The 114,135-nt window shown below is 38.1% G+C and overlaps 2 protein-coding genes across 3 annotated transcripts; one reads left to right on the top strand and one right to left on the bottom strand.

Annotated features, from left to right (window-relative positions):
* Positions 1-4,370: 4,370 nt before the first annotated feature.
* On the top strand, positions 4,371-11,030 carry LOC127452121 (serotonin N-acetyltransferase-like). Its single transcript, XM_051717345.1, has 3 exons — positions 4,371-4,833; positions 5,743-5,897; positions 8,621-11,030. Exons 1-3 carry the CDS (start codon positions 4,668-4,670, stop codon positions 8,924-8,926), a joined length of 627 nt encoding a protein of 208 aa, XP_051573305.1. The 5' UTR covers positions 4,371-4,667; the 3' UTR covers positions 8,927-11,030.
* A 122-nt stretch (positions 11,031-11,152) lies between these two features.
* On the bottom strand, positions 11,153-101,979 carry LOC127452093 (inactive rhomboid protein 1). 2 transcript variants are annotated; one of them, XM_051717278.1, is made up of 19 exons: positions 101,654-101,979; positions 46,400-46,544; positions 45,996-46,135; positions 34,173-34,280; positions 31,106-31,319; positions 29,711-29,917; positions 28,822-28,944; positions 28,458-28,618; positions 27,816-28,067; positions 27,608-27,719; positions 27,437-27,511; positions 26,491-26,652; positions 26,287-26,387; positions 26,139-26,202; positions 25,323-25,417; positions 25,127-25,202; positions 22,531-22,631; positions 14,745-14,898; positions 11,153-12,182 (listed from the first exon to the last, which is right to left on the bottom strand). In XM_051717278.1, exons 2-19 carry the CDS (start codon positions 46,514-46,516, stop codon positions 11,763-11,765), a joined length of 2,682 nt encoding a protein of 893 aa, XP_051573238.1. In that variant the 5' UTR covers positions 46,517-46,544; positions 101,654-101,979; the 3' UTR covers positions 11,153-11,762. The 2 variants fall into 2 exon arrangements, with proteins under 2 accessions (XP_051573238.1, XP_051573241.1); XM_051717281.1 differs by lacking the exon at positions 34,173-34,280.
* Between the last annotated feature and the right edge of the window lie 12,156 nt (positions 101,980-114,135).

Genomic DNA, 114,135 nt, shown 5'->3' with positions numbered 1-114,135 from the left:
AACAAAACAATTCACGAAGCAGCAAAAATGATGCCAAACCACTGTTTTGGCCAACAAATATTGTAATTGATAAATTGTGTAAATGTATAACATTTAAAACACGTGACAACTTGAGATTTATAAAAATTCCAGTATCACGATAAGACAGTTTTACCTTTCAGTAAAAATCTTCCTTTATTATATAATTGACCCAGCATGGTTTTATTGTGTTCAATTGTCTATCCACCAGCAATTACACAGATATGATGATATTGGAATTTTAGTTTGGAAAATAAAATTCACAAAAGTATTCTAATTTAAGAGGGTATTTGAAACCATCATACACAACCACTGCTAGAGAAATGAACATTTGTGTAGTTGTACTTTTGACTAAAAATCTGCTGAGATATAGCCCTTGAGACAACATCCCCATGTGACAACAAGCCCTGATCTCCCCTTAAAGTAGTTCAGATGTAACTTGACTCAGTGCACCTGAGGTAATTAACTGTCTGACAGTAGCTGAGGAGATTATTCAAACTACTTAGAGGGACTGTTGAAGGTTAAGTCATCTTAAATTAACTAAACTCCTCCTATGTTGTCAGCTGAGACCCAACATTACGACAAGGCTTTCTCATTAGGGTTCAGACAATGATGGAAGAATAAGCCTGTAGCCTAGATATATATTACGTTTGTTTGATGTCATTTATAAAACCCTAATGCTCAATACTGTGATGTCTAAGACTGAAAATAACCATTTAAGTTCTCAATCAGAGAATATGTCACAGGACAATCATGAACATGGAGAACAGCAAGGGGTAAAAAATTAGCAAACGTTCAAATTAGCCTTCAGCCACGTGCTGTGGCATTAAATAGATCTCTTGTTGGAAGAAGTTCTTAATCAAATTAACACTTTGTTGCCAAAATGAAGGCTTTGTTGTCAACAGTAATTTAATAACACAAGACAACAGGAAGTTTACACATGGTTTAGTAAGTTTGCACCGATTTGTTCTCAGCATATAAATGTAAACAGGTTAACTAAGGACAAAAGCCAGGTGTCAAAGCATCACTTTCCCATTTACTTAGATGTCTGGCTAACCCTCTTTGTGGTGTGAAGATCTGCCTAAGAGCTGTCTGCACAAATCTCTAGCAAGCCTCTCTCCCTCTCTCTCTCTCTCTCTTTCTCTCTTTCTCTCTCAATTCTCTTTCTGTTTGACCTCACATGCCCATACCCTCCATATGGACATAAATCATTCACCTGACACACACAGACTTACACAGCATTTAAGGCTTTTAAGTACATGTGCACCCTACATGACCTCAGAATGTATGATATGTAGATATCTTCTTGATAAGAAAATGATTCTTAGGACTCTTAGGAATGTATTTGTTAAAATTCTTTAATCCATAAAAAACATTTATAATAAATCATCAGATTTGAATTTTAGCAATCTCAGTTTGAACATCAGAAACAATATTTTAGTACAGTTTAATCACTGGAAATGAGATGTGCAGTATATATATATATATATATATATACACACTGGTGGCCAAAAGTTTGGAATAATGTACAGATTTTGCTCTTATGGAAACAAATTGGTACTTTTATTCACCAAAGTGGCATTCAGCTGATCACAATGTAAAGTCAGGACATTAATAACATGAAAAATTACTATTACAATTTGAAAAAAAAAAATTTAACTACTTCAAAGAGTTCTCATAAAAAAATCCTCCACGTGCAGCAATGACAGCTTTGCAGATCCTTGGCATTCTAGCTGTCAGTTTGTCCAGATACTCAGGTGACATTTCACCCCACACTTCCTGTAGAACTTGTCATAAATGTGGCTGTCTTGTCGGGCACTTCTAACACACCTTACAGTGTAGCTGATCCCACAAAAGCTCAATGGGGTTAAGATCCATAACACTCTTTTCCAATTATCTGTTGTCCAATGTCTGTGTTTTTTTGCCCAGTCTAACATTTTCTTTTTGTTTTTCTGTTTCAAAAGTGGCTTTTTCTTTGCAATTCTTCCTATAAGGCCTGCACCCCTGAGTCTTCTCTTTACTGTTGTACATGAAACTGGTGTTGAGCAGGTAGAATTCAATGAAGCTGTCAGCTGAGGACATGTGAGGCATCTATTTCTCAAACTAGAAACTCTGCTGTACTTATCCTCTTGTTTAGTTGTACATCTGGGCCTTCCACATCTCTTTCTGTCCTTGTTAGAGCCAGTTGTCCTTTGTCTTTGAAGACTGTAGTGTACACCTTTGTATGAAATCTTCAGGTTTTTTTGGCAGTTTCAAGCATTGTATAGCCTTCATTCCTCAAAACAATGATTGACTGACGAGTTTCTAGAGAAAGCTGTTTCTTTTTTTTTTGTTGTTGCCATTTTTTATCTAATATTGACTGTAAGACATGCCAGTCTATTGCATACTGTGGCAACTCAAAAACAAACACAAAGACAATGTTAAGCTTTATTTAATGAACCAAAAGCAGTGTTTGATATAATGGCAAGTGATTTTCTAGTATCAAATTATCAATTTATCATGATTACTCAAGGATAAGGTGCTGGAGTGATGGCTGCTGGAAATGGGGCCTGTCTAGATTTGATCAGAAATGACTTTTTTCAAATAGTGATGGTGCTGTTTTTTTACATCAGTAATGTCCTGACTATACTTTGTGATCAGTTGAATGTCACTTTGGTGAATTAAAGTAACAATTTTCTTCCGAAACAGCAAAATCTGTACATTATTCCAAACTTTTGGCCACCAGTGTATATGGAATAATGTACAGTTTGGAATGATGTACAGATTTTGCTATTATTTTTATAATATAATTAATAAAATAATGTAAACACTTGTTTTAAATAATTTGAGCAATTTTTTTTATATACATCTCATTATATATATATATATATATATATATATATATATATATATATATATATATATATATATTAAAGCAATATCACACGAGCAAGACTGCTGATAGGTGGATAATACAGCATGAATGTGTTGTTTTATTCAACAGTTCAACGAACAAGTAAATAAATAATTATGGAAAAGCTAAGGAATGTCGCAAAAAATGCTCTTGTGTGAAACTACTTTCTGCTATTTTTAAGATGCGCCTAAGCCACCATTACTAATTAGAAAACCACACTTTAGGGGTAACAACAGTTTCTAACATGTTACTGGAGAAACAAGGATGTGTGTGTGTATGAGAGAGAGAGAGAGAGAGAGAGAGAGAGAGAGAGAGATAGTGAGTGACTGAGCATGTGATAAAATACATCATTTAGTTTAACTCTATTCCTCAGCTGTAGTGTGATGATAATCCTCTCCGATCGTGTAGTGATGCGGCCATACGTGCAATCGGAGTGTTTCGCTAACATTCAAGTGTTTTGTTGTCGAGGAAAAAACATGGAGGACACCAAATTATGTTTGTTGGGGAACTTTTATTATGACACTGACACAGAAAGCATTCGCTCTTTCACCATGTTTAAAGTTTACGTCTTCTCCTAACTCATCAGGTATGAAGTAGGCACCCTGAGTGTGTTTGATTACTCCGTATTTCGCAACTCTCAGCTGTGATTGGCAGTAATGCTGGAGCTGCTATTTCTCAGCTATAGTGTAGTAGTAATCCGAGCAATCATGGAGTGAGAGACATTTCCCAATGGCTTCACAGAAATTTGTACACTAACTGACACCACAGTTTGCCAACGTCAGCAGAACTTGCTCATAGTACACACATAGTCTTTTCTCAACAAATGCTGGCTCAAATCATTAATGTCACGGGGATGAATGAAAATTCACACTTTTAGCGTCTCTTACACATCTGCACTGCTCTTACACATTTAATGAAGCATCCCAGTGCTGATGGTCTGAGCTATCAGCACTCTTGGAACAACTCTTGTCCAATCAGATTTGAGGACCAAAAATAACTGTTTTATATATATATATATATATATATATATATATATATATATATATATATATATATATATATATACACAGTCTAACATAAAATGTGCATTATAAATTGATAAATTCAGTGGCCAAAAGACTTTTAAACTGTTACGTGAGATAAATATCACTTATGTTGTGGGTATAGTTATTGGCCGATGACAATCTCAAACTGACCAAATGTTGTCCATTTAATGGCTTGCCTGATATATCAGTCTATCACTAGTCCTCAATGTCCTTATTCTCTTGTTATGCACTGGCTTGCTTAATTTGAAAACACCAAATGCGTAATAGAGCTACTGGGGCTGGCGTCAACATCACAAAGCTTGCTTTGGCTGTACAAACAGTTTCTAGGTAAGCATTTTGAGTGGGCTGTTTAGCTGCAGTCTGAGTAGGCTATTAGCACACAGAGTTTCAGGGACAGAAGTAAGTAGGTGAGTAAGAAAGGACACCTTAGGAGATCAGGGGGAGGGCCAGGAAAGGGCCTGACAAAAAGAGGGGAAGAGAGGGGAGGGTAAAAGAAGAGGAGAGGTGACAGTGTCAAGGTAGAACGATACGATTTTAGAAGAGAGCAGGTGGAAAATCTACTAACGGAATAACAGCATTGTCCTTAAACTTGAAAAAGAGGGAAAACGGCAAGGGCAAGCATCAGTAAAGAGGCAAAGAGGCTGCGTTAAATGCAAAAAGTATTGTGAGAAGTATTGTCATCCAGAGCCAGTTGTTAAGTGTGAAGGGTGATGGCACCTCAGGTCGTCAGCTCACTCTTCCTGAAGCCTTTCTTTCTGAAGACACCACTAAGCGTTGCCAGCCCTCGACGCCAGCGACGACACACATTACCTGCTAGTGAGTTCCGTAATCTCACGCCGCAGGACGCCATCAGTGTATTTGAGATAGAAAGAGAAGGTAAGTGATTTCTTGGACATGGAGGGTTTAAAAATTGATTTAGCTCATTGGTTTAACATTGTGAGCAACAGATCGATGCTGTCCAGATGTGTCACATATTTTCATAATTTTTAATTTAGCTGTTATTACCTAGATTTAAAATTCAAGTTTACATTTACCTTTTGTAGATTGTAGATTGTAGATGTAGATTGACATTTAATTTGTGTCTTTTTTGTATATTTTACACAGATCACTTTGATTTTGCAAATTTACACTTATGAACCAATAAAGAAGAACAGGTAACACTTTACAATGAGGTTGTATTCGTTAACATTAGCACAATAAACAATACTTTTACAGCACTTTTGAATCTTGGTTAATGTTAATTTCAACATACCAATAGATTTTTTACATTTAAAGCTGTTATAATTTGTTAGTGCAGTTGGAACTAACAATAATGACAACCTTGTTTTAAAGTGTTACCTAAGAACATTTTGGATATCTCGGCTTATAATCCCTATTTTTTTTGGGATAAATGGAAGTGGGTTAAATTTTATCTATTTTTTTATTAAACTTATTTAAGTCATTTGAAACCACGTTTCACATTATTGACTGACGCGCAATTAAATCTGTATTAATATGATACTATAATAATAGTATCATTATCAAGCAACAGTTTTTGATTACGTTTATCATTTTAATATAATTTTGATTACTGGATGTAATTGAAACCAGTTTAAAAAACACTCTTTAAGCTCTCTAATCACTTCCTAAGTTCTTCATATAGAACACTAAGAGAGTTAAGTCAACGTGCTAATTTGATTGCGGTGAAACAGATAAACCCTCGCTGATCTGCCGATAATTCTTTGTTTTTGTTGTTTAAAGGAGGGTTGACTCACCCCTGTATTTCTCCCATCTCTCTCTCTGCAGCTTTTGTCTCTGTTTCTGGAGAATGTCCACTCACCCTTGATGAGGTCCTCATTTTCCTGGGCCAGTGTCCTGAACTCTCTCTGGGTTGGTTTGAAGAGGGTCAGCTGGTGGCCTTCATCATTGGATCTGGCTGGGACAAAGAGAAACTTGAACAGGTGAAAAATTAAATGGCAACATTTAATATACAGTATGTAAACACACATCTTATATCAATTAACTACCCACTAAGCAGTGGTAAATGCATGCAATAGATATTATGTTTCCCATAATCTTAAAAGGCTTATGCTTAAAGGCTTGTAATTAATTTTGTAGACAAATATACATTGTCAACACATTTCCTCGCACGTATATCTATCACAAATGGATGTACAAAGTGTCCAGATAGTGTCACATTTTCAAAACCTTTTCAAGACAATTAGAAAATAACAGAATAGAATATATTCTGATATATTTTGATGTTTTATTTTTCATATATGAAAGAGATGATGCAACAAATATAGAACAGGATTCATTAGTTCCAGACTGACATTTCTTAAGATGCAACTAGCTGTCAAACACATATTGAGCTACACATAACACATAATCTACACATTCGTATTTTCTCAGGCACTTTTTGAGTCTAAATAGATACACAACTTATATAATTTCAGTAGTACACTCAAATGACAATAGTTGTATCATACTGTTCATGTGTTACACTTGCTAAAGTTTACTTCCACGTTGCTTCATCAAATTACAATGTCAACTGTAAATCAAGTCAATCACTGACACATCAGCACCACCTTGAGTAGTAATAGCATGTATAATACTTTATGTATGTGAACACACGTATGAAATACTGATAATTCACCATTGTCTCACAGAAAATCAACGTGATGTAGTAATTTGTATGAATATAGGACTAATTTGTCTTGTAATAAACAAAGAAATGTATATCCTGTGATAGTAAACTTAAATAGATATGAAATTATGCAAAAATGATATATATAAAAACACGACACCACACCTAGTGTCTTTAATGACCCATTTCACTTTAAGTAATCAAACAGTTATTTTTTCAATTTTTTGTTTTGTTACACTATTCAGAAGAGATTGTTTGAGGAATACTAAAGGAATACATCCAAAAAATGGATGAGGTACAGGGGCTGGTATGAGGTCCCGGGTCACTAAAGACCCGAGGAACAGTGCATCCGGAAAGTATTCACAGCGCTTCACTTTTTCCACATTTTGTTATGTTACAGCCTTATTCCAAAATGGATTAAATTCATTATTTTCCTCAAAATTCTACAAACAATACCCCATAATGACAACGTGAAAGAAGTTTGTTTGAAATCTTTGCAAATTTATTAAAAAATAAAAAAACAAAAGAATCACATGTACATAAGTATTCACAGCCTTTGCCATGACACTCAAAATTGAGCTCAGGTGCATCCTGTTTCCCCTGATCATCCTTGAGATGTTTCTACAACTTGATTGGAGTCCACCTGTGGTAAATTCAGTTGATTGGACATGATTTGGAAAGGCACACACCTGTCTATATAAGGTCCCACAGTTAACAGTGCATGTCAGAGCACAAACCAAGCCATAAAGTCCAAGGAATTGTCTGTAGACCTCCGAGACAGGATTGTATCAAGGCACAGATCTGGGGAAGGGTACAGAAACATTTCTGCAGCATTGAAGGTCCCAATGAGCACAGTGGCCTCCATCATCTGTAAATGGAAGAAGTTTGGAACCACCAGGACTCTTCCTAGAGCTGGCCGCCTGGCCAAACTGAGCGATCGGGGAGAAGGGCCTTAGTCAGGGAGGTGACCAAGAACCCGATGGTCACTCTGACAGAGCTCCAGCGTTTCTCTGTGGAGAGAGGAAAACCTTCCAGAAGAACAACCATCTCTGCAGCACTCCACCAATCAGGCCTGTATGGTAGAGTGGCCAGACGGAAGCCACTCCTCAGTAAAAGGCACATGCCAGCCCGCCTGGAGTTTGCCAAAAGGCACCTGAAGGACTCTCAGACCATGAGAAACAAAATTCTCTGGTCTGATGAAACAAAGATTGAACTCTTTGGCCTGAATGGCAAGCGTCATGTCTGGAGAAAACCAGGCACCGCTCATCACCTGGCCAATACCATCCCTACAGTGAAGCATGGTGGTGGCAGCATCATGCTGTGGGGATGTTTTTCAGCGGCAGGAACTGGGAGACTAGTCAGGATCGAGGGAAAGATGAATGCAGCAATGTACAGAGACATCCTTGATGAAAACCTGCTCCAGAGCGCTCTGGACCTCAGACTGGGGCGAAGGTTCACCTTCCAACAGGACAACGACCCTAAACACACAGCCAAGATAACAAAGGAGTTGCTATGGGACAACTCTGTGAATGTCCTTGAGTGACCCAGCCAGAGCCCAGACTTGAACCCGATTGAACATCTCTGGAGAGATCTGAAAATGGCTGTGCACCGACGCTCCCATCCAACCTGATGGAGCTTGAGAGGTCCTACAAAGAAGAATGGGAGAAACTGCCCAAAAATAGGTGTGCCAAGCTTGTAGCATCATACTCAAAAAGACTTGAGGCTGTAATTGGTACCAAAGGTGCTTCAGCAAAGTATTGAGCAAAGGCTGATTTCAAAACAAACTTCTTTCACGTTGTCATTATGGGGTATTGTTTGTAGAATTTTGAGGAAAATAATGAATTTAATCAATTTTGGAATAAGGCTGTAACATAACAAAATGTGGAAAAAGTGAAGCGCTGTGAATACTTTCCAGATGCACTGTATGCATTAAACCCCCCATCCAAGCAGACCACAGACAAACATCTTAGAGTTCATTAGTGTTTTTTTTTTTAGGTTGTACTAATATTCTAACCTACTTTTGACCATCTCATCCAGGAGGCCCTGACTACACATGTCCCTGACTCTCCAGCAGTACACATCCATGTGTTGTCTGTACACCGCCACTGTCGGCAGCAGGGCAAGGGCTCCATCCTGCTTTGGCGTTATCTGCAGTACCTGCGCTGTCTGCCGGGCCTGCGCAGGGCCCTGCTGGTCTGCGAGGAGTTCCTGGTGCCCTTCTACCAGAAAGCTGGCTTCAAGGAGAAGGGTTCCTCTGCCATCAATGTGGGGGCCTTAACCTTCACAGAGATGGAGCATCAACTGGGAGGTCAAGCCTATGCACGACGGAACAGTGAATGTTAGATGCTTTATGTTAAGGCACATCAGATTCTGATAAAGGACGTTGTGCTTAGATTCTGGACTCAGAGTCAAGGACTCAAAGCCCTACATCCATCTAAGCAAGGAACCAGAGACTTAGCTATGCACTCATTTTAAGAGATGGAAGCACTAACACTCTGGCTATACAAAGGCTGGAAAGGATACCAGTGTTGGTTATTTACAGAATTTAGGACTGCATAATGACTTGTGTACTGCCCAAGATGTATTTCATGCTTTACTGGTTGAAAAACAGCAGTTGTTTATAATAGGAAGACATTTATTATTTCCTTTTTACTTGCGGAAGAAACCATACCATAATCACCAAAAAAGTGAAACATAAAAAAATTAATTCTTCTGGCAAAAGTTATCCATGCAAATATTCAACCATTCAAAAAGTGACCAGGATCTTATATAATTCCTATACAAGTTTTGAGATATTGTCAAATAATTTTATTTTTTATAACTTTAACCCTTAGATACCCCTGGATAGTAGTGAAATGTTGAATAATGTTAAAATAAAATCATGTGACCATGTGTTTTGAAATGCAAACTCTGTGTACATCGTATGAACTTGATGTTTCATGCAATGTAAACTTAAATTAGAATATCCGTCAACTTTATATGTGGCATTAATCATATAATATGTATCTAATCAATAAAAGCCAATTTAATTACAAATCTTTATTCTTTCAATGTGCATTTTATATGCACAGCAGTGAGAAGGCTTCATTTCTGTGAGTTTTTGGATATAAGCACAGCTTTTAAGCTTATTTTCTCCATTAGGTACCATCCTAATAATTCTGTTAATTTCAGGGCTCCCACACCATTTTAACAAATTAATTTGTATTATTTTTAACCTCCTGAGACCAGAGCGTGACTGCTGTGTGCATTTTCTATTTACCTTTTTGATTTAGTACTGAACTAGTAGCACCTAATAAACAAAAAAAAAAAAAAAAGCTTTTTCTTGAGCAAATAGTTTTCCTAAAAATTGATGTCCTCATATGTGTACAGCAGGACTAAGTTGTGAGATTTTGAATAATACCAAGCTATAGAAAGTCAGATTTCATCAAATTGCTCATGTTTCCAGGAGTGTTGGTTATTTGTGTTTTTGAGACGTTACAGACATTACGTCAGAAATTTGCATAATTAATTCTGATTCAAAGTAATTGCCAACATCATCCAGTCACTTTATAATACATTGTAAAGTCTCGGTCTATGTACTGATTAGCATTGTCCCATGTCTGCTATGTTGAGTGGTCCAATCATCATCTGCAGCCTGAAATTGAACTTTTGACCGGATTTTAGGAGGGAATGCACTTAGCTGCATAGGAAAACGGTAGGATGCTCCCTTGCGCCCTATTTAGTGAATGACTTAACCTCCAGTATGCTGATGTCTGCACTGGTCTCAGAACAGTTCGAAATGTACTTTATTTTCATCCTACCTCCATATAAAGCCACTGAAAGAAAACATTTTCAGCTTTTGGATGAACCTAGTTATTCTCAATGCACAGTAAATATAGGATTTCTAAGGAAAAAGCACTAAAGTACACATTAGTGTACATTGTGTTTAACAGCGTCGCATTTCACGATAAATTGCTTAAATTTTAAGAATGGCATGTTGGATGAAACTAGATACTCTAATCTTTCAACTCAAACAGGTTTCAATGTAAAAACATAATTAGGTTTCTTACAGATGTAATTTTGTGGTTGTTTATCCCAAAGACAAACTCTGCTGTGGTCAGCACCATGTTGTTTTGTCACATGAATGTTTAACCTTTTATTGACTGCACAGAGTCTTCTGTACTGGTGATCAGTTGGTTTAAATGAATTTAAATGATGCGTTGTGTATAGTGAAGCCAAAATACAACATCCACACATTTACGCAGGGTAGCACGGGGTTAAATTATTATTATTATTATTATTTTATATTCCCTTATATTTCCAGGTTTTCTATGACTGTAGGAACCCTGTACTTTGTTCCAAACTGCACTGTAAAAACTGGTAACCTGTGATTGTTACTTCAAGGATCAATTTCTACTTCAGTTAAACCATAAACGTCACTTTCGTTGGTGTAACCTAATTTGTCAGGTAAATCTAGTCAGATTAAATAACATTTTGTTACCACATGAAGGATTTTATAGGTTACCTCACAAAACAGAGCGGAAAGGGCATGGTAGACATGAAAAAAAAAAAGAAGACAAAAGTCAGAGGTGCATGTTGTTTTTAGTTGTATTTTGTAACAAGTGAGTAATTTGGGTAGCTAAAACACTACCCTTTCATAATCAACCATTACTTCATTTGAAGTAACACAATGAAAGAATATCATTTGAATGCTCAACGTGTAATGAAAATATGGCAGTAGTAGGTACATTTATCAAGGCACCAAAGGTACAGATTTTTGTTCGTCCCTGGATTCTGAGGTCGATTAAACAAAGACAAACCTACCCCTGACATGCTAAAACATAAAAAGTACAACAACCAAACTGGAGAACACGTGTTTTCCATTTGCTGTACCAGTGCTTTCATTATGACATTGTCTTCTGAGACTGTAGTGTAAAGAAATTTTTGGCGTGAGGGTGACCCTGTTTTTGCATGATTATCAGACACCCTTATCAACAGACTACATAAAACTTTTTCTGCACATTAAAAAGCATTGTTTCAACTTGCACTGAGTAAAAAAATAACACAAGCATACTGTCCAAATTCACAGAAAGGGCTTCATTTGGGAGAGACAAAGTGCAACTAGATACACAGGGGATTGGTAGATGCAGATCAACAACCAATCAAATCACTCTATTCCTGAAGCCCTGCCTCCCCTCCTTCAATGGAGATGTGCATTAAGGTCGTACTTCTCACAGAACTTGTCGGTGAAAGGAATGCAGGTGAGCAGCTCGCACCACTCACACTTGATGGGATACACGTAGAAGAGCACCACGAGTCCGGCGAACAGACCCACGAACACCACCATGAAGATAATGATCTGGCAGCGTTTGCGGTACATGTCCATGCGGCCGAAGCTGATGTAGGGCAGGAAGGTGAAGGAGAGGAAGAATCCCGAGATGAAGCCGCTGATATGGGCGAAATTATCAATCCAGGGCAACAAGCCGAAGGCAAACAGAAAGAGCACCACACACAGTAGCTTAGTGAAGGCCCGCCAAGGCTGAGCCAGAATTTGCCAACTCTGAATTAGCTCTACAAACAGACAGGCCAGGATGCCAAACTGAGAGCCAGCTGGACCCACCTAGAGAGACAGTAAAAGGGGGTATAAGGCAAAGTTAGAGCGAACATGGAATGTATACCATATCAGTGCATACAGTAGGTAGTTACAGTACTGTATGTAACAGGGTTGAGCAAAATTCAGAATTTAAGAATCGCTGTGATTTCAATTCATGAGTTGGAATTTGAATTGGCTACGAATTGCAATTCACCAGTCACACAACAGAGGAATTTCAATGGTCCAACACAAGTTTAAATTTGGACTAATTATACCTATTTATTCCTTATACTGTATGTAGAATAATTTTTTTTTTCAACTGATTAGATATATTTCTCTAAACTAAATTCAATACTATAAAAATAATGATTTTAATTCCATACACAAAATGCCCACCACATGTTTTTAGATAACTTAATGAAAATGCATTAAAATACATAAAGATGCATTAAATAAAGTTTTGACATTGAAATTTAAATCTATTGATTACATACGAGTAAATGACAGAATTCTGGGAAATTAACGGGATAGTTCAACCAAAATTGAAAATTCTCTCATCATTTACTCACCTCATGCCATCCCAGATATGTATGACTTTCTTTCTTCTGCTGAACACAAATGAAGATTTTTAGAAGAATATTTCAGCTCTGTAAGTCCATACAATGCAAGTGAATGGTGGCCAAAACTTTGAAGCTCCAAAAAGCATATAAAGGCAGCATAAAAGTAATCCATAAGACTCCAGTAGTTTAATCCAAATCTTCAGAAAAGATATGTAGGCGTGGATGAGAAACAATCAATATTTAAGTCCTTTTTTACTATCAATGTCCACTTTCACATTTTTCCTATTTTGCACCTACTAGACAGAGGAGAATTTAGAGTAAAAACTGACTATAATATTGATCTGTTTCTCACCCACACCTATCATATCTCTTCTGAAGACATGGACTAAACCATCAGAGTCATATGGATTATTTTTATGCTGCCTTTATATGATTTTAGAACTTCAAATGCTCTGATTACCATTCACTTGCATTGTATGGACCAACAGAGCTGAGATATTCTTCTAAAAATCTTCATTTGTGTTCAGCAGAAGAAAGAAAGTCATACATATCTGGGATGGCATGATGAGGGAATTTTTGGGTGAACTATCCATTTAAGTGCTCCTCCACCACAGAAGTTAATTAATCAGTATATGGGTGTTTCTTCAACTTCGGGCACTTCCCAGGGGTAGATTTGTATTAAAATAAACAGATTTCAACTTAAGTTTTAAGTACTTTTAGTTAAAATAAGGTCTCATTTAAACTGACTTGGAAACTTTTTACCAGGCCTTCATATTTTATTTTTGGTACTTTTCAAATGCCTTTTATCTATAGATGTTACTGTTTTAACATCTGTCCCAAACCCAAACTTTCTATATTAAACTATGAAAATCCATTATAAATAAAACAAATTGTTTAAAAGTTTAAAACTATGACAATCTAAACAAAGAGTGAAATAAACATAAACCATTTCAATATTTATAGTGTCAAAATTATTTCTATAAATTTTAAAAGAAATTACAACTGTCCCATAGTTGTGGCATCATTTCCACCACACCAAACATTTTTTTCAGTAAAGAGCATGCTTGAGATGAAACTGTGAAAATATTATTTAATGGTGTGTATTTAGGATACATAAAATGTTAGCTATGAATTAGCCCTAGGAAGAAAAAGGAGGTGGCCATTTTATTTCAAAGATGTTAAAAATGTCTGTAACACTTTACAATAAGGTTACGTGTGTTAACATTAGTTAATGTATTAGGTCTAATGAACTAACAATGAACAATGCTTTTACAGCATTTATTATTCTTTGTTAATGCTAGTTAATAAAAATGCAATTGTTTATTGTTAGTTCAAAATGCATTTACTAATGTTAGCATATACAACTTTTAATTTTAAAAATGTATAACTATATGTTGAAATTAACATTAACCAAGATAAATGCTGTAAAAGCATTGTTAGTTGTTAGTTCATGTTAACTAATGTTGTTAACTAATGCTAACAAATATAACCTTATTGTAAAGTGTTACCAAAATGTCCTTTCAATCTCTGTCATATCCACCATGCGATTCTATTAAAAACAATACATAATTTAAAATGTGCTTGAAACTACGCTGTGGTGGTAATTTTCATAACTTTTATAAAAAAATTCAAAAATAACAAATCTCCTGTGATGCAAGTAACAGGACTGTATACTACTGGAGAGAGTGAAACGTGAAACATTTTTAAGACTTTACTTTCAAGAAATCCACAGTGCTAAAAGTGTCCAAAGTTGAAGAACCATATATACGTAGATAGGCTACTAAAGAATGAAATGCATTAAAACTAAAATTTAAAGTTACAGTAGTTATGTGAATTTTGAATTTCATTCCATTTTAAGTATATTTCCTTAAAATTGATTTAAATTCAAATTACAATTCTGCATAGTTTGCTATCTCAGATTGATTTCAAATTCAGGAATTCAGCTGTAATTTAACACATATTCTCAATGTAATTCTGAATGGTGTACAACCCTGAATACAGTATATAAAAGTGTGGAAGCATTGTGCACCTCAGCTCTGTAGGGGAGGAAGATAGCACTAGCCAGATTTCCTGTGATACCACTCAGGATATAGATGATTGATATCCGTAGCCACCCAGCCAACTTCTCCAGGTCTCGAAGAATCGTCATCTGAAAACATACCGACACCAGGCAATGCAGAATCCTGTTTTTAACACAGATGGGGACAGAAAGAACATTTCAAGCATGTTGCTTATAAATTGCGCTGAAACCTTTATAGATTTGAATGCATATTTTTTAATTCCAAACACACCACAACTTTCTGACATTGTCAAAGAGGCCATAAACATTCCCCTTACAGAAGACATAATGTTAACTTTCCACAGTCTATGACATATTTACAATACTGTCAGTTGCTTCATAAAATGTGGCTCGTCTCAACAAATATTGTTACAATGAAAGATATTTCAGTTTAACGGCCACAAAACATGAATAAACAATGTAATAGATTTTTACATTTTCTTAAGAAAATGTGAGTGGTGCTGGATCCACTATGTTAGGGTGTTGTGGGTTGTTGCCAGCGAGTTGCAAGGAAACTCTGGGTGGTTTCTTGGGCGTTCTGTGAGGTTGCTTGCTGGCCCAGGTCAAAGAGCTCACCTACATGTCTCTATGATATGATATTCTAGTCCCTAGATATGCCCTTTGTCGCTTCTTCAATATAATATCTTCCACCAGGTGAAAATCATAAATCTGATTCCATCAAAATGTCTTAGCACACCTCTCCTCAAAAAGCCATACAATTTAAGGTATCATTCATGTCTGTAGCATGAAAGGATGGGTTATGCAATGATGTTTCAAATGGTATGAGCAATAGTAATAATGATGCTTGCGTCAGCAGGCACCATATACAATCCAACCTCAGAAAGTTCAAGGACATTTTGAAAGAGTGATGACAGGCCGCAAATAGCTTGTCAAGGTGTGTGACAGCGGCACGTGCAGAAGCATTAATTTACTGAGCCTTCTTAAGAAAGGCAAAGTGCCAAAGTGCATCTCTCTCTGAGCAGCTCAGGGGAGCAGCACTCTCTTTAATTGATACTACAGATCACACTGTGCAAAATAGTCAGCTTTTTCTTAAACCAGATTATCTGATAATATGTGTCAGCTTTTACAGCACCTGAAACATACTGAAGTGCAGCATGGAATAGTAAATAATAAATTGTATTGATCACAGACAAGAAAATGTCGATAAGCAAATTAACGTGTTAATTTGTGTGCAATAGTGCAATTAATAATATAAAACATTACGAGTTAAAAAATTTACGCAATTAATAATGCCCCCTGACCCATAAGGTACATTTTGTAATAAAAGTAAATATTTTATTACTACAGAAGCAACTCCAGCTTGATATACATACATTTGTTTTTCCAAGCCACCTAAGCAGGGGGCAGTCAGCACACCTCAACGAACCTGTCATAAGTGTTTAAGACGCTAAAAACAAATGACACACATCCATCTGATGCACATGTGCATAGACCTATAATTTAAAAAAAAAATCTGATGGAACGCAAGAATGCATCCTGTGAGAACATGAAAACTTGACAAACTCGACTGTAGGCTTGTTCAGTGATATGGGAATAAAACTAACAGTATATTGACTTCTAAAGCTACTTTTTGTATTGTCTAATGATTGCTTTACTCATCTTCCACAATACTACAATATATTTAATATCTGAATACCTAAATAAGTATATTTATTATTGGACCTACATATTATTTTACTTTGAATTATTATATTGACATACTGAATGTATTATAATTCAGTATGTTTATTAGGGGGACTTTCTCAGCAAACAATTACATATGCGATTAATTGTTATTAATTTGATTAGTTAATCAGCATGCAATTAATTACATTAAAAATTGTAACCATTCTATTTTGCATATACAAAATGAAGCCTATTTTTAGGGCAATTAAGAGTTTTAACATTCTGACATTATTTTCATGACAGTTACACACATGGTCATTAGGATATTCTCATAACCAAAATTTTAAAACAATGATATATTATTTAAATAAGTATTTATAAATCATAGTAGTACTCCCTGGCAACTGCCTTTCATTTTTTCATTGGAAATCAAATTAAAATGGTTTTTTTTTATTAATTTGGGGTTAAATATAAACAAGACATTTTCTTTACAGTTTTCGTGAGAATTACTCTAATACAGACAAGAGGGATGGCTCTTTTGATATAAAAGTATAAGCCTAATAGTTTTTTATTATTATACTATGGCCACGTTCACACAGTCAATGTTTTGGATTGACAACCGTATTTGCTCACAGGTGTGAAATGTCTTGTTCATACAACAGCTTACAGTAGCGGTCTGTATGAAGCAACAACCAAAGTCAAACCCGTATTCTAACACGTGTAACCATAGTGACAGTGACTAAAGTAAATATCAAAGATGTGTAGGGCGCAGCGTTTGAGTTGCACGGCTTGCGCTCATACCATAAAACTGATGAGTTCTGGTGGAAGACAGCATCTGGATTAAGCACTCCAATACAGGACTGATAACCGTATTCTGCTGCTGTGTGAACGTGGCCCATGAGATATATATATATATATATATATTAAAAAATGTATTCCCTTTTCTCCCCTATTTGGAATGCCCAATTCCCACTACTTAGTAGGTCCTCGTGGTGGTGCGGTTACTCACCTCAATCCGGGTGGCGGAGGACAAGTCCCAGTTGCCTCCGCTTCTGAGACAGTCAATCCGTGCATCTTATCATGTGGCTCGTTGTGCATGACACCGCGGAGACTCCCAGCATGTGGAGGATCATGCTACTCTCCGCAATCCACACACAACTTACCACGCACCCCATTGAGAGCGAGAACCACTAATCGTGACCACGAGGTTACCCCATGTGACTCTACCCTCCCTAGCCACTGGGCCAATTTGGTTGCTTAGGACAGTGTTTCCCAACCTTTTTTCTGCCAGGGCACACTTTTTACAACTAAAAAATTCTATGGCACACCACTATCCCACGTAGGCTAACCACCATCAATAATTTTACTTTTCAAGAACTTGTCCATGTTTTCTGTCTGTCTTAGTAGCGTTTACTTGTAATGTTTGAAATTCGGCTATGCAAAAAAAAAAAAAAAACAAGTCACATAGTTAGGCTACGCTGTGTGAGGTCACAGGTGGCAAGAGCGCTAAATGGGTAATGAAAACACAACAAATTTGCTTCTTTTCTAATTTGTAGATTTGTTCTTGCAATGCCACAAAAAAATTACAGGGATGCAAACTCATGAGGGGTGAAAAATGTAAGACAATCAATGGTCCATGAAAATTTTTCTGGGGATATTTTTTTTTGAAAGAATAAGCTAAAAGCACTAATTCCAGCTATTTTAGTGATTCAAGTTTATTCAAGTTTACAACTGTGCAGAATTAGCTGCAAAATAAAGAGTATTTTGGTGAGGCTTGCTTCTGTTTCACAAATTTGTTCAATTTTATTAACTGATTAGTTCAGTGACCCCTTCTTGAAATGTCACTAGGTGGCGACAAATGAGCGTCTTATGTGCTATGAGTGAGTCAGTGAATCATTTTGAGTCCTTCATGACCGAAATCTACCAAGAGACTTTATAGTGTTTAAGCATTAAAAGAACAAACCAGATCTATAGTTTTCCTTCAGTCTGAGTATTATTTTTCATCCAAAAAGTCAACAATAATAGTGAGTTTCAATAACGTCCTTACCTTCTCCTTTATTAAAACTTGCATGGCTACAAATCTACTGACTTCATTATAAGAATTACAGTGCATCCGGAAAGTATTCACAGCGCTTCACTTTTTCCGCATTTTGTTATGTTACAGCCTTATTCCAAAATTGATTAAATTCATTATTTTCACAAACAATACCCCATAATGACAATGTGAATGAAGTTTGTTTGAAATCTTTGCAAATGTATATAAAAAAAAAAAAAAGAAAAAAAAAATTAAAAGAAAAAAAAAATCACATGTACATAAGTATTCACAGCCTTTGCTCAATACTTTGTTGAAGCACCTTTGGCTCCAATTACAACCTCAAGTCTTTTTGAGTATGATGCTACAAGCTTGGCACACCTATTTTTGGGCAGTTTCTCCCATTCTTCTTTGCAGGACCTCTCAAGCTCCATCAGGTTGGATGGGGAGCGTCGGTGCACAGCCATTTTCAGATCTTTCCAGAGATGTTCAATCAGGTTCAAGTCTGGACTCTGGCTGGGCCACTCAAGGACATTCACAGAGTTGTCCCGTAGCCACTCCTTTGTTATCTTGGCTGTGTGCTTAGGGTCGTTGTCCTGTTGGAAGATGAACCTTCGCCCAGTCTGAGGTCCAGAGCGCTCTGGAGCAGGTTTTCATCAAGGATGTCTCTGTACATTGCTGCATTCATCTTTCCCTCGATCCTGACTAGTCTCCCAGTTCCTGCCGCTGAGAAACATCCCCACAGCATGATGCTGCCACCACCATGCTTCACTGTAGGGATGGTATTGGCCAGGTGATGAGCGGTGCCTGGTTTCCTCCAGACATGACACTTGCCATTCAGGCCAAAGAGTTCAATCTTTGTTTCATCAGACCAGAGAATTTTGTTTCTCATGATCTGAGAGTCCTTCAGGTGCCTTTTGGCAAACTCCAGGCGGGCTGTCATATGCCTTTTACTGAAGAGTGGCTTCCGTCTGGCCACTCTACCATACAGGCCTGATTGGTGGAGTGCTGCAGAGATGATTGTTCTTCTGGAAGGTTCTCCTCTTTCCACAGAGAAATGCTGGAGCTCTGTCAGAGTGACCATTGGGTTCTTGGTCACCTCCCAGACTAAGGCCTTTCTCTCCCGATCGCTCAGTTTGGCTCTAGGAAGAGTCCTGGTGGTTCCAAACTTCTTCCATTTATGGATGATGGAGACCACTGTGCTCATTGGGACCTTCAATGCTGCAGACGTTTTTCTGTACCCTTCCCCAGATCTGTGCCTTGATACAATCCTGTCTCGGAGGTCTACAGACAATTCCTTGGACTTCATGGCTTGGTTTGTGCTCTGACATGCACTGTTAACTGTGGGACCTTATATAGACAGGTGTGTGCCTTTCCAAATCATGTCCAATCAACTGAATTTATCACAGGTGGACTCCAATCAAGTTGTAGAAACATCTCAAGGATGAGCAGTGGAAACAGGATGCACCTGAGCTCAATTTTGAGTGTCATGGCAAAGGCTGTGAATACTTATGTACATGTGTTTTTTATTGTTAATAAATTTGCAAAGATTTCAAACAAACTTCATTCACGTTGTCATTATGGGGTATTGTTTGTAGAATTTTGAGGAAAATAATGAATTTAATCCATTTTGGAATAAGGCTGTAACATAACAAAATGTGGAAAAAGTGAAGCGCTGTGAATACTTTCCGGATGCACTGTATAAACACAAAGCAGATCTACGGTATCATTTTCCTACAACAGCCTATTTAAACTGCTGAGCATGGCTTTTATCAGAAAAGACCACAATAATAGACAAATAATAATAATTTTGAGTTTCAATAATGTTCTTTTGTCATTGTAAAGCGCATTTCACATGAGTTGAGTCGAGGCGTCAACACTCCGTTCAACACCAACGTCAAGCGCCGCATTGCCCTCCACATGACAAGAGTTGCAGAAAGAGTCACAGAGGGGCGATTTTATGAGTTTGCCACGTAAAAAAGCAGGAGGTGTGCACAATAAACATTGAAAACGTAGTTGGCAGAGAGAAAAAAAGCAGTTGCTTTGTTAGCAGAAAGTAATAAAAGGATCGTTTATGTTTAGGTTGAAGCGTTTTCTTGGTGAATTTAAATTATTTCAATAACTGGGGTCTCTGATATTCGTAAACAATAAGCTAAAGTTAAATTAAAAGAAATTATGAGACATTCAATATCTCTTCACAAATTTGGACAGTTTTTAAACATTTCTTGTTGCTTAGTACTCTCAAAGACATTATTGGTGAAGCAAAAATGTGTGTGAAAAATACTTTGGTGTAAAGTGACGTCACTTCATAGACTTCAATGTATTCTGCAGTGCTGATGCGAGTCATGTGAAAGACCCTTAATGGCGTATAAATATCAGTCACTTTTGCACATTAATCATTGTTCTTCACAATCACAAAAGTGACCGATTATGGTTTCAAAATGGCAAATTTCTCAGAAAGGTGAGGAGTTTGGATCCCTGAAATTATATATATTTTTTCATGCATTTATATATTTTGTGGAATTTGATCATTTTCCACGGCACACCTGACAATCTTTCACAGCACACTAGTGTGCTGTGGCACAGTGGTTGGGAAACACTGTCTTAGGAGACCTGGCTGGAGTCACTCAGCACACCCTGGATTCGAACTTGCGACTCCAGGGGTGGTAGTCAGTGTCAATACTCGCTGAGCTACCCAGGCCCCCGGCTCATGAGATATTAAATTATACAACAGTTAGTTGGGTGGGAAATGTGGAGATAATTTTGAAACCTCCATTTGCAAGTTGAGAAGAGACAAACTTTCAAGATGGCAGAGGAGATTACGTTTTCCGTGTCGATGTCTAAATAAGAGTTCCCCAAGAAATATACAAGAATGAAACTGGTGTTCTCCTATGTTTTTTCTCCCCACAAGTGTCAGCAAAACACTTGAACATACTCCTTATTGCGACTTCAGAAGTAGGAAGTAGGATAATTCCGATGGCAGCATCACTTCACGATTGATTGATTACTACACAGCTGAGGGATAGAGTTAAACTCACAGCGTCAGCATTACTGTTCACCACTGCTTGCAGGTAATCACACATGCTCAGTCGCTCTCTCTCTCTCTCAGACACACATCCTTATTTCTCCAATAACTTGTTAGAAACAGCCAAGCTGTCGTGACTAATTCTAAAGTGACACTTTCGAATTAGTAACGAAGGCTTGGGCGCATTTTTCGAACTATGGCAGATCCTGATCCATAGTGTAAGAAAGTAGTACCACACACACAAGAGTGTTTTTTTTCCCCTAATTATTTATTTACTTGTCTGTTGAACTGTTGTAAAAAAGCAATATGACACTCTCAATCATGCTGTTTTGTCCGTATATCAGCATATACCAGCTGTGTTTACCTTTAGCAATTGGTCAGCCCAGCCGTGCTGATAAACGGCCATAACAGCACAATTGCGAGTGTCATACTACTTTGTTTACACAGCTCTCTGGAATACTCGATTCTGATTGGTCAATGGCACCATCTAGCGGTCTGAGTAACAATCGCACCTCTGGGGATTAAGTCATATCAGATCGGTTATCTTGGTATTGCGAGTCATCTTTCCTAGTTCTCGGATTGCTCTTTGAACTCAAGCAAGATAATAAAATAATTTCAACTCATCTCAATATTTCATGTCCATTTACTTATTTATTTAGCAAGTAGTCTTGTAATAACCTGGATAATGAGCAGTCAGGCAGTCATTATTTACAAATAAACACCAACAGAACTTCAAACCGGAGGTGGGATTTAAGCTGTTCAGCGATTTCTTTCTTCTCACATAATAAAGAAATGTCAATACATATCAATATTTCATGTCGATTTCTTTATTTGGTTACTAGCTGTGTAATAAGCTGGATAATGTATAGTCAGTTGGTTATTGCAAAATATCCTGATCACCCTGTTAGGGTTTATTTTGTGATAACTGGCTGACTGTGCATTTTTCCTTACTTAAAGCATGTGAATGATCAGTGTGCTTTTTTTTTAAGTTGGTGTGAATAGACCTTTTGACTGTTTTGTTTCGATCTTAGTGTGAACAAGCCATAAGGTCTCCATCCACTTCAGTCACTCACCCAGCATGTAGGAAGAGAGAGAGCCAGAGGCGGTAGAACTGATCTGGGACCTCTGGGTTCAGGAATGGAAGGAGGCCACACACATCATCCATACAGTGCACCTGGCAGACATATCTTTAGATTAGAAAACCTCCAATAATCTCAAATATAGAAACATCTTAAGTAAACATCTTGAAATAATAAATTAAGTCTTGTTTTCAACCTTGAGACTTTGGTATTTAACACACTTTAGCACTAAGTTTTAAGGTAAATCCCTGGACGCTGGCACACAGTTCAGACCCAGGCAATCAAAGTGTGCCCTCTCAGACGAAAACGGATTTTGCCAACGCCGAAAAGATTAGCATGGCAACCTTCATGGTGATTATGGAGCACTTAGTGGAAAGTAGAATTATCTTTCTTCTATTCATGCAGCTTCATTAGCCTAGTGGGGAGTGCGTCATAAAAAGAGGTGAAACGTTCAGGCCAGAGAGTTTACACTCGGTTGTGACCTGAAGTGATCTTGGAAGGTTACCTCTATAAAGAACTGTCAAAGAATAAATCCACGTGCTTTGACAATTGTGTGAGACTGATTCATTATAGTTCCCTATATAACCCAAAAAATTACGATTAACTGTTTATTTTGATGAAACTAATCATAAATCTATCTGTCTGTATGTACAGGTGCTGGTCATATAATTAGAATATCATCAAAAAGTTATTATTATAAGTTTATTTCACTAATTCCATTCAAAAAGTGAAACTTGTATATTATATTCATTCATTACACACAGACTGATATATTTCAAATGTTTATTTCTTTTAATTTTGATGATTATAACTGACAACTAAGGAAAATCCCAAATTCAGTATCTCAGAAAATTAGAATATTACTTAAAACCAATACAAAGAAAGGATTTTTAGAAATCTTGGCCAACTGAAAAGTATGAACATGAAAAGTATGAGCATGTACAGCACTCAATACTTAGTTGGGGCTCCTTTTGCCTGAATTACTGCAGCAATGCGGCGTGGCATGGAGTCGATCAGTCTGTGGCACTGCTCAGGTGTTATGAGAGCCCAGGTTGCTCTGATAGTGGCCTTCAGCTCTTCTGCATTGTTGGGTCTGGCATGTCGCATCTTCCTCTTCACAATACCCCATAGATTTACTATGGGGTTAAGGTCAGGCAAGTTTGCTGGCCAATTAAGAACAGGGATACCATGGTCCTTAAACCAGATACTGTGTGCAGGTGCCAAGTCCTGTTGGAAAATGTAATCTGCATCTCCATAAAGTTGGTCAGCAGCAGGAAGCATGAAGTGCTCTAAAACTTCCTGGTATACGGCTGCGTTGACCTTGGACCTCAGAAAACACAGTGGACCAACACCAGCAGATGACATGGCACCCCAAACCATCACTGACTGTGGAAACTTTACACTGGACCTCAAGCAATGTGGATTGTGTGCCTCTCCTCTCTTCCTCCAGACACTGGGACCCTGATTTGCAAAGGAAATGCAAAATTTACTTTTATCAGAGAACATAACTTTGGACCACTCAGCAGCAGTCCAGTCCTTTTTGTCTTTAGCCCAGGCGAGACGCTGAAACCCATGTCTTGCATACGTCTGTGCGTAGTGGTTCTTGAGGCACTGACTCCAGCTGCAGTCCACTCTTTGTGAATCTCCCCCACATTTTTGAATGGGTTTTGTTTCACAATCCTCTCCAGGGTGCGGTTATCCCTATTGCTTGTACACTTTTTTTCTACCACATCTTTTCCTTCCCTTCGCCTCTCTATTAATGTGCTTGGACACAGAGCTCTGTGAACAGCCAGCCTCTTTTGCAATGACCTTTTGTGTCTTGCCCTCCTTGTGCAACGTGTCAGTGGTCGTCTTTTGGACAACTGTCAAGTCAGCAGTCTTCCCCATGATTGTGTAGCATACAGAACTAGACTGAGAGACCATTTAAAGGCCTTTGCAGGTGTTTTGAGTTAATTAGCTGATTAGAGTGTGGCACCAGGTGTCTTCAATATTGAACCTTTTCACAATATTCTAATTTTCTGAGATACTGAATTTGGGATTTTCCTTAGTTGTCAGTTATAATCATCAAAATTAAAAGAAATAAACATTTGAAATATATCAGTCTGTGTGTAATGAATGAATATAATATACAAGTTTCACTTTCTGAATGGAATTAGTGAAATAAATCAACTTATTGATGATATTCTAATTATATGACCAGCACCTGTATATCAGTTTATTAGCTGAGCAATTTATTTAGTGATTAGAGTCGAGTATGATCAAGTCGATTATTTGGCCATTTTGAGATTACCATCACATAACATTACCATGTCCGCTTTGTCGATTAGTATAGAAGTGGTAGTTGTCCTTGTGTCAGTTTCAAAATCTAAAAACAACTTTGTCAATGGATAATAAACTATTTGTTATTAAATTTTATAATATAATTACAATTTAAAATAAACGACCACACAAGGGGTGGGGTACGTATCAAACAGATTCTGCATTAATCTATGAAACTTTCTGAGGAATTCTGCAGGCACAGATTCCACGCAGACCTACTCATAATACCTCTTCTATTCATTACTAGACTTCTCTGGTAACTACTGCTTACTTGGGAACAAAGTGTTGCCTCTTCATGGAAGTATCCTTTCATGAAGTCACAGTACTCTCTTGAGGTGATTTCACACCTGCAAAGATAACCAAAAAACCCACATACCCTCTGAAAATATGCACAACTGTATATTCACGTCCACTAAACAAGTGCAGGTAAAATGGCTGTTTGATGGAGTATTAACAGTTGTCCTCACCTCCCCTTAGTGCTGATGCAACAAGGCCGGCCGGTGATAGTACAGTCAATATGAGGCAGATTGGTGTGGTTCCCCGAATTATATTTAGTGCAGATCTGTAATATTTGTTCAATGTTACGGCAACGTATATCAAACAGACCCTTACAAAAAAGGGATGCACTTTATTTTACAGTACGTGTAATTTCAGTATACTTAGTGTATTTATCTAAGAAAGTCCTGAGTAATATTAAGTAACTACATGTACTTCATATGGGTTAAGGTTAGGACCTTGTAATAATTACTATAGTTGTTGTAATTATATAGTACGTAAATGTAGAACAGTACTGTAAAATAAAGTGCTACCCAAAAATACAGCGATGGTAATACCATGGTTCTTTGATATATAAACTGCATGTCACTGCATAAAGTGCCCACAAACATATAGCTGCATCATGGTCTTTGTTTATGTGTCTTGAGAACATATTTTAACATCTAATTTAACATCTTTATGCCATCATGACCTTCGAAGTAACAATAAGTCATTTAAATACATACCAGTAATTCATACATATGATATTAGTAAATTAAATCATATTAATTCAGTGTCTGAAGTAAATGAGTTTATTGTAAGTATACAGTAGAAACGGGATGTCTGTCAATTGAATGCATGTTGCATTGCACCACGGCAGTGGAGGAGGGGTACAAAGTAACTCTAAGATACTATGAAACTATCCCGGTCCATTTTCAAAAAATATGTTAATACAATGGTACTCCTTTGGTAGTGGATAAGCTACGACTCGCAAATCTATGAACGCTTTGATGCAATATAGTACTTACCGGCCATTTGGTGATGTCATCAGGCCACTCATGAGGTGCAACTGAGGCTGGCTCTATACATGTCCTGACAAAAAGCACTTATGTTAGACCTGATTGCTGTATAAAAAGATGATGGTGAGTATTGAGTGATTTTGTAGTGTTTCCTCACCTGGGGTCCTGATGACACACAGAGCCATATTGCCGGGGCTTCCCTTCCAGCTGGGGGACGCTGGGATGCTGAGGCCATTTTATCCACACAGCCAAAGTGCTCTGAAAAACAGAGAGAAATATGTAGAATGGTTAGTGGCCTGACAGCTTCATGGTTGTGTGAACAAATGTAAAACTATGATAGTTTACGGATATTTGTACGTACAGAGCACTCTTCTTCTGAGGTCTGCAGACAGCCAGAGCGGTCATTGCGCACACAGCAAGCTGAATTTCGCTCCAGATCCTGTTTTTGTTTTATAAGTTCATGTACCTGATGGTCCCTTCGCATACAAGGTGAGAATTTGGCTCCAAGGTGAATCAGAGCCTCCTGATAAGAAGAGGACAATGATAATGCTATATTATGCACTTGTTCCTTTACTAATCAAAACAGGAAATTTGTACTGTAATTAAATTGTAGAATTGCTTATCGGCATAGGCAGAGTTTCATTATTATGCTTGGGGTTTGGTGTTACACAATTAATGAAATTTTTAATATCTATATTTTTAATATATATCTCAAAAAAAGGGCATTTAAATATACTTTTTTATGTACAGAGATGGCAAAAATGTGCTTACACAAGAAAACAAGATGCAAGCTGATTGTCATGACAACCGCAAGGTGGTTCTGATACAGAATGTAAAAATGCAGCGAGAAGCAGGGCAGATCATGGTGGCACAAGACTAAAGTCACAGCGCAAAAGCAAAAATATAACGCAAGCAAAAGATTTTTTAAATGGTAATCAGATATTACTTAAATCATAACCAGTGTTGACTTTAGTCTAGCTTGCATCTTGTTTTCTTGTGTAAGCACATTTTTGCCATCTCTGTACATAAAAAAAGTATATTTAAATGCACTTTTTTTGAGATATATATTAAAAATATAGATATTAAGTTACAGTGTAAGTTAATCAAAATAAGTAATCCACTACAAATTACTAATTACTTCTCTAAAAATGTACCCAGATTACTTTACTGATTACTTAATAAAAAGTAATCACACTACTAATTATTTTACTTTAACATTACTTTCCAAATTACTTTTCGTAGAAAAGTTTTTGGTGTCGTGCTCAAACTCCTCCTATGCCCACTGACTTCAGTAAGAAACAACTCACCGAACTTGGTCCAATCCAAAAGTTCTCTTGTTGCACAAACTTGACATTTTCATAAACACCTTTATTTCTTAAAACCTTAGAGGAAAATAAATAAATAAATCTTGTCAAACACCAGATGGTTATAAACGGGTATAGAACATGGGACATGATGAATCTTAAGAAAGCACTCACAGAATCAACAGTTTCATGCTGAGAGAAGCCCACTGGTGCAATGCCATAAATACACACCGCCAAAATAGTGATCAGTATGTGAACGAATGTTATCCAATATGTAAAGAAAGGCCTGAAAAACAACACAGAAAGCAACATATCACCATTATCAGCGTCTCTGAAAATATTTGAGAGGTTTTTAAGGAATCTGTATAGGTGATTTTCATACCTGTGGTCATCCATGTCCTCTATCTGTTGTTTTACATAGCTGTCGATACGCTTGCGATATGTACGATTCGTCAGCTTTCCCACCATGCCCAATCCATATGGTCTTTTTTCTCTTGCAAAGAGCTTCTTGACTGGAACGGCGATGCGTTTGCCTCTTTTCTGGCCATTCACACTCACCACCTCCTGCTTCAGTCTGACTTTAGGGGGCGCTGGTGTTCCCTCTTTAACCTTTCGCCAGCCACGCTCTAGAGGCCTGTTTGAAAAATATGGACAGAACTATATGTATAGCATATACTGTATATATATCATATATAACTCTAGACTAATAGCTCAGCCAGGCCAATTATTTGGCTGATATTTTGGCATTTTACAATTTGCCATTTGAGATTTGTCACACCACCAGGCCGATTTACAGAACTGTTCGCTTCCCTTTGTGTCAGCTCTAAAATCTACCAACACACAACATCTACAATCAATGAAGCTGTCTATACCAAAAGCATCCCTCTGTAAAACCATTTGTGGAGCAGGCCACAGTTTTCTGCTTTTTTAAAATCCCACCATGGATATATTGTGGTATAAACAATAAAGCTCAAACTCTACTGGTCATCCAATGCCAAAAATGTCCTTGTGGTGTGAAACTCACAGCATTAAGTGACTCCTCTCTAGTTCACTTTTGTCCAGCGCGCTGCCTGTGAGCTCAGACTCGTCCAGCTGTTTGCTATCTATGTCCTTCATGGTTGAGTCTGATGGGGACTCAAAAACCTCATCATGAAATGTGGACATCTCATCCTGCATCAGGACGTCCTGATGCCCCAAAGAATAAACACAATTTAGACACATTAGTATTTACAAAAAATAAACATGTGCTACATGGCCAAAAATGTGAACACCTCCTTCTAGTGGAAAGCCTTCCCAGAAGAGTGAAAGCTGTTTTTAGTGGACCAACTCCCTATTAATGCCAATGGTTATGAAATGAAATGTTGATGTGTTTAGTAGGTTTTGCTAACCCTAGCAAAGAAAGATGTATCCAGTTCATCTGGGAAGTCCACAACATCCTCCTCAATGAAGCTAGCAGGTGTGAAGCTACGTCTGTGAGCTCGTCTTGATGTACCGTCTCGCAGTGAGCGACCCTAGAGAATACACATAAACAACCACATTATCAATCAGCACAGACTTCTGAGTAACACTGCATGAAACTGACAACAACACACAAAATATGACTATATACTTGGAATAAATCACTAAAATGATAATGAAAGCAAAGAAAGTGTTGTGCGAACTTTGTTTTGTGCTAACCTGAATACCAGTTCTGTCTCCGACCTCTATTACTTTCTCTTGAACTTAAATGGCCTCAGTTGACCCTTCGCTCTGCATTAAAACATAACTCATCAAGCTTAGCTCTTTTCTAATGTACAGTAAGTCTATGGACACCCTGGGCCCTATTTTAAGAGCACTAGTGCTAAGTGCAGTTAATACTAGTGGGTTTGTTGAAATCGTGCACGCAAAGCGCTAATGGGCTGGGTCAAGCCCAATTTAATTCTGAGGTTCATTACAAATCACATAAATATTTTGCTAAAACAGTGATCATCAGGGACATAATCTGATGTTCCACTGTATTTTTAGAGTTTGGACATTAACTTTATTTCCAAACTGCAAATGCAGGAATTCAGTTTAGACTTTGTGCTGTCTTAACTCAGTTACCTATTTCTCAGGAAAATAGCAAATCGTGAATGAGTTAGAATGAGTGCTCCCACGAAAATTGGATAAGACGTAGTGCACGTCTCTTCAAATCCTACATTAAATCTTGTAAGGTGCTTGCTGTGGATCAAACTATAACATATAACTATTATAATAATAACTTCAGTTGGGACATTACCTACCCAGGGCCGTGCTCACCTTAACCAGTGCTGCAGCTGCTCTGAAGCTCATCTTGGCCACAGACTCACGTTTGCGTCTGCGAGGGATGCGGTTCAGGCCTGAGCGCGAGCTGGTGAAGGAGCAAAGGGATGCAGCGCCGGGCGTGATGGGAGTTTGAGGAACACTGTAGCCATCCACTTCTTCAACCATGCGAAACGCACGCCCTCGTGCCAATGGGTCCACAATCTGAACAAAACCATATCAATGCATTGTTACGGTAGAAAGAGGAATTTTGATAGAAATAATCCTTTTTCACAAAAGAATTTGCAGTTTATGGTGAATTATCAAAATCAGATACAAGCATTAAGAAAACAGGTGCACACAAAGACAATCGCCTAGTACACATTACCAGTTGAGTGTGGAGACACTTGACTGAATTTATGTTTCTCAGAATCTTTAAAACCTTTTGATCTAAAGGCTCATGGTTAAATGCATGAAATCAGCAAAAAATAAATTGTGCCTACAAATGAATTTCTATTAAAAAACATTTTTTAACAGAACTTACAACTACACCATCTGTCTGCAAAAAGCATCTTTCTTCACTGATGGCCATTCAAAAGTATCAGAGTATTCTGATGAAATATTGTTTTTTGCATGCAATATACAAATTTTAAGTATTTCATTATGTTATTAATATGGAAGCCCATTTCTGCCACATAGAAACAAAATTTGCTTTGGAAAAATCAAAATTCTAATTTTATGATATAAAGTCATAATTATGAGATAAAAAAAGTAATATTTATGAGATACTAATAATTAATTATAAGATACTAAATCATAATAATGAGATGTCAAGTCAAGATTTTGAGATACTAAATCATAAATATGAGATTATTTTTTTCTCATAATTATGACATTTTATCTCATAATTTTGAATTTTATCTAAAAAATTTGACTTTTTAATCTCATAATTATAGTTTAGCACCTCATAATTATGACTTTGCATCTCATTATTTTGACTTGGCATCATACACATTACTTTTTCATCTCATAATTTTGACTTTTTAACATAAAATGATGCTTTTGTATCTCATCATTGTTACCAACGCAAAAAACATTTTATGTGGCTTCCATGTATTGTAGATGTCTTGCTAGTGACACATTTTTGGAAAGCTCTTAAAAGCATGAAATTGACTTCCCCCCCACATTTTCCAATTTCTGCTGCCTTTCACGTCACAGCACAGGATAGTCAGCATTGTCAGGATGTCAGGAAAGTGATCACAACACAGTTTCCATTTGTGTTATTTCATAGTTTCAATGACATCTAAAATGTGGGCAATAACAGTATAACCACATAAGAATGAATAGGTGTGTCCAAATTTTTGACTGGCAGTGCACACAAATCACACTGAAAATGTGTGTAGTAATCTGTACCTTCTGCATGCCATGCTGTGATGAGGGTACGTATAGAGGTGGAGGTGTTTCTGTGCTGGTCAGAGAGATGTTGTCCTGGCTGGGCAGCTCCATCTCACGGATCACCTGAGGTTTTAGCTTGCCGTATCGCAAGCTGCAGTGCCGCAGGCTCTTCCTCTGCCATTTCTGTGTGGCGTCTCCGTCCTTACTGACCCCGAACCAGTCTGCCGTGCCCCTGAGAATGGTCAACAAAGTCTGTTTAGCTTCAGTACACTGATTCAGAGCCAGAGACTACATGCACATGTGATTCCTGACTCACTTTCATCCATGCTGCTGTGCTTCATCTGAAAGACAATCTAACAAGTCCTTGCACAATAACCGAATGCACTGTAATGGTAGTTTCCAGAGATGTGCATGAATAACACTGTCTCCTCCCAACTGTGTATATGTGACATTTAGGAAAGCTCGGTGATGTAATTGTGACAAATTTCTAAGGAAATAGGGTAGGGGCATGCCCAGACATGCTTCAGAACTAATGTACTGACATTGACTAAAGTCCAGTCACATACACACACAGAGAAAAATGAAACCAAATGCACACACACATAATTATTAGCCAAATTTCCAACATTTCTGCACAGCTATTTGGCTGTGCCATTAAATACACTAGGTTAATATATGATTTGCAGCCTCATGATATGATGGCAGACACAATTTGCAAGTTGAAATATGATTCATGTTCCAGTCAAAAAAGCTAATTTGATACAATGTAAATACACTGAAATTTCAGCTAGATGTTCAGTAAACAACAGAAAACCACTTGTTATTATCAAATATCTTATGACATATTACAAAATAATGTGATACCAGATTAAAACAATAAGTACTGAATGGCTGTCAAAATTTTACCATGATCATGATCCAAGTCCAATTGTAATTTGAGGCATCATTCATGTAGCACAAATGGTGAGAAGGGTATAGCTCCAAAAAGGGGCGTGAGCTCCAAATTGCCATTGAAGATATAGGGAGCCACTAACCTTACCCTAACCTTAACCATGAGTGGAAGTGACGCCCCCTTTTGGAGTTGCCGCAACACCCTTTTGGAGTAACTCCGCCCCCTTTTAGAGTAACCATGCCCTCTTTTGGAGATTCCGCCCCTATTTGGAGGTCTCCGGCCTGCAGCTATACCTACTTGCAAATGGTGCAGGCCAAGTTGTGCACCGAAGTTTAATATTTACAGTTAGGGTTTCAGAACAAAGTAACTATGGTACTTTCGTGGAAACAGTGTTTATCGGGGTAGATTTTGGGGGTGGGATTGGGGAGTGTGTTTGAAATTTCCTGACAGTAACAGTGCATATATAAAAATCATATTTTAGACCCACAAGTGCATTGAAAGTCACAACAAGCTCCTGTGGGGCTGAGTAGGTAGGCTGTCCGATGCAAATTATACATGGAATAATGTATGCATTTCCCATTGTATTGATTGTGGCCATAATGTTTGTATCATTAAGATTCCTAATGCTTACCATCGTCCTGACACATCATCAGTGTGCTTTCACGATACACATGGTTGGCCATTAATAGAACTCCTTGAACACCTAGAATATAATCTAATCTCTTTTCTCTTTCTGACTGTGACTGTTACGTCCTACCAACAAACACAACTCAAATTGCAGCTTACTCTATTTCAACTGAAGGGAAACAAATAAAGCCTTCCAATCTGGGCACAGTGTCAAACTGTGTAAAAAAATATAGATGAATGTGCCGTGGGCTCATAAAGCAATTTTATGTATGAAGGTTTTATTGACAGGCTTGGAATGTTTCTGTGATAACAAGCTCAGTTCAGTTGAGAAGAATGGCTACAATGAGCTGAGCTGAATATTTTTAGTTTTAATGGTCAGAGACAGTGAAAGCCTGTCATTTTGCAACAGTCTTGATAAGAATCCTTATTTGTCTCTTTCAAAAGACTGAAGATTGGAGTTATGTAAAGTATGACAACTGAATTCAAACCACGGGAAAAGTAAACATTTGAAAAATATTCAATGATTTTGGACAATGCCGCAAAATCATCCCATACCAGGGCTGTAATCACCATGTAGATATTAAACATTGCCTTTAATGTTCAGTATAGTGCAGTCGATCAACATGGGTTTTGCAATGGCCAGTTCTTAAACTTCAACTTTGGTAACCCCAATCTTGAATATTTGGTTACATCCTTGTCCCTATCTATCATGCACTGAGGTAGAACGCTACAAAAAGTTTCATTTGGCCGGTCTTTAACTGTGGTATGGTGAAATTAGGGTTGCCAGCTGTCCCATATTAGAGGAGACGTCCCCTATTTTAAATTGGGTATAGCTGCAGGCTGGAGATCTCCAAATGGGTGCAGGATTACTACAGAAGGGATGTAGCTACCCCAAAAGGGGGTTGTGCCAACTCCAAAAGGGGGCGTCACTTCCACTCACGACTCCCTATGTCTTAACTAGCGGTTTGGAGCTCCCGCCCCATTTTGGAGATCTGCCTGCAGCTATAGCCTTCTTTATATTTTTGCTGAAATGAAGATGTCTCATACTGAATGCCTATTGTCCCATATTTAACACTTGGATGTGAAATTTTTTCTTTTTGTATAAATTACAAACCCGAACCCAATGCAAACTCAAAAGTTATACAAAAACTGATTTTTCCATTATTCGTTCCATTCTGGATAAGCAGATTTTAAAGATTTGATACATTTCCATGACTTTTCTACACCTGGAAATCAACAATTTTAAAATTCCCTGATATTTCCAGGTGACCGTGTCCATATTAACCCTGCTGTAATAAGTGAAATGTAAGTGGCTATTGACCAAAAGACCATGTTCTAAATCAGTTGTTCTCAAACTTTTTAAATCCAAGGTTCATTTTAAATTATTTCGAGGCCTCTTTGGAAGAGTGCTGAGGTCCCCTTTGGGTCCTAAATGACAACTTCTTCTACTACAACTCTTAACAGCTAACCTGACTGAGTATCATTCTGTGATGTTACAATTATATTCCCTCGCCTTATGTGTCCTGTGTGTGCGAGCTCCCTCGCCAGGCCTCCTGCAGTCTGTACCTGAGCAGGGTTCTGGACAGGGACTGATGCCTTCTGAACCCGTTGCGCCCTGCGCGGTGACCCTTAATGGGCACAGTGTTAATCCTCTCAAAGTGCACCCTCCTGCTGCTGTGGACAGGCAAGAGGACAGAGGGTGGGAGAAGAGGAAGAACAAGACAAAGAAAGTAAAGGAAAAGAGAAAAAGAAAAGATTAAAGGAGGGTGAGAACAGCTGAAAGACAGATCAACAGAGCTAGAAAACAAGATTAGAACAAGCAGAGTATTCCAGCCAGAGGGTTATCAGTCTACAATGGGCATCTTAATTAGAGTATGTAACTCTAAGGGCCGAAAGAGATAGATCGTAAAAAAAAAAAAAAAATTGTCATAATTTACTCACCTTCATGTATTCCAAACCTGTATGAATTTCCAAAGTATAATTTATATAGATTGTACTGACCACTCTTTTCAACATAATGAAACTTAAAAGGGACCGAAGCTGTCAAGCAGGGCTGCAACTAATGATTATTTTGATAATCGACTAATCTAACGATTATTAGAATGATTATTCAACTATTCGTGCGATTACTGCAACAATTAATCATTAGCTCTAAACCGACTATTCAGCTTGTGCCCTGACTTAAAAGGTTGTATTAAACATGCTTGCTAACAATAAAGAGGACAAAATAATCTTTTAAAAATACCTCTAAATGACATTCACTGAATTAAAGGGAAAAAATACTTTAATTCAGTAAACATTTCACTACAAAAAATAATCCTATTGTTATCAAGTGTTTTTGTCTTTTTTTCCCATTTAAAATTGTCTAAAAATCCTTAAAACAAGATACATTTACTTGAAGCAACATATAAGATATTTAGACTTGCTTTAAGAGAATGTATCTTATATATAAGTGTATTTTGTATATACGTGTATTTTTTCACTTGGTTATACTTCTGCGAGTGCAGTAAAGACAAATATACTTATATTCAAGATCTATTCTCTAAAAGCAAGTCTAAATATCTTATTTGCTGCTTCTCAGGTGAATGCATCTTTTTTTTTTTTTAAAGGATTTTTAGATATTTTAAAATATTTGTATTTTTAATATTATATTCAACATTCTCAGATAAAAAAATTACAAATTCTTCTGCAGTATAGCTGCTAAAGTAAATGTACGTTGTTTTAAAGGAGTTTTAGATATTTATATTGCGAAACAAGCCAAAACAAAAACAAATAAAAAATGTATTTTGTTGCAGTGTATAATGGGGCGAAGACTACACTCTCTCACCTTTCTGTTCACTTCAATCCATCTTTAACTCACAAAAAAACAAACTCTCTCTTATTAATAAAGCTGCGTTTTGCCAATTTTCTTCACGATAAGAAATGCACAGTGACATATATTATGATTCAATAAGTCACGAGCCATCACGTTATAATCTAGCTGCATTAAGTGCGCGCACTTGAGGGATGAGCGTCCCCGTGACATAGTGTACATCAACCGGGTGCAGTTTCAATCTCTCCCCCTTAGATTGGGACACTTCACGCAACTCACCGTGAAATTTGAGTGCCCAATACGTCACACATAAACTTTGAACCTTCAACCAAAATTCTTGGATCTTAACACACCACCAAAAAACATGGGTTGTGTCTCCATCTTCTGACTGGCATCACCAGCAGGTGGTGTCTTTAAGACCAAGCCTATACAATCTAGGAGGGGGTCCAATAGAATCTTGAATTGCATAAGGCACACCCTTGCATCTCTAGATACAGACTTGATGTTTTTTAGAGTCCTAGCCCACACTCCCTCCTCCAATACCAAGTTTAAACCTTTCTCCCATAATCTGTCCATCCCCCAGGCTCTGAATTAGCAGGGAGTAATACACTGATGCCTCATGACCTTTTCCAAAAGCAGTAATCACCACTCCCAGAGTATCTGCCACTTTAGGGGGGTGTATGCTACTCCCAAAAATAGTACAGAGCAGGTGGCACAGCTGTAAATACCTAAAGAACTGAGATCTGGGAATCCCAAAATGATCTCAACACTCCACTCTCATATAGGTCACCGAGCGTATTAACCTCCCTCACAATCCACTCTGTCCAACAGAAAGAGGATTTATTAATACATAATTTTGGATTTAGCCATATGCTCGATGGCGAAATAGGGGCAAGAACCTCTTGTTCAATACAAAACCAGAGAGGGGCTTTCTCAGCTGAGACTGAATGCATAATAATAAAACAAAATCTTGGGTAGGCCTAGCCCATCTTTGTCAATCGGCCTATGCATCTTACTGAAATGTAATCTGGGATGTTTACCATTCCAAATGATGTTCTTTTCCTATCAAATTGCTTGAAATAAGAGAGGAGGACATCTATAGGGAGAGACTGTAGCAGGTAGATGAATTTTGGAATAAAATTCATTTTAATAACACTAACCTTCCCAATCATAGATAAATGTAATGAAGCCCACCTGCCCATATCGCTTGAAAAGCTTTTTATTAAAGGGTCAAAATTGACTAAATAAATCATACAAATTTGCTGGGAATAAAATACCCAAATACTTAATGCCCTGTTTGGGCCACTGGAAGGCGCCCGGCTGAAAAGCCGTTACTGGGCAGTATGCTGTCAGAGCCAAAGCTTCAGATTTAGACCAATTAAATCTGTATCCCGAGAGCTTAGAAAAGGAATGAATAATTCTGTGGAGGCAAGGATCTAGTATGGTCGGAGACGAATAATAAAATATCATACACGTAAAGCAAAAGTTTATGCACCACACCTCCCGCCAACACCCTTGGAAAATAATCCTCCTTTCTTATCATGGCTGCTAATGGTTCCAGGGCAAGACAGAACAATAATGGGGAAAGAGGGCAACCCTGCCGGGTGCCCCTATCCAGAGTAAAATAATCTGAAATTAATCCATTCGTTTGTACAGCTGCTACCGGGTGTCTATAAAGTAACTTAATCCAACCAATAAAAGTATTCCCGAACCTGCACATTTCCAAAATCTTAAAAAGATAATCCCATTCTACCATATCAAATGCCTTTTCGGTGTCAATTGAGATGGCAGCGACCGGAGTCTGATCATTCGCCATTGACCACATAATATTGATGAAACGCCTAATGTTATCAGAAGAGCTACGGCCCCGAATAAACCCCACCTGATCTATATGTATAAGAGATGTCATAACTTAATTGGTTAGCCAAAATTTTGGACAATATTTTAGCTGGATCAAAGAAATTGGACGGTAACTCTTACATTCACTTGGATCTTTGTCCTTTTTAAGAATCAGACTGATCAGGGCTTGCGTCATGGTTGGTGGAAGTTTTCCATTCTTTAATGATTCCATATAAACTTCTAGCAAAAGTGGAGCCAAATCTATATCATAAGATCTAAAAAACTCAGCGGCAAAGCCATCTGGCCCCGGAGTCTTGCCTGTAGGCAAGGCCTTAATTACCTCGCCAAGCACCTCCAAGGTTATCTTAGAAGAGAATTTTTTTGCTCAGCCATCAGTTTAGGAAGTTCTAATGGTTCCACAAAGTTTCTAATATCCTCATCAGTAGACGAAGACGTGGAACTATAGAGATCAAGATAGAATTCTTTAAAAGCATTATTAATATCAATGGCTGAGGTAAATATTTCACCACCAGCAGATTTCACTGTGGGAATGGTAGAAAAAGAATCTCTCTGTTTTATATACCTAGCCAGAAATTTTCCTGCCTTATCCCCCAACTCAAAGTATGACTGTCTTGCCCTGAATAGCCAAAAGTCCACCTTCCACGACAAAATAGTATTATATCTGTATTTAACCGGGTCAATTCTCTGAGGCCATCAGATGACATTCGGCGCTTCAGCTCTGAATCGGCACTTTTAATATTCCCTTGCAACTCCCGAGTTCTCATGCTTTGGATTTCTTGGTGAATAAGGCATACTGTATGATCCGGCTCCTAAGAACCACCTTAAGTGCCTCCCAAGCCACACCCACAGAGGATACTGAGGACCAGTTGGTCTCCATATAAACATTGATTTCAGCCTTTAACATTTGTTGGAATTCAGGATTTTGCTAAAGGGATATATTAAAGTGCCAACTATATGATTTATTTTTCTCCATATGTGGCAATACCTCTAAACTGTGATCTGAGACTAAAATGTTTCCAACTGAGCAATCAACAACAGATGAAATGACGGACTTAGATATATAAAAAAATCTATTCTAGAATAAATCTTATGGACTGAATAAATCTTATGGACTGATGAAAAAAATGTATAGTCCCTACCAGATGGGTTCAAAAGTCTCCAAATATCTGTAAGTCCAAGATTTTTACACATCCTGTGAAGCATCAATGTTGTTCTAGGGGGCTTGCACACTTTTGCTTCACTATGATCAAAGACTGAGTCCATCAAAAGATTAAAGTCTCCTCCCAATATTATATCATGAGGGGTGCCAGCGGCTTGCAACATCCCTTCAAGATCTATAAAAAAGCCCTGATCATCAACGTTAGGTGTGTAGATATTAGCCAAAATAAGACTTTAATTTCTGCTAAAACAATAATGACTCTTCATAATTTATCTTTAATCTGTTTGAGACATTTGAATTGTAGATGCTTACTTATCAGTGTAATGACTCCCCTGCTCTTACTTGAGCCAGCACTAAAGAAAACATGTCCACCCCAAATCTTCCAGCATTTTTCAGCTTCCTGCGGGGAAAGATGCGTTTCTTGAAGAAACACTATATCATATTTCTTATGCTTAAGAAGAGAAATAACCTTCCTTCTTTTTACGGGGTGACCCAACCCATTCACATTCCATGTGGAGTGAGACAATCCACTCAGAAAAAACAGATTGTGTGTCAAAAACCACATTCCAACATTAGTGCAACAATCAAACCCCGAACCAAACAAACAGAAAAAAGAAAAACATGCACATTAACCCTGTGCACAACAGCGCCAACTGGCATCCATCCCTATAAACTCAAACAGTCCAAGCATGCCTACGAGAGCCCCTGTGACAACTTTGCCGTCGGATTGCTCAAGTCCGGTGTTTCTATACAAATTTTGTGAGACAGAGTTACACAACAAAGATAATCTATAAGACAAACTCGAGCCAATAGGTGGAATAAATACATGAACGTGTAGATTCATCCACATAACTGTCCCAAAGGTGTGTTATTCCACAAAACAAACTCCAGCCGCTAAGCAGAACCAGCAAAAAAAAAAAAAAGGGTGCTCAGTTTCCTCGGACAGTCAAACAAATGTTCAATGAGCTGGCCTATTCGGCTGCTACCTGAGTGCAACAAATGACCTAATCACTCCAATGTCTTGCAAGAAATACTCCAAAAAACAAACTCCAGCCAATAGGAGGCATCAGCACAAAGAACATGCAGATTTATCCACAAATAGTCCTGAAGGAGTGTTAGGAAGAACCAGCTCAAAAAAAAACAAAAAAGGTGCTCAGTTTCCTCGAACAGTCAACTGAATGTTCAGTGAGTTGGTCCTTTCGGCTACAACACGAGTTGGTACTCAAAATAGCTTTCTCCACTGACTTTATGAAGGACATTGCTTGCTGGGGACATGTGAATGTTTTACAGCCATCCTTAGCATCTATTCTCAATTTGACTGGGAACATCAGTGCAAAAGCGGCTTTCCTTTGATGTAAGAGTTTCCTGCGTTCCTTGAATCGATCACGTTTCTCTCTCATCCAATTCACGAAGTCTGGGAACAAAGAAATGCTGTGGTTTTTACAAAAAAGCCTTCCTTTACTCCTTGCCTCGCACAACACAAGATCTTTATCGGATGATCTCAGAAATTTGGCCTGAATTCATAAGGGCCTTTCTCCCTCAGCGGATCGCCGAGCCGGAACTCTTTGAGCTTGCTTGATTTCCAGCTTATGGCCTGTTATGTCAAGCAGATTCGGAAAGAGCCCGTACAGGAATTTTACCATATCCTGACCCTCTTCGGCTTCAGGTATTCCGATGATTTGGACGTTATTCCCGCCGGCTACGGTTCTCCATGTCCTCCAATTTCTCCCAGACACGCTCCAAATCCACATTGGTCGCTAGCGGATTAACAGTTAAGTCCCTCTCCGATGACCCAGATAATCGATCCCTTTATCGACATCCCCCACTCTTGTAACCACCTTAGTGAATTTCGTCTCCATGGCAGTGATCGATCGATGTATTACAGCAAGATCTTCCAAGTCAGCAATGACCTTCGTCAGCATTGCCGACATGTTCAACATTTCCCGCCGAACCTCCCTCATTTCTCCGACCAAATCGGCTCTCGGGTTCGGGGCCTTCTCAGGGGTATCAGCTTGAGCAAGTAAGTGTCTTTTAATGTCTCCAGAGCCTAAGGTTTTTGAATTCTTTGATATATTGTCCTCCTAGAACAGTTATGGAACAGAATGTATCGAATCTCACCAGTTTATGTCATTAATAGTGTTAAAATTAGCAAAGTGCGCAGAGCTCGCCGTTCACATGCCCGAACCTCGCATGGCATCACGTGACCCCCTCTGGACCGTTGAATTATTTAAAAATAATGCACACCTGAGGTGGTAATGCAGTCACGATGCGCAGTGGAGTCTTCAATTGTCAAGTCTGTTTGGAGTCTCACTTTTGCTCACCAAGCCACAGTATTGTCCCAATGTATGTGTGCAATCATTATTTGAAGTCTGTTGTTGATTAAAGCACTGAATCCAGCAGAAACTTCAGCATTATCCTCATATGTTGAAGTGCTTACGAGAGACGTCACTACTTTCAGCTCACAGTCATTGCCTGGTGCCTGGCTTTTTTGTCCCTCATTTGCATAAAGCAGAGGAATTTCAACTATTTTGATGCTCTCGACCGACCCTTAATGCTTGCTCCGCACCACTGTCAATCCTACAATCCACCTCGAGAGCATGGCGCTCGACTTCCATAGGAATGAACTGAAAACACTCGCTCAGCTTCACTCAAAACGCACCAGTGGAAACGAACCGTAACAGAGGGGGAGGGGAAGTGGTTTCGCACAGACATTTCAGATGAAATAGAAACTGTTGTATTGATCAAGTGTATCTAACTTTGATACAGCTCAAGCCTTTGTTGCTAGTTTGAAAACATCACTTTAAAACTAGTAACAAAGGATTTTGTTGTGGTAGCCTGTAGGGCTCATTGAAATACACTATATTGCCAAAAGTATTCGCTCATCTGCCTTTAGACGCATATGAACTTAAGTGACATCCCATTCTTAATCCATAGGGTTTAATATGACATCGGCCCACCCTTTGCAGCTATAACAGCTTCAACTCTTCTGGGAAGGCTTTCCACAAGGTTTAGGAGTGTGTTTATGGGAATTTTTGACCATTCTTCCAGAAGCGCATTTATGAGGTCAGACACTGATGTTGGACGAGAAGGCCTGGCTCGCAGTCTTCGCTCTAATTCATCCCAAAGGTGCTCTATCGGGTTGAGGTCAGGACTCTGTGCAGGCCAGTCAAGTTCTTCCACACCAAACTCGCTCATCCATGTCTTTATGGACCTTGCTTTGTGCACTGGTGCACAGTCATGTTGGAACAGGAAGGGGCCATCCCCAAACTGTTCCCACAATGTTGGGAGCATGGAATTGTCCAAAATCTCTTGGTATGCTGAAGCATTCAGAGTTCCTTTCACTGGAACTAAGGGGCCAAGCCCAGCTCCTGAAAAACAACCCCACACCATAATCCCCCCTCCACCAAACTTCACAGTTGGCACAATGCAGTCAGACAAGTACCGTTCTCCTGGCAACCGCCAAACCCAGACTCGTCCATCAGATTGCCAGATGGAGAAGCGTGATTCGTCACTCCAGAGAACGCGTCTCCACTGCTCTAGAGTCCAGTGGTGGCATGCTTTACACCACTGCATCCGACGCTTTGCATTGCACTTGGTGATGTATGGCTTGGATGCAGCTGCTTGGCCATGGAAACCCATTCCATGAAGCTCTCTACACACTGTTCTTGAGCTAATCTGAAGGCCACATGAACTTTGGAGGTCTGTAGCGACTGACTGCAGAAAGCTGGCGACCCCGCTCTGTCATTTTACGTGGCCTACCACTTCGTGGCTGAGTTGCTGTCATTCCCAATCGCTTCCACTTTGTTATAATACCACTGACAGTTGACTGTGGAATATTTAGTAGCGAGGAAATTTCACGAATGGACTTGTTGCACAGGTGGCATCCTATTACAGTACCACGCTGGAATTCACTGAGCTCCTGAGAGTGGCTCATTCTTTCACAAATGTTTGTAGAAGCAGTCTGCATGCCTAGGTGCTTCATTTTATACACCTGTGGCCATGGAAGTGATTGGAACACCTGAATTCAATTATTTGGATGGGTGAGCGAATACTTTTGGCAATATAGTGTAACTTAAATAATTTGGCGAAGTGACATAGAACAGTTATCCGGTCAAGACCTGGAACTACTTCATAGTCGTGCTTTTATTTTAAAAATAATTGCTCACCTTAGGGGGCCTGGGTAGCTCAGTGAGTATTGACGCCGACTACCACCAGTGGAGTCGCGAGTTCGAATCCAGGGCATGCAGAGTGACTTCAGCCAGGTCTCCTAAGCAACCAAACTGGTCTGGTTGCTAGGGAGGGTAGAGTCACATGGGGTAACCTCCTCGTGGTCGCGATTAGGGGTTCTTGCTCTCAATGGGGCAGCATGAGCCACCACATGCTGTGAGTCACCATGGTGTCATGCACAGTGAGCCACGTTATAAGATGCACGGATTGACTGTCTCAGAAGCGGAGGCAACTGAGACTTGTCCTCCGCCACCCAGATTGAGGTGAGTCACTGCGCCACCACGAGGACCTACCAAGTAGTGGGAATTGGGCATTCAAAACTGGGAGAAAAGGGGATAAAAAATAAATAAAAATGCTCATCTTAGAACACCCATCAACCAATCAGAATCAAGCATTTAACAGACCTGTGATATACTACAGCCCTACAGGCTACCACAACAAAATATCCAGTTAAAACAAAGCCATTGGTTAAGTACATCGGATAAGAATGACAATGTCTATAATATCCTACATTTATTTCAATTTCAGTTGAAAAGCACCATCGCCTCCCCCGCACTTACACACGCTCACACACATACAGAAGCACGCGCATGCACGCACACGCACACACACATACTACCTTGTAACTGCAATGCCGAAAAGCAGTACATCCTCCTTTGCTAGTTCTAAAGTGACCTTTTTGAACAAGCAACGGAGGCTTAAGCTGTATGTAGATACACTTGATCATTTACAACAGTTTCTATAATATCTGAAATGTCTGTGGGAAACACCCTCATGCCCCTCTCCCCCTCACACACACACTCCCACACACACATATATGTGAGCGAAAAACAGTGCCGTCATGTCAGCGCACACCTGCATCTCACTCAGTAAGGTTGAAAACAGTTGTTAAGGTTTGCATCGGAAATATGGCGACACTCACTGCTGCTGAGAAGTGCTTAAACTTACATCTTGGCGATTTTTAAGCAATGTTACTTCTGACGAGAGCTGCAACAAAAGAGTTAATCCCAGAAGCGATCTCTCAGTTTCTGAGTTTCCCTCTTACAATCCCTCAAACACAAACTCACACACACATGCACAAACGCACTACCTTATTACTCCAGTAAGTCCTCGAGTAAAGCAGCGCAAGCCTCACAATCCTCCATTGCCAGTTCTAAAATGTGACGTTTTAGCTATGAAGGCTTAAGCTGTATTGAAGCAAGATGCTAAATCCATGGCAGAAGAAAGTAGTTCCACTCACAAGAGTGTTTTAGGGACGAAAACCAGAACATTTCTTGAGATAAAACCCTGAATGATATATTAAGGTGTGGTAACCATGGTATAAGCAGAATAATTGACGCCGGCCCGTTGAATTATTGAAAAATAATGCACACCCGAGGCTGCGTGTCATGACCGCATTACCACCTCGGGTGTGCATTATTTTTCAATATGTAAGGAATAATTGACGACGGACCGTTGAATTAATCATCAACCTAAAACCAATAGTTTACATATTTCCATCGTTTTTTATTAAAGTTTTTCTTTTTGTTTGATTTTCAAATACTTTATTGTCTCAAAACAAAGTTTGTAATGTTATGATTCACCTCAGAGCTGGTTGCTTTAGTTCATGGATAACAAACCTTTTATGGAGGATTTTATGAAAAGACTATGCAAAAAATGTATGGGAAAAATACTTCTGGAACCCAAAAGGCTGAAATAGTGTGCAGAGATAATGAGCAGCACATGAGTGAGAAAATGCTTGTGACATGTGCTAGTCTCTCTCTCTCTCTCTCTCTCTCTCTCTCTCTCTCACACACACACACACACACACACACACAGCAGAAATAAACATAAAAAGATGATGAAAAAAATAAATAAATCACCGTCCCCACAGAAACCATGTAAACAGCAGGCACACAGATACTGGTTCATTTCACATTTGGTTTATCATGAAGAATAGAGCCATGGAATGAGGAGTTTCAAACCATCTAGCACAGGGAATCACATGCACATTCCTATTACATCTCAAGCCAAAACAATCTCAACAAACAAATCATAAGAGAGACTGGTAGTAATATCAGCTTGCAGCAAAAAAATGTGCTACAGTGTTCTCTAATACTACAGAATCAAAATACACACAAATCACTGATAGAAGCAAAGCATGTAAGATCATTGGCTAAATCTATGCACATTTCAACAAGTAAACCTCTTGTAAGGTATTTCACCAAGGTATAAACTCTTATAAATTTGGATTTTGTTGTAGATATATGGCTCCGAGTTAAAACCTAGCAAGCTGCCTTTCTGATTCCTACCAACATATACAGTTGCGTTATCTAAATTGAACCTTGTAAATTATAGAATTGGAATGCTCTACATAGGCAGCAATTCTGTGCATCATACAAGCAACGCTCCTCCACATGCATGGGAGACTCGACAAGTTTTTTTCAATAAAGTTTGGCAAACAATGCAAAGCTAACAATGCAATACTCCGATAAAAATAAAAATACACTGCACACACAAACATTAGGTAAAACAGTTAATTTGTAATTAAATTAGTAATTAGATTTGAATTTTTTTGGTCAATATTTTTAGTATTGAACTAATTGTATTTATAAAATGTACATTTCTCTTCGTACTTCGTATCTTAGATGGAACAGATTTAAAATTTGGCAAAAAACAGATATCTTAGAATGCAGCTACCTTTTGGAACAGCGTTCACATTTGGAACAGCATTCACTATGATGCCTTAAACTGCCGGTAAGTAGGCAGTTCTTTTTTTTATTTTTGTGATTTTCTCCCCTTTTTCTCCCCAATTTGGAATGCCCAATTCCCAATGCGCTCTAAGTCCTCGTGGTGGCATAATGACTCGCCTCAATCCGGGTGGCGGAGGACGAATCTCAGTTGCCTCCGCATCTGAGACCATCAGTCCGTCAATCTTATGACGTGGCTTGTTGAGCGCATTACCGCGGAGACATAGCGCGTGTGGAGGCTTCACGCTATTCTCCGCGGCATCCACACACAACTCACCACGCGCCCCACCGAGAACGAACCACATTATAGTGACCACGAGGAGGTTACCCCATGTGACTCTACCCTCCCTAGCAACTGGGCCAAATTGGTTGTTTAGGAGACCTGGCTGGAATCACTCAGCACGCCCTGGATTCAAACTCGTAACTCCAGGGGTGGTAGTCAGCGTCTCTACTCGCTGAGCTACCCAGGCCCCCGGCAGTAGGCAGTTCTATAGATTTTCGAACAGTGGCAGAGTTTGACCTCAGACATAAAAATGTGACCTTTAAAACTTTTGGAAGAGTATATACAGGTCACTAAAAACCAGATGTAATGCCTCCCTTACCTCTTGATGGTTTGAGTGATTGAAGACTGACGCTGGAAAGCAGCTCGCCGAGGGTCAAAGAGGTCACGGGGAGGTGAGGGGAGATGGGACGTCTCCACAGGCATACTAACACTGCGATGGAATCCATGCCTCTTCACTGGCTGCAACAGAGGGACATGGACAGGATTGGAAACCAGAACTACAATCAGTATAAAAAAAAAGAAAAACTGTGGTTTGTCAGTCTTTAAGATGGTTTCCAAGCCTGACCAGCTCACAAATGCCCAAAACCCCTTCAAAAACAGCAAACCAGATAAGTCTGACCAGATACCAGCCAACAGCAAAGACCAGCAAACCAGATTAGGCTGGAAAAGGACAGTATGGAGTCACAGATAAAAAGAAGAGGAGGGAGACAACACCTCTCGTACCTGGACAAAAGTGGGTGGTTCATCCAGGGACACCTGAGCAGCGGGAATGTCAAGTTTAAGCCATGGTGGCTTCTTGCGTTGCAGGCTGCTGGTGCTGTCTCGTCTGGGTTCAGCCATGCTGCCTGCCTCTTCCTACACCTGCCAGCTACATGACAGACACAGAGAAAGAGATAAATAAAGAGATGTGAATTCTCAAAAGTTCAAGCAGTTAATCTGTCAAAGTTGAGCCTTCTTTGTACTAATAAGACTTTCAAGACGATGGTTACATATGTACATAATGGAAAACTACCATACTGCTTACTGCATAGTATATGCTGTATACCACCTACTACTAATAAATAGTATGTTACACAATATTTACATTCACATTTAGTCACTTTGCAGATGCTTTCTCCCAAAGAGACTTACAAATGAGCAAGCAATTTGTCATATAATGTCTCAAGTTTTCAGAGTAGCTGGACAAGTCTAGAAGCTAGTACAGAAGAAAAAGACAGACAAGGAAAGTTTTTTAATTATTTAATTATTATTAGTAGTAAGTGCAATTAGTGTGGATTGGTTAAGTGCTCGCAGAACAGACAGTATGCAGTATGTATACCGTATGATATGTATGATAAACATTTAAGCTACTGAACATTGTTGCCATATGATCTCATAACTGTGCATGTTTAATACAATGAGTGGTGTCCAGTTAAAAGGTAATTTTGCTATTTTAATCCAATTTAGTGTAAAGAAAAAAAGTAAAAAAACTTTTAAAAGTCAGAACAGAAATGTTATATCACTTCTGGATCATTGGTAACTCTTGAAATGGAATGTCAAGTCAACAAAGTCTTCCACACAGTGTGCTCTAGTTGTGTACTACACACTTTGGCAAATGTAGTAGGTCATCTGGGTATTCCATGCATAGGAGTACTATAGTGTGAGTACGAGAGAATGAGTACTACAGTAGTAGACCATTCTGAACTTACTTAACCTTGTGCAATCCCGTGTACACATGCATGTATTTTGGCTTCGCTATACTTAAGGCATAATTTTAATTAATTTAAACCAACTGAATACTGTTCACAACACTCTAGACTGTCATTTAAGGGTTAAACTTCTGCCGCACTGAATCACGTGACATAACAGCATGCCATCAATTTCCTTGAATAGCTTCTACAGGTGCAGAGCCAACAAACGTGCCTCTGGTAAAAACCTCTACGTTTTCATAGAAACCTGTATGGGTGTAAAAAGGTAGCGTTTGTAGTTTTGTTTGATTTGCCACTTTAAAAAATTCATACATTTTTTGAGCATCAGAGCGATGATAAACATGATGTACACATACATGGATTGTGGGACATTACTCCCAAAAAAGTTGAAAAAACATGTTAGTTATTTTAAATTAACAAATCTGTGGATTATTTCGCTTCATTTTAAATATACATTTTGTAATATTTTCTTTTGTTTTCACTGTACAATACTGTTCTATTCATTAACATTAGTAAATGCATTCCTATATTCGCTGTGCATTATCACATTGAGAATCAATGTGTTCATCCAAAAGCAGAAACATGTTGCTTTCAGAGGCTTTATATGGAGTTAGGATGAAAATAAGGTGCATTTTGAACTTTTCTGAGACCAGTGCAGACAGACAGCACACTGGAGGTTAAGTCATTTACTGAATAGAGAGCAAGGGAGCATCCTACAGCTTTCTATGCAGCTAAGTGCATTCACTCCTAAAATCCAACCAAAACTTCAATTTCAGGCTGCTGATGATGTTTGGACCCCTCAACATGTTTGGCAGACATGGGACAATGGTAATCAGTAGTGCCCGACCGATATATCGGTCGGCTGATATTATCAGCCGATATTAGCCTCACCGATATATTGGAATCGCCGTATATTTTACCGATATGCGCTGAAATGAAAACTTTTTTTCAGAACATATAATGCAGAAAACAATGCTTTAGAATTGGTGTCATAGGGTAGTTTGTCCATCAGAGCGCGCTCTGACTCAATTGTTTACAGAGCTGACTCTGAACTGACGGTGGCTCTGCAGACAGGGCGGAGTTGAGCGGTGTCTCGGTAAGTTAACTAGTTTGTGAAATACATACTGGAAACTTAATAAAAAATGACCCCATCATTTTCCCTTTTCAATGTAACTGATATAACATTAACCTTGTCCCTGACAACCATGTCACTCATGTCTGTTTGCTGTTAGCCAGCTATAGCTTGTCAGTGCAGTCAGTAATGTAGCAGATTGAAATGTAAACATCAGAGCATCTTTTTGCAGCTCAGCAGACAACGGTGCGGTGGTGGATTGTGTCTGTTGAGTGTTGATTTCACGCTTCGCTGTTACCTAGTTGGTGAGACACAATGCTGGAAAGTAAATAAAGTCCATCTTTTACTCTCCGTGACAACGAGCTTATAGCTAACTAGCTAATCACGTAGCTACTTTCATTGTTGTCAGCTGAGTGGAAGCTAATGAGTAAACATGTATTCACCAAACTGTTTTGTTCAGGATTCACAGTTTGGTACCCCCTTCAAGCGAACAATTCCAGTCGTGTCATTTATAAAATGTAATGTTTAAAAGTCTGGTTTTCCACCGTTGAAAGTTTCCCCTGAACTTGTATAGCAGAATATGGTGCACCACTGCTGCTTATCTGTTTATCTTGACTTGGAAGTATTAATATACTCAGTATTTGACTGATCCTAAACAGTACTGATGTTTATTTTGCTATTTATTTTATTTTTATTTATTCTTTATTTTAATGGTCAGCATTTGACTGATACTAAACATACGGTACTGATGTTTTTAAGCTCTTTATTGTATTTTTATTTATTCTTTATTTTCTCAGTGTTTATTTCTAAAATTTGTTGACTGTATAATGATAAAGTCAAATATTCTTTGATACAAATATTTAAGAAAGCAGCCTTCTGAGGATCTTTGCATAGTCATATCGGTGCAAAATCGGTCAAAAATCCACTCAGAAAAGCTCTGTTTTCATTCCAGCTCATAAATTAAATATACCAGCCAACATCGATAATCGGTGAATTTTCCCTCTCTAAAATTGGTATCGGTCTCAAAAATCCCATATCGGTCGGGCTCTAGTAATCAGTACATAGATTCAGAATTTATAATGTATAATTTTATTTTAACATGGTTGACAGTGACTGGATGATGTTAGCCAGTACTTTAAATCAGAATTATTTATTCAGCTTTACAGAAAATCAGCTGTAATATCTGTAACATCTCAAAAACATGAATAACCAACACTCCTGGAAACATAATAAGCAATTTGATGAAATCTGACTTTCTATAGCTTGGTATTATTTAAAATTTCACAACTTAGACCAGCTGTACATATATGTGGACATAAATTTTCTATTTGCTCTACAATTATTATTTTTTTCTTGTTTATTAGGTGCTACTAGTTACAAACAAAAAGGGAAACGAAAATGCACACAGCAGTCACGCTGTGAAATGGTATGCATTGTATAAAGTTTCAAACTGTAATATGCTATATTGTTGTCAAATATCCTCATCCTGTGGTGTCCAGTTAGCATTTTGAAAACATATATGTTTAAGTCGTAACTTTTTACAGTCATAATCAAATAATAAGTAAAAAAAAAAAAAAAGAAAAGAAAGAAAAAACATTTTCACTTTAATTAGCTGCAGTTCATTCATCACACTGAACATGGAAGGTCAAGTAAAGCACATTGCATTGGGATACAGTCCATAGTATGCACATTTTCTTAATGCTTGCATGCTCTGGTTGTACACTTGGCCAATGTAGAAAGTGTGCAACAGTACAACCAGAGCATGAATGCATTCAGAATATGTGCATACTATGCAAAATACACACACTGCACAAGTAAAATAGTAGTATGCCATTCCTGAACAAACCTTGTATGTCTAATCCTATTATAGTCTAATGTGTAATTACAGTAAAGGCACTTGCTATGCCACAAGATGGCAGTCTGAAATCACCACAAGGCAACAGAGTTTGAGAGACAAAACACACACACATTCATATGTCTTCTGATATGTTTGCCTTCACTCAACGCTCTCAGATCCATTTATCTAACTAGTAAATATTTCTACTTTGGAGGTAGAACAGTTTATTGTCAGAAGATTACACTTAAACGCTACTGAATTTATACAACCCTTTCATTAAAAGCACTGCTTTGTGGCTGAGCAGGAATTTTGTGAGAGCCCAACATTAGTGTGTGTTTCCACTGCATATTCCCATGCTCTACACAGCTTGTGAAGACTGTTCAAGAACACTGCAGTGTGCAATCAGTGGAGACACTGTCAACAAAAGCTTGTGAAAACCACCACTGTTTCTGGTTTTCTCCATTCACTCATTACTACATGTCAAGAGCTCAGTTTAATGCAGTTGTATGGCTAGTGAGCTGCCTTGCTATTTACGGCCTACATCAACAGCTGCCTTCTAACGCCATGTAAAAATAATATATTTTAATTTAAAAACGTAATGATTTTGCTGTTTACGCTCTTCATCCACACTGGAAAAGCATTTTCCTCCACCGAAAATGGAGACTTTCAAAAACACTCTCCATAGCTGCATACCTGCAAACAATGACTTAGTAAACTGAAAACAGAGCTTTCAAAAGAAAACGGACTAGTGTGGACAAGGCTGCATCGCAACTGAAATACAATCTAAAAAATGGATTTGGATTGTTACTAAGCTAATGACGCATATAAAAAATTATATACATATAACTATGCTGCTCACCATTTGAAATAGCAATTGCATTGGGACAACATTTATAGCATTGACCTAAATAGGCAGCTAAGCCATATGTAAAGGTACAGAGGTCTGCTAGTTTTGGGTTCCACTTGTAATCGTCTGGAACACACAGCAATTATTTTTCAGAAGTCATTTTGTCTAGAGGGAATCATTTGCAGTGCAGCATGACTTTGGATTGCAAAATAATTATTAAAAATAAAAAAATGAAGAGATTGATTATTGATTGCTATTATAACCATTATAATTAATTGTACAAATACCCAAAACACAATTTAGTCTTCTGTAACCCATTCTATAACCCATTAAAAAAAAAAAAAAAAAAAAAAAAAAAAAAGCCATTTGTCCTGTCAAGGGAGTCATCTGGAAGCAAAGGCAGTCATTCTGATCTACTGTATATATTCACCCTTCATGAAGGCCTCGACATCTGTTCTTGGTTACACTTCACAAAACACAGATTTTAAACAACACAGCTCTTTTTAGCCCTCATGATAATTCACAGAAACTGACAGTTACACAGAAGTTCATAAATCCTGAATCAATTAGGACCAGTGTGAAACTCTAAATTTACTGTATAATTTATTAGTTGCTCATCAGCGGGCCTCCAGGCAAGAAAGAACCCCTGCATCTGTTCCATGACAGTCTGCAGCTCATGGTTAAATGCTCTCCTTGAAATAAAACTGAAGTGGATCTGCACACTGTTTATTTATTCCCTTTTATTAATTAAAAATCACAGCAACGCTTTGATCAGAATGATCTTCGTCAGGCATGAAACACTCTCCTTGTCCATGAGACAGTTCCTTCCAACTGAAGAGGAATGTGATCTGATATCATCACTGGCCTTTTAGTCTGTGTGCACTGTGATGACTGTGGGATTACAGAGCAGACAGGAACAAAGCCCTAGCTTTGAGGACACCCCCATGCCGATGGTTTTCCACCACAGACCAGTGAGGAGAACTTAAAGGAACCACATGCCAGGTTCAATATCCCATCAGAACCAATAAAGAGATCTTATCCTGACATTCAAGTATGTCAGAACCCAAGTTGCTTAAAGCTGTATGTACGATTGTTGAAAGCAGTCTTTTATTATTGTTGCTTGTCAGGTTGTACGAAACACAAAAAAAAAAAAAAAGAAAAAAAAAAAAAAGGATTTTTGCTGCTTGTTCAATTTACTTAATTAAAACGAACTAAAGCAACACAATTCTAGAACATTTTGTATCAGCTTGATTCCACTGCCTTCTATCTATTTAAATTTGTAAATAGAAGTTTACGTAATCCTTTTGAGTTGCGACTACATGAATACTTTTTTGTGGCGTTAGTGCAGGGGCGTAGATTCCAGGAGGGATGGGGGGAGGTAACCCCCCCAATAATCAAAACAAGCAAGTACACCCCCCCCCCCCGGGCAGGGGATTTCCATTTCACAGCATGCTTTGCATGGGACTCAAAAGGGAGAGTTAATTAAGCATTCTTTTATGTGTTTTTGTGCTAGATGAATATAAAGGAGGATTCTTGGTAGTGTTTAATGTTTTATGTTGAGATTTAAAAGAGTTTCTGTTATGTTGGAGTTTTGGGGTTTACCATTATGGTGAAGAGTAGAGCTTAAGCTAACAATGAGGAGAGGGATATTTCGCACATGATATTGATTGTTACTTCGTTGAGTAAATACTGTGCTAACCATGGCAGTTACTAAACTACACTCTGTAGTGCTTCCAACCAGTATGTATTAAGCATGTGAACATTCACTTTCACTAGTTAATACATAAAATACATTAAAGAGATTTGAGTTACATTGATACATCTAATTTTGTTGGGTTTACCCTATTCAACTAGGTTCTGTCTACACATAGTGTTTGTATTGAGATTAAAAAGTCATTTTAAGTTAAGAAAACTTATTTCAAACAGGTGGAACCACTGTCCACGACTGAATCAAGTTCAGCCAAAGAGCAATTTTTGTTTAGTGTATGACCCTTGTGATATTTTGCAAAAAAGCCAAGGCAAACTGTGCCACATCAACGGTCTTTGATAAATCATGTCATGTTCTGACATCCTCATTTATACACAATAAAGCTAAAAAAAAAATAAAAATAAAAAATAATAAAAAATGCAGCAACTTTTATAACATCACAGAGACACAGTGTTTACAGTTTTCGAAGATTTGAATGGCTTACTTATAGTTGTCTTTGCATATTAAGTTGGTATAGAAGAAATTATTTTAACACTAAAAAAGTTACATACTTCAGCTTTAAGATTTGAGAATATGAACTGGCTAAATATATTGATTTTACAATTTTATGCAATGTAGGTTAAAATGGAATGCACTACCTAGTCATGTTCTTCGCAATAAACAATACAACACTGAGCTGTTTGGTTTATGTACAGTTGAAGTCAGAAGTTTACATACACCTTAGCCAAATACATTTAGGGTGTGTTCACACTTGTAGTTCGGTTCTCTTGGTCCGGACCTAAAAAAGAAAATGCTACATTCAGTCCTGGTTCGCTTAGCGTTCACACTGGAATTTTTAACACTGAACCTAAAGATATAAAACAAAAGGCATCAGGAAAAAGTCACAACCTGATTGGACAGCTTTTATGACTTGTATTTTGCGACGGAACTTGCCGAACATCCAAAACAATGCTGGCTGCTGGGCGAAATGCGCTCGTTATATTTATATATGTATATATGGTGGTATTTTTACAAACTGAGAACAAATGAAGAACTAATAAAATGTGTAAAGGAGTCAAAACAGTGCCAGGAATTCCTCCGTTGCACACATAAACGAAGATATGCTGCAAGGACGGCTGACGGTGGTTCCGACGCCTGTACCGAACTGTAATGGGCAACATAGCTCCTATGATGAGAAGAACCAGGTATGCTTGAGGTCAGTATTAAGCAGATTACTTCCTGTTTTTGGTCCTTTTAGACATCTTTGGTCCATGTTGCGTTCATATATCAATCGAACCGCACCAGAGTTCGTTTGGAAGCGGACCGAGACCCACTATTCAGGCGGTCTCGGTCCGCTTGTTTGGTGCGCACCAAGGTTCGGATGGCAGCGTTCACACTTGTTCAAATGAACCGCCCTAACAGAACGATCGCACCAGAGTTTGTTTTAATCGAACCAAACCTGCCAAGTGTGAACACACCCTTAAACACAGTTTTTTCAATTCCTGACATTTAATCATTGAAAACATTCCCTGTCTTACGTCAGTTAGGATCACTACTTTATTTTAAGAATGTGAAATGTCAGAATAATAGTAGAGAGAATGATTTATTTCAGCTTTTATTTCTTTCATCACATTCCCAGTGGGTCAGAAGTTTACATACACTTTGTTAGTATTTGGTAGCATAGCCTTTATATTGTTTACCTTGGGACACATATTTTGGGTAGCCTTCCACAAGCTTCTCACAATAAGTTGCTGGAATTTTGGCCCATTCCTCCAGACAGAACTGGTGTAACTGAGTCAGGTTTGTAGGCCTCCTTGCTCACACGCTTTTTCAGTTCTGCCTACAATTTTTCTATCAGATTGAGGTCAGGGCTTTGTGATGGCCACTCCAGTACCTTGACTTTGTTATCCTTAAGCCATTTTGCAACAACTTTGGAGGTATGCTTGGGGTCATTGTCCATTTGGAAGACCTATCTGCGACCAAGCTTTAAATTCTTGGCTGATGTCTTGAGATGTTGCTTCAATGTATCCACATAATTTTCCTTCCTCGTGATGCCATCTATTTTGTGAAGTGCACCAGTCCCTCCTGCAGCAAAGCACCCCCATGACATGATGCTGCCACCCCCATGCTTCACGGTTGGGATGGTGTTCTTCGGCTTGCAAGCCTCACCCTTTTTCTTTCAAACATAACAATGATCATTATGGCCAAACAGTTCAATTTTTGTTTCATCAGACCAGAGGACATTTCTCCAAAAAGTAAGATCTTTGTACACTTGCAAACTGTAGTCTGGCTTTTTTTATGGTGTTTTTGGAGCAGTGGCTTCTTCCTTGCTAAGCAGCCTTTTAGGTTATGTCGATATAGGACTCGTTTTACTGTGGATATAGATACTTGTCTACCTGTTTCCTCCAGCATCTTCAAAAGGTCCTTTGCTGTTGTTCTGGGATTGATTTTAATACTTGTGTACTATTTGTACAGATGAACGTGGTACCTGCATTTGGAAATTACTCCCTAGGATGAACCAGACTTGGAGGTCCACAATTTCTTTTCTGAGGTCTTGGCTGATTTCGTTTGATTTTCCCATGATGTCAAGCAAAGAGGCACTGAGTTTGAAGGTAGGCCTTAAAATACATCCACAGGTTCACCTACAATTGACTCCAATTAGCCTATCAGAAGCTAAAATGTGCTTGACATCATTTTCTGGAATTTTCCAAGCTGCTTGAAGGCACAGTTAACTTAGTATATGTAAACTTCTGACCCACTGGATTTGTGATATAGTCAATTAAAAGTGAAGCAATCTGTCTGTAAACAATTTTTGGAAAAATTACTTGTGTCATAGTAGACGACTAAACGACTTGCCAAAACTATAGTTTGCTAATATGAAATCTGTGGAGTGGTTAAAAAAGGAGTTTTAATGACTTTAACCTAAGTGTATGTAAACTTCTAACTTCAACTGTATATTTGTTGTGCTCTCTTGTAGGCTTAAGATACAACATCGATTCAATAATCTTGTGATCACTTCTGTCTTGTGGCTTTTTTCCCTAACTGAAATAATGTCTTTAAAATTTAAACAATCTGAATTTTGCTAAAATTGAAATATAAAAATGTGTGTTTAATTCCTCAGCCCTGTTGACAGCCCCAGTTGGAGTGCCTGGAGTCTGTCCTGGCTTGGCCAAATAGGAAATTTGTGGAATTCTGTTAATTCTTCAGAGTGAACTTGAGGTTATTCCTTGTGTGTGGAGTGTGGACTTAAATCTGAAAGGTAATAATGATGTTTGACGCAGAAGTCAGTTATGAGAATACGCAGATGTGCTGTGAGTTAGACCACTGAAAAGGCCTCGGGGATGTAACATGAAAGCTTCCTGTCAGTCCTTGAAACAGGCCACCATGACCGTTTAATGTCTGTATCAATATCCACCTTAATTAATATACCCACTAAATCAAATGACAGGGATCCTGCAGGCTGAATGAAGCCCACCAGCCCCAGGTCTGCACACTGCATTGTAGAATTGTGATAATTATCTTCTACACCCCTGTCATCTGACTCAAGCCCCTGCAGCAGTGCTTCTTGAGAAGCTAATATGCAGCATGAGCCTCTTCCACTGGCTGGATTTATGTTGCAGATGCCTAAGGTTAGTGTGAAAGAGAGCTGATGTTACATTGCCAGCAATTAATTCCCTTGGTTACTCTGTCACATCTTAAACAATATAGCAGCCATACGCCTATCATAGAAGCATGCTTTTAGGCTAGACTTAATGTCAGTTTCTCTAGCTTGTGTGTGCACTGACAATGTAGCATCAGTCACAAGGCTGCACATGTCTGATATCCCCAGGAGTACAGTGGGAAGAACATCAACAAGGCCAGCTGTGGGTTATGGAACACTCCCCAGTGTTCACCTCCTCTCCCATAATTACAGTCACACACTTTTTAGCTGTGTAAACAGCTGGGCAAATGTAAACATCAGCCAAATGTGACGACATGTTTACTTTATGAATTTAACTGATGCTTTTACCCACAGCAACAGTAAACTTATTACAGGGACAGTGTCTGCGAATCAACCAAGAGTTAAAGGGATAGTTTAACTGTCACTTCCACATTTAAATGTCTTAAGTAAAATTAAAATCTGAAGTATATGACTCTACACCAATAATTATTAATTTAATAGCTTTGCAATGTTAGCATCTTTAAGTACAGAATGTAAATACATTAACATGTAGGGCTGCCCCCTAATAGTCGACCAAATGTTAGTCGATGAGAAGAGTCTTGGTCGACCAAGTTTTGATTGGTCGTAGAAAAAAAATACTCCACAGGAAGTGGCGAAGTCACGCAGTAAGTGACGGACAGACATGATCGTTTACACGACTGGTCCATGCAGTAATTAATTATTCACGTTCAAACTGACGAACACCGATATTACTGCTGGTTGGATGTTAGGTGCTACTATGGGGTAATTTTCGTTAAGCAGGGTTAGGGTTAAGCCTACACAAAGCAAGACACCTTGATTTCAAACTTTTAACTTTATTTTGTATTTATTTTAACTAAAAATTCAAATAAAACTGGAAAAAAATTAAGTGCAATTAAAATGAGTGTTGTTCGACTTTTTGAAAGATGGTTTTACAACATCTCTCTAGCAAAGAACCTACTTCATCTGTGCATTCTCTACCGGACGGGTATTTCATTGTCCGGGAAAATACATCATTGTGTGTGAATAAATTAGTTTTGTTCCCTCCATCACGATATATTGCAATATCCAATTACATCGGCAACCCCTGGGCTGAGGGAAGTGATCAAAAAAATTATATATATATTATATATATATATATATATATATATATATATATATATACACACACACACACACACACACACACACACACACACACACATTAGTAACCACCTTTCCATTTACCGTCAGGCAAGTTACCTAAACATGCAGGTGGAAAATTACTTAAATGAAGACTTAAAAACAATTTTAAATGTAAAAATAATAATTATAATGATGATAATAATCACTGAAATATAAATCATGGTTCGAGGTGTTTTTGTATTATTTCATGTTTTAATCACAGATGTATAGGCTGCAGAGTTATGGTCACAATGAACTGCTCTGTGGAAATAAAGTGAACTGAACTCAAAGCACTTCCAGAGCTGAGATGTTGGAGGTCATTTGCAGCACTCATAGATGATACTGTTCTTGCAAAAAAAAAAAAAAACATTCAGAACACAAAAACAAAGAAAGAGTGAGAACCTTTTACATGCACGTGTTCCACGAGACTGCACGCCTCCGTACAAACAGCGTGTCATACGTGAGCATAGACAGCTTTTCTGTCATCTGTTCTTAATAATATAATAGTGTTTCTTCAAGCGCGTGTCTCTGTGTCTACAGGCAAATTATTTGTAATATTAATTTGATAATAATAAAATAATTTAATACATTAATGGGAAAACGAGCCAAATATCGTCTTGACATCAAAGGCATCAGCTATTGGCGATCACTGTGACCATCGTCGATCCCCGAGATCATCATCTGTCGGCACAACCCTAATGTGCATTTCTCTCTATAAATTAACAAAATGTTCAAACAGACTCCTTGCTGGTTTTTCCAACACATTCAGAATCATTACCGCTTTTGTCGGTGTCGCTGTGGCTCGCTTCGTGCGTGCGCTTGTAAAAGTTATATTTTAAAGGCTCATTATTATGGTTTGGTATTTCTCTGTAATGTAGAACAGTGTTAGCAATGTTACTTATAACATTCTTTCTCAGCCCTGGAACTCAAACCATTTTCTGATGCCCCCCAAAAAATATGTTCAAGTAATTAAATTAATATCATAAACGTGCGACAACTAGTCAACTAATGGCTGAAACTAACGATAACTAGTCGACTAGGAAAATCTTTGTTTGGGGGCAGCCCTATTAATATGTTACTATACTAGAGGTAGACCAATATATCGGTTTATCCGATTAATCGTGCCGATAGTTGGTTTTTGGAACTATCGCTATCGGCAAAAATCTATGCCGATAGTTGCTGATAGTTTTTTCATCATTTCGTATTTTCAAAATAAGAGTCCCCGGTGTGTTTCAGGCTTGTTTATACTTAAAAGTCCCACGTTATGCACCAAAGTTTTTCTGGTTATTATTGGGTTTTTGGTTGAACAATAAATCGCATCTGGGATTTTATTCATTTTAGACTCTTTTTTTTGTGCCTGCTATAGTAAAAAGAATAAGATTTTTTTTTGACATTCTATAAATTGATTTTAAAACAATTGGCCAATTAATCAATTATCGACCTTCCTACCACCTTAGTTATCGGTATCGGCAAAATCCACTATCGGTTGACCTCTATACAGTACACTAGTTATTAAAGGTCAGGCTTAAAATGCAACACTTACACAATAGGGTCACTTATACAGAGGGTCCCAGCTCAGTCTCTCTAACCACCAAGGGGTCCTTAGCCTGAAAAAGGTTGAAGACCCTTGATCTACACCGTGGGTGATACAGTATATTGCTCCTTCATACCTGGGTTAATTAGGAAATTTTATGAAGGATTTTTCAATATCCTCTACAGTTTGAAGAGATAGTTTGGCAGGTCATGGGGAGGATTTCCTTGAATGAGACTGATATAATTGTGGAGAAAGTCTGCGGATTGAATTCTACACATGGCTGCCGTCCAAAGGATATGAGACTTCTTTGAAGGTTCAGATTCAGATTTGTGCTTCCAAAAAAAAAAAAAAAGAAAAAAAAAAAAAAAAAAAAGGAAAAAGGGCCAACTCAAAAAGGTCACTTGCATCAAAGTTACGAAGAAAGTGGAGAATGTTACACTGTAAAGATGTCAAGCATACTTTAATAAAGTTGAAGGAAACACTCATCTGGAGAAAACTATTTCACTTGCGCTGGTAAGAAAGCTTGTGATAACATCCCTGCCAAAAAAAAAAAAAAAAAAAAAAGCTAAACCAGCAAGGATATTTTGCTGGTTTTAGCTGGTCTGGATGGTCAGGCCTGTTGTCTGGTTTTAGAGGGTTTTTGGGCACTTTTAAGCCCAATAGCATGGCCAGACTGGGAGAGCAGCTTAAGCCTTATAAGGTCAGCAAACCAGCTTAGTCTGGTTTAAGTTTTTTTTTTCCAAAGCAGGGATCATCAGAGTTTTCCAATTGTATCTTTTTGGATGCACCACGTGGCGTCACAAACCTGTTTTTCTTTAAAACCCAAACTTTTTATGTATAAGTGATTTGTTTTGTCTGTCCAATCAGATCAAGAGAAAGAAAATATCAGCTTTCAGCTCTGAGAATTACACTGTTTGCGACTAGCTTCCTGCCCTTGCTTTACCCCAGGCAAAAGTCTGCCACAAGCTAAAACTTCCTGTCGCGAGACATGATCCATTGAAAAACAGAAGTATATTCATTTTAAATTTTGACTGATGTTTACAGAAGACCAAAGTACTTTATACAACACTTGGCCAGACCAGGGTTCACACAGCTTTTTAAGAATGAAATTCAAGCACTTTTCAAGCATTTTCAAGGTACCTTAATCGTCTTTTTCAAGCAGCTTGAAGCTTTAAATATTATCCAATTCTAAATGTTACTTGACAAAAATGCAGTGATAAAAAAGCATCCACTGTGATTTCAATCATTGCCCAATCCATAAAAAATGAAAGTTTTAAGAATTCCTTTTAACCCACAGAAAGCTAAGATTCCAATCCTTAATATGATTACAACCAAATTCTTGCATGAAAGGGGTCATAAAATGCTCTCTTTTTTTTAAAAAAATTTTTTTTATAGTTTTATTATTTTCCCTGATGTCCACTGATAATGTTAGTAAAGCTTCAATGTAAATGCCCACTGTTCTGATTGGCTAACATCGTGCAGCCCCTAGAATAGAGACATTTTTGAAACTCAATCGGAAGAAAATGAATAAGTACCAATACATTATAAAACTAAATTGCAGTTTTTACACATAACGCACATCCAACACATTACATCTGAATATATTAAACTGTTCATCTCAAGCACAACTGTTAACACTCATACCTTGTCTACACCGGATGCGAAAGTCGTGTCAAAAGCAATAGAACCCATTATAATCAATGATGCTGTCTACCAAGCCTCCATTTCGGCACATCCCTCCAACAGTAAACAGATGTCCCATTCCATTTTGCGCTGCACGCAGTGGCGCTACTACTGCCAACAAAACAAATAAATGGTTTCTATAAATAAAATATGCCTTGTATATGCCTATTCATAATCATAGCCTAATAAAAATAATACTAATTATTATTACTATGAGTATTATTATTATTATTGTGCTATTTCATTATATTATTATTTTATATATTTTTTTCTTACCAGATGAAGCTGAATATGTAGGCTCATGAACTGTAGAATATGTTGTTATTCTGATCAGGAGGTGTCAATCAATTGTGAAATGTCAAGCACACATTTTGTAGTGAACATTAAATACAAACATTAAAAGAACTTAGAATAAATCAATAAAGCCTACAAATAGGTGAGAGTCCCATAAATATATCAGGAATTTTACACTCGAGGCTGATTTGTGCACACATATTTTAACATAATGTGGAGGACATAATTATTTAGTTAAATTACAGGTGCATCTCAATAAATTAGAATGTCGTGGAAAAGTTCATTTATTTCAGTAATTCAACTCAAATTGTGAAACTCGTGTATTAAATAAATTCAGTGCACACAGACTGAAGTAGTTTAAGTCTTTGGTTCTTTTAATTGTGATGATTTTGGCTCACATTTAACAAAAACCCACCAATTCACTATCTCAAAAAATTAGAATACATCATAAGACCAATAAAAAAAACATTTTTAGTGAATTGTTGGCCTTCTGGAAAGTATGTTCATTTACTGTATATGTACTCAATACTTGGTAGGGGCTCCTTTTGCTTTAATTACTGCCTCAATTCGGCGTGGCATGGAGGTGATCAGTTTGTGGCACTGCTGAGGTGGTATGGAAGCCCAGGTTTCTTTGGCAGTGGCCTTCAGCTCATCTGCATTTTTTGGTCTCTCGTTTCTCATTTTCCTCTTGACAATACCCCATAGATTCTCTATGGGGTTCAGGTCTGGTGAGTTTGCTGGCCAGTCAAGCACACCAACACCATGGTCATTTAACCAACTTTTGGCGCTTTTGGCAGTGTGGGCAGGTGCCAAATCCTGCTGGAAAATGAAATCAGCATCTTTAAAAAACTGGTCAGCAGAAGGAAGCATAAAGTGCTCCAAAATTTCTTGGTAAACAGGTGCAGTGACTTTGGTTTTCAAAAAACACAATGGACCAACACCAGCAGATGACATTGCACCCCAAATCATCACAGACTGTGGAAACTTAACACTGGACTTCAAGCAACTTGGGCTATGAGCTTCTCCACCCTTCCTCCAGACTCTAGGACCTTGGTTTCCAAATGAAATACAAAACTTGCTCTCATCTGAAAAGAGGACTTTGGACCACTGGGCAACAGTCCAGTTCTTCTTCTCCTTAGCCCAGGTAAGACGCCTCTGACGTTGTCTGTGGTTCAGGAGTGGCTTAACAAGAGGAATATGACAACTGTAGCCAAATTCCTTGACACGTCTGTGTGTGGTGGCTCTTGATGCCTTGACCCCAGCCTCAGTCCATTCCTTGTGAAGTTCACCCAAATTCTTGAATCGATTTTGCTTGACAATCCTCATAAGGCTGCGGTTCTCTCGGTTGGTTGTGCATCTTTTTCTTCAACACTTTTTCCTTCCACTCAACTTTCTGTTAACATGCTTGGATACAGCACTCTGTGAACAGCCAGCTTCTTTGGCAATGAATGTTTGTGGCTTACCCTCCTTGTGAAGGGTGTCAATGATTGTCTTCTGGACAACTGTCAGATCAGCAGTCTTCCCCATGATTGTGTAGCCTAGTGAACTAAACTGAGAGACCATTTTGAAGGCTCAGGAAATCTTTGCAGGTGTTTTGAGTTGATTAGCTGATTGGCATGTCACCATATTCTAATTTTTTGAGATAGTGAATTGGTGGGTTTTTGTTAAATGTGAGCCAAAATCATCACAATTAAAAGAACCAAAGACTTAAACTACTTCAGTCTGTGTGCATTGAATTTATTTAATACACGAGTTTCACAATTTGAGTTGAATTACTGAAATAAATGAACTTTTCCACGACATTCTAATTTATTGAGATGCACCTGTATATGTACAGAATTAGTGAAACAGTGGGAAAAGTATAATAATAGTCTAATAATAATAATAATAATAATAATAATGTTACGTTAACATTTTCAAATTTAGTAGTTTAAAGGGAGGGAAAAAAGATTTGGCATGTCTCAGTTTCTTTGTATCATGTGAGCAGGAATATTCTGAATAGATGTACACTTATGGAGCATCTAAACCTTTATGGAGCATTTAAACTTTCGTGAATTAAAGTCTTAACCAGATACTTACCTTAATCGGTGATGTGAAAATAAATGTGTTCAACTTTTAGAGGTGAATAGATGAGCTCCGCTGTAAATTATCGCTTCAGGTCAGGAATTTAACATTGCGCTCAGGTTGGTTTATAAATGAATACATGGAAATCATTACGTGTGAATCGTGATACATTAATATAGACATTTTAAGGAGTGGAAAATTGAGCCTTTACGATGTAGTGTCTAAGTTAATGTTACACTTGACAAGCTCCATACGCGCACAATTAAAGGAGACCGCAAACTGAGTCGAGACCACGGCCATCCGATCTGAAATCACACCATGTTCATTTTCATTCATAAGGTTTACACTTTAGTAGGCTGCTAATACTGACTTCACAGACTCATAATTTCTTTGTAATTTTGGATATGTTTATTTAAAATGTTGCTTTATCCTTGTGCTTCTTGGATGATCAGTCAAACGAATATTTTTATATTATTTGGATGAATCCGTTATTCATTTTGAGGTCATTATTCGTGCCGTTCCGAATAAGCTATTCGGCTTCGGGCACATCCCTAAAGTAGGAGATTGCCAGTACAATTTATCTGCCGCCAATCTACCACAGTGGAGACATGCAGTACTTGTGCTTATGAGACACCACAAACAATGTTTGAAATAGATATTACACAGTCTTTATATGTTTGTCAAACATAAAGACTGTGTAATATCTATTTCAAATTCGAAATAATTTTAGATCTTTTGTAACTTTCAACAACCTAAGGAAAAATCAAGCATTTTCAAGGAATATATTCAAAATTCAAGCATATTTCAAACTTTGAAAACCTATGAAAATCAAGCATTTTCACAACTTTCAAGACACTGTATGAACCCTGCCAGACTAATGCCTTTGCAGGTTCCGTGTCTGCTTTATTAAAAAAGGATTTCAAGATATAGCTTAACATGCATAGACTGTCTGGCCATTGAGTTTTCTGTCACTACGACACAGCTGCCTTTTGTATACCTGGCTTTGTGCTCTTTTGTGAGGTCTATAATCTTTTCATGCCGTAATAGAATACAATAACTTCATGAATGAGTGGCAGTCATGCATGACAGGTTTTGTAGTAAGAAATAGGGCCATGTTTCAAGCTGGTAACAGTAGCATGCAGAGTAGTGCTTAAAACTGTGTTTGTGTGTGGTGTGTTCCTTGAGGAGGGAAGGTGGATAACTGCACATTGTGCACTTTTCAGCAGGCCTTCTGCTTTCACTTATCAGGACAGAGCCTCAACACCAGCAGGCCTAACTAATGGAAACTTCCTCTAGGAGACTTTCCACCATTTGGGCCTAATATAGAACAACCTGGCAAACCAGATACAATTGTTCTTGGAAAAATCTACAGAAAATAGAAAAGTTAGTTTACCCAAAAATAGCTGACATCCAACTTGATGTGATGTGTCTTGATGCACCAGGTTTGAATGTACGCAAGTGTGAATGAGGTTTGAGAGCTATGCAGAGAGTTATTAAAGGGATAGTTCAACCAAAAATGAAAATTATCTCATCATTTACTCACCCTCATGCCATCTTACATGTGCATGACTTTCTTTCTTCTGCTGAACACACACAAAGATTTTTAGAAGAATATCTCCGCTCTGTAGGTGCATACAATGCAAGTGAATGGTGACCAGAAATTTGAAGCTCCAAAAATCACATTTAAGGCAGCGTAAAAGTAATTCATACAACTCCAGTGGTTAAATCCATGTCTTCAGAAGCAATATGATACGTTTGGGTGAGAAATGGATCAAAAGTCCTCTCTGCCCAGTAGGTGGCAATATGCATGAAAAATGTGAAAGAACGTGAAAGAAGAATGTGAAAGTGGAGATTTATGGTAAAAAAGGACTTAAATATTGATCTGTTTCTCACACACACTTATAATATCGCTTCAGAAGACATGGATTACTTTTATGCTGCCTTAATGTGATTTTTGGAGCTCCAAAGGTCTGGTCACCATTCACTTTAATTGTAAGGACCAAAAGAGCTGAGATATTCTTCTAAAAATCTACATTTGTGTTCAGCAGAAGAAAGTCAGATATATTTGGGATGGCATAAGGGTGAGTAAATGATTAGAGAATTGTTATTTTTGGGTGAACTATCCCTTTAAATTTCAGTCTGCTTTTCATACAAAGCTATCGTCATATAGACTAACTTCAATAGTACTTTTATGCTGGATTTTTTTGCAATTTTTGGAACTTGACACTCCCTGTCCCCATTTATTTTCTATTTATGAAAAGAACAACTTGGACATTCAGCTAAGAAAAACACAAGGGTTTTACTACATGAGGGTGAGTAAATGATTACAAAATTTTCATTTTTGGGTAAACTAACCCTTTAACATGAATTGTTTTAGGTTTCAAAATGTTTGACCACATAGTTTGCTCATTATGTTGGCTTGACATTTTATTCACTGCTACAGACTTTGTTTAGGGTTTTTCCAAAATCCCTAAAGAGACCAACATTTTTAATTAAAACTAGAGGTAGACCGATATATCGGTTTTACCAATTAATCACTGCCGATAGTTCCTTTTTGAAACTATCGGTTATCTGCAAAAATGTCGGATCTGATTTGAGCTTCGGATATGTTGAAATATTTGTGAATGTAACCACCCGACTAAATGTGATGTATTCATTCAACACTATGAGCCTAAAGTGAGAAACACTGATGGTTTTTGTCCTAAACTTTATTCTAAAAGCCTGTTACTTCTACAGATTGGACAGTTATGAAGAAAATTATCATTCACATTGCAAATACAGTATATATATATATATATATATATATATATAAACAAAAGGCTTTTGTAATTAAATGTGTCCATGTCATTTATTTCTACACTTGCATATTTAAACCATATCTAGGAATTTCTACTCCCTATTTGCTGAATTACTATTGTTGTTGTAAGGCAACTATTAATTACAATAATAACAACAACTATAAAACCAGCAATGATAAAGATAATAATAATGATAATAAAAATAATAGAATCTGAGTAAATATTCATTACGAATTTTATTGAATTCATCCATCTGCTCAACAGCAAGGTTTGATAGCAAACCTCAGAATACAATTCACAAAACCAATTACATTACTAATTTTCTTTAAAGCTACATTTGATTTTTTTTATTTTTTTTTTCCTTTCTCTATGTCTCAAGGGGCTGGGTGCTCTGACATCATAATTTGTGAGTGCCTTCTCCCATGCAACAAACACTGCGTGACTGTAGCAACATTTTTGCAAAATAAAATTATGTGGTTTATTTCACGTCTCAGGGCAGTTCCGAAGTGAAATGTACACTGTGTGGCGCTAAAAGCAAGTGAAATGTTCTCCTGAACAGATGAGGTTAAGGTTAATGTTCTATCCAGATTTAAATCAACAAAACCGACCTCCCTTCCCTAAACCTTAAACCTAAACATAACCGATAGTGTCATGAAAAGCAAATCTGAGATGAAAAACACAATGTCTGAAGCAATCACGTCATTTTGTGGTGCTTCTACAATTTGGGTTCACGTGTCGACTTGAGTGCTCTTCAGGACTCGTACACCAGTCTTTTGTATTGCAAATGCAACACTATCAGTTGAGCTACTGCACAATTTGATCACACTTAAACAAGCTTGTAAATGTAGTTGGTTATGTAATGCACAAGTTAAAATGAGTCATGCGCTATAGTAAAATGGTTTAGATGTCATAAGATAGCATTGTGTGAGGAACAGAGTGAAAAGTAAGTGTTTATGAACTGATAATCTGCCGTTTTACTTGTGATTTGTGTGAAAGGGGATAAAAGTAATTGTTGTTTTAGCACCTCTAGTGTTCATTCCACCAGGAATCTGTGGTGTTATGTACAACAGGCCACATAAAAATCATTTTGTAGTTATTGTAACATGATTCTTTGACCAGGTTGCAAACTCCACTGGGGGATAAATATCAGTCATCAGAGACAGCAAAAAGGCGACCTACAAACCTATCAAATTTAACAACATCCTCTCTCACACAATCTCCTCTCTTGATTTCATTCTAGCTAGGAAAATAGTGACTTTTTACTTTTTTAATACTTAAGTACAATTTAATGTGAATACTTTTAACTTTCAATTATGTTTTTGGTTAGATACTTGGACTTTTATTTGAGTAATTATTATTAATTATTATTACACCCGTTTATTTATTCCTATAGTATAACAGCAGCCTCTAGAAGTGAAATAAAAACAATTACTGACACCAAGTGGGGATTTGTTATATCTAAATCTTTCATCATTGATAATATTTATCCATATTTTTATCCTTACTTCAAAAGCATATTTTGTTATTTTGATTAGATAAATCAAGTGTTCTAAATTGAAGCGAAAGCATGCTAGAATTTTGTTCATTTTTAAAAATTTTGTATCCTCTGTCTGTGCTTGTCATAGTATGAAAAGACTAAGAATTTTTTTAACATTCTATAAATCGTTTTTAAAAACCATTGGCCGATTAATCGTTATCAGCCTATTCAACCACCTTAGTTGTCGGTATTGGCAAAATCCATTATCGTTCGATCTCTAATTAAAACTCCTCCTAGAGTTTTCAAGCTACATCAACCAAACTTGGCACAGACCTTCAGACTGTTTTGACTGTCTGTTGACTTGTGCTATATCTTTTCTAACTGATCAGACTTAGTTTTCCCGTAGCAGACAATTGAAAATACATTACATTGACGGAATGTTCAAATGGGCCAAGACTCAAGACATGACACATGCCACCATGTTCATGATTTTAAACTCCAACTGTCAAAACTCAAAAGTTTAAACAAGGCTTTGTCAAGCCAACATCAAAAGTTTGTTTTTACCAACTTTACCTATCTAGATTATAATGCTGTCCTCTTTTTCAAGTTAACCCTTTCCTATTCCTTGTTACTCCTTGTGGAGCCTGATCTAAATTTATAATGGCAACTGTCATGTGACCCAGTAGAACATTTCAAAACATCTCTAGAAAGCAAACTGACACCACTGCTGAAAAGACCAGCATATGTTACTGTATGTTCTGGATGCTGGTGTGCTGGTGTCCCCCATTGATTTCAAGCAGTATGGACACAGGTCTGCATGCAGATACTCATGTCTTGCAAGTGTGTTTGTTTACGTGGAGTAACCGAGTTTGGTGTAAGAGCCCCGGGAGGCAGAAGGAAGAGGTTTAATGAGTGAGGGCAAGAGAACACAGTGATGGATGATCTCATTTATTTGTGTGTTTGAAACACTGGACACTTCCTTCCTAAAGGCAGCACATCCTGGCCCAAGGCTCCTCTCTCTCCCCATTCCCGCTGAATTTCTCAGACCAATAGTTCCTCCACACACAAATGTGGCCGTTCTGCATGCAGCATTTATAATGTAACCTCTTTCTTTACTCCTGTCACAGAGAATTAAAACTCCCACAGTTGCACTCATACCACAGAGCAGCCAGCGCTGTTATTTCTGCCCATGCCAGTCTGACTCCTCCTTTCCTCTCACACAGTACTAGCAGTGTGTCAAGAGGATCTGCCTAGTCTCAACAAATCAGCCCAACAACAAATCAAGGAATTCCCCCTTTACACCCAAACAAGACTGACATTTGGATTTTAAACTTTAGTGCTTTGTAAATATTCTACACAGAGACCTTAAAAAATGTCCTAAGGAAAGAGCACGTGGAAATGTGCACAATCAGAGAGAACATAATTCATGAAAAGTTCATATGAATCTAACTCTGTATGAAAGAACATACAGTGACAAATGAGATCTCTTTGATGTGCCAAATGTTTCTACTAGACAGCAATGGGATTAAATGGAGAACAAAAGAGATATTGTTCAAGTCTGTTGCTCAGAGTTTTCTCCTTTGGAATTTCAGATCTTACAGTAGGAATCTCATCTACAGTTTCAACAATAACCGTGTTGACATGAACATAATTCCGATTAACATCAGAAATTAGTCATTAGAGGTAGACCGATATGTCACTTTTACAATTAATCGGTGCAGATAGTTTTGGATCGTTATCGGCACGAATCTATTCCGATAGTTGCTAATAGTTTTTTTCATAATTTCGTATTTTCAAAATAAGAGTCCCCGGTGTGTTTTGGGCTTGTTTATACTTAAAAGTCCCGTGTTATGCACCAGTTTTTTTCTGGTTATTATTGGGATTTTGGTTGAACAATAAACCACATCTTGGGTTTTATTAATTTGGACTCTTTTTCTGTGCCTGCTATAGCAAAAAAAAGAATAAGAATTTTTTTTGGACATTCTATAAATTAATTAAAAAAAATTATTGGCCAATTAATCGGTTATTAGCATTTCCCACTAACTTAGTAATCATATCGGCAAAATCCACTATTGGTCGACCGCTATTACTATACTGTATATTTGTCAACTTAAAGAATTATTGCCCTAACTGGATTAAGGCAATATTCCGGTTTCAAGAAATTTGAATAAGACATTTGGTATAAGCCTGCATTATTGATCGGAATTCTGTGTCAGTTTAACATTGTTCTTAATCTACTGTTCAAATATCTCTGCACATACAATTACAAGTAATCATGAGTCTTATGAGACACAGACAGTTGTGAAAGGCCAAACTATAAAAGCAGCACATTTTTGGAGATGACAGGTTGTATTAGGGCTGTCCCGATAAATTTTTTTTGAAAACAAGTATCGATACTTCCTTTATGGTACTCGCAGATACAGAGACCGATAGCGTTTTTTTTTGTTATTTTTTTGAACTCCATATCAAAAGTTTATTTAAATGTTATCATCAAAATGGTATTTGTGAAGGTGGTGGTGTAGTGGGCTAAAGCACATAACTGGTAATCAGAAGGTTGCTGGTTCAATCCCCACAGCCACCACCATTGTGTCCTTGTGCAAGGCACTTAACTCCAGGTTGCTCTGGGTGGATTGTCCCTGTAATAAGTGCACTGTAAGTCGCTTTAGATAAAAGCATCTGCCAAATGCATAAATGTAAAATGGTATTTAAATAAATGAATTCATTAAAACTTTAAATCAAAGTATAACAATTAATTTTCAACATGATATTGTATTATTTTTATAAAATGAAGTGCTTTTATTCAGAACCTCACAGCACAATCCAAAATACAACATTGGAGTTATATTTTTGTCAAATAAAGTGCTGCATAACAGAGCATCACAGATGTGAGATATTGCTTAAATATAATAAAATATATTTAAATATAGGCGGGAACTGGCTGAACAGTAAACGTAAGGTTTAATGTAAAACTCAACTTAAAACAACATAAAACATGAGACAAACAGACACATATGCAACACAACCACGTGCGTCTCTCTCTCTCTCTCTCTCTCGAACCGGCATCTCCGGCTGCCCCTTATCTCGCTCTCCCGCTGATCAGCTGATTCAGCGCCGGCCCTCCTCCTCGTCACAAATAACTATTGATTTATTATTATTAATATTAGTAGTAGTAGTAGTAGTAATATTACAGTGATTACTTCATAACTTACAGTAACAACCTATTTCTGTCATACTTTTTTCACTTAATTAAACTGAGCTTTTATTTTGGCAGATCTTTTATTTTTAAATGTTTCTGTATGATGTTATGACTAATGAGCTCTGACATTATGATGGTAGCTTCTCAATCCAGAAAAGGCGGTCGCTATGTGACAAAGTGATTATTAAACCACAAAAGGCTGATATTTAATTAAATAAATATGTAGTCTGTATGTGCCTTGTGCTATAAAGTGAATTAGCGCTCTGCCTGCTGTCATCTACTACAAACAGAGCGTACAATGCTCATGATGGTGTTTTACATGTATGAGTACTTTGTGTCTTTATGTCTGCACAACACCAGCTCCACACATTCACATTTCACAAGCATTGACATTTGAAGCACGCAGCACATGCAAACTATATATTTATATATAAAGCACGCAGCTTTTGCTGTTAAATAATCTCAGTAGGACATAATATAATTTTAATTAGTGCGCTGAATGTTTACGTAATGACAATTGTACGTCAGATAGTATCGTTTTTTGGTATCAGAGCATTTTTATGAGCACAAGTACAAGTACATGTGCACAGTATTGGGACATCCCTAGATTCTATATTCACCTCCATTGTAAGTGCCTTACAATGTAACACAATTTTTGCCCTTTTTTTTTTTTTTAAAGAAAAAGAGGGACGAGTCGAAAATATTTTTTGTGATAATTGACATTATGCCACAAATTCTGATTGAGCTTAACTTGTATTGAACCCAGAATATTCCTTCAAGTCTCCTGCACTATGAAAGAGCAACCTCTGAGCAATAAACATTTGTCCTGTTGTGTAACTGTAGCCCGTTTTGAGGCAGTATTTCTGTGCATAAAGTGCAGATTCAGGCTTTTTCATCTTTTTATAGCTCACCAATTACAAGGCTGATAACAGCAGGAGAGCTTGCTGGAGGATTCTGGACAACTTTTGAAACAGAGTCTAAAAATAAAGACCATCTTCTACAAGGAGAGAAAGCAGAGCAGAGCCAGGTGACTATGCCGCTACTGCACACTGCTGCCAGAATTACGCAATAAAGGGTACAGGGCCATGCTGAGCTCAATCAAGCTTCTGCACATGCTGTCTCTTCTAATGAAGAATGAACCAGTGCGACTCATTTCACATTCTACCTAGACACACACAACATAAATGTCTTGGTCCTGGTCTTATTGTGCATGATAAAGAATGTTATTCTAAAAAAAAGCTTGTTTTCATAATCTTTCATCAAAATGTTCTAAATTTCTCTGCCTCTGAAGCAACTTGTCTTTCCCACAAATATAACCAAGGCCTCTTTAAAAAAAAAATAACCAGCAAGGATATTTCCATTTTCTGGAGAAAACGTGACTGGGGCTTGCCTGTGCAAAAGCTAGGACTAGGTTATTGAGAATGGTTGCCAGGGCATTGCTATAAGGTTGTTAAGGTGTTCCGAGTGTTTGTTAGCACAAACTGTGCTACAGTATGTGGTTGATAGGGTGTTTTTTGGTGGTTGCTATTAGGGATGTGCAAAACTACATATTTTCATAATCGACTAGTCGGCCGGTTGTTTGAATGACTAGTTAACTATTCGGTGTTAAGAATAATAATGTATAATACTGGCTCCGTTGTGTTCACGTGATCCACATCAAACGCATTTAAAAGGGATATATATAGGGTTTTACTGTGCTATTATCCACTTTTAAGCACAGCAAGCTATCATCACACAAAAATGCTCTCCAAGAAGTTGCATCTCTCAATTAATTTGAGAAATGCTTCTCTTGTTAAAACCACTAAAAATATTAATGTTAGTAGTCGACCCCACTAATCGATTATTTACTGCCCCAAGTCAAAAGGGGTGTTTTTGGTGGTTGCTAGGGTTTTGCTAAGTGGTTGCTGGGGTGTTCTACCAAGTTGCTAGGTGATTATATACTGTCACAAGTATTAAAAAAAAAGTGTTTTTGGTGGTTGCTAGGGTGTTACGAGGTGTTGTTACAGAGTTCCAATTGTTGTTAGGTGATTATAAACTTTCCAAAGTCAGAAAGGGGTGGTTTTGGTGGTTTTGCTAGGAGCTTGCTAGGGTTCTAAGTAAATGCTATTTATTATGATTATTTACTGTCTGAAGTCACAAAAGCCCACCCTCAAGAACATCTCTTCTGGTCCCTATGGCTGGGGTCCCTCCTTCAACGTTGGTCTTTATTCATTCGCCCTTTTTTAGGGATTCTTTCGCCCTTTTTTTTTTTATCTTCCACCAGGCAAAAATCATACGTTTAATTGCTTTGAAAATTAATAGCACATGGGGGTTTGTTTAAATCCTTAACCCCAAGTATGAGCAACAGTAATAATGCAATAGCAATCACATGTCAGACATTATTTCCACCTTTTGTTTTTTTCCATTGCAAATTTTGTTTCATGTTATCTTTAAAGGAAAGGGGGAAGGCTGATCGCTCAACCCTCCATGTTCTGCACAGCAGGCCTTCAGCATACAGCACTCCTTCTCAACGGACAGAAATACTCTGCATAGTCACCCTTCACACTGCACACTTCCAAGCTGCTCGAGCCCATTATGATTCTGTGTGCAACCACAGCAGACTGACACGTGACGCGACAGTCTGTCAGACTGAACCATGTCATCTGATATTAAAAAACAAACATACACCGGAATACCCTTTGCAGCTGACCCTCTGATCATGTAACAGGGCAGGAGTGGGCAGGACTGTCCGTGTCTCTGGAGTGGGCGGAGCTTTCATCGTTGCCCAAGTTTGCTTAGACCAGCACACCAGGGTCTTTACGTAAACACTTCAAAGTGACCGATTGTGATCTATTTAGAGCACGTGAGTGTTCAATATGCAAGGCATTCTTGGTCTTCAAATTGACAGCAGGCAGCACACTAGGAATTAAACCACGAAAAGCAAAAAAAAAAAAGCATGACACAACTTCAAATAATTCAAATTTAATACAACATTTATAAATACTAAATGGTCAATTAACTGTATTTTCATCTGCATTTAAAGTCAACGTGAAACCCCACTCGCAACCCATTTTACTTCTGTAATGTATCGTATTTTCAGCCTGATCTAATGAAAATGACATGATAGCACGTGGTACATTACACTTATTGTGGCAGTTCCGAGGTGAAATGTCCACTGTGTGGTGCTAAATGCAAGTTAAATCGCATTTTAAATAAAACATCCTAAACTTACCATCACGCTGTGGTGCCACTGTGGTACTTCTAAAAACACTTTAGGCTCACGTGTCAACATGCGTGCTCTTCAGGACTCATACCCTGGTCCTTTGCATTGCAAGTGCAATTCTCTATCAGTTGAGCACATTTTGGATGTGTGTCAAGCACTGATGATGACTTACATTCTTGGGCTAAAACAGGCGTAGTGCAACACATAAAACAGACTATGGCACCGGTATAAGCTACTGTGCAACACTAAGTTAACAGAAAACCGTCTTTTCTCGTTTTACTTTTTTACTTAATATATGAGCTGACTAATATTTTGACTATCATTTTGACAGCCAGATATGTTCTTTGCATTAAACAATCCTATAACACGGTACTGACTGGTTCACATTTTTTGCACCCTCTTTTAGACGTAGGAGACAACGTTGATTTAAAAATCAGATGTCTTGTAGATTTTTCCCCCATCTGAAATAATGTAATTAAAATGTGAATATAATTCAAATTTTGATAATATTTCAGTGAAAATTTTACATTTAGTTTCTTAGCCTTGCTGACAGTTCTACGAGCTACCACGCAATTTAATTACAACCAAACAAGATTGTAAATGCAGATATGTAATCCAAACAGTGTTTTGATGTCAACACCTGTTTAGATGAGCATGTAAAAATTATTTAGCTAACATTTAGGTATTGCAACGTGATTCTATGAGACCAGGTTGTGGAATTCCACATCAGATTGAAGCCTGATGTGAATGCAAGTTTGCTAAAACAACACCTAGACAGTAATTTGTCTATTAGTTTACATGATAAACTATATATAAATGTAACAACTCAAGAAGATATCATTTCATTTCATTAATTTACAACATATTAGACAATGCATAATAACAGATCAAATTAATGCACAGATAAATAAAAAAGTATATTCAATGTAGGGATGCCACGGTGTGAGTTTTTGACGGTTAGGTTACCTTCGGAGAAATAAAATCAGTTAACCGGTTTTACAATTATTTGCACATTTTCTTTTTATGCAACAGCACTAATGCAAAAAAATGCATATCACATAACAATTGTCTAAACGTCTAAGTGGACATATTTCTGAGGGATATGTGGATGTTAAGGGCAGCTCTACAGTAAGCAAATTGATAAATACACACACACACACACACACACACACACACACACACACACACACACACACACAAAAGGAGGTAATAAGAGACATTCCAATCTAAGGCACAACACCGCTTATGCACATCCCAAGCACAGTGATGTCCTTAAGTGTAAACAGAGTGCTTCAAAAGTGGGTAAACGTAAGATTATTGTGGGTGCGCAACATGTAGTTCACGGCATTAAACTGTTTTTTCTTCTGCATCAGTTTATTAAAGCAATCCGTTGTCTGTCAGACACCCCAACATAAAGAATCAGCAACAGACTCTAAATACTGTCCACAACAGCTTACAAATCAACCTGTGGACTATGCATAATAATGAGAACAATGCTTACAACAGTCAATTTAAAGTCCGACTAAAATTGACATTTATTGTTGAATGCGATGAATTTGTACAGAAGCAACGCTTTAAACTTTTCAAAGTTTACTCGCTGATAGTAGCTACACGCACGCTGTCAGCACGCTTAAATAATACAAAAAGTGGCATCTTTATCACTTTAAAATCACCACAGCTAAACATATTAAATTTACTAGTTTGTTGTTGGACGATTAGTGGTGCATCCTGTCCAATTTGTAGGATGCGTTTCTTTCTCTGACTTTTTGTCAGAAGCGTCGTCTTCAGTCAGTCATTTAAGTGCTGCCAAACAGCAGATTTAAGTCACCGTTTTGATGGATATGAGTCTGGTAGATTGAATTCCTCTTTTATATTTTGGAATTTGTGTGTTTAAGCTTCAGTTTCACATGAATTGAAAGTTTACGTTCAGTTAAAAACACCTGGCCATTAAAGCACCACGCAGCTACAGTCTGTAACCATAGCAACAGCTCCAGTATCCACACAAGAGTTTTCCCATTTAGGCTTACAAAATCTTACAAAAAACTATTTTATATTATATATATTTATACATTATATATAATATTTTTGCCACATGTAAATAAAACATTTCACGGTTTTCAACCATGGATTCTAAATTCTCATGGTTAAATTATCCGTTATATTTTTAATCGTGGTTAATAGTAAAACCGTATTCTTCAGTTTTTTGTCTAAATATGACAGACTCAAATCCACGCAATTGCAAGGTATCTCATACCAAATTATCCCCTTCACAACATTGGGGGGGGGACATGTGCCCCCGTCTCCCCAATTCTATGCCAGTGACTGAAACAACCTCCTCTGGTTTTGCGAGACTCTAGGCCTCCAGTGCCATATTGTTCAGTGACCTTTCACTGCTCGCAGTATTGTGCAGACTAACAGTTCTCAACACTCCTTTCTCGAAATAGCCTCATATATATTTAACAATCACTCAGGGGGGCCTTTAACTGCAGTAACAGGCATGACTCCAGACCACTCAACACTTCATTCTGTTCGGCTTCACCTCAAAACCACACATAAATGTTACATGCATTACTGAATTGCTGTGAAAGGCTTCAGAGAACAATATGAACTTACATACATTTACAAAGTAGTTTCCTAATTAAAAAGGATAGTTCACCCAAAAAGAAAACTGTCTCATCATTTACTCACCCTCATGTTGTTCCAAACACATTTGGTTTTCTTTCATCTAGCCCTTTAAGGATGGCAGGTGTAAAAGTGAGGTTAATCATGATTATACAAGATGGAGAGAGTTTTGGAGTTCTGTTCTACTTTTAAACTACTGCAGGGAAAAATATTTAATTGATCAATTATTTAGTGACTCAACATCCTTGAATAATTCACCACCTTTTTTTTTTTTTTTTTTTGGAGCGTCTACACACGAGTCTCTCACTCTGGTGACTAAGCTACAGCTCCTACAACATAAGCAGACAGCAGTCAGGCCAGTCCTCTAGAAACATACAGCAGAGACATGGACAACTGTTTATTTATGTGAAAAAACAATAGCGTGCTGATAGACAAGCTACCTGTCATAATTTGGACACACCTGGCTGAATTTATGCTTCTCATGATCTTAAATGGACAGTTCACCCCAAAATGAAAATTCTCTCAATATTTACTCACTCTCATGCCATTCCAGATGTGTATGACTTTCTTTCTTCCACAGAACACAAATTAAGATTTTTAGAAGAATATTTCAGCTCTGTAAGTCCATACAATGCAAGTGAATGGTGGCCAGAACTTTTAATTTCCAAAAATCACATTAAGGAAACATAAAAGTAATCTATACGACTCCAGTGGTTAAATCCATGTCTACAGAAGCGATATGATAGGTGTGGGTGAGAAACAGATCAATATTTAAAGTCTTTTTATACAACAAATCTCCACTTTCACATTGTACTTCTTTTGTTTTTGGTCATTTGCATTTTTTGCATATCATTTGCATATCACCACCTACTGGGCAGGGAGGATAATTTATAGTAAAAAAGGACTTAAACATTGATCTGTTTCTCACCCACACCTAATATATCGCTTCTGAAGACATTTAACCACTAGAGTCTTATGAATTACTTTTATGCTGCCTTTATGTGCTTTTGGAGATTCAACATTCTGGTCACCATTCACTTGCATTGTATGGACCAACAGAGCTGAAATATTCTTCTAAAAATCTTAATTTGTGTTCTGCAGAAGAAAGAAAGTCATACATATCTGGGATGGCATGAGGGTAAATGATGAGAGAAATTTTCATTTTTGGGTGAACTTTTTCTTTAAGACTGTGCATTCTGTGAGTTTCTTTACAAAACTAAAATGGATGGATTTGAATGGAAAGTAAAGGAAATGTAGAACAAGTGTTCAGTGTACATGAGAACCCCTTCAATATTGTTTAAAAAGCATCCCAGGATGCACCTTCTAAAGTTGGTTAAAGGGGGTAAAATATAAGACTATTTTGAAATGGTTAAAATGTTTGGTCATTACATAATACCTAGACTTTATAATAATTATATATATATATATATATATATATATATATATATATATATATATATATTTTTATAATTTTGGGTGACTACTATTACTCTAAAATGTGGAAAACAATGTTTGTTGCAGAGACACAAGCAACAGCTTCATGATGCAAATAAATCCAGTCACAAAAATAAGTGCATTGTTTTGTATAACCCACTCAGAAGGTTATCAGGGAATTCAAGATTGACATTTTGAAAGCCTTAGCTTCTATTTCTGGGTCTAGACTGTCTTCCTTTCTTATAGACAGTGGGTGTACTCGACTGGAGAGGGTCTGAAGTGTGTAAGAACATGAGCTCCACCCGAGTTCCTCTGCTGCCTAAAGCTGCTGCTCAACGTGTCAGAAATATAACAGAATAAAACAAGGCAGACGACCTCCATTCTAGTGAGAACAAAATACTTTCACTATATGGAAAACAGCAGCCAGGACATTCTGCTAAATGTCTTCTTTTGAGTTTCATGGCTGAAAAAAAGTCATCTGGGAATTTAAACTTTATCTAAATAAAACAATCAAATATATTTTTCAACCAGCATATTTTGCAGTGATCACTGATACATGATATTTCATTTCCAGTATGTAGGAGTGGGTAAAAATATTGTTTTTCTGATGCATCGTGATCTTCATTTGAACATTCTCGATTTCGATTCTTAAATTCCAAGATGGATCTTTTAGACTTTGCGCAACCCTCTTCTGCAATGAGAGGAAATCACACGCATTTGCAAACAAATTTCATGCTATGCGACTAAAAATTTTAATATTTGACAACTGGCTGGTAAATGTTTACATTTCACTCATCAGTAATTGTGTAGTATAGTGGTTCTACTAGTATTCAGCAGCAAGATCCTTCACTGTGTGTTGAGAGTAAAGGCAGAAACATACTCTACGTAAGTACGTGAACACATGTGCAAGCAACTGACCACCGCATAGCCAATGCATTGTCCCGCTGAAAATGCCTAACGTGCATTCTTTTGTTATCGTGGTGGTAACAAACCTCAGTACTCAAGAGGGCAACAGAGTTACCTTCAAATGTCTGTGCCATTAAACTGGATGTGTTATTATTCAGGTAAGTGGCTATAAATATACTGACTTTAACTTGCTCAACAATATTCTCTTCAAACTGTTGCTCTGCCATGACTGTAGAGTTGAAAGAGAAAACACATTACAAGTGGACAGTTCACACACTAATCTTGCTCTAGCGCCCCTTGCGGCAATGTTGAGAATGCAACGCGTAGTTGCTTTAAGTTATGAATTGAGGTCTGACACATTTTAGAATGCAACAATACATGAAATCGAGCTTGCATTGCAAGATGCGTCTGCATTCACGTACTTGCATAGAGTATGTTTCAGCCTTAAAAGTTGTTCTGTGTAATGTGCAAAGACGAGATCCACGTAACCAATTTGTCATTGAATAATGTCTCTTTTAATACCCTTTCTGTTCTTTACCGTCAAAAACAACAAAAAAGAAAATTTAATTCTAATCGTGCATGGCAGATAAAGCCATTCGAGTGGTCTCTTGTTAACATCATTTACAGACGCTCTTTACAACTGCTGGATTTCTTAAAGAGACATGTTCAATAAATCAATGTAAATACTTGTAAATAGTAAATGTATGCAATTAAACAATAAAGATGTAACAAAGTATTTATTTTATAAATACATATTTATTGATTTAACACATTGATCTGTTCATTTTTAAAAAGCTAAAATGTGACAAATGATGAAAAAGTAATAAAATATAATTATTAAAATTAATATTTTTGTAATGTACCTAGTTAGAAGGCCATGTTCTATTGGGAAACCATGGGTCCTGGCATTCATGTGGATGTTACTTTGACATGTAACACCTACCTAAAGATTGTTGCAGACCATGTACACCCCTTCATGGCAACGGTATTCCCTGATGGCAGTGGCCTCTTTCAGCAGGATAATGCGCCCTGCCATACTGGAAAAATGGTTCAGGAATGGTTTGAGGAACGTGACAAAGAGTTCAAGGTGTTGACTTGCCTCCAAATTCCCCAGATCTCAATCCGATTGAGCATCTATGGGATGTGCTGGACCAACAAGTCCGATCCATAGAGGCCCCACCTTGCAACTTACAGGACTTAAAGGATCTGCTGCTAACGTCTTGGTGCCAGATACCACAGGACACCTTCAGAGGTCTTGTGGAGTCCATGCCTTGATGGGTCAGAGCTGTTTTGGTGGTACGAGGGGAACCTACACGATATTAGGCAGGTGGTTTTAATGTTGTGGCTGATCGGTGTATCTCTGTAACCCAATTCAAATGAAGGCATCTCCCACTCATGACTGGATCCACATGGGCTCCACCCAATTATGAGTATGGACCACCCTGGTGGCGTCAAATAGTAATATCATTTATGTACCATAATATTTACATTTACATCATAGAATACAAAGGTTTCTAAACACTATGCACTACGTCCAAAGAACCCAGGGAAATACCATGGTTATTTTGTTAGTGCCAAATACATCTTACATCTTAAAGCCGGAGCTCCAACTATGGATGTCAAAAGGATCAATTCAATAGCACTAATATTTCAGTTTGTGTCAGGATTTGACAGGAAGTTTGACCTCTTCCCATTCCATCTGACTCATCCGCTGTGCTGAGTTTCCTCTTAGGAGAGCAGCTTCACAAACAGGCAAGCAAGGCATATTTCAACCAGATCCCTGACAGAGAGGTTCCAAATTGCTTATCCAACCATCTACACAAGTGCCTGATTATGTGTTGGTTGGAGGTCAGATGCTTTCCTGTTAAGTGAGCTAAGAGGAGACTCTCATTCAGTGTGCTCAAAAACATGTGATCCCCATCTAAATAGTTTCCAACATGATATCAGCCTGAATCAGGCCACACAAGCTCTTATTGTGCTCTGAATGAACCTGATGAGAATCAAGAAGAACAGAAGGTCAGCAGATGGGCCCACCATTGCAAGGAGACGAAAAAAAACGTTCAGGGAATTAAAGGGATAGCTCACCATGTCATCTATTCAACCCAAGGTTACACAAAACCTGTATGATATTTGTACTTCTGTGGAACACAAAAGGTATTATTTAGCAGAATGTTCAGGCTACTCTAGAGGACAGTAAAAAAATATTCTATTTTATTTAGGGATACACCTATATGAACATTTTTGGCCGATACCGATTTTAACAAAAAACAATTGGCCACTTACCTTAATTTGTCATCAGATCACAATTTTGCTCAGGACTTATGTTTTAAAAATTTACAAAGAGTTACAAAAGCTTTTTCCCCTGTTCTAACAATAAATAATTTCCATTGAACATAGACTGGATCTGTTTAACAAATAACAGGCCAAAATTTTAAAGGGAGCCACAATGAAAGAAAATATTTTAGTTTTTTCAGTTCAAAACAATAAAACTTACATTTTACATGTTTGTACTGTATATAATAGAACATCACAAATTCATATCACGCACATGTTGGGCAATTCCAAAGAAACGTCAACCACATTACAAAGTTACCAAAGGAACAAAACACCCTTTTAAGGTTTATTGTGGTGTAATGGATAATGGAAAATGCCATCCAGACCACAAGATGGCGCCATTTGCTTACACAATGCTGAATGAAACTGATGATTGCAGTCTATTTTTAAATGCAGCCTTTCAAGCTTTCGTAATCGCGCAAGACCATATTGCAATTTCAATTTTAACTCAATCGTGCAGCCTTAAAGGTGCTATATGTAAGACTGACAACAAGTGTTTGAAATGGGTACTGCAGTCCAAATTCAAAATATTGGAGAGTTGTCTGCCCCACCCCAGACTCGAAGCTCATGTGGGTTGCCAGAATGTTGACATACAAATTAGCCAACTCAGCATCTGTTTTAAAGGCTTTCTGGGCTTTAAGCTGTCTCCATCTTCCAAAGGCATCTCCAGTATTTATCCTTGTTTTACTACGCCTCTGGCCATGGTGGTTTTTAGATGGATGGCGAAGCTTTTTATGTCAGGTGGAATCTGTTATCTCTGATCCAGTTCGTTTGCTGGCTTCCATGGCTGCAGCACGCAGTGTTGTTTGCCTGCAAACTTGTTCACATCTGGCAACCCGGCGGTGTCGAAATACTATTGGTGAGTGGGCAGTGGGCGGGATCACACAGGCCAAAACATACACAGAAATTCCAGCCCGGAATGGAAACTTCAAAGTAGAATATACTGGCTGTAGCATTGTTATCAGAAAAGCCAGTATTTCAACTTAGCATGTTTCCTAATTCTCCGATGACATATTATGGTGATTTTATGATTTAGTACAGTAAAAACATTACATATAGCACCTTTAATGGATACCATACCAATGTCTCAGAAGTCAAAGTCATGTCTGTAATGACGGTTTTTCCTCAATGTGAGAACGAGAATGATTATAATTAAATATTACATGTTCTAAGGAGTGCCAACCCTTTTACATTCTGTTGCTATAATTATTTCTGGATTGTACATTTGAATTCAAAGAGTTTTTACAAAGTGTGTTGATATGAATCATCGATTTTTCATATTGACGTTTTCAAGCTTAAAACCGATTTGCCAATGGTTTTAATTTGGTCAATAACTGGCCGATAAATATCAGCGACTGATACATCGGTGCATCCCTAATTTTATTATATTAATCTACAATATAAACAAACATATTAACATTTTGTGAGCTGCGGTGCAAAAAATAAACAGAAGATTTTGGACTATATTAGCCTCTGAACTTCAGAGTTTATCTTATCTGTCTCCAAAAAAGCAACAAACGCAACAATAGTCCACAAAGGACAGCAAAGATTCCATCACATCACATCCGCCTCAAGTGAGCTAAGGCCAGAGGTCAGAGTTCTGCTTATTTGAGGAGTGAGGGGAGGAAGTGCAGAGCAGAGGAGCTGATGAGACCCAAATGGAAGAAGGAAATGCACTCATGTCTGGATTTCTTCTCTGCTGCCATCATCCATATCCACGGAAACAACATGAGCCATTTTAAATATGCCACTGATAAGTTTGTGACATGCCTGTCTGTGATAAGCCAGGCAGAATGTCATCTGTCTATACATAGAGAACAAATGTAATTTTTTTTTTATCTGGAACCCAAGCACTGTGTCTTGTTTTATGGCACCAACACAATTGGAGTACTGTGGCTTTAAGTCCATGTCTATTGGCTTCATGGCCATCTATATATGCTAGTGTACTCCAAACAGTTAACAAAATTACCTTTAGCAGATATACACTTTTAAAATTTAAACTTTTTTCTTCTGGGAAAAAGGGCCAAACATATTGATTACTCATCCTGCAAAAAAACTTTTTTTTCCAATAAAATGCTTTCTAGAATGAATGTCCCTCCTGATTAGCAACAGCAAGTAGCAAACCATGTCAATGGCTGTTATATAAACTAAAAGCTATTGTCTATTTAAAAAAAGGGGGGCTTTCTGATTACAGGAAATATGTCAACAATGGAAAGAAAACTGCTCTTGTCAAACTATTTCATGGGGTCATTAACCCTACCAACCTTATTACAAACACTGTATTAGTTGGTCAGCATTATTTAAATCCCACTTCCTTTACATCACGTCCTGCCATCATTACAGCATTTCCTGCCCTCCACAATTTGTTTTATTTCATCACTAATAAAAGTCCCAGTTGTCATCACTAAGGTTCTGAAAGCCTCCATCTTAAATGTGGTGTCCAATATCTGGTTTAACAGGATGCAGCCAGTTTCTGCTATGGCATTTGCATAACGATAATGCATGCTTAACCTGCACATACATTGCTGTGTTTTGAGTGATCTTTAAAAGTGGGTGTGAGCAGAGTGCCCTGTTGAAAGGAGAGTTTTTAAAAAAGCCATGAAAAGGAAGTGTCAGGGCTGGGTATGGCTTTGGCCTCATGCCCTCACATGACTCAGATGTAGCAGTGCTCAATGCACCGAGTAGTAACAATACCACATCTTCCCACTACTTCACACTGCAAATAGTTTGTGCAAGTCTCTACTGCATATAAACTAGAAGAGGAAATCACGTTACTAGAGACCAGTGTTGGGTAGTAACTAGTACATAAGAATTAGGTACATGTTTCAGTAGCATGACAGTAGCTCACCTGTTTTCAAATGTCGTTTTTCAATTATTTTTAATTACGTGTTCCAATGAGAACAAAACGCTACATCGCTGTCTGTCACACTGTATTGTGCATGGAGAGGCTATACATAAACGCACTCTCCAACAATGTCCTCTCTCATTGCGTTTGAAAGTCTGATTCACTTTAGAGATGTTAAAAAATGAGTGGTTAAAAATGAGCTTTAATGACTTCAACCTAAGTGTAGTTAAACTTCTGACTTCAACTGTACATGTAGCATGTAAGAATAGCAAGTTGTCATTCAGCTGATGCTTTTATCCAAAGTGCATGACATTTTATTATGCCTGACCACTCAAAAAAAAAAAAAAAAAAAAAGAAAATAGCTACATGCCATTTCACATTTGGGAACATAATGTTGTTATTTTACACATTTACAGTATAACTAAATTATTAGTAAAACTAGTCCTTTGTACTTCTCTGTATTTGAGTAGTTTGACTGTCATGTAGACACTTTAAATTCTGATTAGCTTGTAGAGAAGCTACAGTCTCAAATGGCTGTTCATACAGGCAGAAAATATCAGATTTTTTGGATCCAGTCACTCAAATCTGTTTAGGTTTTTGTAGTCTGAACAGGACAAAAACACACTGAATCCAGTTTTTACAAACCTCATCCAAACCACATTCATAGGTGGTTTGAAATCCAATTAAAATAAGATTTTTATTAATACGTCTCAGTCTGAACGGTCAGATCGGATTTCATGTGGGGTTTTTTTCGTCATTTGCTGTGCGAGACGGTTGTTATACGTCAGGTTTTGCGGCAAGAAAACATACTGCGCTCCGAACGGCATAATTAATGCCTTCACAGGGCCCTTCGATAAAGATGGCCATGCAGTAGGATCGTTAAAAAGAGAATTTTCAAAAGTGAGTTCAGCCTGTTTTATTACACATTTCAGCAATTTTAATCTCTACCTTCAGTAAGCAGGTGATTTTCTGTCACATCAGTCCATTACAATTGCCTGCAGAATATTACAGGAGCCACACAGGTCCCATTAAGTTTGTCATCTCTGTTATAGTCATTCAGTTTCAAAAGCTGATGGTAGCTTGGCAAGGTTGTTCAGTCACCAACTCACATTAGTGTGGTCTGAGAGCAAGCAGTCACTTACATGTCAGAATTATTTCTACAGCTTTTGGGAGTGCTCACGGTGAAGAGCTTAAAGTGAGCTTCAACAGTGTTGACAACATACAATTACAGTGGGGGAAAAAAGCACTAGTTGGTTTGGGAGAGAGAAAACGATCAAGAAAACAGTAAGAGGAGACCAGTGGGCCCCTGTGCAGAAGTTTCAGGATGTGAAAATCTGTTTAAATATATTTGGCTAAGGTGTATGTAAACTGACTGACATAATTTTCTGGAATTTTCCAAGCTGCTTAAATGCACAGTTAACTTAGTGTATGAAAACTTCTGACCTACTGGAATTGTGATATAGTCAATTAAAAGTGAAACAATCTGTCTGTAACCAATTGTTGGAAAAATTACTCGCATCATGCACAAAGTAGATGTCCTAAACGCTTTGCCAAATCCCCCTCGTGCCACCAAAACAGCGCCAACCTGCATCTCAGAATAGCACTGAGATACTATTCTTCTCATCACAATTGTACAGAGCGGTTATCTGAGTTATTGTGGACTTTGTCTGGCCATTCTCTTTTGATCTATCTCATCAACAAGGTATATCCGTCCACAGAACTGCAAGGGATTCTATGGTAACATGCTAATTGACCATTACGCTCTCTCCTATGATAGAGCCGCGGAGGTTGTTATCTCAGTAAATAAAAGAATCTCTGCACACATGCACACAACAGCACTTCCGTGAATAAATGATGAAGAAAGGAGCTTGTAATGCTATTTGATGTACAAAACCATCCCAGATGGGACTTGTTATAGAAATCAAGTATTTTTCCACCTGTGTAAGGTGCATTTTAATTACCACTGAAGCACGTCAAATATTAACTATCACCAAAACGCAGAATGAGCCGTTTTTGTTTGCAAGCACTTTTCCCGCCGAGCTCAAAGTGCCGCTGGCATTGTTGCCATGACGCAAATCATGAACGCAGCTTCACAATTGCTGGATAGCCACAGTCTGCTAATATTGTGGAGGATAACAGTTTAAGGGATTTAACGCCCACTGCAATGAATATGCAACCTATGTGTGGACTAATTCTTTCAGTCAAACTCCCACTTAGACTTTGGGAAACATTTAATGCTACTTGAATTGGTGATATTTTAGTGCAATTCTATCTTTGTACTGTGGAAGGCTTTGTTTGGAAAATGTTAAATAAGCATTGTATTGTTACATATTGTTTTGTTTTCTTTCTCAAGATGGCAATAAATGCATTTTGATAGGAAAAGGAGTATATATAGTGTCAAATTTCAGCACTTTCAAAAACTGCGATTAATCGCAATTCACTACAAAAAATTATGCGATTAATCGCGATAAAAAATTTAATCGACTGACAGCACTAATATTTTGATATTTGTATGACAAGGCACATTTCGTTTATAACAAATGGAGTAAGTCTAAAAAACCCTCTTAATATTTTTGACCCAAAATTCATATAATTTGTAAAAACGAAACAAAACATATATATTATGGGTGTCATAACGCATGTGATTAAAGTTTAACGTATTAATTTTTCTTAATTGCGATTAACACATTTACCGTTAATAGAGCATTATCACTGGTTTGAAGGGCAGAACCTTTGTAATGTGTCCGCCTGGAGTCATTACACTGATGCACACTTCAAAACACACGCACACCAGAGCCCTTCTACCAAGAGGAGCCTACAAGCTTAGCATGAAATAGCATAATGTGGAGGTCCCATACATATACTGTCGTAACCGGAATTTTAGGGCACCTTGGTCATAACACTATAGTTCATCGCTACACTCTCTCCTATGATACAGCCGTGGGGGTTGCTATCTCAGAAAAAAAAAATTATCTCTTTTATCATTGACAGATAAAATGATGGAGAAAGTAGCTCTAATGCTGTGCTACAAGAGAGCTGTTCAGCCATGACATCAATTTATAGGTGAACCCAGAAGTTGCCATGGGTTCCCTCTGGATTTTCCTATGTGTTTTTATTATGGGGTTTTTGAACTTATGAGTTAAAGAAGGTCGGTGGTACACATTACTTTAAGATACGTGATCGTTTTGTTCTACAACCTAAATTACACACTTTTATACCTCAAACTTGAATTTAGAAACCACCATGTGTTTTTTATAAAAAATCTGTATTTCAATACAGCTTCAAAATTCACGTTTCTACCAACAAGCGTGCTATTTGCTATTTTTCTATGTTTATTTTGTGGAAGGCTTCATTTGGAAAATTTTAATAAAGCATTATATTGCTAAATATTATTTTGTTTTCTTTCCTAAGATGGAAATAAATACATTTTGACAAGAAAATAAATATATATAGTGTCAAATTTCAACACTTTCAAAATCTGCGATTAATGGCGATTAACTACAAAATTATGCGATTAATCGACTGACAGCACTGATATATATATATATATATATATATATATATATAAAACCTAGCAAAATATGTTTGAAATTAACTTTCTTTTAAATTAATGACTAAGTTGTGTATTAAGAGGCAATCGTTTAGTCTGTCACACTTCTTCCAATCTAAATAAGTGAGTGTGACAGACCTCTGACAGATAAAGGCAAGATTTCATCAAAAATAGGTAGATGTGACATCCCCCGACCAGAATCAAGATGTTTGGACAGAAAGGCAGAATGAAAGTGCTCTCGTCAACTCTCCACATGGAAGTGAGCAAGGAACGCACTGTGATGAGTCTACAGTTGTGAGTGCCACGTTTGTGCAAGACCATTTGCGAATATGGCTGCATCCCAGAGCAGCGATCTAACAGCCTCTATTATTGATTTGTTTTTACTGTGCATCATGAAGCTCACCATCAACATGGCAAGCGTTCGATTGTTCTATGTTTCCTGTGTTTATCTCCCAAAAGAAGAGGCCTCACTCACTCCCGGCTGTGCATGCTTCTTAAGCACTTGATCTGCCTCCTGCATATTTGAAAGAGTCTGCATCATTTGGCAAGCAGACTGCAATGCCAAGTTGTGACTAATGGGAGGGAGAGTTGCTGCTTGCTGCTCTGTGGCACACTCACAAAAAAAACAAAAAAAAAACAAAAACAAAAAAACCTCTTTGGCTGAACTTGATGCAATCATGGGCAGTGGTTCTACATGTTTGAAATTAGTTCATTTCAAACACTTTGTGTATAAAGTACCTAGTTGAATTGGGTAAACCCAACACAATTAGATATTTCAATGTCACTCAAATAAATCTATTTTTGTATATACTAAATAGTGAATGTTAGCATAATAAATACATGCTGGTTGGAAACACTAGAGTGAAGTTTAGTAACTATGCTATGGTTAGCACAGCATTTGCTCAATGAAGTGAATAATCAATATCATGTGCGACATCTACCTGTCCTCATTGTTAGCAAAAGCTCCACTCTTCACATAACAGTAACCCCAAAACTCCAGCATAACAGAAACTCTTCTTAATCTCAATATAACAAATCAATAAACACTACCGAGTAGTGCCCAGCCGATATTAGACTTTCACCGATATATCGGTATCGGTGTATATTTTACCGATATGAAAACTTTTTTCAGAACATATAATGCAGAAAACAATGCTTTATAATTGGTGTCATAGCATAGTTTGTCCAGCAGAGCACAATCCGACTCTATTGTTTACAGAGCTGACTCTGAGCTGACGGTGGCTCTGCAGACAGGGCGGAGTTGAGTGGTGTCTCGTTAAGTTAACTAGTTTGTGAAATAGATACTGGAAACTTATACAATGACCCCATCATTTTCCCTTTTCAATATTACTAATATAACATTAACCTTGAATCTGACAACCATGTCACTCATGTCTATTTGCTGTTAGCCAGCTATAGTTTGTCAGTGCAGTCAGTAATGTAACAGATTGAAAGGTAAACATCAGAGCATCTTTTTGTAGCTCAGCAGACAACAGTGCGGTGGTGGACTGTGTGTGGTGAGTGTTGATTTCACGCTTCGCTGTTACCTAGTTGGTGAGACACAATGCTGGAAAGTAAATAAAGTCCATCTTTTACTCTCCGTGACAATGAGCTTATAGCTAACTAGCTAACCACGTAGCTACTTTCATACCTCGTCAGCGTATAAACATGTATTCACCAAACTGTTTTGTTCATGATTCACAGTTTGGTACCCCCTTCAACTGAACAATTCCAGTCGTTGCATTTATGAAATGTAATATTTAAACGTCTGGTTTTCCAGACATTAAAATAGGATACGTAATAAAAGTAGATTTAATAAATAGTATATTCGCCCTGTGTAAATAATAATATATAGGAACTGTATCTAAAATAAATGAGGGGTGAAGAATACTAATACAACAGGCTGGAAAAGACATTTATTCATTTTAATTTCCTTTATATATATATATATTTTGAATGTGTTGAAACTTGACACCGGGTGACGCACCCTAAAAACGGCACCGTTAGTCCGGTTTCATGCTGAAGAGCCGCTTAAAAGTACGTTTTCTCTCGTAAATGTAAATGAGTGTAAATGCCAACATCATCATATATGTCGAAAGGACTGATACCTGTCAACAAAAAATGAGCTCACTGATGTCATTAAATGAGTCTGCTTTTTATTACATCAGTTACTCCTGGTCGGAGGCTTCCATAAATATTTAGTTTTATACGTAGGGTTACGTCCTACATAAATGTAATGGTGCAACACTCAAATATTTAGCAGAGCGTAAATTGTGACTTATTGCCCATTTACGCCACAACAAGGCTACGTTGTAACGTATGTATAGCTGGTGCAACCGGCCCCTGATGTTTATTTAGCTATTTATTGTATTTTTAATTATTCTTTATTTAAATGGTCAGCATTTGACTGATACTAAACAGTACTACTGATGTTTATTTAACAATTTATTGTATTTTTAATTATTCTTTATTTTAATGGTCTGCATTTGACTGATACTAAACAGTACTGATGTTTATTTAACAATTTATTGTATTTTTATTTATTCTTTATTTAAATGGTCTGCATTTGACTGATCCTAAACAGTACTGATGTTTATTTAGCTATTTATTTTATTTATTCTTTATTTTAATGGTCAGCACTTGACTGATACTAAACAGTACTGATGTTTATTTAGCTATTTATTGTATTTTTATTTATTCTTTATTTAAATAGTCTGCATTTGACTGATCCTAAACAGTACTGATGTTTATTTAGCTATTTGTTTTATTTTTATTTATTCTTTATTTAAATGGTCAGCATTTGACTGATACTAAACATACAGTACTGATGTTTATTTAACTATGTTTTATTTATTATTTATTTAAATGGTCAACAATTGACTGATACTAAACAGTACTGATGTTTATTTAGCTATTTATTGTATTTTTATTTATTCTTTATTTAAATGGTCAACAATTGACTGATACTAACAGTACTGATATTTATTTAACTATGTTTTATTTTTATTTATTCTTTATTTAAATGGTCAACAATTTACTGATACTAAACATACAGTACTGATTTTTATTTTATTTATTCTTTATTTAAATGGTCAGCAATTGACTTATACTAACAGTACTGATGTTTATTAAGCTATTTATTGTATTTTTATTTATTTATTTTCTCAGTGTTCATTTCTAGAATTTGTTGACTGTATAATAGTAATGTCAAATATTCGTTGATAAAAATATTTAAGAAAGCAGCCTTCTGAGGACCTTTGCATAGTCATATCAGTGCAAAATCGGTGCAGAATCCACATAGAAAAGGTCTGTTTTTATTCCAGCTCAAAATGTAACTATATCGGCCACCATATCGGTAATCTGTGAATTTTCCCTCTCTAAAATCGGTGTCAGTCTCAAAAATCCCATATCGGTCGGGCTCTACTACCAAGTATCCCGCTTAATAGTCTTCCTGCACAAAAACACATAAAATAACACTTACTTTTAACATTTACTCTCCCTATCGAGTCCCATGCAGAGCATGCTGGGAAATGGAAATCCCCTTTGTTCATCAATGTTACATTAACACCACAAAAAGTATTTCCCAACTCAAATGAATTAAGTAAACTTCCATTTTCACATTTAAAAGGATAGAATGCAATGAAACCATGTTGTGACAAAATGTTCTAGAATTGTGTCATTTTGGTTCATTTTAATTAAGTAAATTCAACAAGCAGCACAAACCCATTTTAGAGTGCATGCTGAACACTCCATACAACACATCTGCAACTGTCTGGTTCTGTCATGTTCAACAGAACAAAGCAAGAAGGAAATTTCCCTGGAAATGAGACTTTCAAAAATAAAAACATTGATTTTAATTTTGTATAGGTTGTGAAATGCATTCATAGTGACCTTGCAAGAATCTACTTGACAGTTTTATTAGTCATCATGCAGCCACCTACTCCCAAAAGGCCACTGAAGGGCAAGTCACACACGGCAGCATAAAACACACCCTCAGTTTTTGGAATTGTTTTGGTTAAAAGTCTAGACTAGTTTGATTCGCCTCCAAGGATGCACATGACATCAAGTTTCTGTCGAGGGTAGACAAACAGGGTCGGCAGCCTCCTCAGTCTGATGCCACATAGGGTTGCAAAATTCCGAGAATTTTCATAGTTGGAAACTTTCCATGGGAATTAACAGAAATATATGGGAATTAACGGGAATAATCTGGAAATTTGCAAAATTGCATGTTAGCCTATAACAGGGAACTTAAGTGTAGTTGAAAAAAAAAAAAAATATCTTGCAGCATAATCTTGGTTAAAACAACCAGATTTAATACAAATCCAGTTGAATTTCTACCCTGCGCATTCACATGCACACAGCACAATACTTACTGCAGGCTACTTACTACAGCATGACTACTGAAGCCACACTACTGCATTTGAGCCAAAGGACTACATCCAGTCAAGTAACTTTTGATGATATTACTAGGGTAAATATATTTGATCTGTGGTATTAAAGTTTAACTAGCAAACACTAAATCAAAATGTGTTTATACAGTAGCTAGCTAGCCAGTAAATCAGATATGCTAAATGTAAGCTAGCTAACACCATTTCATTGACAATTTAAGAGGCTAGCTATCATGGTGCTAGCTAGCTCAACTGTGATGCTGTTTCTTCTGCCTTCTGCAAGCCAGTTTTCTGTTATCATACAAGAATTTAGGTTATAGTTTGATTTAGCATGCTGATTGAGGAGTGTTCATCTATTCATCTAGCCTATTTCTATTCATTTGTCTAGCATCAATTGTAAAATATTTTTACCATTCCAGAATATTCCAATTGTTTAGCTAACTATTTATATATCAGTGCATGGCATTGCATTAGAGTTTTTTTTTACAAGCTTTTTTCTAATCTTATTCTACAGAACAATGCCACGTGTGCCATCTGATGTGTGGATACATTTCACCTCAGCCAATGTAGAAGGAAAGGCTGTGTACATTTGCAAATACTGTGCAAGACCTATGTTAAGAATGCCACAAAGACACAGCAGCATATAGCCAAGTGCCCAAAGTTTTTTCCAATATTTCCAAAATTCCCCTGCTTAACTTCCCATGGAAAGTTTCTGGAAATTTCCGGAAATTTACCGGCCCCTTGCAACCCTAATGCCACATTGTATAGGCTATTAAAGATAGAGATGGAGAAGCTGGTTGGCCTATTTAAAACTGATCCTTCATTCTCACTGCAATAATATTAGCCTAACGAGGATCTGACTGACTAAAAAACAGTCTGGAACCTACTGCTGTTGCCTGCTCTACTAGTTCATATATACAGATTTTAACTGTATGTTCATATGTCTGAAAGAGCCGTTTTTACATTGCAGAGGCAATCAAATTAAACTGTAATAAACAATAAATTTCTATTAATGTTTAAGGAATGTTTGGGTGCAATACAAGCTACGCTAAATCGACAGTAGAGCTGCACATTTAATCGAAAAACGATTTCATAAATCGTAAAGGCAAAAAAAAAAAAAAAAGTCTTATTTTTCTAATTTGACATTATATATCTCAGTGAAAATAAGGTAGCTCCGAAAACTGTTTTTGTTTTGTTTTTTTCACAATCATCAAATAATCAAATATTGTGTTGAAACGATAAAGCAATCAAAAGTTACAACATTACAAAAATAAATTTATCCTACTATACATTCATATCTTCTAGTGTTCAGAAGCTTCTCTAAACAAATAAAACATAATAAGTTGTACATAAGAACTGATTACACAAGCAAATACAACAACGAATAAAGGTATGCTCTCTCTCCAAAGCATGCAGGAATGAGTAATGAGATCTCATTCAGTTCAATGGACTCTATACACGGAACGTAGCCTACATATTTCCGGTGAAATCTCAGGGGGCTTACAATTTTTCAGTATCATATCCAGCTAACGTGAAAGTGTCAAGAGTTATAACAAACTACTATTCTTTCTAAAATAAAGCGATTTATCACAACAAATGTAATTTTATTTAGTAAAAATATAAAAAATGAGCTCCTTAATGAGCTCCAAATGTGTAAATACATAAGTTTTAAAGATTGCAGAATGGCCGAATGGCCGAGCACTGCTATACTGTTGTGTAAGGCTTCCTCTGTGTGCAGAGTATTTACATCCAGCGATTGTACAGTGATTTACAAGTGAGAAATACAGCAACAAGCGATTCGAGAGCACAAACTAGGGGTGCACTGATCAATTGACCACCAATCAAAATCAGCCGATATTAGTCTTAAATCTGTGATCGCCGATCTTTTTTGCAGCATGCAGGGAATCACACATACATACTGCTACTCTAATAAATGAGCACTTGCTCAGCACTTGAAACATGACAGAGTTGTTGGCAATTCTAAGCATTCACAAATTTAAACTTTCAGACATGATGTAATTCACATGAATGTTTTGTTTTTAAAAATGTGTAAGAATTACACATGCATTGTGTTGCCCATTTTCTAGAGTCATTACAGTAGTTATTCTGACTCCCTGCACAGTGAGCAGGAAGAGGATAAAGAGGCTGCAAACGGGTATAAAAACTATTTAAACAACAAATAAACATGCAAATAAAATCTGAGTACATGTGATGTAACATGAGTCGTGACAAGCAGACGTTGTGTGGAGCGATAGAGACTGTTTGAGTGATCATGAGCACTTTTGGCTTCACTCCCTTTAACATGAGCGCTCTCCAGGTGCTCTCAATATTTCATCAGTCACTCATCCCAGTGCTATTGTGTGAGGATCCCAATTTAATTAATGTTGTTTGATTAATGTTGGTCACAATACCACTAATAACAGATGTAACAGTTTAACCTTCAATAACGGCACCGCGTCTTCACGCATTTGCTTAATTATTAGTGATTTGTGTTACAAGATGCAAAAGACCGTAAACAAATCATAGATATTAATGATTTCTCACTGGAGCAGTTTTAGAGCTTGTAACATATATATTTTTCATATTTTTGAAAGTATCTTTGTATCTCTGCTGTGTGTGATGCTCTCATGGTTTTTACTGGTTGCCAGTATGTCACAATTACCTTCTGATATTGGCAACAGAACTCTTAATAATAACTGTTTTCAATACAAATAAATGTTAGCAATTCACAATTAATGTAATTTTTATGTAATTTTGGTAACACTTCATTAAAAAGGTTTCATTTCTTTAACATTAGTTAATGCATTAGGTATCATGAACAATATAATTTTACAGCATTTATTGATCATAATGAGTTAATAAAAATACAATTGTTCATTGTTAGTTCATGTTAGTTCATAGTGCATTAATATTAACTAATACAACTTATGATTTTAATAATGTGTTAGTATGTGTTGTGACTAACATTAAGTTCATTAGTTCATGTTAACTACAGTAATGTTGTTAAATAATGTTAACAAACTGAATCTTTTTGTAAAGTGGTACCGTAATTTTACTGTGTGGGGCATAAACATATAACTGCAGCATATAACTAGCAAAAGTGTGGCAAAGGGCACTTTAAAAAAATTAAAAAAAATAATCGGTATTGGCTGATCTTAGTATTAAAAATTTTTTTTAAAAAATAACAAAAAAATCGGAGATCGGTATCAGCCTCAAATTTCCTGATTGGTGCACCACTAGCACAAACAATCACCTGAAGACGATGTGGGACAGTTGTTCCGTTACTCAGCTGATGTTTTAGCGCCATCTGCAGGACAACGGAAAAACATCACTGAGAACACTACACACAGTACTGATTTTTTTGTAAATTATTATATGTCCCCCCCTAGTCAAAGCATGAGATTACAAATGAGTAAAGCACTACTGAGAAACATTTTTTTACAGTTGAGGATACATTTGTTTTTATTCATATAATCTGAAATATCACACCACAATTTTCAGAAATTACACAGTTGGTAACACTTTACAATAAGGTTATTTTTAACATTAGTTAACAACATTAGTGAACATGAATTAACTATGAACAATACTTTTACAGAATGTCTTATTCTTAATGTTAATTTCAACATACTAACAGATCTTAAAAATCAAAAGTTGTATGTGTTAACATTAGTTAATGCACTATGAACTAACAATGAACAATTCTATTTTAACTAATATTGACAAAGGTTAATAAAAATAAAAATATATATATATATATGTATATATATATTGTTAATTGTTTGATCATGATGCCTAATACATTAATGCATATTAACGAACGAAACCTTATTGTAAAGTGTTAACACAATTTAATCTATATTTAGGCTATTGTGTCTGATTACTACATCATTGTTAACTGTCCTTTTTTTGCAAATAAAAGAAAAAAATGTTTGCTTCTCAAGCATTCATCCATCATCAGTGCTCTCTTCAGTTCGACAGTTCTGTGCACACACACACGACAAATCTCACAGAAAAGGGACACGGTTTTTATTAATGTTAATTATACTGAAAGTGAAAAATATATTATACTGCATAAATCCAATCCAATAAACAAATATTGACCACTATTAGACAAATTGTATGGTTAAAGTAAGTCACTATGTTAAGAAATATATTACCATTCACTCCAGTATTTGCTGTGAAGCTGGAGTAGCATAAATAATCATATTATATTAACTTATAATATCACAGCTATACTTTATCTAGAAGAATAAATAAATTAACAATTACATGTGTAATACAGTCGGAAACAGGGACCATGCTAAGCCCGTGCTGGCCTCATTGTGATCGAAATATCTTAAAATACACATTGTTAACCCATTTCTTTTTACTAGATGGAGCAACAGCTCCGTGTCTTAATGTGCGATGGATATTGTCCAATGTCATCCACAGAAACTTAAATAAATAAAGCATGTGAGAAGTCATTTTCCCCCCGAGTTGCCTCGACAGCATTTATCAGCGTAGGAAGAAAATTTCCCACGCTGTGCTGGAAGTGTGCCCCCTAAAGGGAAACGTGGAAATGACTGTGCATAGAGTCAATTCTGTGTCATTTAAGCCATTATTGAGTCTTTGTCATGTACTTGGCACCATCTCCTGGTGGCCATATGTAATTAGAGTGAACAATCCTCTCTGCCCATATTTGGAAGACTTTCACCTCTGGTTGCAGTGATCTGAATCCTAATATAGTTAGTTTAGCGTTCCGTGACGCTGGACAACGTACTACCTCATTTACAAAAAAAGTAATCTGATCCAGGAAAGCTAACATGTTTTTATTCAGATAGCACATTATGTGCTGTGAACAGTTAAGCGAAAAAGCACCACCCGTTTACATGTAAAATGTAGGTCAAAGATATGTACTTAGCTATTATTCGATATTGTTGTCTGTGCGTAAAACAAATAGGCTGGTTATATTCTTGTCTTTAAGAGCTTTCCAACAACATATAACACATGGCTATTTGATCAGTTTGATGTTTTTACTGATTACATTAATATGTGGAGTGCAAATTTTTTAATAAATTATCAAAACGGAACACTTCTGATTTGTCTGCAAATTTCAAAGCACTTGTTCAGTTTTGGTCATAATGCCTACATGCATTGTAGAGTATAGCTTCTAAGATTTAAAATGATACCTATTTTGTGTTGGTACATTGGGGAGATACTTTAAAGACAAATACGATGAGAAAGAAATGTGGTTCATGTGAAAATCTAATTCAACCAGAAACATCTCAGACAGTTACCATCAATGCAAAATGTATGATAGATGGAAAAGCCAATTTTCTAAAAGGGCATGCTGAAACGGGTGTGTAAACGTAAAAACATGTGACTGCTCTCCCCAACAATAGCAGCTTTTAATAGAGCGATTTGCAGTCTCATTAGAGAACAAACCAAACCCAATGCAAGACAGTAGTGATCAAAGTCCTTCCTGTGGAAACACCCACAACGTTCCCATAGCCCTCCAAATTACACACACTTAGACATCATTTCGCACCACCAACATTGCTCCTGGACTTAATAAAACATCACACCAAAGATTGCAGTTTGTTTTTGCAGCACTCTCCCAAAGACAGAGGCACAGTGGAAAAACTAACACATTTAGAAAACAGCGCTCCAGATGTGAAACTCTTAAACCCTTTTAGCTCACTGTTGATTTGTTGGAGAACCTGTAGTCAATTAATTACGGCTGTAGTTTTGCATAGGATAAGACTGTCGGCAGATGTAAAGGTGTCTACTGAGACTTCTGAAGAAGCTAGTGGTTAAGCTAAAATAGCCCTGCAGGATTACATCATATTTGCACTAACAGAGTAATGTTTAACAGCATGCCTTCTCAAAAATGCAATGGGTGCGGTGACCCACAATCTGTTGGATCTCACAAAATCAAACAACAGTCAGTTGAATCTGACAAGACACGCAGAAGTTACTTTTTTAAATAACTATGATCCACGCTCAAACACAAGCAATGGATATGTGAAAAACCACAACCTATTCACACCCAGAATAAGCACTGGACTATGACTTAAAGCTTTCTTTGAAAAGTACATTATAAAAAGATAGTTCTGGTCCTGGATTTTGATTAGTCAGTAAATCTGCAGCCATGCTAAAATACACAGTACAGTAACAGCTATTAATTTCTATATTATTAATGTTCTTTTTTTTTGTTTTGTTCTTACTATAAAGTAACTAACTATGCATGGAAGAAAGTACTACATTTACAATATAGCACATCCTCTCATACCTAAGCATGTCTTTGTGTCTTAATGGTCCATAAAATTACACATTCCAGGCAAAACACAGCTTAGGAGAAACAAAAATGGAGTGCTGTCTGATACACAGTTTCTTTAAAACAGCACTTTCAGATAAAAGAGGAAAAGGATGCTGCTGAGAGATATTTTTGTACAATTCTTTGAATGCAAACTTGTACTGAGGTGGAAAATATGGACCCATTTTAGCAACTTTCAGTGAGAAGAGATTCTTTAGTTTGAAAAGCTGCCAAACAAGTTAGTTTACATGTCTTACTGTAAACATTACGGTTGCATTGAATGTGTCCATTTTACATGACAAGGAAGAACTGAGTAGTTATTTCACAGAGCAGCTATTTTTGAATATCAGTACGTTATACTCCCTTCAAACCTTTCTAATTGTTGTTTTGCGAATTGCATGATCTGCAATGTTTCTTGTGTACCATTCAAAGCATGAGCCTGATGTCATTTCACGATTCATGTTGAATCTACAGGGAACTATTCAGATCTCAAGGTCTTTCAGACCTGCAAGGTGATACACTGATTTGATTAAAAAAAAAATTACTTTGTAAGAAACTATACAGTATGACTTGAGAAGATCTTCACAATGCAGTTTTCCTTATAGAGATCAAATGAATGTATGATTACCTTGCATTAACGCACGGGCTTACCTCGGCTTAAGCCAGGGGTTGCAGAGGGGCCCCCCAACTCCTAACTTAATATAAAAATGGAGACAGAAAAAACATCCGTGTAGTGCATGGTCATAGAAAAAAATTTCCGCTACAATGTTTCACAACACGCTGTCATATGAACAACCATCCAGTAATTACACTGAAGTCTTAAATCATTTGTACGGGAATCGGGCTACACTGATCTCACTCTATGTTTCGTGCTATTAATTTAAAATAACCTAATTATAAGAGTAATTCGTTCAGGAATTTGGCTACATTGGTCTTGCTTTACTGTATGTTTCGCACTTTAGATTTAAAAGAATCGACTCATAAGAGTCATTTGTATGGGATTGGGCTACACTTGTATTGTATTGTATTTGTATGTTTTACAGTACAGATTCAAAAGAACCAACTTAAAATGAATGAATGAATGTTTCATTTATATAGCGCTTTTTCTGACACTACACTCAAAGCACTTTATACACTAAACAGGGGACTCTCAACATGGATGATGCACCAGCAGCCATAGTGTGCCAGTACACTCACCAGACACCAGCTATTGGTGGAGAGGAGAGTGATAGAACCAATTCATGGATGGGGATTATTAGGAAGCCATGATTGAGAATTGCCAATGGGGGGGGATTTGGTCAGGACACTGGGATTACACCCCTACTCTTTACAAGAAGTGCCCTGGGAGTTTTTAACAACCACAGAGTCAGGACCTCAGTTTAACATCTCATCTGAAGGACAGTGTCTTTTTACAGTAGAGTGTCCCCATCACTACACTGGGGCGTTAGTACCTACACAGACCACAGGGTGAGCACCCCCTGCTGGCCTCACAAACACCTCTTGCAGCATCAATCTTAGTTTTCCCCATGAGGTCTCTCATCCAGGTACTGACCAGGCTCAACCCTGCTTAACTTCAGTGGGTAACCAGGCGAGAGCTGCAGGGTGATATGTCTGCTGGCAAAAGAGTCATTAGTTCGGGAATTGTGCTACACTGGTATCACTGTATATTTCGTGCTGTAGATTCAAAAATACCAACTCATCATAAGAGTCATTTGTCCGGAAATTGGGCTAGACTGATCTTGCTGTATATTTACGCTGTATATTCAAAAGAACCGACTCATAACATAAGAGTCATGTCTTCGGGAATCGGACTATTATGTCCGTAATTAGTTTGTACATTGTACAGTATGTTTCGTGCTGCTGATTTAGTAGCGGTGTTGCAGTGCTGTTGAAAGGTAGTGAAGGAAACACTGTTACAGAGTATTTTAACATGTTGTTGTGTTCACATTGGTAGAACAATTCATGATCGAAAACCGTTAACGGTCAAAGTCATGAGCATCATTCGGTTCCAGTATTTTATTTAAAAATGGGTCCGGTTCTGAATAAGATCTGGTTCTCAGTTACCAGCCCTAACTAAAATGCACAAAACTCCTATCTTGATTTCATGGGGTCTTTAAACTATTTCTCCGCCAGAGATGTCTTTTAATAGGGGAAGCTTGATAGAAATGTAATGAAAGCGATCCACTCTTGGCTAGACTCGCACACACGGCCCTTTTTCTCATCCACACATGAATACTCTTCTCCAATTCTTCCAGGCACCTGCAGCACCTACAGTACTTGCTCCAGCACCAACCACCCCTGTCCTTCTGCTCTACAAGGCTGACCTAGAGGTCAGTTGGAACACACCTGCGATACATGATGACATTCAGTCGAGGCCTACTTAATCAGGCTTGTTACATCACCATGAATGATGATCCCCAGAATGAGATGTTTCGAAAGCATTGAGAACACAAGCTGGAGTGGGACATGGAAATCAGCCAGGGGCACCTCGCACAACTGCATTCAGAACAAGTCAGAATAGAAGCTCCCACTCTCCAAATAAAACAAGTGTAAACATCACAGATCATGTTTCACAGTAGTACTGATTTAGATGCAGGCCAGTAAATGTCTCTTCAAAAACATAGGCATGGCCCGAAGCCACAGAGATCGCCTAAAAGGCTAATAGAGTGAATGCCGCTGGAATATAGGTAATTACCAATCTGCTGATAAAAAAAATACTATGGAGGAGGGGCATCGATTAACGACGAATGACGTCATAATGTCACAGTGGACAGTGCAGGAAATAAGTGCATTGCTATTCCTAGAGTATTGCATGACTCAAAGCAACTCTAGAATATATATGTGTGGAAAATAGGCAAACACATGTTATGCACTATAGGCTTTTAGAAAGACTGGCTTTACGACAACAAATGCAACCATGGCAGTCTATTGAAGCGCATATCAAAGCTGCAAAAACACTAAGAGATCTGTAAAATCATGCGATAATAAACACCCTACGTCGGTGAGGCTTATTTCACGTTAACTGGATGTAGGCATATGTAGACTGAAGATGTAAACACGGAACAGCGCGCGGCTCCACGAGATGCCAACGTCTCGTGATCAAGAAACAACACCCCTGCCATCAAGTTCAGGTATTTATGCAGTAATCAGTCGTAAAATCATTTGGAGTTGGGACGGACGGATAAACGCGTCATAGCACGTGTGTTCAATAGTAAACCCGTATATTTTCTCTAAAAAACATGCATTTTATTGATACAGTAGATGTGTTGCTATCACGACGCTCTGCGGTAAATTACGCCGGTATGTTCATTGCATTGGCATACATTAATAACCTATAGAGCAAAAACTGAAAACTATATGAAAAAAATGGTTACATACCCTTATTCGATTCACAAGCACTTCAGTTGACGCGAAAAGCTGAAATCTCCAGATGTCTGTTAATAATCGAAGATGTTTACATTTATTTCATTTTGTCCAGCGTTTAAGCAGCCAACATACGCAAAAGAATATACAGCTGCAGATGTCAAAGTGTCTCAGTCTTTCAGTGATACAAATCCAATGTTAAGACATTCTCGCGCAGTTCGTATGACTGTTCGATGTGAATTTCCCACGCACGCACGCACGACACAGAGAGAGAGAGAGAGATCAGCTCGGGTAAGTTTAGTTTTGGTCTGCCGGTAATTCAGTTTCATAGACCAGGAGCCCCGCCCGTGTCTACAGAGAGTCCGTCAAGTGCGTGGCCGATTGGTGCGCGCACACACTTACTGGGAGGGGCAAAGTCTCACACTTTGTGTGTGTGTGTGTGTGTAAACGCACAGGCGTGACTAAGCAGAGAAGTCTCGAGTATGGTCTGTTAGACACATTACGGAGTATCATTAAAGCCGTGATATATTGATACGGACAAGTTTTAGTTACAGTATGAGTTTAATATTTAATGTGTTGATAATAAACAGTGTGTGACAAAGAAACTCATTTAGATAAGGCGTGTAGTGTTGTCAGCCGTTGAGGGGATATTTATGAGCTCATGATCAGAGACCACATGATTCACTTCTGAAATAATGCGGCATACTTCCCTCTCTTTTTCTTTCTTTGCTATTCTTAGCTGTACAATTACTATAATGATATGAGTTAATAACATACCTGTAATAATGTTTGCTATAAATGTTTGAAATTATCTCCTCAGTTCAGTCAGCTCTGTTTATGGCTTGAAGCCACAAGCTACGAGAACCCTCAAAATCATTTTTCAACAAATGGTATCCGATAAAAGTTTACTGTTTGGTCACGGGTTTTGCCACCACTTCCGTGTGTGACGTAAACGGTAATGTTGCCAAATGATTGGCCTATATAGTCTGGTAGAAAAACACGGAAATTGAAGACACGATGCGCCCCTAGCGTCACTGGTGGTGTGGGGTGTAACGACGGTGCGGACGAACCCACCTTTCCCTATCCTGTTTCTTGACTCTCCACTATACTTATTTCCTTCATTCTACTTCTGTTAATAAATAAATATTTATGTAAAGGTTGATTTCCCTGCAGTGATTTGGTCACTGTTAAGGTCAGGGAGCCACGGTTTTAATGCAATTAATTAACCATGATAATATAGTAACCATGTTTAATTTTTTGGTTACTATAATTTTACTACAAAATACCACGGTGATACTATGGTTACTGTTGTAAAACCATAGTAAGATTTTGTAAGGTTTGGGTTAGGTTTAGGGGTTGGTGTAGGGTGTCTGTTTGGCTCTAACTAAACACAATAAACACACCTCAGTGATGCCCTTATGCTGTATTTTACTATTTCGTTAGGGGTGAAAATAGCATCTAACATAGCACCAAAAAGCATCTTCTTTGCACTATTTACACTTAGGCTGTGTCTCGTTTCGAAGGCTGCATGCTAGGTAGGACGTGTCCTTTGAAGGCTGCAGTATACCGAATGTCCTCCTTTAAACAAATCTCGTTTAAATGAGACGGTCTTCGTAGGACAAAAGGAAACGTAACGTAACATGGTTGCTATGACAGCACGCCACTCTTTAACAAGCGCGAGCACTTTGAGTGAGAAGGGAACAAATTCCCTTTAGAAGGTAATGTATGAGGTACAATTTAGGAGAGTTATAAAGATGTAAAGAGAAAAGAAAATAGATTTTACAGTTGTACTTTTAGTCTAATACTTTATTTTAATTATATATTAATATAATTATACATATTATATACTCTGCACCCATCTACTGAGGTACTTCAACTTGGGAATTAACATTACTTGCATTTGAACATCATATTTATAGGCAAATTGGTGTTATTTTTTTTTTACATTTCCGTTGAAGCAAAGAATTGTGGGTTGTGAGTGCCCACGAAGGATACACCTCATGCATCTTCCGAATTCCCGTGAAAGAAGGTCGCATTTGAAGGCTGCTTTCGAAGTGTCCTACTCGCTTTTATGAAACGAGACAGACTCTGACGTATGCGGCCAAGAAATGCGACCTCCGGAGGACGCAGCCTTCCAAATGAGACACAGCCTTAGAGTAAATGGCATCTATTGCTAGATGCACTTAGGGCAAATAGCCGTTGTCCTACTATATTGTATGCCAATGGACAAGTATGTCAGAATCCTCAGTATTGATAAAACAATAAGCAAGAAATACCCGTGTGACCTACTATTTCCGGTGAGAATCTGAAGTGTGGATCGACTGGACACTTTACAATTCCATAATCCCTCTGGAGCTGAGGTGACGTCACGTTCAAATCGCTGGATGCAAAATAACGGAGGTGCACCACAAGTCGGACGGCTCTTTTCAACTAAATTATATATATACCAAGAAAGATGTTTCTTGTGCTTAAAGACCCGTCGCTCTGACATCTGTGGTCATGAAGTCATTTGAGAGACTGGTGTTGGCCCACCTGAAGGTCATCACTGAACCCTTTCTGGATCCCCTTCAATTTGCTTATCGAGCAAACAGGTCTGTGGATGATGCAGTCAACATGGGATTGCGTCATATCCTGCAACATCTGGACAGACCAGGGACATATGCAAGGATCCTTTTTGTGGACTTCAGATCGGCTTCAACACCATCATCCCAGCTATTCTCCAGACTAAATTAACCCAGCTCTCTGTTCCTGCCTCTATCTGTCAGTGGATCACCAGCTTTCTGACGGACAGGCAGCAGCTAGTGAGACTTGGGAAATTCACTTCCAGCACCTGTACAATCAGCACTGATGCCCCCCAGGGACGTGTGCTTTCCCCACTACTCTTCTCCCTGTACACAAATGACTGCACTGCCAAGGACCCCTCTGTCAAGCTCCTTAAGTTTGCAGACAACACTATTGTCACCGGCCTCATCCAAGATGACAGTGAGTCTGTATACAGAAGGGAGGTTGAACAGCTGGCTGTCTGGTGCAGTCAAAACAACCTTGAGCTGAACACACTCAAAACGGTGGAGATGATTGTGGACTTCAGGAGGAACACCCCAACACTGACCCCCCTCACCATTCTAAACAACACTGTGGCAGCAGTGGAGTCATTCAGGTTCCTGGGCTCTACCATCTCGCAGGATCTGAAGTGGGACACCCACATTGACTCCACTGTGAAAAAAGCCCAGCAGAGGTTGTACTTCTTTCACAGAAAAATTGGACTCAAGATGGTGCCAAGTATGGCTGCTGCGTTTTGAGCTCCGACACAACATGGCAGTGTTTTGTTTGTTTTGTTCACAATTCTTATGTTTTTTTGTCTTTGATGTTGTCTGCCTTATTGTCTATGACAGACAAACACTTTTGGACATTGGTTCAGCAATTTCACACCGTAAACCGGACTTCAAATTCCTCAATGCCGACCCGCTGTTTACAAACACGCAAGCGGAGCCCTTTGTCTGGGCAGTCCGGACGCAGAAACGCAGGAGGAAAAGGGGAAATGGAGCTGGCGTTCTCATCAGAGTAAGACGCCGTGCAAATCAACCCCTGCTACCCAGTATTCTACTGGCAAATGTTCAGTCTCTGGATAACAAGCTCTGTGAGCTGAAAGCGCGGATCTCTTTCCAACGAGAGATGAGGGACTGCTGCATTATCTGCCTAATAGAAACTTGGATGTCTGTGGAGATTCCAGACTCAGCCATTGAACCCGCGGGGTTCTCCGTGCACCGAGCGGACAGAGCGAAAGACCTCTCAGGTAAAAGCAGAGGTGGTGGTGTATGTTTTATGATCAACAAATCCTGATGTGATCAGAGGAACATACATTCTATCAAGTCTTTCTGCTCTCCTGATCTGGAGTTTCTCATGCTTCTGTGTCGACCATTCTGGCTACCGAGGGAATTCACAGCGGTTATTATCACAGCTGTGTACATTCCCCCACAAGCCAACACAGACCGGGCACTCAAGGAACTGTATGGGAGTATAGGTGAGCAGGAAACCATGCACCCTGAGGCCACGTTCATTGTGACCGAGGACTTTAATAAAGCCAGTTTCAAATCAGTCGCACCAAAATACCACCAGCACATTAGTTTCAACACACGAGGGGACAGGGTTTTGGACCATTGCTACTCTCCCTTCCAGGATGGCTACAAATCCCTCCCCCGCCCACCATTTAGCAAATTGGACCACTCTTCCATTCTGCTTCTGCCCTCTAACAGGTAGAAACTGAAACAGGAAGCACCCACCCTCAGAACAATCCAGTGCTGGTCGGACCAATCAGACTCTACGCTACAGGACTGTTTTGATCACACGGACTGGGAGATGTTCCGGTCCGCCTCTGATGATGACATCAAGCTTTACGCTGATAGCATAATGTGTTTCATCAAAAAGTGCATGGAGGACGTAGTTCCGACCAGAACAATATGGATCTACCCGAACCAGAAGCCATGGATAAATAGCGATGTTCACGTGGCACTTAATGTGCGGACCTCCGCTTTTAATTCCGGGAACGCGGAGGAGCATAAACAAGCCAGTTATGCCCTCCGAAAAACAGCAAAACGCCAGTACAGGAACAAGATTGAAGGACAGTTTAACACCACCAACTCTAGAAGCATGTGGCAGGGAATTAACATCATCACGGACTTTAAAGGGAATAAAAACTCCGCCATGAACACCGCTGCCTCTCTCCTGGATGAGCTAAATACTTTTTATGCTCGTTTTGATGGAAATAACACCGCCCTCGCGGAGAGAGCTCTCGCGGCCGAAGCTACAGAGGTTAGTTCACTCTCCGTCTCTGTAGCGGATGTAACCCGATCCTTCCGACGGGTGAATATCCACAAAGCCGTGGGCCCAGACGGCATTCCGGGCCACGTCATCAGAGCATGCGTGAACCAACTGGCTGGTGTTTTTACTGACATTTTCAACCTTTCCCTCTTTTTGTCTGTAGTCCCCACATGCTTTAAAACATCCACCATTGTGCCTGTTCCAAAGCAATCCAAAATCACTTGCTTAAATGACTGGCGTCCTGTTGCTCTGACCCCCATCATCAGCAAATGCTTTGAGAGACTAATCAGAGATTACATCTGCTCTGTGCTGCCTCTCTCTCTAGACCCATTGCAGTTTGCTTACCGCAACAACCACTCCACTGATGATGCCATTGCATCTACAATACACACTGCTCTCTCCCACCTGGAAAAAAAGAACACTTATGTGAGAATGTTGTTTGTAGACTACAGCTCAGCATTCAACACCATAGTTCCCTCCAAGCTAGATGAGAAACTCCAGGCTCTGGGCTTAAACAGCTCGCTGTGCATCCTGTCAAGCAGACGCCAGGTGGTTAGAATAGGCAGCAACATCTCCTCATCACTGACCCTCAACACTGGGGCCCCACAGGGCTGTGTTCTCAGCCCACTCTTGTATTCCTTGTACACACATGACTGTGTGGCAACACATAGCTCCAATGCCATCATTAAGTTTGCTGATGACACGATGGTGGTAGGTCTGATCACTGACAATGATGAAACAGCCTACAGAGAGGAGGTGCACACTCTGACACACTGGTGTCAGGAGCACAACCTCTCCCTCAACGTCAGTAAGACAAAGGAGCTTGTGGTGGACTTCAGAAGAAAAGACAGAGAACACAGTCCCATCACCATCAATGGATCACCAGTGGAGAGAGTCAGCAGCTTCAAGTTCCTGGGTGTCCACATCACTGAGGAACTCACATGGTCCATCCACACTGAAGTCGTTGTGAAGAAGGCTCATCAGTGCCTCTTCTTCCTGAGACGGCTGAGGAAGTTTGGAATGAACCGCCACATCCTCACACGGTTCTACACCTGCACTGTAGAGAGCATCCTGACTGGCTGCATCTCCGCCTGGTATGGCAATAGCACAGCCCACAACCGCAAAGCACTGCAAAGGGTGGTGCGAACTGCCAGACACATCATCGGAGGTGAGCTTCCCTCCCTCCAGGAAATATATACAAGGCGGTGTGTGAAAAAAGCTCGGAGGATCATCAGAGACTCCAGCCACCCGAGCCATGGGCTGTTCTCACTGCTACCATCAGGCAGGCGGTATCGCAGCATCAGGACCCGCACCAGCCGACTCCATGATAGCTTCTTCCCCCAAGCAATCAGACTTTGGAACTCTTGATCTCCCACGATCAAAATACATCAGCACTGCACTTTATTACTCTTATATCTCACACCGGACTGTCATAAATTATATTATTATTATATATATTCTCTCTTAACAACTTACTATCAACCGACAGCCTGAATGTCAATACAGTACAATACAACCTACTGTACATTCTATATATACTACTATATATACTTTTTTTTTTATTTTATTGAATAATGTGTATCTATATTTTGCATATTGTATACTGTACAGTGTATGTTATTATTTGTATATAGTGTTGTGTGTAATTATGTGTATATTAGACTTTAAATTGTGTTGTGTTCATTTGATGTTATTGTAAATTGGTATATGTCTCATCACTGTCATGACTGCTATGTTGATCGGAACTGCACTCAAGAATTTCACACACCATTGCACTTGTGTATATGGCTGTGTGACAATAAAAGTGATTTGATTTTTTGATTTGATTTTTTGAGTTGAGGGAGTTCAACCTGCCACAGGCGCTGCTGATTCAGGTCTACTCAGCAGTCACTGAGTCTGTCCTCTGCACTTCAATAACTGTCTGATTTGGTTCAGCTACAAAATCAGACATCAGAAGGCTACAAAGTACAGTTCAGACTGCTGAGTGGATTATTGGTTGCCCCCTGCCCTCTCTTCAAGAACTGTACACTTCCAGATTGAGGAAAAGGGCTGGAAAAATCACCCTGGACCCCACTCACCCAGCCCACTACCTTTTTGAACTGTTGCCTTCTGGCCAGCGCTACAGAGCACTGAGCACCAGAACCGTCAGGCACAAGAACAGTTTTTCCCCTCAGGCTTTCCATCTCATGAACAGTTAAAACTGCCCCAGTGAGCAATAATTATGTGCAATACACAGCTTAGTCTATTTATATTTATCTAACATATCCTACCTCTTCTGCCATTACATTCCCTTGCACTATCTGTATATAACAGATTTGAATTGTACATATGTATATCTATCTATATATATATATATATATATATATATATTTGTCTTTTTGTGTATTTCTATATATACTTATATTTTCTATTAACTTTTTTATTCTATTTTTTTGTTATCTCTGTCTTGTTGTTGTATTGTTTGTACACTTGAGGCTTCTGTCATTGCTTGTATGTGTAAAGCTCATTGTGATTCTGAAATGGTGCTTGTTTAACAAAACCAGAGCAGATTTCTTCCGCGGCTGTTATCACATCCAGGGGCGCAGTAATACATGGGCTTACACGGGCTAAAGCCCAGGGGCCTTCAACTCCCAGGGGTGCCCCATTCGCGGTGTCCACCACCATATTCTCCCCTGACGACGTTCACTGGAAGAGTGCATCTAAACCCGCTCAGTGGGAGACGCTGATATAAAAACGGAGACATGCGCAAGTGAAAGCCGTCCGTGTAGCGCATGTTCATAGAATAACTAGTCTGCCAAAACCAATATCCTATTTGTATGTTATACCCACATTAACATGCTAAATCTTTCTGAGAGTTGTCATGACTGAAATGACTAGGAGTGCATCTCAATCAGCTCCCTAGCTCCCTATGTCGTGAATCAGTATATTGTGAACTGGAATTCGGGCACTGGCAAGGGTGTTCATCCACTGAGCATTGGGAAACTTATGACTCAATCACCTGTGACATGATTATGAGCTTGTGCATTAAAACACAGCTGGTATTAATCAACAACATTGCTGTATAAATGATACAGTCATGCCTTGTTGTTGTAGATATTTAAACACAGTGTTATAATGAAAGATAAATGACATAAATGAATACAAATCTTTGTTTGTGTTCAGCAGAAGAAAGAAAGTCATACACATCTGGGAGGGCAAGAGGGTGAATAAATGATAAGAGTATTTAAATTTTTGGGTGAACTATCACTTTAAGCATGTTTAACCTGACCGAGCATTGGCAATGCATTGGCCAAGCGCTCGCATTTGCATATGTGTACTTGCGGCCTTGTGTAAAGTATGTTTATGGCCTAAAGCGACCAACCAGTTTTTTTTTACATGACATTTAGAGATGGGGTTTATCTGAAACATGGAAAATGCTAATTCAAATAATGGCACAGGCAGCAGTGTCAATCAGTGAGTGGCAGAAAACACAGAAAATAAATTATACACTTTGTAATCAGAATTTCTGTCTGTCAAATTACAGTTCTGCTTGTGGATATCTAGTTTTTTATTTGTTTTTATTTCTGAGATAACTGGATGATACTCGCTGCAACAAAATGAGGTCATATGACAAAAATGGAGCATACTACTGTTTAAAAATGTTAAACGTTGCATACTGCTTCACATACTTTTTTTTAAACAGTAGCCAGTATACAACAATGTATGCAATACGTTATTCCACATATAATTTTTCAAAATTATTATTATTATTTTTTTTTGTGATAACATCTAAATTAACTGATTTTATTTATGTCACAAATATTATTTAACATCATTGAATCAACCTGAATACATTAGATTACATCAATAAACCTTTAAGTATAAATAGATCCGGTATAGCTAGGCAGTGCAGTAGTTTTCTGCATTAGTTTTATTTCAAATACCCATCCAGGCTCATTTACAAGTCTGATGCATTGTTTCTGCAGTGTAATGGCATGTTACATTGTTACACACCTCATTTCACTGAAGATTGTTTCACAAAGTACTTACAGCATTGTGAAAATACAATGTAACAAGCACTAGCTGGCAGCCATTATTACTTGTGTCAAAATCATACTGTAATTAAAATGTGACATTAAATGATCAAAGTCACCAGAGAGATTTCTTGATTTAAAAAGTATGGTTTGTATTTAAAGGGATACATTGAAATTTAACTAATGTTCATAAAGCTTTTACTGCTGTTGGAAAATGTTTTAGTAAATTATTAATAAGGGCAGCATTAATGTAATCCGCAAATTTGCCCTTGTTACCTTAAATTGCTCATGACTGCTATGAGTACTGATTAAACAACAATAACAAGAGAGCGCAAAACAACCGAAGTAAATAAGCATTTGTGGTTAACATTTATTGTCATCTTGGAAAAGATCCATTCTGATCTCACTTCCCTGATTTTGGGTTCCTGAGCAGGGGAATGAAGTTAAGATATTTTTATTTCTGGACAGCAGGTTCCTCCTCAAATGCAGAGTTCAAACTCAAGACAAAGATATTGCATTAACATAAATAGCTTTCCATTTTCTCATTGAACATTGTTGACATTCTTCCTGAATTTGCCTCTGGGGACTTTCCAGAATGGTTGTAAGACTTGCGTGTTAATTTATCTACATGAACTTGTGAACTTGTGACCTGATTGTCCATCCTCATTACATCTAGTATGAATAGAGAAGAATCTGATTGTAAATGACATTTGAAATTTGTATCTTATCATGATCAGTGACTGCTTGAAAATTGAGGACACGCAAACTTTTATTGCTTATACAGCTTATGATGCAGTTCACTGGGTGCTTTCTACAATTTGCTGAATTAAAATGCAACACAATTCTAGAACATTTTGTCAGAACTTTAGTCCATTGTGTTCTATCCATTTAAATTTATAAAATGGAAGTTTACTTTGAGTTGGGACTACATTAATACTTATTGTGGTGTTAATGTAACATTGATGAAACTGGGGATTTCCATTTCCCAGCATGCTTTGCATGGGACTCGATAGGGAGAGTAAATGTTAAAATTAAGTGTTATTTTATGTGTTTATGTGCAAGATGAACATAAAGGGGATACTTGTTAGTGTTTAATGTTTTGGTATGTTGAGATTTAGAAGAGTTTCTGTTATGTTGGAGTTTTGGGGGTTACTGTTATGTGAGGAGTGGAGCTTGAGCTAACAATGTAGACAGGTAGATGTTGCAGTTAGTAGATAAAGAAATAAAAGAAATATATTTGAGTTACATTGACATGTCTAATTTTGTTGGATTTACCCAATTAAAATAGGTTCTTTCTACACAAGTGTTTATGTTGAGATTACATAGTTGTAGCAAATCCCTTTGAGGAAATGGGAGACGGCATACTCCATTCAAAATAAGACAGTCTTTATTCATACAAAATCCTTGCTTTTCAGCGGAACACTCCAAAATCACACACACACAGTTTGAAGCTCTGCTCTCTCTGCTCTCTCTCCTGTCTACCTCCGTCTCCTCCCCTTTTATCTCTGTGTCACAGCTCACTGGGAATACAAACAGGTATAAATCCTTAACCACTCAGCTTTCCCAGACCTCACTCTCCACAGGTCGGCGCTCAATCACACCCCCACCTCCACATACCCCCACCGCCCGACTCAGGCTAGGGAACCGTCCGGCCTGCTACGACTCTCCCCCCATTCCGAGAGAGAAAAACAGCCACAGCCATCTGCGCTCCCGGCCTGTGAACCACCTTGAATTTAAAGGGCTGAAGTGCCAGATACTAACGAGTGATCTGCGTGTTGGTATCTTTCATGCGGTGGAGCCATTGGAGCAGGGCGTGATCCGAACAGAGGGTGAAGGCCCTCCCAAGCAGGTAGTACCGGAGGGTAAGGACCACCCATTTGATGGCCGGGCACTCTTTCTTTATTGTGCTGTACTTCATCTCTCGCACCGAGACCTAACTCCGCCCTCTCTAGAACGACCATCACCAAAGCCATGGGTACCACCTCTCTCCACAGTTTTAGGAGATTCAGGTGGTAAATTTGCCGTGCTGCGCCTCTATCCGTTCGTTTTACCATCTAGTCGACTTCCCCAACTCGCTGTGTGACCTCAAAAGGCCCTTGCCACTTGGCTAACTATTTAGAGCTCAATATGGGTAATAATATGAGGATCTTATCTCTCTGTGAGAATTCCCATAGCTGAGTGCCCCTGTTATACAGTCGGGACTGCCGTTCCTGAGCCTGGAGCAAATTCTCTTGTGTTAATTGCCCCAATATGTGGAGTTTTGCTCTCAGGTCCAGAACGTATTGAATTTCGTTCTTACTCTCTGAAGGTCCCTCCTCCTAATTTTCCCTCAGACTATCTAGTATGCCCCGAGGCTTGCGGCCGTAAAGTAATTCAAAAGGAGAAAACTCCGTGGAGGCTTGTGAGACGTCTCGTACCGCAAATAACGGGTTCTAGCCACTTATCCCAATTTTGCGCATGTTCGTGTATGAACATCCAAACCATATTTTTAAGGGTCCAATTAACCCTTAAATTGTAATGGCTCAACCAGGCCATCCGTCTGAGGATGGTAAACACTGGTGCGGATCAACTTAATCCCCATTAGTTCATAAAGTTTGTGGAGCGTACATGACATAAACGAGGTTCCCTGATCAGTTAGGATCTCTTTCGGGATCCCAACTCGGGAGATAAGTTTAAAGAGTGCCTCCGCAACACTGCGTGCTGAAATGTTGCGCCAGGGCACTGCTTCAGGGTATCACGTTGCATAATCCACCAAAACGAATACAAAGTGATGTCCCCGTGCCGTCCATTCTAATGGCCCGACGAGGTCCATGCCAATTCTTTCGAAGGGGACCTCGATCAACGGAAGAGGGTGCAATGGTGCTTTTGGAGTGGCCGGTGGATTCACCAACTGACATTCGTGACATGCAGCACACAACCTGCATACATCCCTGCAAATGCCCGGCCAATAAAAGTGGGCCGTGAAACAGTTCAGTGTCTTATCTTGCCCTAAATGTCCTGCCATTGGATTATAATGAGCCACCTGGAAGACCATTCCCGGCAGCTTTTCGAAACTAACAACTGTGTTGCATCTGCTTTTGATTGAGTGTCCTGCATCACTCGATATGACCTATTTTTAATATTTGAAAAGTAGGGATAGGAATGTGCAGAAACAAAGGGGTTCGGGGCAATAGAAACCCCCCCAGGTCCAGGGAGCCGGCTTCACTGGGGGGTAGGTACAGGAACAGTATGGGATGGGGAAGGGAGAGAGAGAGAGAGTTGGAGAGAGAGAGAAAAGGATTCACCGTCTCCCGGATACGCCGCCAAGTGGTCCTCTGCTAGCTGAACGGCCTCTTCTAGCAACGCCGGATGGTGGCACTGGACCCACTCTGCTGTTCCCTTTGGCAGATGGTCGATGAACTGCTCCAGTACCACCAGGTTGATGACTCCATCAGCGTCGTGGTCCTCAGCCAGCAACCACCTCCAACAGGTGTCACGGAGCTGTTGCGTGAAGGCAAACAGGCGGCCAAACTCACCGATTGTCAGCGCCCGGAAGCGCTGATGGTGCTGTTCTGGGTTACAGCCGACCTGTTGCAGGATGGCTCATTTTAGGTCCGAGTACTCCAGCAGACTTGCGACAGGTAGCGGTTTGGCTGCAAGCTGAGCCTGCCTCGACAACAGTGGCAA

The sequence above is a fragment of the Myxocyprinus asiaticus genome, chromosome 14 (genome assembly GCF_019703515.2).
Source record: "Myxocyprinus asiaticus isolate MX2 ecotype Aquarium Trade chromosome 14, UBuf_Myxa_2, whole genome shotgun sequence".
Lineage (NCBI taxonomy): Eukaryota > Metazoa > Chordata > Actinopteri > Cypriniformes > Catostomidae > Myxocyprinus > Myxocyprinus asiaticus.
Note: the sequence above shows the minus strand (reverse complement) of the source record. Positions and strands in the feature narration are given on the sequence as shown.

What these genes read in the sequence shown, in the direction of transcription:
- LOC127452121 (XM_051717345.1), top strand. Translation starts at nt 4,668, where the DNA reads ATGGCACCTCAGGTCGTCAGCTCACTCTTCCTGAAGCCTTTCTTTCTG. An exon ending in ATTTGAGATAGAAAGAGAAG is followed by an intron (nt 4,834 to 5,742) that starts GTAAGTGATTTC and finishes CTCTCTCTGCAG; the next exon opens with CTTTTGTCTCTGTTTCTGGA. An exon ending in ACAAAGAGAAACTTGAACAG is followed by an intron (nt 5,898 to 8,620) that starts GTGAAAAATTAA and finishes CATCTCATCCAG; the next exon opens with GAGGCCCTGACTACACATGT.
- LOC127452093 (XM_051717278.1), bottom strand. Translation starts at nt 46,516, where the DNA reads ATGGCTGAACCCAGACGAGACAGCACCAGCAGCCTGCAACGCAAGAAG. An exon ending in CAGCTGCAGCACTGGTTAAG is followed by an intron (nt 28,945 to 29,710) that starts GTGAGCACGGCC and finishes TGTATTCTCTAG; the next exon opens with GGTCGCTCACTGCGAGACGG. An exon ending in GAGGACATGGATGACCACAG is followed by an intron (nt 27,720 to 27,815) that starts GTATGAAAATCA and finishes GTTGTTTTTCAG; the next exon opens with GCCTTTCTTTACATATTGGA.